Source organism: Orcinus orca, chromosome 16 (assembly GCF_937001465.1).
Source record: "Orcinus orca chromosome 16, mOrcOrc1.1, whole genome shotgun sequence".
Lineage (NCBI taxonomy): Eukaryota > Metazoa > Chordata > Mammalia > Artiodactyla > Delphinidae > Orcinus > Orcinus orca.
The window spans coordinates 28,972,179-29,116,357 of NC_064574.1; the positions used below are offsets into that span (position 1 = coordinate 28,972,179).

Genomic DNA, 144,179 nt, shown 5'->3' on the forward strand with positions numbered 1-144,179 from the left:
CTGTTCTAGAGTCAGAGGAGGAACTCACTAATTGAGTGCTTTGCCACAGAGGCAGTGATGACATGAAAGGGTATGTGAGAAGATGACAGTGGGGTCGGGGAGAGCTCAGCAGCAGGCTAAGTGTCCTGCAACAGTCAGGTCAAACAGGGGAAAGGCAGGCCCCACAAAGGATTCCTCTGAGGTGCTAGCACAAGCCTGCCTTTTCCTGAGAATGCAGTCAGCATTTACCACCTGGACAAGCACAACGATGTAACAAACAGTGCCTTCCCTCTCCCTTTTCCTTGGCTTCACCTAAGCCCAGTACCAAGTCTGAGGCTTAACCAAAGCAAAAAAGTAAGACCTTTAGGCCTGCATGTGTACTCGGTCTTTTACTCCCCGCAGTCTTAGTGTTAAACTCTATTCCCTTGATTTTTTTTACTTTTAAGTCTACTTTTTAACATACAGACTTGCTGTGGAATGAGACAGGGAACAAATAAGAAAAGAATGGGGAAGATGAGAATGGATGCTAATAATGGTAATAATAAAATGACAATAATAGCAGTTAACACGTTCTGTGTTCTAAGTGCTATGTAAGTATTAACTCATTTAATCTCGCATGTGGTAGGCACTATCATCATTCCCATTTGACAGAGGACAAAAACTGAGGGACTGGAGATGTTAAGTAACCTGCCCAAGGTCACAAATCTCTAAAGTGGCAGTGCTGGGATTTGAACGTGAGCAGTCAAGCTCCTAGCCCAGGTTCCAATAAACCATTGTCTTTTTTTTTTTTTTAAAGATTTTTTTGAGGTGGACCATTTTTTAAGTCTCTATTGAATCTGTTACAATATTGCTTCTGTTTTATGTTTTGGTTTTTTGGCTGCGAGGCATGTGGGATTTTAGCTCCCCAACCAGGGATTGCATCTGCACCCCCTGTATTGGACAGTGAAGCCTTAACCACTGGACCGCCAGGGAAGTCCCATAAACCACTGTCTTGACAGGACTTTGGGTCTACCAGAGAAGACAGGTGTGAATATGTGACTGACATCAGAGGCTAAGTTTCAATTTCGTCTCCTCTGTATTTTTTTTCTTTCCTGCGGTACGTGGGCCTCTCACTGCCGTGGCCCCTCCCGCTGCGGAGCACAGCCTCCGGACGCGCAGGCCCAGCGGCCATGGCTCACGGGCCCAGCCACTCCGTGGCACGTGGGATCCTCCCGGACCGGGGCACGAACCTGCGTACCCTGCATCGGCAGGCGGACTGCCAACCACTGCGCCACCAGGGAAGTCCCCTCCTCTGTATTTTTGTGCCAACACCCCAACAGTAATCTGGGGTATCTGTGAAAGACACACCCCAGGAAATCAGCTGTCTCTATCAGCAGCTACAAGTAAAGCCCTTACCTTATCAACCAGGTCCCAGGCAGTAACATCTTGATGTGCCATCACTGACACCTCACAGGTGGGCATCTATGAATAACTAAAAGATGTCCTGCCTATTACCTCTTTCCTCTGGAAATGTAGGTAGGGGAAGAAGTTAAGGAAGCAATGAGAACTGGGGTTAGTGTTCCTTCTAGAAAGGGAGGAAATGTAATTTAAATCTCAGATGCCCTTAGAGAGAAACACAATTTATCACTTCACCAGCAAAGAAACACTGTATCTGTATTCTGGGGTTGAATTCAAACTCAAATAAATTGAGAACATACACCAGACAGTAGAAACAAATCAGGCTGCGGCAGAGAGGGGAGCTGTAGTTCAGACACCTTTAAAGGAAGAGGCCCTGCCTGTCTCCCAGAAGACCTGCATTATCCCACTCTGTAGATCACAGCAGTGATCGGCTATGAGAATCTTGGAGCCAGGGTGGCCAGGACAGGGGATGCAAATGGGATAGCAAAGGTTAACACTGCTTCACAGAATAAGACAAGGTCTCCCTAATCAATTTGGGAAAGGATGGGTTAAACAGGTTTATTTTCTCTAAGTCTTCTTAATAGGGTAATGGGCATCCTAAAATATTGAGAGCCTTTTTAAAGTCACCTGGCCTAATCTTTTACATCTACAGCATCCCTGAAAGGAAGTACTTCGGTTTCTACTTAAAAACTTCCATAAATGGAGAGACCACTCCTCATATTTCATAAATAAGAGACCCCCCCCCCACCAAACATCTTAAAAGTTGGTTCTGTGGTTTCCTCCAGGACTGGATCATATACCACACTCAGTTAAGAATCCCAAATCTCTACAGGAAAGGAATAAGTCTTGCAAGAAACTACTACCCACCAGTCAGTCTATCTTCCTCCCTCAAACCCACTGGTCCACATCCCCAGGCCTGAATCCTCTGTCCCATTGCTGGAAGCACACCAATGTAGCAATAACTGAAGTTGGCCCTTACCTGGGGGCTGTGCCTCTGGATACTGAACTGGGGGTTGCCTGCGAAATGGTCACAATGTCTTCGTCCCCTCCATCCTCATAAAAGCTTGCTAGGGCGATCTGAAACAGAGAGGTAGTAACTTGGGATCCTTAAACAGGCCTTCATCTAACACATCTCCTTTCATCTCCTTTGAACACAAAGGAGCAAAGACACAAAAATATGGCCCACGCTTACAAGGCACTCTGCATTTGTGGGGGGGCATAGAAAATAAGACCAAAAGGTAATGGCCCAAGTACTTGTTTTCATATTACCTGAAAAAAATTCCACCTACTAAGGGGAAAAGAAGGCAAAAAGGAAAGTTGGGATGGTGACACTCCTCGTTCTCATTTTCATTAGGAAATGTGATCTAGTAAAAGCAGTGTACATTTATTGAGCACTTATTTATGAGCCATGTTGTTCTGAGTACAACTCTACCTGTGTTAACTCATTTAATCCTTAAAGAACCCTATGTAGTTAGTGCTATTATGATCTCATTTTATAGCTGATAGAGAAGCACCGAGAAGTTAAGAAAGCTGTCTGAGATTACACAGTTGGTAAGGAGTAGAGCCAGGCTCGATCCCAGTCAGTCTGCTCGGGCCCTTACTCTCAGCATTTAGGTGATAGCCAGGAGTTGGGAACTGTGAGGTCAGTCCAGATTGCTACTCTTACTTTCTCTCTGAGGCTGTTTCCTAATCTGTGCAATGGGGACACCCATCCCACCAACCCTGCAAAACGGATGAGGATCCATTAACATTTATGCAGTCATGTCTTAGCTCTGTACATACAGAAGGAATAAGGGCCTCTTTTGGCCATTTGTAACTGGATGTTTCTCGCATGGACTCAATGCACAGGTATTTACTTATCACTTACTTTGCACAAAGAAGTAAGAGAGCAATGAGGTCTACAGAGGTGAAAAAGACATGGCTCTTGTCCTCAAGGTCACCACCTTTTAGGAGGCAGTGAGCTGCTGTGGGACATAACCAGCCTGTTGGAAGCAGCGTGCCTTTACAGAACACGCTCTAGCAGGCCTGCCAGGAGGCAGTATGCTGCCGTGGGACATGCACTGAACTGGCATTGAGGGGTGTCTACAATCAAGTCCTGGGCAAGTCATGTCACATGCATGAGCCCATTTCCCCACTAAGAGCATGAGGAGACTGGGGCTGATGACCTGCCACCTGTAACACTGTGAGCTTTTAGGTCTTTCAGGCAGAAGCTGCATTTTGTATTTCTGCCCAGCACAGGAGCTTTACACTGTGTGTCTGTACAGGTGTGATGCTTTATCTAACTCTTACGCTTTCCGGAAGCATATAAATGGTGAACTCAGCAGACACAGTTCAAATCCTAATCCCTGGGTGTGTGACCTTGGGCCTATCACTTGACCTCTGAGCTTCCAATTCATCTATACAACTGAGGAAGTTTTCTTTACCTCATAGTGTGGCTAGGATTAACTGAACCATCACATGTCAAGTGCCAGGGCACATGGTGGTTAAGAGCTTGGGCTCTGGTATCAGACAGAACTGAGTTCAAATGCCATCTCTTCCACTTGGCACCTGGTGAGGCCTTGTGCAAGTTACTTAACCTCCCTAAACCTCAGCTTCAAAACGCACAGGTTAAACGACTTAAAACACCTAAAGCAGTTAGAACAGCACTTGGCTCATGGCAGGCACTCAATAAATATTCATCATCGTCATCTACCTGAGACGTAGGCTGGCGAACAACATGTATGCAATTCTTCCTACAATTAATTACTGAGTGCCTATTACATGTCAGGCGTTTTTCCAGGCACAGGGGATTCAACAGTTTACAAAAATCCCTGCCTCGTGTAGCCTATCTTACTGTCTTCTTAACTAATAAATATTTAACGTATACTTAATACATGCTCTGAACTAGACGATAAGCTCCACGAAGACTCCCATTTTACAGAAGAGTTACTTATTAAAGATGAATAGGCTCCACTACCCAGTTTCTCCCAGCAATTAGGTAGGAGGGGGCGTGGGCCAAGTCCTAGGCTGGGCTTCTCCCCTGGCCTGAGGCCGGGGCTGCGGAAATGGAAATGAACGAGCACCTAGTCCCCAGCGCCGCTCCACCGGGGAGTTGGTCAGTTGGGCCGGGCCTGCAGCCTAGACTCGGCGCGGCAGCCACGCCCCCAGGCTCTCCCTCTTCACGCGGGCTGCGGCAGTGCCCCAAATCTCGCTGACCCGAAAGCCAGGCAGAAGGGGAAACTGAGGCCGGGTACAGCAGGTTGGGGCCGGAGCTAGCCCGCGTTTCCCCACGCCCAGGCCAAGCTGGCGACGCGTGGCAAGCAGCCCCAGGACCCTGAGGCCTGGGTCGGGCCGCGGCCCGGCGGGATGACTGTGCGCTTCGGCCACCGCGGGCTTGTCGCGCCAGGCGCCCGCGCCCCGCAGTCCCCAGCCCGCCCTACGCGGCCCGCCTCGCGGCGCTACCTGCAGGTCCCAGCCGGCCGACTCCAGGAAGAACCGGGCCCGGTCCTCCTCGGCGCCCGTCACCGCCACGAACTCCCTCAGCGAGTCCTGTCGCTCCGCCGCCATCTTAGCTCCGTGCGCCGCCCAAACCGCCCCGGGCGCCGCCGCACAGCCTCAGCCCCGCCGGCGCGTTCCGCCCACCGGTCAGCCCTGTCCAGCTGAGCGGCGACCGCCTGCAGGCCCCGCCCCATGCGGTGCCTCACGCAAAACCTTCCGTGCGAGAACTCCGCCGCTCCGCGTCCTCTGGCGGCCGTAGCGTGGACCCTCAACCTAACAGCGGGGGTGGGAGCGCGGGGAGGATGAGAGGAGGGGCGGGTCTTCCGCTGGGTACCTGTGGGATGAAAGATCCCGAAAGGAGTCAGTTTCACAATTATTCATTGAGTCGTTTCCTCATTTCATTAATTTATTCATTCGTTCATTCACTTACTTGTTCAAATATTTACTGAGTGGAATCAAGGGCCCGTTGCTCTTCCACGGCTGGGGATCAGCAGCGAGCAAAACAGAGTCCCTGCCTTCTTGTTCACATTAGAAAGCCTTGAACAAGTCACTCTTGTCTCCCAACCCTTCCGTGGCTCCCCACCTCAATCTGCTTTAAAAATGTCTCAGGGCCTGCAAGACCCCTGTGAGATGTGCCAGCTCTCCGTCTCATCTCCTAGGCTTCTCAGTATTTCCTCTGCTCCAGGCACACTTCCTTTCTTGCTGTTCCTTGAAGGTGCCAGATGCGTATTTGCATCAGAGCCTTTGTGCTCCCTTTGCCTGGAGCACCTTTCACTCTCTGGTGGGCAAGGTGCTCCCTCACTTTCTTCAGGTCTCTCAGACACAATCCCGTCTTAGAGGTCCTCAGCTTCTTTGCCCTCTTGCCTCTCACCACCCTGCCTGAAATGCTCTTCTCTTCTTCTTCCCCTGGTCTGCTCTTGCTTATGCTTCTGGTCTCAGTTTAGGTGTCACCTCCTCAAGGAGGCCTTTCTACATACCCAGGCTCTGTCAGACGGTCCCCAGTGTATGCCCTCTGGTGCCATGTTAAATGTCTGCCTTCCCCAAGGGCCACAATCCCTGTGAACAGCAGGGTTTCTGGCTGTTTCCAGCACAATATGGCTTAAGAGCACATGCTCTGGACTCAGCCTGGGGTTGAAGCCCAGCCGTTACTGCTTGTGTGATCTTGGGCAGATTATCTCTCTATTATTCAATTCCCTGATGTGTAAAGTGGAGCTCCTCGGAGTTCCTGCTTCAGAGGGATGTGTGAGGATTCAATGTGAACTGCTGAGAGCAATGTTTGATACTTAGTGAGGCCCCAGCAAACGTTAGCTGTCATTTTATCTCCTGTGACCTGCAGTCACTGACATTAAACAATCACTTACTGACTCTTTGCTGAATCAATAAAGGAGTGAATAAATGAAACCTTGTGTGTTTGCATATCCAGGTGAGAAATGCAGGGATCAAAATCTGAGGACAAGGATGCTGGGCAGGTTCCTGGACCCCCAAGGAGTATTGAGCTGACTGTGGGATATGACCTAATTTCAATAAATAAAAATTTTCATTTTCCATAAAACAGATGCCTTTGTGGCTAGGAAAAATGAGAGACCCACAAACATACAGTCTTGAAGTGACGTGGCCACAGAGTCGCTGCCTTTAGTGTTCACTATTGTTGTGGGCTGGGCGCTTGCTGGACAAGCTGGGTGATGAGAGCAGGCCTCTTGCCCTCTCTGGGCCTCTGGGCCTCTGGGCCTCAGGGCCTACATTATACAAGGTAGGAGGTTAGAGGTGGGCCAGCCCAGTGTTCACAGCCTTCTCAGACCCATTTTCATAACAAACATTTTGTATCACCCCTTTACTGCCTTAAATGGAATCCAGAGATAATAAAACTGACCTACATGCACTGAGAAAACCAATGTCATGCCCTAACTGGAGAAAAGAAAGGATAGTAATTGGGGTAAAATGATCTGTATTTCAATCCTCAGGTATAAGAACAGTACAAAGCAAAATGAAGCAGTTACATGCTGGCCTCTACGTACAGGGCTGTATTATGGTTGATTAAAAATGTTGTTAGTGTGCTGCTGTGGGTGATGTAATTTTTCAAAATGGTTTAAAAAAAAGCCTCAGTAAGATTATGAACAACACAAAGTTCAGTCTTCCCTTGATGGACACAGCAGTTGCATTCCTAGGAAATTTGGTATATATCAAAACCGTGCAAAAAAATACTTTTAAGTTTATATGTTAAATGAATTAGGGTCTAGGTTCACTTTATTAAGAGCAGGCTTTCAGCTGCGCTAGGTCCTAGCGGGATGTGTGGGAGGAATGACCGTTTTTTGTGGTGCAACTATCTCCTTTCCATTGCAGGGCATCCAGCACCAGCCCTGGTTCCCAGTTCCTTCCCCCTTCATTGCTGTGTCCACCCCAGATGCCCTCCAACTTCCCAGAAAGTCCAAAAGCCTGGGGGCTCACTCTACACTATGCTCATGCTCAGGGGCAAGCAAGGTCTTTCCACCCTGGAAACTGACTGATGACTTGCCCCAGCTTAAAGGTCTGAAGGTGATCCGCTCCCCATGATCCAGCTCCTCAACTAGTATTTGAGTGCCTAATTCCAGCTGTCACCTCTCTTCACTTTTGTGCCCCTGGGAAAACACTTTCTTATGCCAGGGCATCCCTGGCCCCTCCTCCAGAGGCCTCTGGGTATCCTTCCCCTGTAACACTACCTGATAGCTAATGTTTATTGAACACTTACTATGTCCCAGACACTTTTTTTTTTTTTTTTTGCGGTACGCGGGCCTCTCACTGTTGTGGCCTCTCCCGTTGCGGAGCGCAGGCTCCGGACGCGCAGGCTCAGCGGCCATGGCTCACGGGCCCAGCCGCTCTGTGGCATGTGGGATCTTCCCGGACTGGGTCACGAACCCGTGTCCCCTGCATCGGCAGGCGGACTCTCAACCACTGTGCCACCAGGGAAGCCCCCAGACACTCTTAAAAGAAACTTAAATACACTAACTTACTCATCCTCATGACATCTCTATGAAGTGAGTTCTATTATCATTTCCATTTTATAAATGGGGAACCCTAGATTCCTAAATGAGTTTGAATCCAGGCATCTCAGATATGAGCCTTGTGTTCCCAACCACTACACCACCCCTGTCTCTCTTTGGCCTATAGGACTGTGCTTCCATGGGTGGTTTCTGGACGCAGCTCCAGATGATCTGACTGGAGGTATTTAGGGCCACAATTTGATTAGAAGGGAATGTGAGGGTGTGAAGTTGAAACTACATTTTCATAACATTTATCTAAATATCCTTAACAAAACTGGGTGAGGGGTGGTGCTGAAGGCCCCGCCACCTTCCTACCTCTAGCCCCTCCCTCCGCCCACCTCCCCCCGCCCCGCCTCCACCCCCAAGTCCCACAACCACTACCAGCTCCAGGCTCCCCTCAAACTTGAAGATGCACCACCACCTGCTCCTGACCCACCCAGCCCCACCCCTTTCTCCCGTAACCCCACTCCCAGTACTACATGCTCCCCCACCCTTCAAAGCTCACTTCCTCCCCAAGTTTCATCCCAGTCCCCTCCAATTTCATCCACATCTTTGTTCCCATCCTGGACTTACCCCGGTCCCACTCTCTAGTTCCACCTTCCATCACCTGCCTGGCATGTTGTCAGCCTTCAACTACTTTTTATGTCGGAATGTAAGGGGCTGCAATAGTGAAAAGTTAGGTTCCTGCCCTCAGTGAGCTCAAATTCTAGTGGGGACAACTAATAATCATCAAGGAAATAAATACACACGCACTCACACGTACACGTAGCAGTAAGTGCTGAGAAGAAAACTTAAGGTGCAAATGGGAAATGAGAAGGAGGAAGATGTCGTGGTGGAGGGGGTGATCTCGGGAGGCTTCTTGAAGGAAGCAGTTATGTGGAGACTTGGCTGAATTAGGGAATGTGTGTGGCCAAGGCCCATGTGGGTGCCAGAGTGGAGTCAGTTTAAAGGGTGGTGTTGGGAGATAAGATAGGGGTGTGTGTTGCAGGGAACAGACTCTGCAGGACCCTGTCAGGTGAGGAGATTTTCAGGGGCAGAGAAGGCAACCACCTCCAGTTATTTCAGAGGCCCAGTTCCGTGCTATTCGTTTCCCATGGCTGCTGTAACACATTACCACAAATCTGATGGCATGAAACAACAGAAATTTATTCTCTCCTATTTCTGGAGGCCAGAGTATGAAATCAGTATCACTGGGCTGAAATCAAGGTGTTAGGGGGCCATGCTCCCTCCAGAGACACTGGGGAGAATCTGCTCCTTGCTTCTTCCAGCTTCTTGTGGCTGCCAGCATTGTTTAGCTTGTGGCCGCATCACTCCCATCTCTGCCTTTGTGGTCACATTGCTTTCTCCTCCTCCTCTGGGTGGAATCTCCCTCTGTCTGTCTCTCATCAGGACACTTGTGATTGCATTTAGGGCCCACCTGAATAATCCAGGACCACTGTTCCATTTATAGATCTTTAATCACATCTGCAAAGTCCTTTTTGCCATATAAGGTAACATTAACAGGTTCCAAGGATTATGACTTGGATATCTTTTGTGGGAGACATTATTCAATTTACTATATCTACCCTTTCTTCTGATATCTGGTAATTCAATGATTTATTCAATTTTCAGTGCAGTGTAAACCTTGACACTTGTTTCTTTGTCCTTTTTTGTAACACGATTATCTGATTTAAGTTTTGATTGTTGAGGCATCCATTTCAAAGAGGCATCCCCTTCAATGTGTTTATCTTGAATAAAAACGTTGCCAGCCACAGGGCTAGATAGAGTCAGGCCATCTTCCCCCATAGAGCTTCCTTTGTTTTAGAGATCTTGTTTGTTTTCAGTAACTGATCATTTGAGCTACCAGTTGTTTTTTTTTTTCTTCTTCTTCCTGGGCTTTAAATTCCCACTCTTAAGTTTTAAATTTACCAATAAAGAGTGAGCCCACAAAATCATCAACCCCAATAAAACAGAACCCCAGGTGCTGTCTCTCTCTCTCTTTCTCTCTCTTTCTCTTTCCCTGTGACCTCACTGTGTGGCCCCAGGAATGCTGTGTAAATTCCAGGTCTTGTAAAGTAATAAGCCTCTGTTTCTTCAAAGTTCCCTGATGGGTATCACTGAAGGGCATCTTGCACTCATAATACCAACCACAAGGGCCAGTCCAACCACAACACTGGTTATCGATATGCTGAAACTGGCACAAAACACTCAGACTAAATTAATGGCCCCTTAGACTTAGTATTATTCCAGCTGCTTTTCTGTTTGTTATGATGAAAAACATCCAGACTAATCCACGTCCCTACCTAATAGGTGCTAATAAATGTTTGTGTGGAAAGAGGAAAGGGAGTTTGCATGCACCGAGTGTACACAGAGCACATAGCACATAGTAAGCCCTCAGTGGATGTTGAATTGAATTGCTTCTTATACAGTGCAGAGAGTCCACGTGATTGTCCTCGACGTTCCAAGAGGAGCAGTTTGTTACTAATGGTGGTCAGGGAGGGAGCGGGGGCTTCAGGATTAGAAATCGGGCATGTCTGACTCTAAGGAATGCATGCTTTCCCCTACATCAGGGTTCCTCAACTTCGGTACTACGGATACATTGGACCAGATAACTCTCCATTGTGGGGTATGCCCTGTGCATTATAGGATAATTAGCGGCATCCCCGACCTCTACCCGCTAGATGACAATGGTACCCCCCAAGCTGTGACAATCAAAAATGTCTCTAGACATTGCCACATACCCCCTGGGGGGGCAAAGTATTCTCTTCTTGAGAACTACTGCCCTCCATTATGCTGTCCTAGTGGAGGTGGAGGTATAAAGAGATGCCATTTCATCTGGGAATTGAATTCAGGTGTCCCATGGAACAAGTAAGAAACTGTCTCTATGCCACAGAGGTGGAGATCACTGGTTATCTACTGATGTTTACTCTCTGATTCTCTAGTGACAGATTTTAGCTGGGCGCACCTTGCTAGAATAAAGACTACATTTCCTAGCCTTCCTTGCAGCTAGGTGTGACCATGTGACCACATTCCAGCCAATTAGAGGTGATGTGGACAAATTCCCAGCTGTGACCTTGAAGGGAAGTGTCATTCTCCCCTTCACTACTTCTTTCCCTGGTCTTTCTGCCTGGGATATGGACCTGGTAACAACAAGATCAAGGAATCCTGGGTCTCAATACCAGGGAGTCCCGAATTGCCTGGCTGGCTTATACTGGAATATTACTAAAGAAACCAACTTTCTTCTGATTTGAGCCACTGTTATTTAAGAGTTTTGTTAAAGTTGCCAAACCTGCATTCTAACTGTTACAGCCACCCAAGTCAGCCACAGTGGAGAAGGAAAGAAGGCAGGAAAGGAGGAAGGAAGGATGTAGATGGAGGGGCACAGGTGGTCTGGTTGGGCTCAGAGACACTCAGGGAAACCTTCTGGGAAAGACTCTGAGTTGCATCTTGAAGGAAGAGAAAATGTGGAGTGGGGAGCAAGGGGGCAAGCCCTCCAGAAGGGCCTACAGCAGGAGCAAGGGCCTCAAGGAGAGACCTGGGCAAGGTCTTGAAGAACAAGGAGGGCTTGAACAGGCTGAGAAGAGAGAGGAAGGCAAATCAGAGGGGAGCCCAGTGCCAAATGGGGAATTTCGCCAGGTGAAAGGAAATCGGGTGTAGGGAATCTGGAGTTCGTCATGAGGCCTGAGGGCAACTGGAGGCTGGAATTGGAGGCAGAGGAATGATTGGGGAGTCCCTGGCCCTCTGTTAGAGGACCCACTCTAGGGCTGACCAGTCATCCATACCCCATGCCCCATGCCAAGATAAGCACAGCTGCTGGGCCTGAATTTTTGACATCTTCTTGTCAAGGGTTCCTCCGGTGGGCAGCCAGAGCCAGCAGGACTGCAGCCAAAGTCACAGCTTTCAGTCCCAGGACCACAAGAGTGAGCACAGACAGGAGGCCTGGGGGACACAGAGGAAAGCTCAGGAAGAATCCCAGCTGAGCCCCCAACAGCCCACACCTCAGTGCCTCTATGCTGGAGTTGGGTCAAACTTCTGTATAACCTCTGGGGCCTCATCCTTTTTACCCTGGAAGAGATCAAAGACCTCCCATCCCCCTGTCCCAGGCTCGAAGAGCCTTTGCCCAATATCCTACCTGTACCTTTAATCATTTGACAGCATCTCTGACCTCTGATAACAATAGAAAATTGCTTTCGTTATAGACTGCTCAGCTCCTCTGTCCCAGGCCCTGAGCTAAGCACTTCCTAATTGCCTTATATAATCCTCAAACTAATATTGCAAGGTAGGATAGCAATCCAGCTTGTATAGATAAGGAGACAGATCCAGAGTGGGGAAGTGATTTGCTCAGGTCTACATGTGTCAAAGTAGTGATGGGACCAAGTGATTTGGCTCCCAAGAATGGCAGGAACAGGGCTGAGCATCAGGGAAGCTAACCTGGTCACCTCTATTCCAAGTTCGCCCCAGTTATCAAGTGCCCTTGAGTGTACCTTGAGGTGATGTGACAGGCACAGTTCTGGGCACTTGACACATGTGGCCCCATTGGATCTGTACATAACCCCATGAGGTAGGTTCTCTGTTTCTTATCTCCCTTCTTCCCCCTAGATCACAGAGCAGGGCACCAGAGATTCAAGCAGTAAGGCAACTTGTCCATAATCTCACAGCTAGAAAGGGGCTCAATCCAGGAAGCCTGGCTACAAAGCCATGTTCTTCAGCACTGTTAAGCACAGCTTCATAGTGCAGCCTTGCTCTGAATCACGGGGAGCTCACCACCTCGTAAGCAAGACTGCCCACTGAAGAGTTAGCACTGACTGTTAGAAAGTCCTTCCTTTGACTGAGCTTTAATGTGGTTCTCTGGGTTCTGGTTCTGCAGCTGAGATGGAGTCCTGGGAACTGTCTTAGTGGCAGAAGGGCCCTAGAAGTCTGGGACTGCACCTTTCCCATGGCCAAGCCATCTCTGGCCCCACTTACCTGTGGGAGCCTGGTTAACGCCACTGGAGATAGGTACACTCACCTGATGGAAATACCTTGGCTGCACGTTCATTGGTGAATTCTGACTCTTGGAGAGAAGTGTGCTTTGCTGCAAGGGAGAGAAGTGGTCTCACACTCCCCTTTCTTTCTATCACTCCACTTCTTGAGTCCCTGTGTTAGGAGCTGGGGTCCCTGAGATGAGTCTGCCAGTTTCTGCCTGGGATGGGGGCTAGAAGTCAAGCCCTGTAGTTAGAACTGCATGAGCCTCTCTGGGGTAGGGACAATGCTTGCTTCATTGCAGTGTCTGCAGCACCTAGTACAGTGTAGAGTAGTCAACAGGCATGCAATAGATGTTTGTTGAATCATTAACAGTCTATAAAATGTTCTGTGGAGCTCAGAATGGGGATAAATTAACTCTGCCTGGGAGAAGGAGAAGGTTTCACAGAGGAGGGGCTATTTGTGCTGGGCCTTGAAGGATGAGTAGAAGTTCTCCGTAGAAAAGGAGAAAGCATTCCAGGCAGAGGGAATAGCTTATGTAAAGGCCTTGAGGCTAAGAAGAGCTAGCTTGTTTGGGACATGATGAAATTTTCCTTGTGGACCACCTCCCCCTCTCCCCCAACATCTCCTAAACCACCTGTCTCACCTTTGACTCTCAGCCTGGTGCCCTGTCCAGATAGGTATTGCCCGTTGGGTTTCCTCTGAAACTTTACACAGTAATAAGTGCCTGAATGCTCAGTGGAGATGCCACGCAGAAGAATGCTGAAATCATTGTTGGAAGCCCGGACCGCTGTCACATTGGGGTAGGAGATATCTCTAAAGTTGTAAATGGCCTCCCGGCTCAGACCAGCTCCCCGAAACCACCTGATGGGTCCGGGGGGACCATCTCCAAGCACCGTGCGGTTCAGGAAGACAGTGTCTCCAGTGGTTGCCAATACCAACTCCTGGGGTTAGATGATCCAGAGGTCTGGCTCTGGGTCCCCAGCTCCTGCAGCCAAAGACAGGACTTTGTTGTTCCCTCTATCCCTCCGTAGTCCAATCATTTCCTCCCTCATATCTACCCTCCCTTTGCTTCCCCTGTTTTTTTCACTCAGGCACTCCCTCCCGCATTCCCTTGTTATTCACTAATTGATTCACTCAGTAAAGGAATTCTCAGTACCTACTATATGCTGATGCTAGGATTGGGGAAAAGGAAGCTTGCTAAGACCTACAAATGTCCTGCCCTGGAGAAGTTCTCAGTCTGGGGGTGGAGATGGTCCAGAAAATCCCCCTGAGGTTGGAAACCCAGAGGACTGCAGGACTAAGAGAGGCTTGGAAGGAGTCAGAGAAGACTTCCTGAAATGCTTGCATTAAGTTAAAATGAACCCCCCTCCCCACCCCACCACACATACATGGATACCCTCCATGTCAACGGTTTATGGGGGTTTCACAAACATCAGTTCTTCTATTTCATCACCTGAATATCCCTTGAAGTAGGAATTTTGTTGCCTATTTTGCAAGTTAAGCACTTGAAGGAGAGAGAGCTGAAGTGACTAATTTAAGAACACATTTCTACTGAATGACAGACCCAGGATTTGGGTGTCCAGGTCACCAATGGTGGACTTATAGATAGTATGACTGGTTACTTGGGGATTAAATGATCAGCCCCAGTTCTTGACTCTCCTCTGATAGTGTGGCACATCCATACTCTTGCTGTGGATTCATGGTGGCCAGGTACACTTCCTTGTCTCTTAACTTTGACCTTAGCCATGTGACTTGCTTTAGCCAATGGGCTGTTAGCAGATATTATATGAGTAGAAGCTTGAAATGTGCTTAGGGTGTTGGGACTCGCCCTCTTGTGCTTCTGCCATCTCCATGAGAAATATGTACTCTGGCCAAACTTCTGGAATGAGACATGTAGAACAGAACCACCCCAGCTGCCTGTAAATGTGTGAGTGAGACATACTAATTGTTATATGCCACTGAGATTTTGTGTGTGCAGCATGATTGTGGATAAAGGTGACAGATGCAGAGAGACAGATCAGAGCAGAATGCTATGACCTGCAGGGCCTGATACTCACTCTTCACAAGCACAGAGGTGCCCTCGTCCAGCTTCTTTCCTGAGTGCTCATTCAAGCCATCAAGTCTCACACAATGGTAGCTTCCAGCATGTTTCGCGGTGACATTGTGGATATAGATGGAATAGTCGCAATTAAGTGGTTCCAGTGTCTTCTGGATCATGGGCATTACCCCGGGGAAGAAGCCATGTTTGAAGTTATAAATTTCCTGCTGGTCCTGGTTGCTCACCTTGACCCATTTTATCATGTCATCATTGCAGGAGCCGACTACTGTACACCTCAGCAGGAGTGTCTCACCTTCTGCCACCAGCATGGGGCCTTCAGGCTGCAGGACCTGCCATTTACCCCCCTTGCTCTGCTCAGAAGCTCCTGCAACAGAGGAAGAAAGGCCTTGTGCTGGGCTGGAGGGACTTGGAGCCCTAAGAGGCAAACTTAACATAAACCAGCCATCAGCTGGTCAAGAACAATTGCTTAGAACACTTGAGGGGTGTTGTTGGAGAGGGAAGTAAAAGAGGAGATGAGGCAGCTGGCTATTAAGATGATGAGCAGGGCTATTAAATGGATTACTTATGAGTAATAGATGGCACTTGAGTGCTCACCATGTGCCAGGCAATGCATGTATTATCTCATTTATTCCTCCAACACTCCTTAGAGGTTGGCAGCATCATCCCCATCTTACAATAGAAGACATTGAGAACCCAGAAAGAGTTAGGTAGCTTTCCCAGGATCACTGCTGATTGGGCTGAATTTTGCCTCCCCCACAAATTCATATACTGAAGTCCTAACTCCCAGTACCTCAGAATGAGATTCCATTTGGAGATAGGGTCTTTAAATAGGTAATTAAGTTAAAATTAGGTCACATAGGTGGGTCCTAACCCAAATATAACTGGTGACCTTATAAGAAGAAGATAGGTTGAACTATTGAGTTTGGCTTGAGACTGGGCACAGAGAAGGAAGGCCAAGCCCTCCCAATGGAAGTTCTTCTACACCTGGGTTATGAATAGCAACTCAGGTACTCCCTCCAAGAGCTCTGTGAGGTTCTCCATTTCTGAGAGAAAACTAATACTCAAGGAGGTGCAGAAACCTGAGGGGAACCATGCATTCAGTAGGTGTCATGGCCAGGATTTGGACTCAGATCAACTGCCTCAAGATTCTGCTCACTACAGATCATCAGCTTTGTGCCTCGAGTTTCCCTTCATCTGTGCTTCCATCAGGCCTTGGGAATAACTTGGTCTCATTCCAAGACTTAAGTTTGTATCGCAGTGTTTCTCAGTTGGGAGTGAGGTAGGGGAGTAGAATGAAGCAAACATTCCCTTCTAACAGGATCTAGGGAAGTGTTGTGGAATTCTAAATTAATTTCCCCTCATCTTCAGCTAGGCATGCACCATTAGCCACTAAGAACTGCCTCATAGCTGTGACCAAGTGACACCCCACATTCAATCCTAGGAATTACGTTTGTCCTTAGTTCCAGGAAGTTCAGCAAACACCCACCCCCAAACACCATTATTTGAGTCAGTCAGACCTTGTTCTCTCTAATTCTTTCTAGTCGTTCTTCCCCTGGCCTCAGGTAGTTTCCTCACATGGATGTGCTAAACTGTGCCCATCACTCAGCAGAGGGCTGAGAATAATGCCTGCTCCCACCTGTAAAACTGGAAAACCTCATGATCGACAGGGCAATGGGTAGACTACACAGAAGGGAGTACTCTACCTAGAGAGAGGTGCTCTGGTCCCACCTAGCAAATCTAGAAAGCAAGGTCCCAAAATAATAAAATATAGTAACATTCTACTGTGAGGCTTATAATGCATGTGTAGGTAAAGTTAAGGCAATAATAGAATAAAGGCTGGTGTGGGGAGAATGTTAGTATACCATCATAAGGTTCTTATACTATATGTGAAATGGTATGATATCACTTAAGGTGATGTTGATAAATTACAGAGGTATATTATAAACCCTAAAACAACCACTAAACTTCAAAATAAAGTTATAGCTAATAAGCCAATAAAGGAGAGAAAATAACATTATAAAAATATTAAATTACCAAATGAAAACAGAAAAAGAGGAAAAAGGGAACAAAGAACAAGTAGAACAAATAGGAAAGTAATAGATTTAGACCTAATCATATCAAAGATTACTTTAAATGTAAATGGTCTAAATATTCCCTGTAAAAGTTAGAGATTGTCAGATTGGACAAAAAAGTAATATCCAACTACATGTTGCCTACAAGAACTCCACTGTAAATATAAAGATGCAAATATGTTAAAAGAAGAATGATGGAAAAAGATATATCATAGTAACACTAATCAAAAGCTGGAGTGACTATATTAATATCAGATAACCTAGATTTTGGAGCAAAAAATATCTCCAGGAATAAAGAATGCCATTTGACAATGATAAAGGGGTAAAATAATCAAGAAGACATAAAACCCTCAAGCATTTATGCACCTAATAACAGAACTTGAAAGTATATGAAGCAAAACCCAACAGAACTGCAGGGAGAAACAGACAAATCCACAGTTACAGTCTGAGATTTCAATATCCTTATTTCAATAGTTGATAGAACAAATAGGCAGAAAATCAGAAAGAATACAGAAGATTTAAAAATACTATCAACAACTTAGTCTAATTGATATTTACAGAAAATTATATCCCCAAATAGCAGGATATACAGTTACTTTCAATTGTACAAGGAACATTTACAAAGATAGAGCATGTTCTGAGTCATAAAAAAGTCTCAATAAATTTAAAAGAATTCAAGTCATGAAAAGCATGAACTTTGACCACAATGGAATTAAATTAGTAGAATCAGTAACAGACAGATGCCACGAAAACTTCAGATGTTTGAAAACTAATACATGAGTCAAAGACAAAATAAAAGGGTAATTAGGAAGTATTTTGATCTGAATGAAAATGAAAACACAGCATTAAAGTTTGTGGCATGTTGCTTAAGCTGGTGGATATTTTAGCATTAAATGCTTATTTAGGAAGGAAGAAAAGACTTAAATGAATGACCGTAGTTTCATCTTAAAATAGAAAAAAAGGAGCAAATTAAATCAAAAGTAAATAAAAGAAAGGAAACTACAAGGATCTGAGTGAAAATCAATAAAGTAGAAAACCAAAAACAATAGAGAAAATCAACAAGAATAAAATCTTTGAGAAGATCATTAAAACTAATACATCTCTAGCCCTTCTGAATAAGGAGAGAAGGAGAGCGAGAGAAAGAGAAAGAGAGAGAGAGTGTGAGAGCCATAGATAGGTATCAGGAATGAGAGAGGTGACACCAGTACAGTTTTTACAGATATTAAAAGGATAATTAGGCATTGTTATTAACAAGTTTCATGGCTATATATACTTAACAAGACAAACAAATTTCTTGAAAATCACAAACTACCAAAGCTACCTCAAGAAGAGATAAATAGATGTTTCTATCTATTTAAAACATTTAATTTGTTTTAAAAACCTTCCCACAAAGAAAACTCCAAGTCCAGATAGCTTCACTGGTGAATTCTACCATATATTTAGATACAACACCAAAATCTTGATCGATAAAAGAACAAGTTGATAAATAAAAATTAAGAACTCTTAAAAGGAGTTCAAAAGACACTTGTGAAAGAAGAAAAGATAAGCCACAGAGTAGGAACAAATCTTTGCAAAGCATACATCTGATAAAAGGTTTGTAACCAGAATATACAAAGAATTCTCAAAACTCAATAATAAGAAACACAATTTAAAAATGGGAGTTGAACGGACCCTCATCAAAAAAAATGCACGTGAAAGATATTCAACATCATTACACATTAGGGAAATGCAAATTAAAACTACAAACAGATATCACCACACACCTTTTAGAATGACTGAAATTGAAAAGGCTGACTATACCAAGTGTTGGCAAGGATGTGGGGGAAATGTTATCCTCCTACATTGATGATGAAAATGTAAAGTGGTACAACCACTTTGGAAAACACTTTGGCAGTGTCTTAAAAAGTTAAACAATCACCTACCATATGATCCAGTCATTTTATTCTTAAGTATTTTCCCAAGAGAAATGAAAGCATATGTCCACACAAAGACTTTTATATGAATGTTCAAAGATGCTTTACTTGTAATAGCCCCAAACTGCGAACAACCCAAATGTCTGTCAATAGGTTAATGGAAAAACAAACTGGTTTATCCATAAGGTAGCTAGAAATGAAAAGAAATGACTATTGATATGTGCAACAATATGAATGAATCTTAGAATAATTACAATGAGTAAAAGAAGCTAGGCAAACAGGAGTATAAACTGTATGATTTCTGTTGTATAAAGTTCTAGAAATTGCAGACTACTCTATCGTGATGGAAAGCAGATAAGCTGTTGCCTGGGGAGAGGAGGAGGAGTGGAAAGGGTGAATCACAAGGAAACTTTTATGGGTGTTTGAGGTATTCCTCATCTTGATTATCTTGGTGATAAGTTCACAAGTGTGAAATGTCCAATGCCCACAAAACTTGTCAAATTGTACACCTTAAATATGTACAGTTTATTGTATGTCAATTATACCTCAATAAAGCTGTTAAAAAATTTATAAAGATGAAGCTTCTGTGTGTGATGAGAAAAGGAGAACTAATGGAGTAGAGGCAGTGGGAGGAGATGAGGGCTCAGAAAGTCTCATGATTCTTATCCCAGTTGGGGTGAGTCTGGGAAAGTGAAATAGCAGGGAGGAAACTGGAGCCTGGAATAAGGCCCTGTGCCCCCCACCTCTCTCTCTCTCCCTTTCTTGATTCTCCTTCTATGTTGTCACATGGACTTTGGGAATTGTCCTCGGTGCTTTGTCTCTACCTTAGCTGTGGAGCTGGACCATTCCCTTTCCCACAGCTCTGGGATTTCTTTCCACCCATTTTCCATCTGCATGCTCTTGTTTTTCATGATTCCTATTGAGGGGTTCCCTTTTGGAAGCATGATAGAAATCAATATTTGTCAAAAATATTTTGAATATATTTTATCCCGGTTAGTTTAGATATATGATTTCCTAACCTAGTGCCTAACATGTAATGGACACTCAAAAGTCTTTGTGAAACGAGTTAATAAGAATTACGATTCACATTTTCCTCGAGAAAACCAGCTGGAAGAAGGGAAGTGGTGCCCCAAGTCACAGCCAGTGAACGAGGGAGCATCCAGGTCTGACTCCACACCAGGGTCCCACTGGGGCCTCTCTTGGGGGTGACAATTCTGGAGGACCCTAGGTGTGATGAACAGAATCTGGACCTCAGTAGGGCTTGGGGCAGAGACCCACATGGGCAGGTGGTGGAATGAGCCCACTGATAGCCATGCATCTTGTCTGGTGGATCAGAGGGTTCTGGGCTCAGAGGGTGAGTTGTACCCAGAAGGCCCAAAAGTCAGGAGCTAAATCAGCCTGATCCTGACTTAGAGGATACATGGGTATGATAATAATAGCCAACAGTTATTAAATCTTTACATCGTGCCAGGTATTTATAGGCATTATCTCATTGAATCCTCCAAACAAAGAGGTAGGTCCCAGGATTAGTTGCATTTTGGCTCATGGATGTTTGATTTGTATCATTGCACAGGGCCCAAAACTTAGACAAGCCTCATGCTTGCCTTAATGCTCTACTGCTGCTGTCTTAAAATTCTTAATACTTTTTTTTTAACGTCTTTATTGGAGTATAATTGCTTTACAATGGTGTGTTAGTTTCTGCTTTATAACAAAGTGAATCAGTTATGCATAGACATGTTCCCATATCTCTCCCCTCTTGCATCTCCCTCCCTCCCACCCTCCCTATCCCACCCCTCTAGGTGGTCACAAAGCACCAAGCTGATCTCCCTGTGCTATGCGGCTGCTTCCCACTAGCTATCTATTTTACGTTTGGTAGTGGATATATATGTCCATGCCACTCTCTCACATTGTCACAGCTTACCCTTCCCCCTCCCCATGTCCTCAAGTCCATTCTCTAGTAGGTCTGTGTCTTTATTCCCGTCTTACCCCTAGGTTCTTCATGCCCTTTTATTTATTTATTTATTTTAATTTTTTATTTAATTATTTTTTCCCTTAGATTCCATATATATGTTTTAGCATACAGTATTTGTTTTTCTCTTTCTGACTTACTTCACTCTGTATGACAGACTCTAGGTCCATCCACCTCACTACAAATATCTCAATTTCGTTTCTTTTTATGGCTGAGTCATATATCTTGAGAAAACCATAATTCAAAGAGTCATGTACCAAAATGTTCATTGCAGCTCTTAATACTTTTTGAACAAAGGACCTGTACTTTTATTTTTCACAAGGCTGGGCAAATTATGTAGCTGGTCCTGGGCTGAGCCTCACCATTTTTATATTTAATACAGTACCCCTAGAGAAAGGCCCCAAAGAGCAGTTCTTTGTAGATAGGCATACAAGTGTCTGAGCCAGAACCCGGCGGTATGAGCCCAGAGCCTGGGAGCTTAACATCCCTGTGCTGCCCAAGAAGTTCTGCTTCTCTCAACACTTGGTCTGCACTCTGCTGGGATCAGGAAAGTTCTCAGCTCTCCCCTCCCCCTCCATCTTGGTGGGGTCAAGCCCCTCCTGGCTCCTCTCTGTGGGATCAGCCAGGGGTGGATCCTGTTCTGTCCCAGATCCTACTCACCCCAGAGGACAAGGAGCAGTGCCAGCAGCCAGGAGCGGGGAGATGAATGAGCCAGGCGGGTAGGGGTGGGCATCACTGGGGGCAAAGTGTGCCTCCCGTGGTCTCCTAGACTGGCCACCATTCCGTTCTCTGATCGGTGTTGGAGTCTGAAGTGAGATCTCTGGGCAAGGCTTTTTCTGCTTCTCATGGCCAAGGCTACTTGGGGAAATATTTTCACTACAGCAAGACAAGGCTGCTGGTGTAAGAGGAAGAAGCTGGGTGAAGAGGTTTCCGGCTTTCGTGTCTGAGCAGTAGTTCCTGTAATCACTCTGTCAAAGACTTGACCTTTTCCAGACCCTGTCCTTGGCATCCTGGAAGGGAGATGAGCATGGCTGTCATAGTGTGCCCTCAAGTCAGCCTGACTTTGGATCAAGAATCAGGTCTGCCTCTTCCTGGCTGTGTGACATTTCAAAGTCACTTGTCATCTTTGAGCCTTTGTTGCCTCATTTGCAAAATGGGGACAGTAACAATCCCTTCCTAAGAAAGGTGTTGCAGGAATGATACATGTATGTGAGGGCTTAGCATAATGTAAAGGCTAAACATATTAGCCATCATTATTCATAATATGTAGGAAATAGAGGAGGTGATATTTGCTTAAGAAGGATTTCTTATAAAGCAAGCTTCCCAGAGGTCTCCTTTTAACATTGCAGGGTGACACACACTCTCTTCCTAATTGTGTAATCTTGGGCAACTTTCTAAACCTCCGTTTTCTGGGGTCCAAATGTAGCACACTCAGATTGCGCAAAAATCTGTGTTTTGTGGCACCTTAATTTTCTGTAATTGATCTAAACTTCCTTGGGACCCCCCCCGCCCATCATGCTACCTATCAGGAAGGAAAAGATTAAGTGTGCTAATTAATCCCAGGCTCTTCCAGGTCTGACAGCCTCTTTAGCTGCACTGTTTGGATTCAAATCTTGGCTTTACACGGATCTGGCTGTGTGACCCCAGGACCATCACTGATCCGTAAAATAAAAATAAAAATATGCTTGCAAGTATGGGGTGGAGTAAGCACTGTATATGCTGCCATCATTCTCTCTTAGGTTAACTCAGTCTTTTCTAGAAAATAAAAGAAGCTCAAGTTGTCAGTGCTTCCCTTCTTCTTTCCTAATGCAGATGGTCCTGGGTGCAGAGGAAGCTGAAGTTTCCTTCTGGGGTAGAATAGTGGGCCTTGGGTTTGAACACTGTCTTGGGGTCTGGGTCTGTCTTGGAGGTTGGTCTAGTTTCATCCCTGAGCACTTTTCACTGGGTCTGTCAAGGTGTGGCTGGTCCTGTATGGCCTTTGGGACCTTTCATTGGCACCACTGCTAAATTGCATTGCTTCCTCTACTTGTTCTCCTGTTGAGGAGGCCCATCTATTGGAACCTCTTTGAACAGATCACAGGCCTAGAAAATTCCACCAGACCCTCAGGACCTCCATGTCATCCTCACAGGGGAACTTTTGAATCAGCCACTTATCTGTGTGAATTCCATTCTCAGCTATTTCTTTCATTCTCAAGTTTTTTAAAATTAGTTTAATTTATTTTAATAGGTAAGGCATTGTATTGGTTAGCTACTTCTGAGTAACAAATCATACCAAAAATGTTGTGACTTAAAACAATAACCATTTATTTAACTTGTGATTCTGTGGGTTGATAATTTCATCTGGGCTCAGCTCCATTGTTCTTCATATCTCTGCTGATTTTTGACTGGTATTGCCATGCATTCGAGATCTGCATCAGGTTGGCTAAACTGCTTTGCTACTGGGGTTGGCTGACTGTTGCCTGGGCCACCTCAGTTTTCCTCCATATGATCGCTCATTCTCCAGGAGGCTAGTCTGGGCTTGCGCAATTGAGAGGGACAGTTTTGAGAAACAGCAGAAGTTCTAAGGTACAATGTCACTTCTGCCACATTCTTTTGGCCAAAGGAAGTCACAAGACCAGACCAGATTCAAGGGATGGAAAATAGACTTCACCTCTTAATAAGAGGAGCTGCAAAATCAGATCGCAAAGGGCATGGATACAGGGAGGGGGTAAAGAATTATACGTATTTTTGTAATTTACCACAGGCATCCATGGGGTTCAAAATTCACATGATTTAAAGTCTCCTTCATAGGGCTCCCTAATATTACGTTCCCTAGGGTTAACCATGGTTGCAAGTTTCTGGAGACATTCAGTTCCCTCACTATTTCTGATCTGTTGCTCAGATGTCAGGTTGAACATGGCCCCTTGTGTGGTCTGTGGCACCCTAGGAAGGTTCCTGGACACCCTAAGAAGCCAGGTAAATCCCTTCTTCCCTAGGATTTCTAAATACACTTGGGGTTTGTATACGCCATTCTCACCACACCCCAGAGTTTTGACCCCAGGGTATGGTTGCCAGGACCCTAGCATCTCAACTCCTGCTCTTCCTCCCCCTTACTTGCCACCCTCATCAAATCATAGGGAAGACACCCCCTTCTTTCTTTCCTAACCTCAACTGTCTTCTGAGCAGATGGTCTTCTTTGTTTTGGCTGGAATCCCTTTGGCCCCCTCATTGAGGCAACAAGTCTTAGGCTCCATCTTTGATAAGGGACAGAGCTGCACAGGAAGGACTGGACTACTGTGAGGAGGAAAAATGCACAAGGAAGTATATAAAAAATATTAAACTTGTCCCTTCACCATAAAAAGGATGCCATATGATTAGCATGTGGGGCACTGGCTCCCAGTAATTTCTCAGTATCTAGGAGCAGTGATTCTCCTCCAGGTTTAGTGGACTTGGTACTTGGTTGTTGCAGGAATGGTGGTGTCTATTACTAGCTTGTGGAGTTAGTCTAAATTGTTTTCAACAGGGGCAACTGAGGTATATATAAAACACAAGTCCACACTTAACATTGACTTTTTGCTCTCTGCAAAAACGGAACTTTGTAATACAACAGCTTCTTTATTGTTTACCACAAAATGGAAAACCCAGTAAGCAAATCTAGGGAATATATTCAACCTCATCAGCAAAAACAAACAAAAAACAAAACAAAAAAAAATTAAAAAACAGCACTGGTGTTTTTGTAATCAACATTTATCTCCATTCCTTTCTCTGTTCTCCTCTTTATCAGAGGAGCTAAACCCTGGGGACCACATTTTTCAGAACTCCTTGCCAGGTTTGCTTGGGATTCAGTTCTACTGAGGAGAGATGCTTGCATTAGATTTGGAAGGTGAAAGAGAAGGATAGGCATGATTGCCCCTCTAGAAATGGAGAGGGGAAGATGTGTGGGCATCAGAAGGTGACAAATGTGAGGTTTTGCAGTGGCCCCCACCATAAATCTTCCATAAATCACTTGTAAATCACAGGCAGCTGTGACCACTGGTGGTGGGTTCCTATGAATATTGCAGATTCTTGGTTCTTCCAAAACTAGGAATAAACTAGGGAGCTAAAGCAGTGAGGATGTCCAGTGTTCTGTATGCAACAAATCTCCCAGTTTCCATGAGAATAAAGCAGGATTGCATGGCTTTTTTTCTTTTTTTGACCTGAACTTGAATTCATCTAGCATCATTTCAGCCATTTTCTTTTTCTTCCTTCCTTCCTTCCTTCCTTCCTTCCTTCCTTCCTTCCTTCCTTCCTTCCTTTCTTTCTTCTTTCTTTCTTTCTCCCTCTCTGTCTCACTCTCTGTCTCTCTTTCATTTTTTGGCTGGGCCACGTTGCATGTGGGATCTTAGTTCCCTGATCAGGGATCGAACCCATGTCCCCTGCATTGGAACAGCAGAGTCTTAACCACTGGACCGCCAGGGAAGCCCATTCTCTTTATTTAGAAGAGCATTTGGTGTCTCATTAATACTGAAGCCTCTAGGTCCTTGAACCTGACTCTCTGCTGTTTGCAACTTGTCCTGTCCTGTGGCTTGATTCTCCTTTTTTGTCTATTTTTTCTTATTTTATGTCAAATCCCATGACATGTTTGTTGGTATTGCTTTAATTTTTGTTGAGGTATGACTTACAGAGTAGTGTATGTAAAGGAACAAAAATGTAACTCACTGAAATTTTAGATTTTTAAAATTTCTGTATACACGCATGTAATCACCACCTCAAGATATTGAGTTTTTTTAAAAAAAATAATTAATTAATTTATTTATGGCTGTGTTGGATCTTCGTTGTTGCATGCGGGCTTTCTCTAATTGTGGCGAGCGGGGGCTACTTTTTGTCGCAGTGTGTGGGCATCTCATTGCGGTGGCTTCTCTTGTTGTGGAGCACGGGCTCTAGGCAAGTGGGCTTCAGTAGTTGTGGCACTCAGACTCAGTCGTTGTGGCTTGCGGGCTCTAGAGCACAGGCTCAGTAGCTGTGGCGCACAGGCTTAGTTGCTCTGCAGCATATGGGATCTTCCCGGACCAGGGCTTGAACCCGTGTCCCCTATATTGACAGGTGGATTCTTAACCACTATGCCACCAGGGAAGTCCCCTGCTCCTTTCTATTCAATCTCTGACTCCATAGGCAGCCACCAATCTATTTTCTGTCACCATAGATTGGTTTTGCTGATTCTTGAATTTCACATAAGTAGAATTATACGATGACTGGTGTCTGGCTTCTTTCACCCATCTTAAAGGGTTCTTTTGTGGATTATTTTTCTTTATTGTGGTTAAAAATATCTCCTACCAAGAAATCTACCATCTTAACCCTTTTAAAATGTACAATTCAGTAGTGTCAAATATATTTACATTGCTGGGCAACAGATAACAGAAAATTTTCATCTAGCAAAACTGAAACTATACCCACTAAACATTAACTATCCAGGCTTGTCCATGGCAACTGCCTTTCTACTTATTGTTTCTATGATTTTGACTACTTTAGATACTTAATATGAGTGGAGTCATGCAGTATTTTTCCTTTTGTGGCTGGGTAATTTTGCTTAGCATAATGTTCTCTAGCTTCAACCAAGTTGTAGCATGTGATGGGATTTCCTTCTTTTTATGGCTGAATAATATTCCATTGTATGGACATACCACATTTTATTTATCCATTTATCTGTTGATGGACATTTGGGTTGCTTATCTCTTGCTTATTGAGAATAATGCTGTGATGAACATGAACACGCAAATATCTCTTCAAGATCCCGCTTTGAATTCTTTTGGATATATACTGGAGGTGAGATCGTTGGATCATATAATAGTTCTCTTTTTAACATCTTTATTGAAGTATAATTGCTTTACAATGGTGTGTTAGTTTCTGCTTTATAGCAGTGAATCAGCTATACATATACATATATCCCCATATCTCCTCCCTCTTGTGTCTCCCTCTCATCCTCCCTATCCCACCCCTCTAGGTGGTCACAAAGCACTGAGCTGATCTCCCTGTTCTGTGCAGCTGCTTCCCACTAGCTATCTATTTTACATTTGGTAGTGTATATATGTCAATGCTACTCTCTCACTTTGTCCCAGCTTACCCTTCCCCCTCCCTGTGTCCTCAAGTCCATTCTCTACGTCTGTGTCTTTATTCCTGTCCTACCTCTATGTTCTTCAGAACCTTTTTTTTTTTTAGATTCCCTATATATGTGTTAGTATACGATATTTGTTTTTCTCTTTCTGACTTACTTCACTCTGTATGACAGACTCATTTTTAAATTTTTTGAGAAACTTCCATACTATTTTCCATTCCCACCCACAGTGACCAAGGGTTCCCATCTCTCCACATCCTTGTCAGCACTTGTTATTTTTTGTTCTTTTAATAGTCACCATCCTAATGGATGTGAGATGATATCTCATTGTGGTTTTAAAAATTTAATTGAGTTTTTAATTGAGATATAGTTGACATCTAACATTATATTAGTTTAAGGTGTACAACACAATTATTTGACATTTGTATATTGAGAACTTTTAAGATTCACTCTCAGCAACTTTCAAATATTCAGTAGAGTATTATTAACCATAGTCACCATGCTGTACATTACATCCCCATGACTTACTTATTTTATAACTGGAAGTTAGGGCATTTTGAGCTCCTTCACCTATTTTGTCTCCTGCCCCCACAGATTCTGGCAACCACCAATCTGTTCTCTGTATCTGTGAGCTTGTTTGTTTTAGATTACATATTGTGAGATCATACAATATTTGTCCTTCTCTGTCCAACTTATCTCACTCAGCATAATGTCCTTAAGATCCACCCATATTGTCACACATGGCAAGGTTTCATTCTTTCTTATGGCTGAAAGGTATTCCAATGTACATATACACTGCATTTTCTTTATGCATTCGTCTGTCAATGGACGCTTAAGACGTTTCCATATTTTGCCTATTGTAAATAATGCTGCAGTGAACATGGGGTGCATACATCTTTTTGAGTTAGTGTTGTCATTTTCTTCAGATAAATACCCAGAAGTGGAATTGCTGGATCATATGGCATATCTATTTTTAATTTTTTGAAGAAGATCAATACTGATTTTCATAGAGGTTGCACCAATTTACATTCCCACCAACAGAACACAAAGATTCCCTTTTTTCCACATCCTCTTCAACATTTGTTACTTTTTGTCTTTTTTATAATAGCCATTCTAACAGGTGTGAGATGATATTTCATTGTGGGTTTGACTTGAATTTCCCTGATGGCTAGTGATGTTGAGCACATTTTCATGTGCCTATTGGCTGTCTGTATGTCTTCTTTGGAAAAATGTTTATTCAGATCTTCTGCCCATTTTTAAATTGGGTTGTTTGTTTTTTTGATGTTGAGTTGTATGAATTCTTTATATATTTTGGATATTAACCCCTTATAAGATATATGATTTGCAAATATTTTCTCCCATTTAGTAGGTTGTCTTTTAATTTTGTTGATAGTTTCCTTTGCTGTGCAGAAGCTTTTTAGTTTGATATAGTCCCACTTGTTTATTTTTGCTTTTGTCGCCTTTGCTTTCTGGTGTCAGTTTCAAAAAAAAAATCATCACCCAAACTGCTGTCAGGAAGCTTATAGCCTGTTTTCTTCTAGGAGTTTTATGAGTTCAGGTCTTACATTAAAGTCTTTAATCCATTTTCAGTTAATTTTTGTGTATGGTGTATTATAGTGGTTAGTTTCATTCTTTTGCCTGTGACTGTCAGTTTTCCCAAAACCATTTATTGAAGAGACCATCCTTTTCTCATTGTATGTTCTTGGCCTCTTTGCTGTAAATTAATTGATCATATATTTGTGGTTTATTTCTGGGCTGTCTATTCTGTTTCATTGTTCTATGTGTATTTATGCCAATATGATGTTGTTTTGATTACTATAGCTTTGTTAATATAGTTTGAAATGAGGAGTGTGATGCTTCCAGCTTTGTTCTTCTTTCTCAAGATTGTTTAGGCTGTTCGAGGTTTTTGTGGTTCCATACAAATTTTAGGATTGCTTCTTCTATTTCTGTGAAAATTACCATTGGAATTTTGATGGGAATTGAATTGAATCTATAGATTGCTTTGGGTAGTGTGGACATCTCATAGTGGTTTTAATTTGCATTTCTGCTTAGTGATTTTAAGCATCTTTTCATATGCTTGTTGGCCATTTGTATTTCTTCATTTGGAGAATTGTTTATTCAAGTCTTTTGCCCATTTTTGATCAAGTTATTTTTGTTGTAGTTGTTGAGTTGTAGAATTTTCTAGATATTAACCCCTTAGCTGATATATGATTTGCAAATATTTTCTCCCTTTCTGTAGGTTGCCTTTTTACCTTGTTGATTGTTTTCTTTGATGCATAGAAATATTAAAGTTTGATGTAGTCCCATTTGTCAATTTTCATGTTTGCTGCCTTGGCTTTGGGGTCATATCCAAAAAATCATTGCCAAACTTAATGTCATGAAAATTTCCCCTATATTTTCCTCTAGAATTTTTACACTTTTAAGACTTAAATTTAGATCTTTAATCCATTTTTGGGGGTTAATTTTTGTATATGATTGTAAGGTAAGGGTCCAACTTCATTCTTTTGCATGTAGGTATCCAGTTTCCCCAACACCGTTTACAAAATCTATTATTATTTCCCCACTGAGTGATCTTGGCATGCTTGTTGAAAATAATTTGGCTATATATGGAAAGGTTTATTTTTGGGGTCTCTATTCTATTCTACTGTTATATATCTACATCTACATCTATCTATATCTATATTTATGCCAGTACCACACTGTCTTGAATATTACTGCTTTGTTGTATGTTTTGATATCAGGAAGTGTGAGGTCTCCAATTTTATTATTCATTTTCAAGATTGTTTTGGCTATCAGGATCCCTTGAGATTCCATGTGAATTTTAGGATATTTTTCTATTTCTGCAAAAAAGGTCTTTGGAATGTTGATAGGAATTGCATTCAATCTGTAGATTGCCTTGGGTACTATGAATATTTCAACAATATTAAGTCTTTCAATCATGAGCATGGAATGTCTTTCCATTTATTTATATCTTGTTTGATTTCTTTTAGCAAAGTGTTATAGTTTTCACTGAATGGGTCTTTTACTTCCATGGTTAAGTTTATTCTTAAGCATTTTATTCTTTTTGATGCTATAGTAAATGGGATTATTTTCTTTATTTCCTTTTTGGATTGGTCATTTTTAGTTTATAGAGGCACAACTGATTATCATATGTTGATTTTGTATCCTGAGACTTTGCTGAACTCATTTATTAGCTATAAAGTTTGTGTGTGTGTAATCTTTTTAAATTAATTAATTAATTAATTAATTTTTGGCTGTGTTGGGTCTTCGTTTCTGTGCGAGGGCTTTCTCTAGTTGCGGCAAGCGGGGGCCACTCTTCATCACAGTTCGCGGGCCTCTCACTATTGTGGCCTCTCTTGTTGCGGAGCACAGGCTCCAGACGCGCAGGGTCAGTAGTTGTGGCTCACGGGCCTAGTTGCTCCGCGGCATGTGGGATCTTCCCAGACCAGGGCTCAAACCCGTGTCCCCTCCATTGGCAGGCAGATTCTCAACCACTGCACCACGAGGGAGGCCCGTATGTGTAATCTTTAGTGCTTTCTGCATATGATTGCATTTCATCTGAAAATAGAGATAATTTTACTTCTCTCCAACTTGGATGCCTTTTATTTCTTTTCTTGTCTAATTGATCTTCTAGTACTATGTTGAATAGTAGTGGCAAGAGTTGTTATCTTTGTTCCTGATCTTAGAGGAAAAGTTTTCAGTCTTTCACCATTGAGTATGATGTTAGCTGTCAGCTTTTCCTGTAAGGCTTTTATTATGTTGAGGTAATCTCCCTCTATTCCTAGTTTGTTGAGTGTGTTTATCATGAAAGGGTGTTGAATTTTGTAAGACGCTTTTTCTGTCTCAATTAAGATAATCATGTGGTTTTTGTTCTTCATTTTGTTATTATGGTGTGTTACATTGATTGGTTTTTATATGTTGAACCATCCTTGCATTCCATTTATAAATCTCACTTGTTCATGGTATATAATCATTTTAATGTGCATTGAATTTGATTTGCTAGTATTTGTTGAAGATTTTTGCATGACCATCATCAGGGATACTGGTCTGTAGTTTTCTTTTCTTGAGTCTTTGTCTTTTTTAATATCAGAGTAATGCTGAAGTTTGAAGTATTTCTTCCTCTTCAATTTTTGGAAACCCTGGGGAGGATTGGTATTCATTCTTCTCTAAATTTTTCATAGAATTCCCCAGTGATGCCATCTGGTTATGGGATTTTCTTTTTTGGAAGGTTTTTGATTACTGCTTCATTCTCCTTACTTATTATAGGGAAATTCAGATTTTTATTTCTTCATGATTCAGTCTTGTTATGCTGTATGTTTCTAGAAATTTATCTATTTCTTGTAGGTCATCCAATTCACTGACATATAATTGCTATATTAGTCTCTTTTTAATTTCCATGACATTTATTGTAGTGTTCCTTCTTTCATTTCTAATTATGGTTATTTAAGTATTTTATCTTTTTTCTTAGGTGGTCTAGTATTGGTATATTGATTTTGATGATCTTTAGAAAGATTAATTCTTGGTTTTATTGATTTTTTCCATTGTTTTCTATTGCATTTATCTCTGCTCTAATTTTTACTATTTCTTTCTTCTCCTAATTTTGGGTTGAGTTTGTTCTTCTTTTATAGTTCCTTAGGCATAAAGTTAGGTTGTTGATTTGAAATATTTCTTCTTTTTTAATGCAAATGGTTACAACTATAAACTTGCCTCTTAGTACTGATCCCATAAGATTTGGTATGTTGTGTTTTCATTTTCATTTGTCTCCAGATATTTTAAAATTCTTCTTTGATCCATTGCTTGCTTAAGAATGAATTATTTAATTTCCGCACATTTGTGGATTTTCCTGTTTCCTTCTGCTATTGATTTCTAGTTTATGCATTGTGATCAGAGAAGATATTTATATGAATTAAATCTTCTTAAATTTGTTAAACTTGTTTTGTGGCCTAACTTGTGGTCTAACTTAGGGAAGGTTTCATGTGTGCTGGAGAAGATGGTGTATTCTACCATTGGGTGGAGTGCTCTGAATATGTCTGTTAGGTTCAATTGATCCTTTGTTCTTTTGTCTGATTATTCTATCCATAAATGAAAGTGGGGTTTTGAAGTTTCATATTATTACTATGTTTCTGTCTATTTCTCCCTTCAGTTCTTCAATGTTTACCTCATGTATATGGGAGTTGAAATGTTAGATGCATATGGATATACAACTGTTATATCTTCTTGGTGAATTAATGTCCTTTTAGCATCATATAATGTCCTTCTTTGTTGCTTGTGGCATTTTTTTGGTCATAAAGTCTATTTTGTCTGATATGAGTATGGCCATCCCTACTCTGTTTAGGCTCCTATGTATGTGGAATATCTTTTCTCTTACTTTCTCTTTTAATCTGTGTAGATCTTTAGATCTAAAGTGAAGCTCTTGGGACTTCCCTCGTAGTCCAGTTGTTGGGGCTCCACGCTCCCAATGCAGGGGGTCCGGAATGGATCCCTGGTCAGGGAGCTGGATCCCGCATGCTGCAACTAAAAGATCCTGCATGTTGCAACTAAAAGGATCCTGCATGCCACAGCTAAAGATCCCACATGCTACAATCAAGGTCTTGTGCATGACAGTGAAGATCCTGCACACTGTGGCTCAGCCAAATTAAAAAAATAAAAAGTGAAGATCTTGTAGATGGAATATAGTTGGATCCTTTTTTTTTTTAAAACATATCTGGTCAATCTACGTCTTTTAATTAGGTGTTTAATCCATTTACATTTAGAGTTGTTACTGATATGTAGTTACTACTACTGCCATTAAAATTTTTTTCCTGTATGTCTCATAGCTTTATTGACCATCCATTCTTCCCTTGCTGCTTTATTTGTGTTTTGTTGATTTGTTTCATTATGTATTTTGATTTTCTTCTCATTTACCTTTGTGTGTATTATATATTTTTTATGGTTACCATTGTAACTATATAACATGTCTTGAAGTTGACCTATATTTTAAACCAATAACAACTTACCTTTAATTACATATAAAAATGTTACTTCTTTACCTCTCTGTCCCCTGTTTTATGTTATTGATGGCACAAATTACCTCTTTTTGTATTGTGCATTTATTAATACAGATTTATGATTATTTTAATCCTCTTGTTTAAAAATTCCATGCCACTTTTACACACCTACATGGCAATACTACAGGATTCTGTATTTCTCTATACATTTACCTTTATCAGGGAGTTATATTGTTCTTCATTGTACTTTTGCTTCAACTTGAAGTACTTTTTTCAGCATTTTCTTGTAGAACAAGTCTACTGTTGATGAACAACATCAGCTTTTGTTTATCTTTGAAACTCTTAATTTATCCTTCTTTTTGAAGTATAATTTGGCTCAGTATAGTATTCTTTTTTAAAATTTTAATAACAAGGTATATTTAATTCAATATATCCAAAATATTATCACCTCAACTTGTAATAAATATGATTATTAATAAGACATGTTACATTTTTTACTCCTATGATATCTTTGAAATCTGGTATGCATTTTACACTTACATCTCAATTTATTTTATTTTATTTTTAAATTAATTTTTATTGGATTATAGTTGATTTAAAATGTTGTGTTAGTTGCTGCTGTACAGCAAAGTGAATCCGCTATATGTATACATATATACCCTCTTTTTTTGGATTTCCTTCCCATTTAGGTCACCACAGAGCACTGAGTAGGGTTCCCTGTGTTTTGCAGCAGGTTCTCATTAGTTATCTATTTCATACATAGTGTATATATGTCAATCCCATTCTCCCAATTCATCCCATCCCCCCCTCCCCTCTCTGGTATCCATACATCTGTTCTCTACATCTGTATCTCTATTTCTGCTTTGCAAATAAGTTTATCCATATCATTTTTCTACATTCCACATATAAGCAATATTATGCAATATTTGCTTTTCTCTTTCTGACTTACTTCACTGTGTATGACAGTCTCTAGGTCTATCCATGTCTCTGCAAATTGCACAGTTTCATTCCAGTTTATGGCTGAGTAATATTCCACTGTATATATGTACCACATCTTCTTTATCCATTCTTCTGTTGATGGACATTTAAGTTGCTTCCATGTCCTGGCTATTGTAAATAGTGATGCAGTGAACATTGGGGTGCATGTATCTTTTTGAATTATGGTTTTCTCTGGATATATGCCCAGGAGTGGGATTGTGGGGTCATATGGTATAGTATATAGTATAGTATATAGAATACATATAGTATAGTATTCTTGATCGAAAATTTTTTTCAGCTCTTTGAACATATCATTCTCCTCACTTCTAGCCTACAAAGTTTCTGCTGAGAAATTCACTGATAGTCTAACAGGAACACATTGCTTTTTCTCTTGCTGCTTTCTAGATTCTATATTTTTCTGTGATATTTGACAGTTTGATTATGGTGTGTCTCAGTGTGTGTCTCTTTGGATGTATCCTGACTAGAGTTCTCTGCGATTCTTGAATTTGTATGTCCATTTACTTCCTCAGATTTGGGAAGTTTTTGGCCATTATTTCTTGAAATAGGCTGTCTGCCCCATTCTCACATTCTTCTCCTTCTCAGACTCCCATACGTGTATGTTGTTCCACTTGATGTTGTCCCATAAGTTTTTTAGAATCTCTTCACTTTTAATTCTTTTTTCTTTTTGCTCCTCTGACTTGGTAATGTAGAAACTATTGTATTCAAGTTCACTGATTCTTTCTTCTGCCTGGCAAGTCAGCTGTTGATTGTCTAAGTGAAAGTTTCAATTCAGTTATTGTATTCTTCAGTTCCAGAATTTATTCTTTTCTTTTTCTGATTTTTTTATTGGAGTATAATTGCTTTAAAATTTTGTGTTCATTTCTGCTGTACAATGAAGTGAATCAGCTATATGTATACCTATATCATCTCCCTCTTGGACCTCTCTCCAACACCCCACCCCATCCCTCCATCTAGGTTGTCACAGAGCACTGAGCTGTGCTCCCTGTGCTATACAGCAGGTTCCCACTAGTTATCTATTTTACACATGGTAGTGTATTTGTGTCAAATCTAATCTCCCAATTCGTCCCACCTTCCCCTTCCCCACCGTGTCCACATGTCCTTTCTCTATCTCTATGTTTCTATTCCTGCCCTGCAAATAGGTTCATCTGTACCATTATTCTAGATTCCACATATATGCATTAATAAACAATATTTGTTTTTCTCTTTCTGGCTTACTTCACTCTGTATGACAGACTCTAGGTCCATCCACATCTCTACAAATGACCCAATTTCGTTCCTTTTTAAATGCAGCACATGGGCTTTATCTAGTCGTGGTGAGTAGGAGTTACTCTTTGTTGTGGTGTGCAGGCTTCTCATTGCGGTGACTTCTTTTGTTGCAGAGCATGGCCTCTAGGCACCCAGGCTTCAGTAGTTGTGGCACACGGGCCCAGTAGTTGCGGCTCATGGGCTCTAGAGTTCAGGCTCAGTAGTTGTGGTGCATGGGTTCAGTTGCTCCACAGCATGTGGGATCTTCCTGGACCAGGGCTTGAACCCATGTCCCCTACATTGTCAGGAGGATTCTTAACCACTGCACCACCAGGGAAGCCCTCATTCCTTTTTACGGCTGAGTAATATTCTATTGTATATATGTACCACATCTTCTTTATCCATTTATCTGTCGTTGGACGTTTAGGTTGTTTCCATGTCCCGGCTATTGTAAACAGTGCTGCAATTAACATTGGGGTACATGTGTTCTTTTGAATTATGGTTTCCTCAGGGTATATACCCAGTAGTGGGATTGCTGGGTCATATGGTAGTTCTATTTTTAGCTTTCTAAGGAACCTCCATACTGTTCTCCATAGTGACTGCATCAATTTACATTGCCACCAACAGTGCAAAAGTGTTCCCTTTTCTCCACACCCTCTCCAGCATTTATTGTTTGTAGAATTTTTGATGATGGCCATTCTGACTGGTGTGAGGTGATACCTCATTGTGGTTTTGATTTGCATTTCTCTAATAATTAGTGATGTTGAGCATCTTTTCATGTGCCTCTTGGCCATCTGTATGTCTTCTTTGGTGAAATGCCTATTTAGGTCTTCCACCCATTTTTTAATAGGGCTTTTTTTTTGATATTGAGCTCCATGAGCTGTTTGTATATTTTGGAGATTAATCCTTTGTCTGTTGCCCCGTTTGCAAATATTTTCTCCCATTCTGAGGCTTGTCTTCTTGTCTTATTTATGGTTTCCTTTGCTGTGCAAAGGCTTTGAAGTTTCATTAGGTCCCATTCATTTATTTTTGTTTTTATTTTCATTACTCCTGGAGGTGGATCAAAAAAGGTTTTGCTGTGATTTATGTCAAAGAGTGTTCTGCCTATGTTTTCCTCTAAGAATTTTATAGTGTCCAGACTTACATTTAGGCATTTAATACATTTGGAGTTTATTTTTTTGTGTATGGTATTAGGTAGTATTCTAATTTCATTCTTATTTGTTTATTTATTATTGGCTGCATTGGGTCTTTGTTGCTGTGCATGGGCTTCCTCTAGTTGTGGCAAGTGGGGGTTACTCTTCATTGCAGTGTGTGGGCTTCTCATTGTGGTGGCTTCTCTTGTTGTGGAGCATGGGCTCTAGGTGTGCAGGCTTCAGTAGTTGTGGCACACAGGCTCAGTAGTTGTGGCACATGGGCTTAGTTGATCCGCAGCATGTGGGATCTTACTGGACCAGGGCTCGATCCCGTGTCCCCTGCATTGCCAAGCGGGTTCTTAACCCCTGTGCCACCAGGGAAGCCCCTAATTTCATTCTTTTACATGTAGCTGTCCAGTTTCCCAAACACTACTTATTGAAGAGGCTGTCTTTTCTCCGTTGTATGTTCTTGCCTCCTTTTTCATAAGTTAGGTGACCATATGTGCATGGATTTATCTCTGGGCTTTCTAACCTGTTCCATTGATTTATATTTCTGTTTTTGTGCCAGTACCATACTGTCTTGATTACTGTAGCTTTGTAGTATAGTCTGAAGTCAGGGAGTCTGATTCCTCCAGCTCTGTTTTTCGTTCTCAAGATTGCTTTTTCTATTCAATGTCTTTTGTGTTTCTATACAAATTGTAAAATTTTTTGTTCTAATTCTGTGAAGAATGCCATTGGTAGTTTGATAGGGATTGCGTTGAATCAGTAGATTGCTTTGGGTAGTATAGTCATTTTCACAATATTGATTCTTCCAATCCAAGAACATGGTATATTTTTCCATCTGTTTATATCATCTTTGATTTCTTTCATCAGTGTTTTATAGTTTTCTGAATACAAGTCTTTTGCCTCCTTAGGTAGGTTTATTCCTAGGTATTTTATTCTTTTTGTTGTGATGGTAAATGGGATTTTTGCCTTAATTTCTGTTTCTGATTTTTCATTGTTTGTGTTTAGGAATGCAAGAGATTTCTGTGCATTAATTTTGTATCCTGTAACCTTACCAGATTCATTGATTAGTTCTAGTAGTTTTCTGGTGGCATCTTTAGGATTTTCTATGTATAATATCATGTCATCTGCAAACAGTGATAGTTTTCCTTTTCTTTTCCAGTTTGAATTCCTTTTATTTTTTTTTCCTTCTCTGATTGTCATGGTTAGGACTTTCTAAACTATGTTGAATAAGAGTGGTGATAGGGGACATCCTTGTCTTGTTCTTGATTTTAATCCAAATGCTTTCAGTTTTTCACCATTGAGAGTGATGTTTGCTGTGGGTTTGTCATATATAGTCTTTATTATGTTGAGGTAAGTTCCCTCTATGCCCACTTTCTGGAGAGTTTTTATCATAAATGGGTGTTTTGGGTTTGTTTTTGTGGGTCTTTTTCTTCTGTTTCCCGCCTGGAGTAGTTCCTTTAGCACTTGTAAAGTTCGTTTGGTGGTGCTGAATTCTCTTAGCTTTTGCTTGTCTGTAAAGTTTTTGATTTCTTTGTCGAATCTGAATGATATCCTTGCTGGGTAGAGTAATCTTGATTGTAGGTTTTTCTCTTTCATCACTTTAAGTATATCCTGCCACTCCCTTCTGGCCTGAAGAGTTTCTCTGAATAATCAGCTGATAACCTTATGGGGATTCCTTTTTATGTTATGTTTTGCTTTTCCCTTGCTGCTTTTAATATTTTTCTTTGAATTTAATTTTTGTTAGTTTGATTAATATGTGTCTTGGTGTGTTTCTCCTAGGGTTTATCCTGTATGGGACTCTCTGTGCTTCCTGGACTTGGGTGACTATTTCCTTCCCCATGTTAGGGAAGTTTCCCACTATAATCTCTTTGAATATTTTCTCAGACCTTTTCTTTTTCTCTTCTTCTTCTGGGACCCCTATAATTCGAATGTTGGTGTGTTTAGTGTTGTCTCAGAAGTGTCTGAGAATGTCTTCAATTCTTTTCATTCTTTTTTGTTTATTCTGCTCCTTAGCCGTTATTTCCACCATCCTGTCTTCCAGCTCACTTATTCATTCTTCTACTTTAGTTATTCTGTTATTGATTCCTTCTAGTGTATTTTTCACTTCAGTTATTGTGTTGTTCATGTCTGTTTGTTTGTTCTTTAGTTCTTCTAGATCTTTGTTAAACATTTCTTGTATTTTTTTGATCTGTGCCTCCATTCTATTTCTGGGATTCTGGATCATCTTTACAATCATTAGTCTGAATTCTTTTTCAGGTAGGTTGTCTATTTCTTCATTTATTTGGTCTTGTAGGTTTTTACCTGGCTCCTTCATCTATGACATATTTTTTTGTCATCTCATTTTTTTTTTTTTTTTGATAGGTGGGATTGTGTTCCTGTCTTACTGGTTGTTTGGCCTGGGGCTTCCAGCACTGGAGTTCATAGGCTGTTGGGTAGAGCTGGGTCTTGGTACCAGGATGACGACCTCTGGGAGACCTCGTTCCGATGAATCTTCCCTGGAGTCTGAGGTTCTCTGTTAGTCCAGTGGTTCAGACTTGGAGCTCCCACTGCAGGAGCTCAGGCCCGACCCCCAGATCATGAACCAAGTTCCTGCAAGCTGCATGGGGTGGCAAAAAAAAAAAAAAAAAAAAGAGGAGAAGAACAATAACAAAGAGTAAAAAATAAAATAAGGTTAGAAAACTAACAGATACATTAGAAAAAATAAAAATATAAAAATATAGATGAAACAATAACTGGAAGGTAAAACAGAACAGCAATAGCAAAAAAGAGTTGGAATAATAAGAAAGGTGAAAAAAGCCTTGACAGTGGGGAGGCAGGGTTTAGGCAGGGGCAGAGTTTAGGTAGTTGGCGGGGCCTATGTTTAAGACACACGGGGCCAGAAAAGGCTCTGGGGTGGTGGGCGGTGGGGCTTAGGCTTAATGCAGCAGGAGGGGCCCAGGAGTGCCTGTGGCCTTGGAGGGCAGAGGACCAGGTTCAGGATCCCAGCAGGCTCCCTGGGCCCGAGTGGGCAGGGAAACACTAGGCACGTTCTGCCTGATCCTCTGATCTTGGAGGGTCCCTCCCTGTTGGCCTCTCCTCTTCTTCCGGTCCTCCCTCCTATGATCCTAGGACCCTGGTCACCGGAGGGCGCCTCGGAATGTGGAGGACCTGGCTGGGCACCCCAGCAGGCTTCCTGGGGCCTGATTGGGCAGCAGAAATGCTAGGCAAGTTCCCCCGGATCCACCTAGCCTCCAAGGGTCCCTACAGGTGTAGGAACCCCTCCCATCCCCCAGCCGCCCCTCAGAGGTGCTGGTCCTGTCCAGCCTCCACTTCTCTTCCCCCGTCACTCCCCCACCACGTCCTTCCTGGTCGCTCAGGGCTTCCTCCCATCTCCTTGGGTGTCGAGTTCCCCCACCAGTGTCCGGCAAACTCCGCATCCTCCCACGCTGCCATCTTGACTCTGCCTCTCTAGAATTTATTCTTTCCTTCTATATAGTTTCTATTTCTTTGTTTATAGTCTCACTTTGCTCATGCATAATTTTCCTGATTTCATTTAGTTGCCTATTTGTGCCCTCTTTTAATTCATTGAGCATCCTTATTATGATTATTTTGAATTCTTAGTTTGGTAATTCATAAATCTATGTTTCTTTAGGATTGGTGTCTGGAGATTTAATTTGTTTCCTTGAATAGGTTATGTTTCCCTCTTTCTTTTTATGTCTTGTTATCTTCTGGTGACACACTGGAATTTGAACTCAGCTACCTATCCCATCTTTGCAGTCTGCTGTCCTACATGAAGGCCCTTTTCCAATCACCCCTCAGAGCCATTCTAGGTACATCATTAAATTATACTTCTTTTTCTACCTCGTTTCCCGTTCAACACAGATGAGCAGTTACCAGTGTACAGCACAGTGACACAGACTTCCTTTGTCTGGGATTTGGACATTGGAACTAATCTCTTTGTCTTCCTATCTGGATCTACCTTTCACCCCAGGTCCTCTGTAACCAAGTCCTATGCTCCTCCTAAAGTTGGAAATCTCTCACTCTGCTTTTATACCCCAGATCGAGGTTGGACTCAGTCTAGGTCTCCTATCAGTGAGGGAGCAAGTTCCCTACAGTGTGGTTTTATGTGATGCTGTTGATTTGTGGGGTGCTGCTTCCCAGGCATTGACTAGGCATTGTTCCACCATCCTGAGAAGCAACACTTCCCTCAGGCACCCTGAACTCCTAGATTGCAAATATGTCATTTTGTCCATTGTGGAGTTGGGTTTTCCAGACTAAATATTTTTAGGCCTGCTTTTGACATACCCATGTATATAGTGGTTTTGTTTTTATTGAATGTTCAGAGGTCATCTTTTTAGCAGCAGAATCTAGGAAACACCTAAACTCTATGAGTGTGTGTATCTTTATGTGTATTTGTGTGTGTGTGTGTGTGTGAGAGACAGAGAGAGAGAGAGAGAGAGAGAGAGAGAGAGAGAGAGAGAGAGGCTATATCTAAAATAGGATAGCAATTTTATTTTACTGTTGTCTTATGAGGATTAAATAAAATAACAAAGTGTCTGGCAATCATCAATACTGCATGCCAAGCTTTATCCAGGGTGCTGAATGAGACTCTATCACTGTGGCTGGATCATCTACACAGGATGTGCAGAACAGATGGTCCAAGACTAGTTCTATCATCAGTAGCCCAACACCTACTGAGACAGTATAAAAGGAGGCTGCGTGAAGAACCATATGAGAGATTAGAGTAGGGATTTCTTTAGAGCATGGATTGTGGAAATGCTTAGGGGAAGGAAGAGGAGTTCACCCCACCTCAGTTTGACTGAGGGGTTTTAGGAGGACCCTTAAGCTGGACATGTGTCCCTGGAAGTTTCACTCTTTCACACCCAAACAAGTGTAGGTGAGGGGCTGGCTGGCTGCTTGGACTGCGGCTTGTAGTTCCCTGGGGGGATATCTCAGAGGGAATCACAACAGTGCTATTTGAAAAAATTATATTTGGACTTCTCCACCCACTACTGGCTGCCACTGTGTCACTGAAGGGGAAAAATGGAAAGGAAAATGGTTAGGAAGTTCTCTTCCCTGTTCCCTCTTTCTCAGTCTTGGGGGATCCAGAGACAGCAGTGAGAGGAAGAATGAATGGAAGAGAAGTTGGGAAATGGTGAAGAAGCCTACTCATCACTCAGCACCACACAGGTTTCCCACTTGGGGCTGGTCTATCTGTGGGAGTGGAAACTACTGAATGAGAGATTGCAATTTTTATAATCTGAATAATATGTAATGACTATTACCCATTGGGGGGATGATTTGTTAGATCTTATTTGAAAGGTTATTGTGAGGGAGAATGAAGTGGCTTTCTCCTTGAACCCTACTGAGTCCAGTATGTCCAATAAATTTGTTACAGTAACAGGAACAAAAAGGGAGTCTGTTTAAGAGGTTTGGGTAAAATTCACCTGGATAGAGGTGGGGAAAAGTCATTTGTGTAGACTCTCCCTGTCTACCTTTATCTTGATCTGCAATGTCAGAGACCTCTGGGTTTAGCTCCCCAACACTCCTGTTCTGTCCCGCATCCTACTCACAGGGCCATCCTGGGAGTAGGGTCCACAGTAGCGGCAACCAGGGGCAGTGATGTGGGTTGCCTGGATGTGGCCAGCCATGGTACCTGGAATCCCATGTTCTGATAACCAGAAGATTTACCCTGAGAAAGGAGCAAGGGCAGGACAGTGCCTGGGGCCAGAGACTAGACAGGAAAGGATTTCAACCCTACCCCTCACAGGAGGTGAAGTAAAGGGCTGCTTCTTCCCAGCCTTCCCCCCCTGGAAACTAGGCGAAGGCACATGACAATATCCCACGTCAGAAAATTGCCTTTCTGGGCTTCCCTGGTGGCGCAGTAGTTGAGAGTCCGCTTGCCGATGCAGGGGACACGGGTTCGTGCCCCGGTCCGGGAAGATCCCACATGCCGTGGAGCGGCTGGGCCTGTGAGCCATGGCCGCTGAGCCTGCGCGTCCGGAGCCTGTGCTCCGCAACGGGAGAGGCCACAATAGTGAGAGGCCCGCGTACCGCAAAAAAAAAAGAAAATTGCCTTTCTGCCACAAGGGAAATGACAGGCGTTGGTGAGCCCTAGATTTGAGCCTAGAACTATCTCATTGTCAAGCCTTCCTTACTGTCAAGTACTCATCGCTGTCTTCCCAAAAGAATGATTTTCCTAAACGTTGTGGTTTCCTAGAAACTTCTAGTCACAGATCATGGGATAAGCTGGACGAGCTGGCAGGACCAGGGAACTTTCTCTGCAGTCCTAGACTGAGGATTCTCTCTTCTTTTCCTCCCATTCTGTCTCCTGCCTTCTTTTTACCCTTCCCTGCATTCCTTCTTTCACCTACTCAGCATGAAAGACTGTAGTGTAGTCATTCATTCATTCACTCCATAAGTATTGAGCACCCACTATGTACCAGGTTCTTGGTGCTTAGGAATTACCAGTGGACCAAACAGACAAAACTCGCTGCCTTCTTGGAGTTTACATTTTAGGGAGTAGGGGGAAAGGCAAGCCATACATAATAAATAATAAATAAAGCAGATAAGTAAATGATGGAGTGTGTTAGAAAGTGATAAGTCCTATGAAAAAAGCATAGAGAAAGGAAAAGGAGTTGAGGTGAGCCCATGGGAGTCCAGGTAAGGACTTTGTAGTTTTCTCTCAGTGAGGAGGGCAGCTATTGCAAGGTTTTGAGCAGACGAGGGACAGGATCAGGCTTTTGTTTAAAAGTGTCCCCTGCTGGCTCTATTGAGAATGGATGAGGCAAGGACAGAAGCAGGGAGACCAGTGAGGCGCTAATTGCAACAATCTAGAAAAGAGGGTGGTGGGTGAATCTAAGCAGTGGAGATGGAGAGACATGGCTGGATTCTGGATGTGTTTTAAGGTAGAATCAACAAAATTTCTGATAGGAAGTATGCGGGATGAGAGACAAGAGATGCCTCCTAGATTTTTGGTCAAACACCTGGACGAAGGGGGTTCCCAATTACTGAAATGGGGAAGCCTATGGGTGTAGCAGCTTTTAGGGGGATGAGAAGGTCAGTTTTGAAATATTAAATTTGCTTTCTAAGTGGAGCTACTGAGTAGGTAGTTAGTTATAATATTTAAGACAGAGGTCCCAGATGGAAGAATAACTTTAGGAGTTCTTGGGTTATCAATGGTATTTAAGGTCACTGACCTAGACAAGAGGATCAAAGGAGAGTATATGGTCATTAAGAGTGAGGGAGTTTGAACTAGACTGCCTGGGTTCAAATCCCAGTCAGTCACTTACCATTTACGTGAACTAGGGCAAGTTACTGAAACTTTGTGTCCCTCAGCTGTGAAATGAAGATAGTTATTGGCCACACTGCATCTGCTCTTTGTGAAGACAAAGAATTCATACATGTAAAGCATTCAAAACAAAGTCTAGCACACAATAAGCTCCCAGTACATGTTAGCTGGTTATTGGTTTTATAACAGATATGAGTTTTTCCATTACAAAAGAATGTCACTATATTTTAAAAATATTGGAAATAATTTCAATATTAAAGACAGTCTGCAAGTATAGTACAAAGAACTATTTTTTTCAGAAACATCTGTGAATAAATAGTTGACACTTTGCCTTATCATCCCTAAATATTTGTGTGTATTTCCTACAAATAAGGACATTCTCTTGCATTGTCACAATACCTTCCAAATCAGGAACACTGAAATATTACTATCATCTTATCTTCAGATCCCCTCCTAGTTTTGCCAATTGTCCCAAGATGTCTTTTGGGATCCAGTTTTGGCCAGACCTGCTTCTGCTGCTGTCACGGAGAGCATCTGGGGAGAACTTTGCTGACCACTGAGAAGATGATGAACTCAAGCTATTGGAGTGAGATGAGCAGCAGCAGCTGTGGGACTCAGCAGTCCCCAGAGGTGCTGCAGTGCCAGCCCCAGAATTACCACTCCTACCATCAGTCAAGCCAAGCCCAGCAGCCTCCAGAAAAAATGTTGTGTATGAGTGACTGAGGACTTACAGTGGGCCCATGAACAAGGTGGGTCAGGAGTTGGACCCCATCAGCTCATGGGAAGTGCTCTCCCCTCTCAAAACTACCTCCCCCTACAAAAGCTTGGTTTGGAGTGACCGTTCCCAGGAACTTCATTCTCCAACTCTGAAAATATCTACTTGTGCCCCAAGCACTCTACGTACAACCCCAAATACTGAACAGGAACTCCATTCTCCAACGGTGAGAGTCACTACATATCCACAGACCATTTTTAGGTGATATAGAGTGCAAAATCCTGAACAGGAACCACTGTCTCCATTCCTAAGAGGAGGCCATTTCTTTCCAGGAGATAATGTTATTTATGGAAAAACCATAAGAAAAGTGGAAAAGCTAAATATGGATCAGGAATGCTATCCTCAGGTTCAGCCATCATCACATTGTCCAACAGCCCCAGATCATCCACTCTCCACACTGTCAACAATCACATTCTAGCCAGCAAATCCAAACCATCACAGGAAGTGATTCAATTTCTACAAACACTAGAATTGAACTGTGTCATGGTGGCTCAAACCAGGCACATGAGCAGGTGATAATTCAGGATGATGGCCATGAAAAATTGACGCCCAATATTTTGGAGAGTTGCTTGCTGATCTAAGCTGTAAAAATACAGACCTTATTAGAACATATGCAGAGAACTGGAGGAAGCAAACAGGACTTTGAGTCTACAGATGAGTCAGAAGACATTGAATCAGTGATTCCAAAAGGACGGTAAGAACTTACAGAACAGCAAATTCGCTGTATGCTGCAGATGAGGGGTGTGTCTGATAAATCACTACGGCTAGTGCTGTCCACGTTCAGCAACATACAGGAGGAGTGAGGACATCTTCACAATGACTTGACATCACTGGAAAATGACAAGATAAGACTTGAGAAAGACTTGGCATTCAAAGAAACTCAAATAAAAGAGTATGAAGAACTCTTGGCATCAGTGAGAGCAAATAATCACCAGCAGCAGCAAGGACTTCAAGACTCAACCTCAAAATGCCAAGCAAAGTGCCAAGCTTTGGAAGAAAACAATCTCTCTCTTCAGCGTATGTTATCAGACATAGAATATAGACTAAAAGAACTGGAATACTGTAAGCATAATTTAGAGCAAGAGAAGAAAAATCTTAGAATGCAAGTTTCTGAGACTTGCACAGGCCCAATGCTGCAGGCTTAAATGGATGAGATTGGCAACCATAACATGGAGATGGTAAAAAACATAAGAACGGAGAAAGACGGAGAGATCCGCAAACTAAGGACTCAATTAAATCAGTACCAAAAAGATGTTTCAAGAAGAGAAGGAAGTTTCAGTGACTTCTAATTCAAGATTCATGATCTGACAAGCTTGCAGGAAGACAAGGATTCCCTTATAAAGTGTCAGTCAGAGGAACTCTCAAAATTGAGACAAGAAATATATTCATCTCATAACCAACCCTTCAGTGGTGGAAGGACAACTATTAACACTAGAAAGTACAGAACACAATACCCAATCCTAGGCCTCCTGTATAATGACTATGAATATATACCACCAGGGAGTGACACACAGACTATTGTGATTGAGAAATGGAAGACAAATGTACTTGTCCATGAATGAATCTCCAACTCAAAGGAATTCTTTTTGTGTCTTCACTAGTACTTTAATTGTTATTTTTCCATAACTAAAGCCAATCAATATTTTGAATCATGCTACTACTTAGCAAGTCTAATGGAATTAATTAGCTATAAAAATGACTTGTTTACCCAGCCATTTACAAGGCCTGACTCCTTTCTTTCACATTTTTGTATTCAGTATAGCAACGCACCAATTATTGAAACTCAATTACAGACACTGTAGGACTTAATCCACTATTTTTCAATAGGGTGCTCCCTAGACACTGAATTAATTTGTTGGGGTAGAGATTTTACAAGTTATTCCATTAGAAGGTTTTCTATGGTATTAGATGTGCAATTTAGCTACAAGAGTAAATACTGTTTGTTTGTTTTTTTTTTAACAACAACAACGAAAAGCAATATTATAGAATTTTAAAAACCCAGTTTATTTTTTTTATTTTTTATTTTATTTTTACATCTTTATTGGAGTATAATTGCTTTACAATGGTGTGTTAGTTTCTGCTTTACAACAAAGTGAATCAGTTATACATATACATATGTTCCCATATCTCTTCCCTCTTGCATCTCCCTCCCTCTCACCCTCCCTATCCCACCCCTCTAGGTGGTCACAAAGCACCGAGCTGATCTCCCTGTGCTATATGGCTGCTTCTTACTAACTATCTATTTTATGTTTGGTAGTGGATATATATGTCCATGCCACTTTCTCACATTGTCACAGCTTCCCCTTCCCCTTCCCCATATCCTCAAGTCCATTCTCTAATAGGTCTGTGTCTTTATTCCTGTCTTACCCCTAGGTTCTTCATGACATTTTTTTTCTTAAATTCCATATATATGTGTTAGCATACAGTATTTGTCTTTCTCTTTCTGACTTACTTCACTCTGTATAACAGACTCTAGGTCCATCCACCTCATTACAAATAGCTCAATTTCGTTTCTTTTTATGGCTGAGTAATATTGCATTGTATATATGTGCCACATCTTCTTTATCCATTCATCCAATGATGGACACTTAGGTTGTTTCCATCTCCTGGCTATTGTAAATAGAGCTGCAATGAACATTTTGGTACATGACTCTTTTTGAATTATGGTTTTCTCTGGGTATATGCCCAGCAGTGGGATTGCTGGGCCATACGGTAGTTCTATTTGTAGTTTTTTAAGGAACCTCCATACTGTTCTCCATAGTGGCTGTACCAATTCACATTCCTACCAGCAGTGCAAGAGGGTTTCCTTTTCTCCACACCCTCTCCAGCATTTATTGTTTCTAGATTTTTTGATGATGGCCATCTGACTGGTGTGAGATGATATCTCATTGTAGTTTTGATTTGCATTTCTCTAATGATTAATGATGTTGAGCATTCTTTCATGTGTTTGTTGGTAGTCTGTATATCTTCTTTGGAGAAATGTCTATTTAGGTCTTCTGCCCATTTTTGGATTGGGTTGTTTGTTTTTTTGTTATTGAGCTGCATGAGCTGCTTGTAAATTTTGGAGATTAATCCTTTGTCAGTTGCTTCATCTGCAAATATTTTCTCCCATTCTGAGGGTTGTCTTTTGGTCTTGTTTATGGTTTCCTTTGCTGTGCAAAAGCTTTGAAGTTTGATTAGGTCCCATTTGTTTATTTTTGTTTTTATTTCCATTTCTCTAGGAGGTGGGTCAAAAAGGATCTTGCTGTGAATTATGTCATAGAGTGTTCTGCCTGTGTTTTCCTCTAAGAGTTTGATAGTTTCTGGCCTTACATTTAGGTCTTTAATCCATTTTGAGCTTATTTTTGTGTATGGTGCTAGGGAGTGATCTAATTTCATACTTTTACATGTACCTGTCCAGTTTTCCCAGCACCACTTACAAAATTAATGCACCGAAATCTCTGGCATTCCTATACACTAATGATGAAAAATCTGAAAGTGAAATCAAGAAAACATTTCCATTTACCACTGCAACAAAAAGAATAATATATCTAGGAATAAACCTACCTAAGGAGACAAAAGACCTGTATGCAGAAAATTATAAGACACTGATGAAAGAAATTAAATATGATACACATAAGTGGAGAGATATGACATGTTCTTGGATTGGAAGAATCAACATTGTGAAAATGACTCCACTACCCAAAGCAATCTACAGATTCAATGCAATCCCTATCAAACTACCACTGGCATTTTTCACAGAACTAGAACAAAAACTTTCACAATTTGTATGGAAACAAAAAAGACCCCGAATAGCCAAAGCAATCTTGAGAACGAAAAACGGAGCTGGAGGAATCAAGTTCCCTGACTTCAGACTTTACTGCAAAGCTACAGTAATCAAGACAGTATGGTACTGGCACAAAAACAGAAAGATAGATCAATGGAACAGGATAGAAAGCCCAGAGGTAAACCCACACACATATGGTCACCTTGTCTTTGATAAAGGAGGTAGGAATGTACAGTGGAGAAAGGACAGTCTCTTCATTAAGTGGTGCTGGGAAAAATCCCAGTTTAGAGTGGGCTTCAAGATGGCTGAGGAGTAAGACGTGGAGATCACCTTCCTCCCCACAAATACATCAAAAATACATCTACATGTGGAACAACTCCTACAGAACACCTACTGAACATTGCAGAAGACCTCAGATTTCCCAAAAGGCAAGAAACTCCCCACATACCTGGGTAGGGCAAAAGAAAAAAGGAAAAACAGAGACAAAAGAATAGGGACGGAACCTGCACCTCTGGGAGGGAGCTGTGAAGAAGGAAAAGTTTCTACACACTAGGAAAACCCTTCACTGGAGGAGACGGGGGTGGGGTGGGGAGGGTGGGCGGAGCGGGATGGGGGGTGGAGCTTCGGAGCCACAGAGGAGAGCGCAGCAACAAGGGTGCAGAGGGCAAAGTGGAGAGATTCCTGCACAGAGGATCACTCCGACCAGCTCTCAGCAGCCCACGAGGCTTGTCGGCTCACCTGCGGGGGCAGGTGGGGACTGGGAGATGAGGCTCGGACTTCGGAGGTCAAATGCCAGGGAGAGGACTGGGGTTGGCTGCACAAACACAGCCGGAAGGGGTCTAGAGCTCCACAGCTAGCCAGGATGGAGTCTGGGCAAAAGTTTGGAACAGCCTAAGAGCCAAGAGACCATTGCTTCAGGGTTGCTCGAGGAGAGGGGATTCAGAACACCGCCTAAACAAGCTCAAGAGACAGGGAAGAGCCATGGCTATGAGCGCGGACACCAGAGACGGGCATGAAATGCTAAGGCTGCTGCTGCAGCCACCAAGAAACCTGTGTGCAAGCCCAGGTCACTGTCCATACCCCCTCTCCTGGGAGCCTGTGCAGCCCGCCACTGCCAGCGTCCCGTGATCCAAGGACAATTTCCCTGGGAGAACACACAGCGTGCCTCAGGCTGTTGCAACGTCACGCCGGCCTCTGCCGGCTCGCCCTGCGTTCCGTAGCCCTCTCTCCCCGCAGCCTGAGTGAACCAGAACCCCCAATTAGCTGCTCCTTTAATCCCCTCCTGTCTGGGTGAAGATCAGACGCCAGAGGGCGACCTACATGCAAAGGCAGAGCCAAATCCAAAGCTGAACCCCAGGAGCTGTGCAAACAAAGAAGAGAAAGGGAAATTTCTCCCAGCAGCCTCAGGAGCAGCGGATTAAATCACCACAAGCAACTTGATGTACCCTCCATCTGTGGAATACCTGAATAGACAATGAATCATCCCAAAACTGAGGCGGTGGACTTTGGGAGCAACTGTAGACTTGAGGTTTTCTTTCTTCATCTAACTTGTTTTCAGTTTTATGTTTATATTATTTTAGTATCTAGAGCTTATTATCATTGGTAGATTTGTTTATTGATTTGGTTGCTCTCTCTTCCTTTATATATATATATATATATATATATATTTCCTTTTTCTCTTTTTGTGAGTGTGTATGCTTCTTTGTGTGATTTTGTCTGTATAGGTTTGCTTTTACCATTTCTCCTAGCATTGTCTGTTTTTTTTTTAAACATCTTTATTGGAATATAATTGCTTTACAATGGTGTGTTAGTTTCTGCTTTATAACAAAGTGAATCAGTTATACATACACATATATCCCCATATCTCTTCCCTCTTGCATCTCCCTCCCTCCCATTTTCCCTACCTCACCCCTCTGGGTGGTCACAAAGCACGGAGCTGATCTCACTGTGCTATGCGGCTGCTTCCCACTATCTGTTTTACATTTGGTAGTGTATATATGTCCATGAAACTCTTTCACTTTGTCCCAGCTTACCCTTCTCCCTCCCCATATCCTCAAGTCCATTCTCTAGTAGGTCTGTGTCGTTATTCCCGTCTTGTCCCTAGGTTCTTCATGACCATTTTTTTTCTTAGACTCCATATGTATGTGTTAGCATACGGTATTTGTTTTTCCTTTTCTGACTTACTTTACTCTGTATGACAGACTCTAAGTCCATCCACCTCACTACAAATACCTCAATTTCGTTTCTTTTTATGGCTGAGTATTATTCCATTGTATATATGTGCCACATCTTCTTTATCCATTCATCTGTTGATTGACACTTAGGTTGCTTCCATGTCCTGGCTATTGTAAATAGAACTGCAATGAACATTGTAGTACATGACTCTTTTTGAATTATGGATTTCTTAGGGTATATGCCCAGTAGTGGGGGTGCTGGGTCATATGGTAGCTCTATTTTTAGTTTTTTAAGGAACCTCCATATTTCTCTCCATAGTGGCTGTATCAATTTACATTTCCAGGAACAGTGCAAGAGGGTTCCCTTTTCTCCACACCCTCTCCAGCATTTGTTGTTTGTAGATTTTTTGATGATGGCCATTCTGACTGGTGTGAGATGATATCTCATTATAGTTTTGATTTCCATTTCTGTAATGATTAATGATGTTGAGCATTCTTTCATGTGTTTGTTGGTACTCTGTATATCTTCTTTGGAGAAATCTCTATTTAGGTCTTCTGCCCACTTTTGGATTGGGTTGTTTGTTGTTTTTTGAAATTGAGCAGCATGAGCTGCTTGTAAATTTTGGAGATTAATCCTTTGTCAGTTGCTTCATTTGCAAATATTTTCTCCCATTCTGAGGGTTGTCTTCTCGTCTTGTTTATGGTTTCTTTTGCTGTGCAAAAGCTTTTAAGTTTCATTAGGTCCCATTTCTTTATTTTTATTTCCATTTCTCTAGGAGGTAGGTCAAAAAGGATCTTGCTGTGATTTATGTCATGGAGTGTTCTGCCTATGTTTCCCTCTAAGAGTTTAATAGTGTCTGGCCTTACATTTAGGTCTTTAATCTATTTTGAGTTTATTTTTGTGTATGGTGTTAGGGAGTGTTCTAATTTAATTCTTTTACATGTAGCTGTTCAGTTTTCCCAGCACCACTTACTGAAGGGGCTGTCTTTTCTCCATTGTATGTTCTTGCCTCCTTTATCATAAATTAGGTGACCATATGTGTGTGGGTTTATCTCTGGGCTTTCTATCCTGCTCCACTGATATATCTTTCTGTTTTTGTGCCAGTACCATACTGTCTTGATAACTGTAGCTTTGTAGTATAGTCTGAAGTCAGGGAGCCTGATTCCTCCACCTCTGTCTTTCTTTCTCAAGATTGCTTTGGCTGTTTGAAGTCATTTGTGTTTCCATACAAATTGTGAGATTTTTTTGTTCTAGTTCTGTGAAGAATGCCACTGATAGTTTGATAGGGATTGCATTGAATCTGTAGATTGCTTTGGGTAGTAGAGTCATTTTCACAATGTTGATTCTTCCAATCCAAGAACATGGCATATCTCTCCATCTATTTGTATCATCTTTAATTTCTTTCATCAGTGTCTTATAATTTTCTGCATACAGGTCTTTTGTCTCTTTAGGTAGATTTATTCCTAGATATTTTATTCTTTTTGTTGCAATGGTAAATGGGAGTGTTTTCTTAATTTCACTTTCAGATTTTCATCATTAGTGTATAGGAATGCAAGAGATTTCTGTGCATTAATTTTGTATCCTGCTACTTTACCAAATTCATTGATTAGCTCTAGTAGTTTTCTGGTAACATCTTTAGGATTCTCTATGTATAGTATCATGTCATCTGCAAATAGTGACAGCTTTACTTCTTCTTTTCCGATTTGGATTCCTTTTAATTGTTTTTCTTCTCCAATTGCTGTGGCTAAAACTTCCAAAACTCTGTTGAAAAATAGTGGTGAGAGTGGGCAACCTTGTCTTCCTCCGAATCTTAGTGGAATTGGTTTCAGTTTTTCACCACTGAGGAAAATGATGGCTGTGTGTTTGTCATATATGGCCTTTATTATGTTGAGGTAAATTCCTTCTATGTCTACTTTCTGGAGGGTTTTTATCATAAATGGGTGTTGAATTTTGTCAAAAGCTTTTTCTGCATCTATTGAGGTGATCATATGGTTTTTCTCCTTCAGTTTATTAACATGGTGTATCACATTGTTTGATTTGCATATATTGAAGAATCCTTGCATTCCTGGAATAAAGCCCACTTGATCATGGTGTATGATCCTTTTAATGTGCTGTTGCATTCTCTTTGCCAATATTTTGTTGAAGATTTTTGCATCTATGTTCATCAGTGATATTGGCCTGTTGTTTTCTTTCTTTGTGACATCTTTGGTTTTGGTATCAGGGTAAGGGTCTCCTCATAGAATGAGATTGGGAGTGTTCCTCCCTCTGCTTTATTTTGGAAGAGTTTGAGACGGATAGGTGTTAGCTCTTCTCTAAATGTTTGATAGAATTCACCGGTGAAGCCATCTGGTCCTGTGCTTTTGTTTGTTGGAAGATTTGTAATCACAGTTTCAATTTCAGTGCTTGTGGTTGGTCTGTTCATATTTTCTATTTCTTCCTGGTTCAGTCTCAGAAGGTTGTGCATTTCTAAGTATTTGTCCTTTTCTTACAGGTTGTCCATTTTATTGGCATAGAGTTGCTTATAGTAATCTCTCATGATCCTTTGTATTTCTGCAGTGTCAGTTGTTACTTCTCCTTTTTCATTTCTAATTCTATTGATTTGGGTCTTCTCTTTTTTTCTTGATCAGTCTGGCAAATGGTTTATCAATTTTGTTTATCTTCTCAAAGAACCAGCTTTTACTTTTATTGATCTTTGCTATAGTTTCCTTCACTGCTTTTTCATTTATTTCTGATCTGATCTTTATGATTTCTTTCCTTCTGCTAACTTTGGAGTTTTTTTGTCCTTTCTCTAATTGCTTTAGGTGTAAGGTTAGGTTGTTTATTTGAGATGTTTCTTAATGTAGGATTGTATTGCTATAAACTTCGCTCTTAGAACTGCTTTTGCTGCATCCCACATGTTTTGGGTCATCGTGTTTTCATTGTCATTTGTTTCTAGGTATTTTTTGATTTCCTCTTTGATTTCTTCAGTGATCTCTTGCTTATTTATTAACATATTGTTTAACTTACATGTGTTTGTTTTTTTTACAGATTGTTTCCTGTAATTGATATCTAGTCTAAAAAGAAACTTGATACAACTTCAAGTTTCTTAAATTTACCAAGGCTTGCTTTGTGACCCAAGATATGATCTATCCTGGAGAATGTTCCATGAGCACTTGAGAAGAAATTGTATTTTGTTGTTTTGGGATGGACTGTCCTATAAATATCAATTAAGTCTATCTTGTTTAATGTATCATTTAAAGCTTGTGTTTCCTTATTTATTTTCATTTTGGATGATCTGTCCATTGGTGAAAGTGGGGTGTTAAAGTCTCCTACTATGATTGTGTTACTGTCGATTTCCCATATTATGGCTCTTAGTATTTGCCTTATGTATTGAGTTGCTCCTATGTTGGGTGCATAAATATTTACAATTGTTATATCTTCTTCTTGGATTGATCCCTTGATCATCATGTAGTGTCCTTTGTATCTTGTAATAGTTTTTGTTTTAAAGTCTATTTTGTCTGATATGAGAATTGCTACTCCAGCTTTCTTTTGATTTCCATTTGCATGGAATATCATTTTCTATCCCCTCACGTTCTGTCTGTATGTGTCCCTAGGTCTGAAGTGGGTCTCTTGTAGACAGCATATATATATGACTTCTTTTTGTATCCATTCAGCCAGTCTATATCTTTGGTTGGAGCATTTAATCCATTTACATTTAAGGTAATTATCAATATGTATGTTCCTATTACCAGTTTCTTAGTTGTTTAGGGCTTATTATTGTAGGTCTTTTCCTTCTCTTGTGTTTCCTGCCTAGAGAAGTTCCTTTAGCATTTGTTGTAAAGCTGGTTTGGTGGTCTGAATTCTCTTAGCTTCTGCTTGTCTGTAAAGGTTTTAATTTCTCCATCAAATCTGAATGAGATCCTTGCTGGGTAGAGTAATCTTGGTTGTAGTCTTTCCCCCTCCATCACTTTAAATGTGTCCTGCTACTCCCTTCTGGCTTGGAGAGTTTCTGCTGAAAGATCTGCTGTTAACCTTATGGGGATTCCCTTGTATGTTATTTGTTGTTTTTCCCTTGCTGCTTTTAATATTTTTTCTTTGTATTTAATATTTGATAGTTTGATTAATATGTGTCTTGACGTGTTTCTCCTTGGGTTTATCTGGTATGGGACTCTCTGTGCTTCCTGGACTTGATTAACTATCTCCTTTCCCACATTAGGGAAGTTTTCAACTATAAGCTCTTCAAACATTTTCTCAGTCCCTTTCTTTTTTTCTTCTTCTTCTGGGACCCCTATAATTCATATGTTGGTGCATTTAATGTTGTCCCAGAGGTCTCTGAGACTGTCCTTAATTCTTTCATTTCTTTTTCTTTATTCTGCGCTGCTGTAGTTTTTTCCACTATTTTATCTTCCAGCTCACTTATCCATTCTTCTGCCCCAGTTATTCTGCTATTTGTCCCTTCTAGGGAATTTTTAATTTCATTTATTGTGTTGTTCATCATTGTTTGTTTCCTTTTTAGTTCTTCTAGGTCCTTGTTAAACGTTTCTTGTATTTTCTCCATTCTATTTCCAAGATTTTGGAAATATCTTGGATCAAATATCAAATATCTTGGATAGCGAAGTAATGATCTTCACTATCATTACTCTGAATTCTTTATGAGTTAGACTGCCTATTTCCTCTTCATTTGTTAGGTCTGGTGGGTTTTTATCTTGCTCCTTCATCTGCTGTGTGTTTCTCTGTGTTTTCATTTTGCTTAACTTACTGTGTTTGGGGTCTTCTTTTCACAGGCTGCAAGTTCGTAGTTCCCATTGTTTTTGGTGTCTGCCCCCAGTGGCTAAGGTGGTTCAGTGGGTTTTGTAGGCTTCCTGGTGGAGGGGACTAGTGCCTGTGTTCTGGTGGATGAGGCTGGATCTTGTCTTTCTGGCGGGCAGGTCCACGTCTGGTGGTGTGTTTTGGGGTGCCTGTGGCCTTATTATGATTTTAGGCAGGCTCTGTGCTAATTGGTGGGGTTGTGTTCCTGTCTTGCTAGTTGTTTGGTGTAGGGTGTCCTGCACTGGAGCTTGCTGGTCATTGAGTGGAGCTGGGTGTTGGTGTTGAGATGGAGATCTCTGGGTGTTTTTCACTGTTTGATATTACGTGGAGCTGGGAGGTGTCTTGTGGAGCCATGTCCTGAAGTTGGCTCTCCCACCTCAGAGGCACAGCCCTGATGCCTGCCTGGAGCACCAAAAGCCTGCCATCCACATGGCTCAGAATAAAAGGGAGAAAAAGAAAGAATGAAAGAAAGAACGAAGAAGATAAAATAAAATACAGTTATTAAAATAAAAAATAATTATTAAATTTTTTTTAAAGTAGTTAAAAAAAAAGAAAGAAGAGAGCAACCAAACCAAAAAACAAATCCACCAATGATAACAAGCACTAAAAACTATACTAGAAAACAGTAACAAAAAAAAAACCAGACAGACAGAACCCTAGGACAAATGGTAAAAGCAAAGTTATACAGACAAAGTCACACACAGAAGCATACACATACACACTCACAAAAAAAGAAAAAGGGAAAAAAATATATATCATTGCTCCCAAAGTCCACCTCCTCAATTTGGGATGATTCATTGTCTATTCAGATATTCCAGAGATGCAGGGTACATCAAGTTGATTGTGGAGATTTAATCCACTGCTCCTGAGGCTGCTGGGAGAGATTTCCCTTGTTCTGCTTTGTTCGCACATCTCCTGGGGTTCAGCTTTGGATTTGGCCCCGCCTCTGCATGTAGGTCGCCTGAGGGCATCTGTTATTCGCGTAGAAAAGATGGGGTTAAAGGAGCAGCTGATTGAGGGGCTCTGGCTCACTCAGGCTGTGAGGAAGGAGGGAATTGGAGTTTGGGCCGAGCCTGTGGCGGCAGAGGCCAGCGTGACATTACACCAGCCTGAGGTTCACTGTGTTTTCTCCCGGGGAAGTTGTCACTGAATCATGGGACCCTGGCAGTGGCAGGCTGCACAGCCTCCCAGGAGAGGGGGTGTGGATAGTGACCTGTGCTTGTACACAGGTTTCTTGGTGGCTGCAGCAGCAGCCTTAGCATTTCATGCCTGCCTCTGGTGTCTGCGCTGATAGCCGCAGCACGCGCCTGTCTCTGGAGCTTGTTTAGGCAGTGTTCTGAATTCCCTCTCCTCGTGCACCTTGAAGCAATGGTCTCTTGAGTCTTAGGCTGTTCCAAACTTTTGCCCAGACTCCCTCTGGCTAGCTGTGGCACACTAGCCCCCTTCTGGCTCTGTTTCTGCATCCAGCCCCAGTCCTCTCCCTGGGATCCACTGAAACTGGAGCAGCTCCTCGGCCCTGCCTGCCCTGGCGGGTGAGCAGACAAGTCTCTCGGGATGCTGAGTGCTGGTCGGCACCGATCCTCTTGGCGGAAATCTCTCTGCTTTGCCCCCCGCACCACTTTTGCTGCGCTCTCCTCTGTGGCTCTGAGGCTTCCCCCCTCAGCCACCTGCAGTCTCTGCCTGTGAAGGGGCTTCCTAGTGTGTGGAAACCTTTCCTCCTTCACAGCTCCCTCCCATTGGTGCAGGTTCCATCCCTATTCTTTTGTCTCTGTTTTTTCTTTTGCCCTACCCAGGTACGTGGGGAGTTTTTTGCCTTATGGGAGGTCTGAGGTCTTCTGCCAGCGTTCAGTAGGTGTTCTGTAGGAGTTGTTCCACATGTAGATGTATTTCTGATGCATTTGTAGGGAGGAAGGTGATTTCCACGTCTTACTCTTCCACCATCTTGAAGCTCTGCTCCCCCCCATTCTTTTGTTTGGTTTTTTTTTTTTTTCAGTACGTGGGCCTCTCACTGTTGTGGCCTCTCCCATTGCGGAGCACAGGCTCCGGATGCGCAGGCTCAGCGGCCATGGCTCATGAGCCCAGTTGCTCTGCGGCATGTGGGATCTTCCTGGACTGGGGCATGAACCCATGTCCCCTGCATCAGCAGGCGGACTCTCAACCACTGCGCCACCAGGGAAGCCCCTCGTTTTTTTTAAAATATAGATTTTAGTGATTGTTATCATTGGTGGATTTGTTTATTGGCTTGGTTGTTCTCATCTTTTTTAAAAAATTACTTAAAAAATTTTTAAATAATGTTAAAAATTTTTATTTTAATAACTTTATTTTAATTAATTAGTTAATTATTTAATTTATTTTAGTTTCTGCCTTTTCTTCTGAGCTGTGTGGCTGACAGTGTCTTGCTGCTCTGGCCAGGTGTCAGGCCTGAGCCTCTGAGGTTGGAGAGTGGAATTCAGAACATTGGTCCACCAAAGACTTCTGGCCCCTTGTAATATCAATCGGTGAAAGCTCTCCCATAGATCTCCATCTCAACACTAAGACCCAGCTCCACTCAATGACCAGCAAACTCCAGTGTGGGACACCACATGCCAAACAACTAGCAAGGCAGGAACACAACCCCACCAATTAGCACAGAGGCTGCCTAAAATCATAAGCTGACAGACACCTCAAAACACACCACTGGACGTGGTCCTGCCCAACAGAAAGACAAGATCCAGGCTCACACATCAGAAAACAGGCACCAGTCCCCTCCACCAGGAAGCCTACACAACCCACTGAAACAAGCTTACCCACTGGGGGCAGACACCATGCACAATGGGAACTAACAAACCTGCAGCCTGCAAAAAGGAGACCCCAAACGCAGTCAGTTAAGCAAAATGAGAACACAGTGAAACACACAGCTGATGAAGGAGCAAGGTAAAAACCCAAAAGACCTAACAAATGAAGAGGAAATAGGCAGTCTACCTGAAAAAAAATTCAGAGTAATGATAGTAAAGATGATCCAAAATCTTGGAAATAGAATGGAGAAAATACAAGAAACATTTAACAAGGACCTAGAAGAACTAAAGAGCAAACAAACAATGATGAACAGCACAGTAAATGAAAGTAAAAATTCTCTAGAAGGAATCAATAGCAGAATTACTGAGGCAGAAGAATGGATAAGTACCTGGAAGATAAAATAGTGGAAATAATGACCACAGAGCAGAATAAAGAAAAGAGAAGGAAAATAATTGAGGACAGTCTCAGAGACTTCTGGGACAACATTAAATGCACCTGCATTCAAATTATAGGGGTCACAGAAGAAGAAGAGAAAAAGGAAGGGATAGAGAAAATAATTGAGGAGCTTATAGATGAAAACTTCCCTAATATGGGAAAGGAAACAGTCAATCAAGTCCAGGAAGTGCAGAGAGTCCCATACAGGATAAATCCAAGGAGAAACACGCCAAGTCAAACTATCAAAAATTAAATACAAAGAAAAAATATTAAAAGCAGAAAGGGAAAAGCAACAAATAACATATAAGGGAATCACCGTAAGGTTAACAGCTGATCTTTCAACAGACACTCTGCAAACCAGAAAGGTGTGGCAAGATATATTTAAAGTGATGAAAGGGAAAAACCTACAACCAACATTACTGTACACAGCAAGGATCTCATTCTGATTCGACGGAGAAATTAAAACTTTAACAGACAAGCATAAGCTAAGAGACTTCAGCACCACCTAACCAGCTTTACAACAAATGCTAAAGGAACTTCTCTAGGCAGGAAACACAAGAGAAGGGAAAGACCTCCAATAACAAACCCAAAGCAATTAAGAAAATGGTAATAGGAACATATATATCGATAACTACCTTAAGTGTAAATGGATTAACTGCTCCAACCAAAAGACGTAGCCTGGCTGAATGGACATAAAAACAAGACGTGTATATATGCTGTCTGCAAGAGACCCACTTCAGACCTAGGGACACACACAGACTGAAAGTGAGGGGACGGAAAAAGATATTGCATGCAAATAAAGCTGGAGTAGCAATACTCATATCAGGCAAAATAGACTTTAAAATAAAGAATATTACAAGATAAAACAAAGGACACCACATAATGATCAAGGAATCAATCTAAGAATAAGATAAAACATTATAAATATTTATGCACCCAACATAGGAGCACCTCAATATGTAAGGCAAATGTTAACAGCCATAAAACGGGAAAGTGACAGTAACACAAAATAGTAGGGGATTTTAACACCCCACTTTCACCAGTGGACAGATCATCCAAAATGAAAATAAATAAGGAAACACAAGCTTTAAGTGATACATTAAACAAGATGGACTTAATTGATATTTATAGGACATTCCATCCAAAAACAACAGAATACACTTTCTTCTTAGGTGCTCATGGAACATTCTCCAGGATACACCATATCTTGCATCACAAATCAAGCCTCAGTAAATTAAAAAAAATTGAAATCATATCAAGTATCTTTTCCAACCACAACGTTATGAGACTACATATCAATTACAGGAAAAAAATCTGTAAAAAATACAAACACATGGACACTAAACAGTACATTGCTAAATAACCAAGAAATCATTGAAGAAATCAAAGAGGAAATCAAAAAATACCTAGAAACAAATGACAATGAAAACACAATGACCCAAACCTATGGGATGCAGCAAAAGCAGTTCTAAGAGGGAAGTTTATAGCAATACAATCTAACCTCAAGAAACAAGAAATATCTCAAATAAACAACCTAACCTTAAACATAAAGCAATTAGAGAAAGAAGAAAGAAAAAAAAACCCAAAGTTAGCAGAAGGAAGGAAATCATAAAGATCAGATCAGAAATAAATGAAAAAGAAATAAAAGAAATGATAGCAAAGATCAATAAAACTAAAAGCTGGTTCTTTGAGAAGATAAACAAAATTCATAAACCATTAACCAGGCTTATCAAGAAAAAAAGGGAGAAGACTCAAATCAGTAGGATTAGAAATGAAAAAGGAGAAATAATGATTGACACTGCAGAACTACAAAGGATCATGAGAGATTACTACAAGCAACTCTATGCCAATAAAATAGACAACCTCGAAGAACTGGACAAATTCTTAGAAATCCACAAACTTCTGAGACTGAACCAGGAAGAAATAGAAAATATGAACAGACAAACCACAAGCACTGAAATTGAAACTGTGATTAAAAATCTTCCAACAAACAAAAACCCAGGACCAGATGGCTTCACAGGTGAATTCTATCAAACATTTAGAGAAGAGCTAACACCTATCCTTCTCAAACTCTTCCAAAATATAGCAGAGAGAGGACCACTCCCAAGCTCATTCTACGAGGCCAACATCACTCTGATACCAAAACCAGAAAAAGATGTCACAAAGAAAGAAAACTACAGACCAATATCACTGATGAACATAGATGCAAAGACCCTCAACAAAATACTAGCAAACAGAATCCAACAACACATTAAAAGGACCATACACTATGATCAAGTGGGGTTTATCCCAGGTATGCAAGGATTCTTCAATATATGCAAATCAATCAACGTGATACACCATATTAGCAAATTGAAGGAGAAAGACCATATGATCATCTCAACCAATGCAGAGAACGCTTTTGACATAATTCAACACCCATTTGTGATAAAAACCCTGCAGAAAGTAGGCATAGAGGGAACTTTCCTCAACATAATATGCCATATATGACAAACCCACAGCCAACATCGTCCTCAATGGTGAAAAACTAAAACCATTTCCACTAAGATCAGGAACAAGACAAGGTTGCCCACTCTCATCACTACTATTCAACATAGTTTTGGAAGTTTTAGCCACAGCAGTCAGAGAAGAAAAAGAAATAAAAGGAATCCAAATGAGAAAAGAAGAAATAAAGCTCTCACTGTTTGCAGATGACATGATACTATACATAGAGAATCCTGAAGATGCTACGAGAAAACTACTAGAGCTAATCAATGAATTTGATAAAGTAGCAGGATTCAAAATTAATGCACAGAAATCTCTTGCATTCCTATACACTAATGATGAAAAATCTGAAAAGGAAATTAAGAAAACACTCCCAATTACCATTGCAACAAAAAGAATAAAATATCTAGGAATAAACCTATCTAAGGAGAAAAAAGGCCTGTATGCAGAAAATTATAAGACACCGATGAAAGAAATTAAATATGATACACATAAGTGGAGAGATATACCATGTTCTTGGATTGGAAGAATCAACATTGTGAAAATGACTCTACTACCCAAAGCAATCTACAGATTCAATGCAATCCCTATCAACCTACCACTGGCATTTTTCAGAGAACTAGAACAAAAAATTTCACAATTTGTATGGAAACACAAAAGACCCCAAATAGCCAAAGCAACCTTGAGAAAGAAAAATGGAGCTGGAGGAATCAGGCTCCCTGACTTCAGACTATGCTACAAAGCTACAGTAATCAAGACAGTATGATACTGGAACAAAAACAGAAATATAGATCAATGGAATGGGATAGAAAGCCCAGATATAAACCCACGAACATATGGTCACCTTATCTTTGATAAAGGAGGCAGGAATGTACAGAGGAGAAAGGACAGCCTCTTCAATAAGTGGTGCTGGGAAAACTGGGCAGGTACATGTAAAAGTATGAGATTAGATCACTCCCTAACACCATACACAAAAATAAGCTCAAAATGGATTAATGACCTAAATGTAAGGCCAGAAACTATCAAACTCTTAGAGGAAAACATAGGCAGAACACTCTATGACATAAACCACAGCAAGATCCTTTTTGACCCACCTCCTAGAGAAATGGAAATAAAAACAAAAATAAACAAATGGGACCTAATGAAACTTCAAAGCTTTTGCACAGCAAAGGAAACCATAAACAGGACAAAAAGACAGCACCTCAGAATGGGAGATAATATTTGCAAATGAAGCAACTGACAAAGGATTAATCTCCAAAATTTACAAGCAGCTCATGCAGCTCAATAACAAAAAAGCAAACAACCCAATCCAAAAATGGGCAGACCTAAATAGACATTTCTCCAAAGAAGATATACAGACTACCAACAAACACATGAAAGAATGCTCAACATCATTAATCATTAGAGAAATGCAAATCAAAACTACAATGAGTTATCATCTCACACCAGTCAGAATGGCCATCATCAAAAAATCTAGAAACAATAAATGCTGGAGAGGGTGTGGAGAAAAGGGAACACTCTTGCACTGCTGGTGGGAATGTGAATTGGTACAGCCACTATGGAGAACAGTATGGAGGTTCCTTAAAAACTACAAATAGAACTACCATATGACCCAGCAATCCCACTACTGGGCATATACCCAGAGAAAACCATAATTCAAAAAGAGTCATGTACCAAAATGTTCATTGCAGCTCTATTTACAATAGTCAGGAGATGGAAACAACCTAAGTGTCCATCATTGGATGAATGGATAAAGAAGATGTGGTACATATATACAATGGACTACTAGTCAGCCATAAAAAAGAATAAAATAATGCCATTTGCATCATCATGGATGGGCCTAGAGGTTAACATACTAAGTGAAGTAAGTCAGACAGAGGAAGACAAATATCATAGGATATCACTCATATGTGGGATCTAATTTTAAAAACAATACAAATGAACTTATTTACAGAACAGAAACAGACTTACAGATATCAAAAACAAACTTATGGTTACTAAGGGGGAAACGTGGGAGGCAGGAGGGATAAATCAGGAGTTTGGGATTAACATACATGCACTACTATATGTAAGATAGAAAATCAACAGGGGCTTATTATATAACACAGGGAACTCTACTCAATATTCTATGATAACCTATATGAGAAAAGAATCTGAAAAAGAATGAATATATGTATATGTATAACTGAATCACTTTGCTGTACACCTGAAACTAACACAACATTGTAAATCAACTATATTCCAATAAAATTTTAAAAATAAAATAAAATACAAACCATAACACTAATAAAGACTGTTGAAAACACTGGAAAAAAACAAAGAAAAGTGGCTCACATGGCACGTGAGATTCACTCTCTGATGCATATGGATTTGCATCCTAGAGGGCTTGGTGGTGATCTTCAGGGGGGGAATAACTAAAGACAGAAACAGAAAGCAACATCCATTGAAATTACCCCAGCCTGCCTGCCCTCTATGTCTTCTTTTCCAAGGAACCAGCCACAAGATCTCTCACGCTCAAAAACGTTACCTTTTAAAAAAAATTAAAGAAATATTTTTTCTTTGATGCTCAATGTAAGGCAAATAGAGCTAAATGTTAAATTAATTAAATAGGTGTAGGAGTATTAGAGAACTGCTTCCTGTATCCATAATCTTTGGTATGTTGTCTTTTTGTTTTTACTTATCTCAAGGTACTATTTAACTTCCCCTGTGATTTCTTCTTTCATATATTGGTTATTTGAGAGTGTGTTGTTTAATTTCCACATATTTTTGATTTTCCTGTTCTTCAGCTATTGATTTGTAATTTCATTCAATTGTAATCGGAAAAGGTACTTTCTATAATTACAATCTTTCCAAACATCTTAAGACTTGTCTTGCTGCCTACCATGTGTTCTTCCTGGAGGATGTTCCATGTGCACTTGAGAGGGATGTATATTAGGCTCTTGTTCAGTGGAATGTTCTGTACATGTCGGTGACTTCCAATTGATCTGTAGTGTTATTAAAGTCCTCTCTGTCCTTATTAATATTCATTCTGGTTGTTCATTTATTATGGAAAGTGGGGTATTAAAATCTCTTTCTCTTGTTTTATTTCTCTCTAATTCTCCCTTCCATTCTGGAAATATTTGCTTCTTATATTTAGAGTTCTGACATTTGATGTACAAATATTAGTTATATTTTCTTTTATCACTATATAATGTCCTCTTTGTCTATTGTATCAGTTTTTTACTTAAATTCTATTTTATCTACTATTAGTATAGCTACCACTGCTACCTTTTGGTTACATTTTGCATGGACATGTTTTTCCTTTCTTTCACTTTCAGCCTTTGTATGCTCATAGATCTAAAGTGAATCTCTTATAGATAGCATGTACTTGGATCCTTGTTGTTTTTTCCCCATTTAGTCAATCTATGTCTATTTATTGAGGAGTTGAATCCATTTACATTTAAAATAATTACAAATGGGGAAGGACTTGCTATTGCTATTTTGTGAATTATTATCTGTATGTCTTGCATTTCTCCCCCCTTTCCTCTCTTAATACCTTCTTTTGACTTTCATTGGTTTTGTTTATTTCTGCTCCAATCTACTCTAATCTTTTCATTTTCTTCCTTCTGCTGGCTTTGTATTCTGAACAGAGGAACACACTCACCTCAGAGTATTTCACAATATTAATTCAGATGGTGGCAATGGGAAGGAAACACTGATTGTCCCCAGAGAATAAAAGAACAGCAGAGCTTGGAGTACAATTCTCAGAGCAGACCAGGTAAATGGCAAGTGGCAGGAGAGTTAATTAACCCCTCCTAGAGGGCTTTTCTGGAAGAAAAGATCTGGAAGTGGGTGACACTCACAACCCCTCCTTCTAGTCTCATGATTCCCCAGAGCTACTCCTGGCCATAGTAGGAGGACACACCCACTCATTGACTTCCTGTGGGTGGGACAAGGTCTCTGACTGAATTGTGGTGACCCCTCAGGTACTTGCCACCATGTTCCCATCACATTCCAGTTGGAAATAGGTGAGTGGAATTGTGCAGGCTAGAAGAGATTCTGCTTGCCTGAGGATTCCTTTGTTTTGGCTCAGTCTATATTGGGCATTTGGGGGCAAACTTCACCCAGGTTGAGATTTCATCCTGAATCCAGAAGCTAAGATATAGCTACAAGTATCTGTTTCTAATATTCAGGGTCAGAAAATAGGTCATAATAGACACAATGCATATTTCTGAGCCCAGGTTTGCCCTGAAATTTCAGAATGACTAGTCAGCCTTCCAGGTCCCAGTTTTCCAACTTTTTGGACCATGCAATGCACACACTTAGTTGCCTTTTTCCTACCCCCAATTTTTTTTACTTCAGAGTGTCCATGTCTTATGTTCAGTGTCTGGTGGTGTTGGCCATCACAGAAGGGCCCTAGCCTCTCAAACTGGCTTGATTGAATATTAGACATAGGACCCCAGAATGAATAACCATAAGGGTCAACAGCAGGATGCCAGGTTACAGGGCTGTTTGTGAATGAAGGGGCCCAGGACCCAGTATGTGATAATGATGTAGTGCATATTGCAGAATTTTTAAAAGTCTACTTTTAGCAGACAAGGGGATGGAGTTTATCAGATTATTTTCACCGTTCATGGACATATAGGTGCCTGGACCAGATATATGGACATGTCAGGATGCCCTTTCATTAACTTCACACAGTATAGGTGCCGCCATCCCATGTGACACATCACTGATGCAGATGGAATCAATCTGTTTGGTTGGTCATTATGCTTTCCATTTAGAATACTTTGGGGAATTGTCTTCCACTGAAACCATAGATTACTTATCGTCTGGCCCAGTCCCATTGAACCACTAGACAGGCGCTCTGAAGAAGACATTTTGCAGCCCCGGTTTACAGTACCTCCAGCTTTGACTGACACTGAACTCTCAGGTTGTTTTACTGGAACTCTTCACCTGAAGTTCCTGTAAGAAATGTCAAATCATTGTTCATGTTCCTTGCCTTGGCCCAAGATGTTCTGAGGTTCTGGTATAGATCAAGATGAGGTCTCATTACACATCCTTTCAGCCATGTGTACTGGCACCAAAGTATAAAAATTATAAATATGGTTGCCTTATGGGTGAGAAGGAGACTAATGCACAGAAAGGATGGCACCTTCCTTGGGCATCAGGATATGAGGATGGCCTGCAGAATAGCAGGCACTTAAATAAACATATTTACCATAAGGACAAATGCATTTCTATTAAATGAGAAATGTCAAATAGAATTTGTGTCAGATTTTTCTTTATGTTCTGGGATCAGAGACAAGGCCTCAAGCTAAGGACAAGGTGTTCATAACCAACATACTGTGTTCAGAGAGTGACCTGGAGAAAGAGCCATCTCCCATTTTCTGCAAGCTCTTTCATGATGCAAAAGCCCACTCATCCAAAATAAACGTTGAGACTTGCATTCTCCATGAAATTGATATTTTTCCTAATGGGTGAAAATTGGTTCTTAGAGTGTGAAAAAATCTTAACTATCACAATGTTTCATGTTAATGCTCAACCCTATCCAACAAAATCTTATTCCTCAGTATTTAATTGCTCTTGGTATGTGTTCTTGGGGATCACACAAGCAGCATTATCATTGAGTTCATGGAAGATACACAGAGTGTATGCAAGATGAATTCTACAAAACTATTGAGGATTTTCTCTTGATGGATTTCTCAAATATAATGCATTTGATTTTTATTGCTGAATAACTTATTACCAAAAACATAGTGGCTTAAAAAAAAACCAAGTCTATTGTTTCATAGTTTGTGTGAATCAGGAGTTCAGGCACAGCTTAACTTAGCTGTCATTCACAGAAAGAAGATGAGGTGGAGACACAGGGAAATGCCATCTACAATCCAAGGAATATCTGAGGTTAGCAGGGGCTGGGAGAGAGGCCTGGAAAAGATTCTCCCTGAAGTTCATAGTAGCTTTATTCATACTTGCAAAAACTTGAAAACAACCAAGATGACCTCCAGTAGGTGAACTGGTAAAGAAATTGGTAAATCCAGATAATCAAACATTATTCAGAACTAAAATTATATGCGCTCTCAAGCCCTGAAAAGCTGTGGAGGAATCTTAAATGCTTATTAATAACTGAAAGGAAAAATCTATATGCTGCATGATTCCAACTATGCGACATTCTGGGAAAGGGCTCCACCCCATGACTTAATTCATTCCCAAAGACCCACTTCCAAATACCATCACTTCAGGGGTTAGACTTGAACATATGAATTTCGGGGGGGGATACAAACATTCGGTCCATAACAGACTTCCTTAAGTTTTACATAAAGTTCTTGTCTGTGGCAAGGTCCCATGCAGAATATCACACATTTACGTGTGTCTCCTTAGGCTCCTCTCAGCTGTGACACCGTCTCTGACTGTCCTTGTTTTTGATGATTTCTACAGATTTGATGAATACTGCTCAGATTTATTGTAGGATGCCCCTCTGTTACATTTTGTCTGATGCTTTTCTCATAATTAATCTAGGGTTATGGGTTTTGGGGAAGGTCCCAGAGGAAACGTGCCATTTTCATCAAATCTACATGATTTATGCCTATTGATATTGATTTATTGTTGGTAAGCTCTTGATGACCTGGCTAACTTGTATTATTCAGGTTTCCCCACTGTAAAGTAACCCTTTTTCCTCCTTCCATTCATCCCCTTTGGAAGGGAGTCACCATGTGCAGCCCATACTTCAGGGGTAGTGAATTGGTTTTCCCCTTATTTAGAGTGAAGTGTCTTCATAATTTGAGAGTTTCCTGCAAAGAAGATTTTTTTTAATTCTCCATTTATTAATTTATTAAATTATTTATTTACATCTATATGGACTCATAGATATTTATTATATTTTGGTTTATAATCTGTCTTAGTCTATTTGGGTGCTATAACAAAATATCACAGACTGGATGGCTTACAACAGAAATTTATTGCTCACAGTTCTGGAAGCTCTAATTCCACTATCAGCTTGGCAGTTTGATTGGGTGAGGGCCCTCTTTTGGATTGCAGATTTCTCATTGTATCTTCACATGGAAGAAGGAACTAGGATGATCTTGGGGGTCTCTTTTAGAAGGGTACTAATCCCATTCATGACAGAGGAGCCCTTATGTACTAGTCATGTTCCAAATGCCCCAACTTCTAACATGGTCACATTGGGCATTAATATTCTAAAATGTGAATTTTGAGGGGACAAAAACATTCAGAATATGTATATATGTGTGTGTGTGTGTGTGTGTGTGTATATATATACATATATATACATATCTATATGTGTGTGTGTGTGTATATATATATATATATATATATATATATCTCCAATATTTCTTGCCCAAATTGTTCCAGCTTTGTCCATTGGGACCTCTTTCAGTTTGTTTCTGAGCCCCTTTGACAAACTCTAATCAATGTCAGTTTTTGCTTTTTGGTTTTGTTTTCTTTTGGTTTTTCACTTCCTTGGGTTCTGAAGAATATTGAATTTTTGATAGGATTTCTGAACACAAAGAAGAGAGATTAGCCTTTAATGAAAAAACTTTAGAACACAAGAGCCAGATGATTGAATTAGATAATTTTTATTTTGAAATCCAACATCTGGTAAAAACTAATTTATTCATTTATTAAATTAAACAATGGCCTAGTATGTGGCAGTCACTGTTCTGGCACCTGAGGATTCAGAGTCCCTTCTCATAGAACTGATGTCCTGTTTGAGGAAGAGACAACACATACATCAGTGTTCATTTTGCCTGGTGCATGAATTTCAGTTTAGTTAAATAACATCAATCCCCCAACACAGGGTTCGGATTTCAGTCACCACAGGAACTTTACTGTGAACGATACATAACGTACAACTTTGCTGCTAAGTATACTTCATTCCACAAATCATTATGTACTAACAGATGCTCATCGTGCTCAGTAACCAATCATATCAATTCTTTGAAAGTCTGTAGTGTTTGGTCACTGTGACTCTCTTACACAGTTTAGGCACAGACAGCAAAATACGTAGTTGTATTTTCTCCTGTCTCCCAGTGATAAACCCACATGACATTTACAAAAGTGAATAATTATAAAAGGGAACTGGCAACAAAGATGAAAGTGCCATGGAGAGACAAAATATGATGATGCGAGAAGTTATATTCAAACAATATAAATGGATTACAGAAGAAATAGCTGACCAAGTTACCTTAATAGTGTTAGAAAGATTCTACATATGCAATCAGAAGAACTTAGTAAAGGCAAACTTACCACATAAATGAGGAAAGTTGTGGTGAGGAAAAGAGTGAAAATGTCCCAGAGGAAGTGACAACAGCAAATACTTTGAATTAAAGAAAGTTTGTAAAGATTTCACGACATTGAGAGTACAAGGCATAAAATGTCGGAAACGGATCCAAACTTTGCAAGGAGCATAATTCACCAAGTTGTAAAAAAGATGCTCTTATATTATAAATTATGCAAGAAGAAGAAGGCAAGCACCATTCAAACACTTTGGATAAGTTTTTATAAAGAAATAAATTGCTTTAATTCTCAGTGTTTCTAATTTGTTAAACTACATATTATTAGTAGCTGACAGTAAGAGAGTTCCTAATATTTTGAAATCAAATTTTAATGATCACAGAACAATCTTTATTTATCCCATTGATTACTGAGATCACTTTCCATGATTCAGTTTACACGGTAATTTTTATGGTCCTTCTCTACTATGCAAAGTGAGAACTGCCTATGCTTCGTATGTCAGATGGTAATAAGTGTTCAGGAAACAAGTTAATCAGGTCAAGAGGTCATGGAATGCGAGGCTGAGAGAGGAACTGATACTTTATACAGGATGGTATATGGAAGATGGCTTTGATAAAGTGATATTTGAGCAGAGGTTGAAATGAAGGAAGAGAGTGAGCCAGGCAGACATGTTGGAGGAGGAAGCAGAGGAATGATAGGATTTGACTTACATTCCCAAGGAATCACTGAGGCTGAAACAGGAAAGCCAGTCAGAGACTATAGCAATGGTGCAGGAAGAGATGATGGTGGCTGGGACCAGGGATCAGTGGTGGGGGTGAGAATGTGCAGATTATGAATGCAATTAAGAAGTGTGCTGGAGGGGATTGGACTGGCTCATGAGAGCTGATATTTACATTTTCAGGAATTTTGCAAACTAGTTGTTAAACTGTTGCTAACTTGAAATTGACCACATTGGGAGTATTTATACCAAGAACTTTTCTTTATTTTTTTTTCCTTTTGGATAGTCAATTGTTAAAGAGTTCCATCTGATCACTGGACATAAACATTTTGAAGGCAGAATTGAATACGTGATATAAAAGAAAGAGAAATCAAGGATGACTCCAGGCTTCTGGACACAGTATATTTACCATGAGCAATAGGGTTGGGAAGGATGCAAGATTATAGAAAAACTACTTTTCCCATCATGGAGAGAGGAGGGAACACTATTTTCTGGGTTTGAGAAGTTGGATATTTAGACAATGAGGAAGGAGAATAATTTTTCTTAAAACTAAGATGGGGAGTCATTTGTACTAAAAAGGCACCTCAAAAGGTGGGGAGTCAGGTGAAGGCAGGAATCCAGAGGACAGAATAACTCCTCAGCACAGGGCATTATTGTGTAGTTCATGGCCGAGTCCAAGGTGATGGATGAGAGATAACCTGATCTGTGTTGATCTGACTTATTTCTCACGTTCCAGGGAAATGTCCTGAGTCAGCTCCCAGAGCTACTTCCCATGATCCTTGCTCAGGACCATGTATGAAGACCCAGCTCTGGTGGCTTCAGGGGCATGTGGGCAGGCAAGTCTCCACGGAGGAGAGGCATTTGGAGCAGAGTCATGGAATCTCCCAGTTGAGTCCTTCTCCTGGGCTGGGTCCCTCAGGAAGGGAAGGAGGCAGCAGACACTGAGGGTGACACCAGCAGGGAGGAAGGAAGGAGCTGTGAGAAACATGTCCATATTTAATTATCTGCTCATCATTCAGGAAACGTTCCTTGCATGCGTCCTATGTGCCCAGGTGTTCTCCTCTCGGGATGCCTGTCTTGAGAAGATGAGCAGCCCCTGGGATAGCACTCTGACCCCTCAGCCTCCTCCCCAGTTCTGATGCCCCATCCCCAGCCCTTCTGTTCTGTCACATGGAGGGTCAGAGCAGAAGCCGCTCTCAGAATAGCCAATCCAGAGTTCTCAACATAACCTGAAAATGTGGATTCTTTTTGCCCCAAGGAACCCCAGGACTCAAGTGTTTAGAAATGGTCTCTAAGGGAACCACCCACTCAGCTCCTCCTCATTCAGCACCCTCTGCCCACTTCCTCTACAGAACTGCTAAGAGACACCCTTTGAAAACCCCTGATCCAGCCCACCTCCTCCAGGACCCCACACACCTCCTGGGAGTTGGGCACCTCTTAGAGGGAAACAGGATACTCCTGAGGGTATTGAGGGAAGTGTGCCCCCTTCTCTTATCCCCACGTGGGCCCTGACCCTGTGTGACCTATGGGCTGGCTCCCCTACTGACCTTATGTCATCTAGGACAGACCTTGTCCTGCCCTCCCTCCTACCCCAACTTACAGTCAGGCCCAATGCTTCCTGTAGACAAAGATGACAGAGACACCGACCACCAACAGCACCTTGGGGCCTAGGAGGAGAACTACCAGGAGAGGAGAAGACAGCTCCGGGCCTGGAAATCATCAAGGGACAAGAGGAGCGATTAGAGGGATCACACAGGAGCCATTCCCAGGGGCCTCGACTTACTCCATCTGAGGCCACCTGGGCCCATCAGCACTCTGAGGCTTTGACCTGTATCCTGGGCTCAAGCTTGAGGCAGAAATCAGCATACAGGAGTCCCTCATTCTCCTACTCTCTTTTCTCAGGCTGCAAGGGTGTTATTACTTGAAGAGAAAATGTCAGAAGTGAAAATAACTGTGAGACAAGAGAAAATTCAGCAAATCCTAATAGTCTCTCACTAGGCTGCCATCCCATCTTCAACCAGCCACCAGGAAAATTATGGAGAAATAGACAAGGCAGCTAGAGTTATTTGGAAATACCACCACCAATATAAATTTGTCTAAACTTTGAAAATATTGGAAAAGTGTCCTAAGGAGCACAGATCATAGAAAGGGGTTTAAAAGTATGTGTGATTTAAAAGGGTTGGAACAGAATCCCCAGAACCTGTGCATATGTTACCTTACATGTCAAAAGGGATTAGCAGTAGTGATTTGTTAAGGATCTTGAGATGGGCACATTTTCCTAGTGGAGGCCATGTAAGCACAAAGATTCTTAAAAGTAAAAGATTGAGGCAGAACAGTTGGAGGAGATGTGATGTCAGAAGCAGAGGTCAGACTGATGTGAGGCCCTTTGCCAAGGACTGTGGACACCTCTGGGAGTTGGAAAAGGCAAGGAAATGGATTCTTCTCTAGAGCCCAGCTACCCATTGTAGACTTCTGACCTCTACAACTGTATGATAATGCATTTGTCTTGTATTAAATCATTAAATGTGGTAATTACTTACACTGACTATAGGAACCTAATTCAAGGAGAACAGATGTGAATAAATGGATATGCATGAGTTAAAGTGCATAACTTCTGGGTAGAAAAATTGGAAAGAAGGAAGACATGCTGATGGCAATTGAGAGGTAAAGGGAAAAAGTAAAAAGCAGGGGGATGGGATTTATGTTCCTGAAAGACAAAAGAGAACCAAAGAATTAGAGGACTCAGAACATTTCTCCCACTATCAAAACCAACCAACCGGGCTTCCCTGGTGGCGCAGTGGTTGAGAGTCCGCCTGCCAATGCAGGGGACACGGGTTCGTGACCAGGTCTGGGAGGATCCCACATGCCGCGGAGCAACTAGGCCCGTGAGCCATGGCCGCTGAGCCTGTGCGTCAAGCCTGTGCTCCGCAATGGGAGAGGCCACAACAGTGAGAGGCCTGCATACTGCAAAAAAAAAAAAAAAAAAAAAAAAAAAAAACAACCAATGAACCAACCAAAAACTCCGTTAACATCTTGACTTATGCTGTACTAGTGAAGAGAGGTCCATTAGGCTAGAAATATTGTAAAAAACCCCAATACCATAAAAACAAACAATAAGATGTGCATCCTCACACCAGACCCACTGGATGCAGCCTGCAGTGGTTGGAGCCCTCAGATGCCCGGGGTAGGCTTTGGATCCAGGGAGAAGGATCACATCAGCATCTTACACTTCTCTTCAGCCTGCCAACCTAGGTGCTCCAAAAGACATTTCCAGCTTTACTACACTAGCAAGCATCATGCGTCAGGCACCCTGCAGCACCCTGAAGTACCAGCCCTGGTTGAGCCTGAGCAGAAGATAGAAGACGATAAAGCATTTACAGGCCATACCAGACAAGATGGCATGGACTCTTCTCTCCTACTCTCCTCGTTCAGTACAACTTGAACCCTAGAAATAACACACGGGACAAGCATAGAAGGACTCTGAAGTGGAAGAGGAGGCAGACAGTCTAGGGACCTGAGGACTGGAGGAAGAACACAGCAGTCAGGAACCAAGCACAAGAGGAGACACAGGTGTGGCACTAGGAAAAAGAAAAAGTCTAAATCAATAATCTAAATTCCTGCCTCAAGAAATGAGAAATGAAGGAGCAAAATAAACCCAAAGCAAGCAGAGGGGAGGAAATAATAAAGAAGAAAAATCAGTGAAAATAAAAACAGATAAACAATAGAGAAAATAACTGAAACAAAGAGTGGGCTCTGAGATAGCCTTATCCACCAGAAGGCAGACAGCAGAAGCAAGAAGAATTACAATCCTGCAGCCTGTGGAACAAAAACCACATTCACAGAAAGATAGACAAGATGAAAAGGCAGAGGGCTATGTAGCAGATGAAGGAACAAGAAAAACAACTAAATGAAGTGGAGATAGGCAACCTTCCAGAAAAAGAATTCAGAATAATGATAGTGAAGATGATCCAGGACATCGGCAAAAGAATGGAGGCAAAAATCGAGAAGATGCAAGAAATGTTTAACACAGACCTAGAAGAACTGAAGGACAAACAAACAGAGATGAACAATACAATACCTGAAATGAAAACTACACTAGAAGGAATCAATAGCAGAATAACTGAGGCAGAAGAACGGATAAGTGACCTGGAAGACAGAAATGGTGGAATTCACTGCTGTGGAACAGAATAAAGAAAAAAGAATGAAAAGAAATGAAGACAGCATAAGAGACTTCTGGGACAACATTAAACGCAACAACATTTACATTATAGGAGTCCCAGAAGGAGAAGAGAGAGAGAAAGGACCAGAGAAAATATTTGAAGAGATTATAGTCGAAAACTTCCCTAATATGGGAAAGGAAACAGCCACCCAAATCCAGGAAGCACAGAGAGTCATATACAGCATAAACCCAAGGAGAAACATGCCGAGACACATAGTAATCAAACTGGTAAAAATTAAAGACAAAGAAAATTTATTGAAAACAGCAAGGGAAAAACGACAAATAATATACAAGGAAACTCCCATAAGGTTAACAGCTGATTTCTCAGCAGAAACTCTACAAGCCAGAAGGGAGTGGCATGATATACTTAAAGTGATGGAAGGGAGGAAACTACAACCAAGATTACTCTACCCAGCAAGGATCTCACTCAGATTTGATGGAGAAATCAAAAGCTTTACAGACAAGCAAAAGCTAAGAGAATTCAGCACCACGAAACCAGCTTTACAATAAATGCTAAAGGAACTTCTCTAAGGGGGAAACACAAGAGAAGAGAAGGATCTACAAAAACAAACCCAAAACAATTAAGAAAATCGTCATATGAATATATGTATCTATAATTACCTTAAAAGTGAATGGATTAAATGCTCCAACCAAAAGACACATGCTTGCTGAATGGATACAAAACAAAACACATATATATGCTCTCTACAAGAGACCGACTTCAGACCTAGGGACACATACAGACTGAAAGTGAGGGGATGGCAAAAGATATTCCATGCAAATGGAAATCAAGGGGAAGCTGGAGTAGCAATACTCATATTAGATAAAATAGACTTTAAAATAAAGAATGTTACAAGAGACGAAGAAGGACACTACATAATGATCAAAGGAACAATCCAAGAAGAAGATATAACAATTATAAATATATATGCACCCAACATAGGAGCACCTCTGTACATAAGGCAACTGCTAACAGTTAAAAGAGGAGAGCGACAGTAACACAATAATAATGGGGGGACTTTAACAGCTCACTTACACCAATGGACCGATCATCCTAAATGAAAATAAATAAGGAAACAGAAGCTTTAAATGACACAATTTAAAGACCAGATAGATATAATTGATATTTATAGGACATTCCAACCAAAAACAGCAGATTATACTTTCTTCTCAAGTGTGTATGTGACATTCTCCAGGAGAGATCACATCTTGGGTCACAAATCAAGCCTCAGTAAATTTAAGAAAATTGAAATCATATCAAACTTCTTTTCTGACCACAGTGCTATGAGATTAGAAATGAATTACAGGGGAAAAAACGTAAAAAACACAAAAACATGGAGGCGAAACAATACCTCACTAAATAACCAAGAGATCACTGAAGAAATCAAAGAGGAAATCAAAAAATATCTAGAGAAAAATGACAATGAAAACACGGTGATCCAAAACCTGTGGGATGCAGCAAAAGCAGTTCTAAGAGCGAAGTTTATAGCTATACGAGCCTACCTCAAGAAACAAGACAAATCTCAAATAAACAATCTAACCTTACACCTAAGGGAACTAGAGAAAGAAGAACAAACAAAGCCCAAAGTTATCAAAAGGAAAGAAATCATAAATATCAGAGCAGAAAATAAATGAAATAGAAACAAAGAAAACGATAGCAAAGATCAATAAAATTAAAAGCTGGTACTTGGAGAAGATAAACAAAATTGATAAACCATTAGCCAGACTCATCAAGAAAAAGAGGGAGAAGGCTCAAATCAATAAAATTAGAAATGAAAAAGTAGAAGTTACAACAGACACTGCAGAAATAAAAAGCATCCTAAGAGACTACTACAAGCAAGTCAATGCCAATAAAATGGACAACCTGGAAGTAAAGGACAAATTCTTAGAAAGGTATAACCTTCCAAGAGTGAACCAGGATGAAATAGAAAATATGAACAGACCATCACAAGTAATGAAATTGAAACTTGATTAAAAATCTTCCAACAAACAAAAGTCCAGGACCAGGTAGCTTCACAGGTGAATAATATCAAACATTTAGAGAAGAGCTAACACCCATCCTTCTCAAACTCTTCCAAAAAATTGCAGTGGAAGGAACACTCCCAAACTCATTCTATGAGGCCGCCATCACCCTGATTCCAAAACCAGACAAAGATACTACAAAAAAGAAAATTACAAACCAATATCACTGATGAATATAGATGCAAAAATCCTCAACGAAATACTAGCAAACAGAATCCAACAACACATTAAAAGTATCATACACCATTGGGCTTCCCTGCTGGTGCAGTTGTTCAGAGTCTGCCTGCTGATGCAGGGAACATGGGTTCGTGCCCCGGTCCGGGAATATCCCACCTGCCATGGAGCGGCTGGGCCCATGAGCCATGGCTGCTGAGCCTGTGTGTCTGGAGGCTGTGTTCTGCAATGGGAGAGGCCACAACAGTGAGAGGCCCGCGTACCACAAAAAAAAAAAAAAAAAAAGTATCAAACACCATGATCAAGTGGGATTTATCCCCGGGATGCAAGGATTCTTCAATATATACAAATCAGTCAATATGATACAATATATTAACAAACTTAAGAATAAAAACCATATGATCATCTCAAGAGATGCAGAGAAAGCTTTTGACAAAATTCAACACTGATTTATATAAAAACTCTCCAGAAAGTGGGCATAGAGGGAAGCTACCCCAACATAATAACAGCCATATATGACAAACGCACAGCAAACATCATTCTCAATGGTGAAAAACTGAAAGCATTTCCTCTAAGTTCAGGAACAACACAAGGATGTCCACTCTCACCACTATTATTCAACATAGTTTTGGAAGTCGTAGCCACAGCAATCAGAGAAGAAAAAGAAATAAAAGGAATATAAATTGGAAAAGAAGAAGTAAAACTGTCACTCTTTACAGATGACATGATACTATATGTAGAGAATCCTAAAGATGCTACCAGAAAACTACTAGAGCTAATCAATGAACTTGGTAAAGTTGCAGGATACAAAATTAATGCACAGAAATCTCTTGCATTCCTATACACTAATGATGAAAAATCTGAAAGAGAAATTAAGGAAACACTCCCATTTACCACTGCAACAAAAAGAATAAAATACCTAGGAATAAACCTACCTAAGGAGACAAAAGACCTGTATGCAGAAAACTATAAGACACTGATAAAAGAAATTAAAGATGATATCAACAGATGGAGAGGTATACCATGTTCTTGGATGGGAAGAATCAATATTGTGAAAATGAGTATAGTGCCCAAAGCAATCTACATATTCAATGGAAACCCTATCCAATGGCATTTTTTATGGAACTAGAACAAAAAATCTTAAATTTTGTATGGAGACACAAAAGACCCCTAATAGCCAAAACAGTCTTGAGGGAAAAAACGGAGCTGGAGGAATCAGATTCCCTGACTTCAGACTATACTACAAAGCTACAGTAATCAAGACAATGTGGTACTGGCACCAAAACTGAAACATAGATCAATGGAACAAGATAGAAAGCCCAGAGGAAAACCCATACACCTATGGTCAACTAATCTATGACAAAGGAGGCAAGGATATACAATGGAGAAAAGACAGTCTCTTCAATAAGTGGTTCTGGGAAACCTGGACAGCTACATGTAAAAGAATGAAATTAGAACATTCCCTAACACCATACACAAAAATAAACTCAAAATGGATTAGAGACCTAAATGTAAGACCAGACACCATAAAACTCTTGGTGGAAAATATAGGAAGAACACTCTGACATAAATCACAGCAAGATCTTTTTTGATCCACCTCTTAGAGTAATGGAAATAAAAACAAAAAGAAACAAATGGGATCTAATGAAACTTAAAAGTTTTTGCACAGCAAAGGAAACCATAAACAAGATGAAAAGACAACCCTCAGAATGGGAGAAAACATTTGCCAACGAATCAATGGACAAAGGATTAATCTCCAAAATATATAAACAGCACATGCAGCTCAATATTAGAAAAACAAACAACCCAATCCAAAAACGGGCAGAAGACCTAAATAGACATTTCTCTAAAGAAGACATACAGATGGCCAAGAATCACATGAAAAGCTACTCAACATCACTAATTATTAGAGAAATGCAAATCAGAACTACAATGAGGTATCACCTCACACCAGTTAGAATGGGCTTCATCAGAAAATCTACAAACAACAAATGCTGGAGAGGGTGTGGAGGAAAGGGAACCCTCTTGCACTGTTGGTGGTAATGTAAATTGATACAGCCACTATGGAGATTCCTTAAAAAACTAAAAATAGAATTACCATACAATCCAGCAATCCCAGTACTGGGCATATACCCAGAGAAAACCATAATCAAAACGACACATGCACACCAATGTTCACTGCAGCATTATTTACAATACCCAGGTCACGGAAGCAACCTAAATGCTCATTGACAGACAAATGGATAAAGAAGATGTGGTACATATATACAATGGAATATTACTCAGCCATAAAAAGGAACAAAATTGGGTCATTTGTTGAGACGTGGATTGATCTAGAGACTGTCATACAGAGTGAAGTAAGTCAGAAAGAGAAAAACAAATATCGTATATTAACGCATATATGTGGGACCTAGGAAAATGGTACAGATGAACCGGTTTGCAGGGCAGAAATTGAGACACAGATGTAGAGAACAAACGTATGGACACCAAGGGGGGAAAGTGGAGGGGGTTTGGGGTGGTTGTGTGATGAACTGGGTGATTGGCATTGGCATGTATACACTGGTGTGTATAAAATTGATGACTAATAAGGAAAAAAAAGAGTGGGTTCTTTTAAAAGACCAATAACATTGAAAAGCTTCTAGTACAACTGCAAAGAAAAAATGAATGACACATTTTCAATATCAGGAATGAAACAGAGGACATCACTACAGACCCTTCAGACATCAAAAGGATAGTTAGGGAATGTTATGAAAAACTATACAGGCAGAAATTTGACAACTTAGAGACAATGGAACAAATACCTCAAAAAGCAGAACCTACCACAGCTCACACTATATTAAATGAATAATCTGAATAGTCTTAAATAATTCAAATTCTTTTCAAATAAAAAAATAGATTCTCAAGGCCCAGATGGAGTCATGGAAAATTTTTGCCAAGAACTTACAGATGAATTAAAATTTTGGTGCACAAAAACAACAATAAAATACATTTTGGAAAATTTGAATTTATACTCCATTTTAAATGATATTAGGGGATTAATATTGATTATATATTAAGTGTGCACTGGTATTAGTTTTTGTAGAAAATCAAGGTCCTTAACCGTATGACCACACAATTGTGGACTCCACTGACAACTGGTTGTGCACACAGGAGTAAGTTAAAGTGAACACAATTATGCAACTTCTCTATATCTCTTGTTTAAGGGAAGTTGTTTGTTCTCCCCTTCCTCTCTTTATTCTTCCAGCAGGCAGGGACATGGTCACTCAGTGACCTAGCATTGACCCCGAAGTTGAGGACAACACCACGGGCATGTTGGAAGGAACGTGGGACTTTGAAAGGTCTTCTGGAGGAAAGACTCCTGGATGTGACTCGACCCTCTCTTGATGTTACATGACAGCCTATAAGACATATTTTATTCATAGAAAGGGGGACTGTCCTTGGGACGATGCCCAGCTGAGGGGGAACCTGTCTTTAATTAGCACATATCTGTTATAAAGCCTGGTGGTTCCTGTCCTCAGGGACTCAGATTCACCTTTATTAGTTTAGCCCAATCATCTGAACTAAAGGCAACAAATCTTCAACAGCATCCCCCGTCCCTCGTTTCTCCCTGAGTCTCCCTCTGGGTTGTTGAAGCAGGAACAGAGATCACAGCTGAACTGAGATCTGCATTTAGAAAATGTTCAGTGAGCGACTGTGATCATTACTAGTCCATTGTCACAAATCAGGGGACAAAGGAGCCCTGTGCAGTGACCACTCATGGTCACCTGGGTGCCAGGTTCAGACTCACACTTCATGTCCTCAGGGCTACCCTTCCAAAATTTCACAGAATATTAGGTGCAAGTGTCTACTGGGGTGATGTTACTGATATAGATGGAAAAGTCTAGGCTGGAGAGAGACTAAGCAGAGGTTAGAAATGACAAGGAGGAGGGAGGTGGGTGGGTGGACAGGGAATGAGGAACATAATTACTGTTAGTTGAAGAGCGTGAGAGGCAGGACTCCATGAACAGAATGATCTCCCTCCTTCCTACTTTCTTTCATGGAAATTTATGTCAAGAGATCTATAAAGAATATGCCAAACTCTTACCAGTGGTCACTCTTGGGGGTGTGGGATTTAGGGGAGGGAACTTATTTTGAAATTCTATTTTACACCTATTGACTTCTAGATTGTTCTATAATAAGCATGAATTACTACCTTTAATATTAAATAAAAAAAGTAAAGAACTGGGTCAGTTGGAGTGGAGGCCTCACCAATACGTTCATCTGCATCCTGGTTCTTCTGGGGAGCAGAGGACTCCACGATGTGGTTTTTGGTGACCGCCGGCTGTCCGTCATGCTCCACCTGGCAGGTGAGCAGCACAGCCTCCCTGTGGGCAGATGAGTTCACCAGGAGCGAGCTCGTCCGGTTAAAGGTCCCGTCCTTGTTCTCTATGAGGGTCGAGGCCATGTCTATTCGGGACACATTTCCGTTCTCCAACCAGGTCAGCTGTAGGCGCTGGGGGTAGAACTTGTTCACCTGGCAGGTGATATTCACCTGGTTCCCCGCCATGGGGTGTTGGGTAATCGTCAAGGTAGGCGGAACTGAAACAGCATAGGCAGAAGCTCTGACCTTATGGAACCAACAGGTCACAGGAGAGGGGCTGGATAACAGCTTCCAGCACAGCAAGGGAGTCACTAGAGGACAGAGCCAGGCATGCAGCAGGCGCTCAGACACCGGGGGTGTCTTTGCATAGAAATGAAATCATAAGCACACTGCAGGGCGCACAGTAGGTGCTCAAGGACTGAGCTCCTAGTAGGTTAATGATGTGTGTCATCTACAAACACAGCCCCTGGCATGCAGTTGGAATATAATACCTGCAGCAAAATATACGAAATCGCCAAGCACATAGGGGCCTGGCTTATAGTAGGTGCTCAGTAGTTGGAGAAACTATTGATTAAGTAAAGGAAACTACTCAGCACAGTGCTTGGCACATGATGGGTGTCCACCTGGCAGCTGCCGTTAAAACGGTAGTTAGTGACCAGCTCATCTAGGAGCCTGGTGATGGGGCAGGACTGTCAGGAAGTAGATTCCAGGCAATTTGAGGCCTGGAGCAAAAAGCAGGGAGGAGGAAAGGGCTGGGGCCTTGAGGGCAGGTGTGGGCTTAGGCTGACGTGAGGGGCTTCTACCTCGGATGGTCTCAGATAAGTTGGCTGTCCCACGAAGAGGAGGGTCTCCCTGCAGGGTGATGTGGGTCACCTCGCAGATGACCTGGGAGCGAACATCCCCCGGGGCCAGCACCACCTTGGTTGTGCTCGAGATGCTGTAGGAAACTTTGTTTCCCTCTGGTTCCACGTCGGTCTGGGAGGCTGAGAGCTCATTGCCATTTTTGAACCATTTCAGGGAGATGTTTCTGGGGGTGAACCCGTGGGATTTGCAGGTGAAGCTCACTGTCTGCTCAGGTGTGACCCTCACTGTGGGGCCTGATACCACAGGAGGAGAGGGTTTGGCTACAAAAGGAACATTTATAAATGATGAACATGATTGTAATTATCATCACTAATGATGAAAATGTGACGCAGTTAAGAACCACCACACATATTATGTTTTAAATTCCTCAAATAGTTCTGGGAGGGCAGTGTCATCATCCTCATCTGACAGAGGAGACAGACACACAGGTTCCCAGAGGTGACTCTGAGTCGGGGGCAGGGCTGACATCGAATTCCAGGCCTGAGTTCAAAGTCCACCTTCTTACATCTGCCAGGTGATTTCCCACCAGTTTGGGCAAAGGAACAAAAGTACTGATTGGTCTTACTCTCCTATTAACTGTTCCTAGCTGGGCTCCCCCTGGAAAACTTAGGTAAGTTCGGAGAAGTGTTCACAGAAGTAAATGCAGGGGAAGCGGGGTCATAGCGGGACCACATGGAAGCTGAGCCAGGCTGACCGTCCAACGAGAGCTGTGGCCATGGCACCTCCCAGCTCCTCGTCTGTGAAAGGGGACAGCAGGCATTACCCTTCCCGGGCTTCAGTGAGGGTTAAATCAGGCAGTGGGAGCATTTTTGCTATGAGTAAAACACAAGATGATTCACAAAACCAACAAACACAGATATCTCTTTAACCTGGACTGTATTTATACCCAGAGCTGTCCCTTCAGGTGTTTATGAATTTACTGCATAGTTTTCATTCTTTCCACGAATATTTCAGTAGGACCAATGTATCAATCCCTGAATTTCAAAGGAAGGGAGCAAAGGGATGTTTTTCTGAGTCTGGGTTCTTCTCTTGGTTCAGTTTTGGGTTGAGAAGAAAGATCACTGAGTGCTGAGAAACCAGTGGTGGTTAATTTCTTAATTGTTATTAAATCTGTAGAGACACAGGCACAGGCCTATAATGCACCCAGAAACACACAAATGGATAAATGAAACGTGAGGGTGCTTTCTCTCTTTAGAAGGTTCCTGTAGGGTATTTCCCAATTGTTCATTGTTACTCAACACCTCCTGTAAAAGTCAGCAAACATTACAAATATTTGCATTTGTAAATACTTAACTTGCTTCTTAAAACTCATCAAACGTTTGAGGACATAGCAAGGAGTTACCTTAAAATGTCAAATTGTATAAACACCAGCATCCTGGACACCCCTAAAGGAACAAGATACAACACCCATGATTGTTATCATAAGATCTGGCCATTCTAGTTCTAAAACAAAAGCACAACAGAAACACCAAGAAGAGTCTCAAATCGTGCTCCATGTAGCTGTCATACAAAAATCCACAGGAAAAAACTAGTAGAAACACCAAATTATAAATCTGTTCCCATTTTTAAAAATAATTCCCTCAAGAAACAAGTTTGGGGAATTGGTTTTCAAACTACACAAGAGATCACAGGCATTTTCCTGCAGATCAGCTCTTTACAGAAGCTGTAAGCATTTTGAAAGGAGGAAGAACAGATTTTGTCAGTGTCACCGTGGCGTGTTGAGACAGGAGGTCTCCAGGCTGAGCAGGGAGAATTTGCAGGCATTCCAGAGCCTGTTTACACACACACGTGTGTAAAGTTGGGAAGGTTTCCCCAGTGATGAAGCTCGGGTCTGAACAGGGTGGTCTGAGTTGGGAGGACGCACCTCTCAGCCCAGATGAGCTCTGTTGGAGGTGGGGTGTGTGCCTGCCAATCGACTCCGAATGACTTTCTTGGGCGTCCTAAAAGCTGTCACCGTCACGGGCTATTCTGAAGCACTCACACCCAGGAGAGCTGTTCGTACAACCCAGGCACCACGGGTGACCCGCCTCTGTCCTGGAAAAACCACAGCTTTCCCTCTGACCTCAGAGAACACGTGACTCAGGGCTCCTCTGCCCTAGCAGGGCACCAGCATCCTCTGCAGGAGTGAGAAGACTCAGCTGCGCAGGCCCACGTCTGACCAATTAAATCAGAATTTTTAGGGTGGAACCAGGGTCTAGGGATCTTTTACCATCTCTCAGGTGATTCTAATAAGTAGCCAAGGTCTAAAGGAGCCCAGCTCCACCCCAACCCCAGTTGTACTTAGTCCTGTAGAGAAAGTGACCCATCCGAGGTCCTCTGGCTCCAGCACATCAGAGCTCACGTTGGTGGAACACATACCATATGCCAGGATCTGCTCTAAGCTCTAGACATGCGTCCCTCATTCAGTTCCTGCAGATGCTCTGTGAGGGCAGGGCTGTCACTGACGGATGAGGTACGAAGCCCCAGTGTGGGGAGGGACTCGTCAGAGGTCCCAGAGCTGGGATGGGGCAGAGCTGGGATGGAGGCCCAGGCAGGGGGGGCTCGGCCCAGGCTCTCAACCACTGTGCACTGAGCTCAGTGATACCCAGTCCACCCCATCCAGGGCTTCCCAGATGCTCTCGAGTCATCACAGACCCCTGAAAGGCAGCGTGATTACCACCATTTTACAGACGGGGAAACTGAGGACTAGAGGGAACTGAGACTAGCTAAGATCACAGTCTGGGAGGCCAGCACCATCGCTCCCTGAGGGAGTCACCAGGTCGTTGTACCCTCAGGATGTAATGCAAAGGCTGTGTGATTATCCTCTTTCTACACGTGAGGAAATGGGGCCCAGTACAGGGAACTGGGTCACAGCCTTGAAAAAACACGACTGGGGGGCCCCTACTCTGTGCTGGTGATTTAGACAGAGCACCTCAAATCCTTCCAATTCTACTGAAAGGAGACCATGATGATCACCATTTTACAGATGAGAAAACTGAGGCTGAGAGAAATGAAGGGACTGTCTCCTCACCCTCCCCACCCACTGTGTCCCAGAAGTGTTTCCTGTCACCTCCAAGCTTTCATGGCCATCAGCAGAGCAAGCACCCCACCTTCACAAGCCCCCACACTACCACCACCCTCCCCTTTTCCCTCTGAGATTCTTGACTTCAAGCAAGTACAGGGAGGAGTGGCCTCTGAGTGCCCAGGCCTGGGGACCCTGTAGCAACAAGGGAAGACATGGGCCCCTGACACCTGAGTCTAGAATATGAACTCTTGCTCACGCGGGGCCCCCAGCGCCCTCTAGGGAGCACCTCCCCCTCCTTATCCTCGGCCTGCAGAGCCAGCAATGGGCGTGCATGGTGCTGCTGGGACTGCACTGGCCCCTCTCTGTGCTGTCCACGCTGCACTTCCCGGAGCTGCTCCCCCATGAGGCCTAGTGAAGAAGCAAGATCGCAGCAACAGAGAGAAAAACTCCTGGTGCTTTAAGTGTGCTGAGCCCTGCATTTTAGGGACATTCAGCACATCGTGAGACACTGTAGTACCTGTCTGATCTGGTTGTAAAGGTAGTCCTGCCTCTCACACGGGACTTCTTCTCACAGTTATTACTGAAGAACAGAACAATACAGGATTTTATAGGAGAGGGTTGAAGCTTTCTCTACACTTCGACAAGCACAGTGGGGGTACAGAGAGCAGGGTGTGAGTCAGGACGCTGGGGGTTCAGTCTTGGCTCCCCTACCTGCTCACCAGCCACATCCCTTTCTGAGCCTCAGTGTCCTTATCTGTAGAAGGGAAAAGAGACAGCCCTTCCTTCTGAGCACTGGTTATAGGGAGAAAAGGCCATGAGGAAGATTCAGCGTCTGTCAGGCTGCTGTTCCCTGGTCCCCTCCCCTCGCTCCCTTCTCATCCAGGGAATCCTCTGGGCAGGCGGCCTGGGGACGAGGACGAGCAGCCTCCTGGGAGGCAGCAGATCTGAGTGGCAGTGGAACCACTTACTAGCTGTGATTGGCTGAGCAAGGAACCGACAATCTGGGAAGTGTAGTAATATTGGCAAAATCAGGATAAAGCCACCTTGCCTGCTAATGCCTGGAGCTCTGGGAAGATTCATTTGCTACCATGACTAGGAGGGAAAGTTGGCAATATAATCACACAAATTAAAATACACATACTCTCTGATCTAGCAATGCTACTTCCAGTGGGTATTTCCCCTTTGAGGAGAGTGACACATGGAAAGGTTATCCACTGCGGTGCTGTTTCGATAGCCCGAGGTTAGGAACACCTTAGTATCCATCAACAGGAGACTGTAAAATGAAAACGATTGTCTCCATACCCTGAATGTTAAGTAGCTGTTGAAACAATGCGCAGCTCTAGGTGCTGGTATGGAATGAGGGATTTGGGATCATGTGGCTGAAAGTAGGGAGAAGTTTCCAGTCGCCTCAGGACTTAGGGCCTGAATGCGAGGAGCCTCCTGACCCTATGGGAAAGCAATGAAAACATCCTGTTCAATGGTTAATTCAAGGAGCTTTTATTCTTTAACTTCCATGTACCAGGCTCTTCCATGAAACCAGTTCCAATGCTGGTACAGGAAAGAGCCTGGCCTGGAATCAGATTGGGTTCTGGAAGGATCCCCTCACTCACTGACCATGGGACTGTGGTCTGGGTTCCAGTCACCTCTTGGCCTCAGGCCACCATCTGTACATGGAGGGTTGGGCAGACAGTGTCAAAAGGTCTCTCCTGTGTCACAGTCCAGGATTCAGGAGTTAGGAAGAGGATCCAGGGTCTTTGTCAGAAAACTCTTAATGAGTGCCTTTGCTGCCTCAATGGGGCAGCCCCTAAGTCACCCACATGGGAAACCTCTTCCCTGGGGAGGGACATTCTGAGATGACCCAGCTCTGCTGGGAGCCTTCAGTGGCTCTGTGAGTCGGTCCCTGAATCTGTTTTCCCAACAGACCCCCAGGAAACACTCAACCTCTGGGCATCTCCTCTAGCCCGGGCCGTCAGAGTAAACACTGAACCTATGGCTCTAGGAATTTCTTCTCAGTGTGATGTTTCTGAAGAGGAAATAAAGAAACCCTGCCCTGGATAGACTTCTCTTTGGAAGGGGAGAGAACATAAGTTCCACGGGAGAAGAGCCTTGTCTGCTTTGGTCACTGCTGCTTCCACAACATCTGGAGCAGGGCCTGGCACACAGTAGGTGCTCGATAGGTGCTGAATAAAGAGAAGACTCAGCCACATTGAGGGGGGCACTCTCTGGAGGCAGGAGGTGATACCTGGGCTGTGACGGGGCAAGTTGCTCAGACTTTCAGTTCCCTCAGCCCTGGAACCAAAGGGCTAGACGGGATGGAAAAGGCAAGGGCTGTGAAGCCAGGCAGACTGGGGTTCCAGACTTTTCTCAGCTTTCCCAGTTGTGGGGCCTTTGGCAAGTAGCACAACCTCTGCAGGCCTCAGTTTCCCTGATCTGTAGAAGGGAGTGAAATCAGATCATGATATAAACACCCACTGCTGCACTTGATCCTTCTTTTTTTTCTTTTTTCTCAAAGGATGGAGGGCATTCTTGTTGACTTGTTGTCACAGACCAGGGGGACAAAAGAGACCCAGGCCATACTCACCACTCACAGTGAGATGAGTGCCTGGTCCAGACTTAAACTCCACGTCAGGGCTTCCTCTCTTGAACTTCACACAGTAGTACATACCGGTGTCTGCTGGCGTGATGTTACTGATGCGGATGGAACAGTCCATGTTGTTTCTCCTTGTAGTATCTGCAACAGTTGTTACTCGAGGGAAAGGAACTCCGCTGACACTGTAGATTAACTCCCGGCCTGGCCCTGTGCCCCTGAACCACTTGACGGGCCCCACGGGGAGCAGGGAGGTCACGTCGCAGCGCAGAGTGGCCGTCTCTCCTGCTGCAACTGAAACTGACCTGTCAGGCTGAATCACCTGCAGCTCGTCCTCACCTGCCACTCCTGGAGGGAAACACAATCCAGTTATTTATTCATCCTTAGGTGATCCTGTAGGTTTTCTCAGTTATTTATCAACAACAGTTTTCATTAACTTAGTGCACCATGAGCCAGCCTTGAACTCAGCCCATTGCGTGTATATTGCATGCAACCTGCACAATGAACCTATAACGTGAGACCCTAATACAAGAGAGGAATTGAGGCACAGAGAGGTTAAATGATGTGGCAGAGAATGAGTTTGAGTACTTGAGCCCTCTTTGGAAGTGTCATACTTCACCAAATATTTCTGGCTGTTCACTTTGTGGCCTCCTGGAGTGCTGAACTTCTGGCCTTTGCATTAGGTGGGATCACATGGCTTCTTTAGACCACTGAGTTGTGAGGAGAAGTGATGGATATATTTCGTAGGTTATTCATTTAACTGCAAGAGGCTTTATGGACCAACTTCCATCTTCCCCAGAGATCCACATTCTCATGATGAGGTTGGCTCCAACAACCTGGATACTTGAGTGGCAGTGATGTGCAGAGCTCCCAACACAATGAACATTTAGTTTAAGAAGAAAGTAAAACATTGTTTCAAGTCCCTAGCATTTTTTCCCAATTACAGAGTCATGTTTTATTAGTTACCTAAGGCTGCTGTAATAAATTATCAAAAATTTAGTGGCTTGAAGTGACAGTTTTATTATAATTCTGGATGTCAAAGGACCAGAAATGGTATTACTGGACTAAAATCAAGAAGTTAGTTGGGCTACATTTCTTCTGGATGCTCTGATCATTGTCTCTCCAAATTTTTGAGACTGTCTACACTCCTTTTCGCATGGTTTCCATCTTCTTATGACTCTAATGTTGCTTCCATTGTCACTTGTACTTCTCTAACTTTGGCTTTCCTGCCTCATTCTTATAAGATTATATTGGGCCCACAATGATAATCTAGGATATTCTCCCCATAGCAAGGGTCTTAACTTAATCACTTTTACAAAATCTCTTTTTCCAAGTAAAGTAAAATATTCACAGGTGAGTATAGGACATAGATCTCTTTGGGGGGGTTACTTTTTTCTTTTTACTTGATTTATAACTTTTTTATACTGAAGTCTTGTTGATTTACAGTGTTTTGGTAATTTCTGCTGTACTAAAATTGGCTCATTTATACATACATATATTCTTGTATATACATATATACATTCTTTTTTTTAATATATTCTTTTCCATTATGACTTATCATAGCATACTGAATATAGTTCTCTGTGCTATATAGTAGGACCTTGTTGTTTATCCATTCCATATATAATAGATTACATTACCCCTACCCTCTCCTCCTTGGCAACCACAAGTTTGTTCTCTATGTCCGTGAGTCTGTTTCTGTTTTGTAGATAGGTTCCGTTGTCTCATCTTTTTTTGGGGGGGAGGTCCATGTGGCATAGCTTGCGGGATCCTAGTTCCCCAACCAGGGATCGCACCCAGGCCCCCTGAAGTGGAAACGTGGAGTCCTAACTACTGGACCACCAGAGAATTCCCTGTGTCATCTTTTAGATTCCACATATAAATATCATATGGTGTTTCTCTTTTCTCTTTCTGACTTACTTCACTTAGTATGATAATCTCTAGTTGTGTCCATGTTGCTGCAAATGACATTATTTCATTCTTTTTTATGGATGAATAGTATCCCATTGTATATATGTACCACATCTTCTTTATCCATTCATCTGTCGATGGACTTTTAGGTTGTTCCCATGTCTTAGTTTTTGTGAATAGTGCTGCTATATGAACATAGGGGTGCATGTATCTTTTTGGATAAGAGTTTTGTCTGGATATATGCCCATGAGTGGGATCACTGAATCATATGGTAATTCTATTTTTATTTTTCTGAGGAACCTCCATATTGTTTTCCATAGTGGCTGTACCAACTTACATTCCTGCCAACAGTATAGGAGAGTTCTCTTTTCTCCACATCCTCTCCAACATTTGTTATTTGTAGAGCTTTTAAGGGTGACCATTCTGACTGATGTGAGGTGGTACCTAATTTTAGTTTTGACTTGCATTTCTCTAATAATTAGTAAGCATCTTTTCATGTGCCTATTGGCCATTTGTATTTATTCTTTGGAGAAATGTTGTTGAGTTGTATGAGCCGTTTGTATATTTTGGAAAGCAACCCCTTGTTGTTCAAATCCTTTGTGAATATTTTCTCCCATTCAGTAGGTTGTTTTTTTGTTTTGTTTATGGTTTCTTTTGCTATGCAAAAGCTTGTAAGTTTGATTAGGTCCCATTGTTTGTTTTTATTTCTATTGCCTTGGGAGACGGACCTAAGAAAACTTTGGTATAATTTATGTCAAAAAATGTTTTGCCTATGATCTCTTCTAGGAGTTTTATGGTGTCATGACTTATGTTTAAATCTTTAAGTCATTTTGAGTTTATTTTTTTGTATTGTGAAAGGGTATGTTCTAATTTCATCGATTTACATGCAGCTGTCCAACTTTCCCAACACCATTTGCTGAAGAGACTGTCTTTTTCCCATTATATATTCTTGCTTCTTTTGTCAAACATTAATTGACTGTAAGTGTGTGGGTTTATTTATGTGCTCTCTATTCTGTTCCATTGACCCATATGTCTGTTTTTGTGCCAATACCATGTTGTTTTGAGTACTGTAGCTTTGTAGTATTGTCTGAAGTTTGGGAGGGTTATGCTTCATGCTTTGTTCTTTTTATTCAGGATTGCTTTGGCAATTCTGAGTCTTTTGTGGTTCCATATAAATTTTAGGAGTATTTATTCTAGTTCTGGGGAAAATGTCATGGGTAATTTGATAGGGATTGAATTAAATCTGTAGATTGCTTTGGGTAGTATGGCCATTTTAACAATATTAATTCTTCCAATCCAAAAGCATGGGATATCTTTCCTTTTCTTTGAATAATCTTCAGTTTCCTTTATTAATGTTTTATAGTTCTCAGTGTATAAGTCTTTCACCTCCTTAGTCAGGATTATTCCTAAGTATTTTATTTTGGGGGGTGTGAGTTTTAAAGCTATTGTTTTTTTTACATTCCCTTCCTGACATTACATTGTGAGTGTAAAGAAATGCAACCAATTTTTCTATATTAATCTTGTATCCTGCTACCTTGTGGCATTTGTTGATCAGTTCTAGTAGTTTTTGTGTGGAGTCTTTAGGATTTTCTATATATAGTATCATGTCATCTTCATATAATGACAATTTTACCTCTTTCCTTCCAATTTAGATACATTTTATTTCTTTTTCTTGTCTGATTTCTGTAGCTGGGACTTCCAATACTATGTTGAATAGAAGAGGTGAGAGTGGGCATCCTTGTCTTTTTCCAGTTTTTAGTGGAAAGTCTTTCAGATTTTCACCATTGAGTATTATTTTAGCTGTGCGTTTGTCATAAATAGTTTTGTTCCCTGTATACCCACTTCAGCAAGAGTTTTTATCATGAATTGATGTTGAATTTTGTGAAACGTTTTTTCTGCATCTATTGAGATGATCATGTGGTATTGTTTGTGGGGTGTATCATATTGATTTATTTCTGTATGTCAAAACATTCTTGTGAACTTGGGATGAATCCAACTTGTCCGTGGTGTATGATCTTGTTTATGTGTTGTTGGATTTGGTTTGCTAATATTTTGTTGAGAATTTTTGCATCTATATTCATCAAAGATATTGGCTTGTAATTTTCTTTTTTGGTGGTGTCTTTGTGTGGTTGTGATATCAGGGTAATGGTGGCTTCATAGAATGTCTTTGGGAGTGTTCCCTCCTCTTCAACTTTTTGGAGGAGTTTGAGAAGGATCTGTATAAGTTCTTCTATGTATGTTTTGTAGAGTTCACCTGTGAAGCCATCTGGTCCTGGACTTTTGTTTGTAGGAAGTTTTTTATTACACATTCTACTTCACCTCTCATGATCAGTCTGTTCAAATTATCTATTTCTTCTTGATTCATTATTGGTGGGCTGTATGTTTCTAGAAACTTGTCCATGTCTTCTATGTTGTCGAATTTGTTGGCATATAATTGTTCATAGTATTCCCTTATGTTTTTTTGTATTTCTACAGTATCAAATGTAATGTCTCCTTTTTCATTTCTTATTTTATTTATCCATGATCTCTCTCTTTTCTTCTGGGTGAGCCTGGCCAAAGGTTTGTCAATCTTGTTACCCTTTCAAAGAACCAATTCTTGGTTTTATTGATTTTTTCCTACTGTTTTTTAATCTCTATTTTATTTCCTCTCTGATATTTATTATTTCTTCCCTTCTGCTGGCTTTACATTTTGTTTGTTCTTTTTTTCTAATTCTTTTAAGTGGTAGGCTATGTTGTTTATTTGAGAATTTTCTTGTTTCTTTGATGAAGGCTATGAACTGTATTGCTATGAACTTCCCTCTAAGGACTGCATTTGTTGCATCCCATAGATTTTGTATTGTTGTGTTTTCATTGTCATTTGTCTCAAGGTATTTTTAAAATTTCCTCTTTGATTTCATCCTCGACCCATTGGTTTTTTAGTAGCATTTTATTTGGTCTCCATGTAATCTTTTTCCTCATTTCTTTTTCTGCGGTTGATTTTAGTTGAATGCTGTTGTGTTCAGAAAAGATGTTTGAGATACTTTCTATACTCTTAAATTCATTGAGGTCTGTTTTGTGTCCCAATATGTGATCATTCCTAAAGAATGTTTCATGTGCACTTGAAAAGAATGTGTAGTCTGTTTTTTTTTTTTAATGTAAAGTCTTGAAAATATCAATGAAGTCCAACTGTTCTATTGTATCATTTAGGACATTCTGTCTAGAAGATCTGTCCATTGATGTGAGTGGGGTGTTAAAATCTAATTATTGTATTCCTGTCAATTTCTCCCTTTATTTCTGTTAGTATTTGTTTTATGTATTTGGCTGCTCCTATATTATGTGCATATATGTTGACTAGTGTAAAATCCTCTTTTTGTGTTGAGCCTTTTATCATTATATAGTGTCCTTCTTTATCTTTAGGGCCTTTGTTTTAAAGTCTATTTTGTTTGATATGAGTATTGTGACCCCCACTTTCTTCCCATTTCTTTTTGCATGAAATATCTTTTTCCATCCCCTTACTTTCAATCTATGTGTGTCTTTTGCCCTAAACTGGGTCTCCTGTAGGCAGCATATTGTAGGCTCTTGTTTTTTTATCCAATCTGCCACTCTGTACCTTTTGATTGTAGCTTTCATTCCATTGATATTTAACGTAATTTTTTTTTTTTTTTTTTTTTTGTGGTATGCGGACCTCTCACTGTTGTGGTCTCTCCTGTTGCAGAACACAGGCTCTGGACGCGCAGGCTCAGTGGCCATGGCTCACGGGCCCAGCCACTCTGCGGCATGTGGGATCTTCCCGGACCAGGGCACGAACCTGTGTCCCCTGCCTTGGCAGGTGGACTCTCAACCACTGTGCCACCAGGGAAGCCCCAACGTCATTATTGATAGCTATGTATTTATTGCCATTTTGAGCCTGTTTTCCCATTGATTTTGTATTTCTTCTTTGTCCCTTTCATTTTCTTTTTGTGGTTTAATGATTTTCTTTTGTATTATACTTATTTCTCTTCTTTCTGGTTTTTGTGAGTCTATTGTATGTTTTTGATTTGTGGTTACCTGTTTTTCAAGTATATTAACCCCATCTATATCTACTTGCCTTAGACTGGTAGTCATAGAGGCTCAAACACATTCTATGAAATGAAAACAAATGTACATTTTCTTACTCTCCTCCCCCACATTTTATCAGTATGATTCTGATGTCCTCTTTTACAACTTTATGTTCATCCTTTTGCTGTTCATTGTGGTTATCATCACTTTCACAGAATTTTTTTGATTTTTTAAATCTGCATACTAGCTTATTTAAGTGATTTGCTTTCTAACTGTGATTTTGTCTTTCCTATATATTCTTACTTCTTTTCTAGAGAAGACCTTTCAATATTTCCTTTAGAATAGGTTTGGTATTGCTATTTTCTTTTAGCTTTGCTTGTCTGAGAAATTCTTTATCTCTCCTTCGATTCTAAATGATAATCTTGCTGGGTAGAGTATTCTAGGTTGCAGATTTTTCCTTTTCAGGGCTTTGAATATATCTTGCCACTTCCTTCTGGCTTACAAAGTGTCTGTAGAGAAATCTGCTGATAGCCTTATAGGGGTTCCCTTGTAATTAACTCTTTGTTTTTCTCTTTCCGCCTTTAGAATCCCCTCTTTATCAACTTTTGCCATTTTTTATTAGAATACATCTTAGTGTAGGTCTCTTTGGGCTTACCTTGTTTGGGACCCTCTGTGCTTCTGTACCTGGATATCTGTTTCCTTCTTTAGGTGTGGGAAGTCTTCAGCCATAATTTTTTCAAATACATTTTTGATCCCCTTTTCTCTTTCTTTCCTTTCTGGAATCCCTATTATGTGTAGAGTGGTAAGCTTTATATTATCCCATAGGTCTCTTATATTCCTTTCATTTTTTTTTTTTATTTGGTTTTCTGTCTGCTGTCCTGATTGGGTGATTTCCATTATTCTATCTTCCAGATCACTTATTTGTTCTCCTGCATTATTCATTCTGCTATTCATTGCCTTTAGTTCACTTTTCATCTCAGCAAATGAGTTTTCTATTTTTTCTTGGTTCCTCTTCATAGTTTCTAGTTCCTTTTTACAGTGTTCTGCATTTCTGTTGATACCCTTTCTTAATTCCTTCAGTATTTTCATTATCTCCTTTTTGAAATCTGTGTCTATTAGACTAAAGAGCTCTGTTTCATTGTTTATTCTTTCAGGGGAATTCTCTTGGTCTTTTAACTGGGATTGGCTCCTCTGCATCTTCATTTTACTTATATTTTTCTTATTCTGTGAGTTTAGGAGAAAAAACTATCTACTGTGGTCTTGGAAGACTATTTATATGTGGGAGTGTCCCTGTGTAGTTTGTGTGGGTTTAACATTTTTGATGTGAGGGCTGTTTTTAGTATGGATGCCTGCCAACTCTTTCCTCAGTGTGTGTTGGCCATTAACCCTTTGGTAGGGGGTATGCAGATGCAGTGGTTTGTGCCCGGTCCTGGGGTTCTTAGCAGCAGTGTTGGCTCACACGTGCCTTGGAGCATGTGATGGGAGTGGAGGCAGCTCTCAACCACTCCTGTAGCCCCAGGGGGCAGCAGTGGCACATTGTAACTGCTCCTTGTGACTGCTCCTGAAGCAAAGGGTTGGTGGTGGTGACGGACAATAGCTCCTGGAGCTTGTGTAGGCAGTGTCCTGCCACTTGAAAGCATGCCTGGGGAAAAAGGCTGCAATGACATGTCCTGCTCCTCCCCTCACACATACCTCAAACAATGGTGCCTGGCCTCTAAGGTGGCCCATGCTTCCTCTGCATACACCCTCAGGTAGGGTTGCACCAGGCTCCAGGCCCTTCAGGCTGTTTCCACACAGACCACCCCAATCCTTTCCCAGGGTCTGATCTCTGAATCCCAAGTTTCAGCACCCAGCCACCTGCTGCATGGGCAGATGAACATCTCAGGATGGGGAGTGCAGGCCTGTGGCACTGACCATCTGTGCCGGTCTCTCTCCATTCTAGCTGCTGCAAACCAGTTATTACATTCTCTTTTGAGGCTCTGAAGCTCCCCACCTGTCCTAGCTGATCTCCCCAGTGGTGAGGGGACTTGCTAGGGTGCAGAACCTTTCCTCTTTCACAGCTCCCTCCAAGGGGTACAGGTCCTGTCCAGATTCCTGTCTCATTTTCATTATTTTTTCTTTTGTCCCACCCAGATACGTGGAGAATTTCTTGCCCTTTCAGAAGTCTAAGTTCTTCTGCCAGTGTTCATTAGATATTCTGTGAGAATTATTCCACATGTAGATATATTTTTGATATATTTGTGGGAGGAGTTGAGTTTCACATCTTCCTAGTCCACCATCTTGATTACTCCTCCTATATTGAGGGGGTATTTTCTGTCTACCACACACATCTGTCCTGACAGTTACAGAAATCAGTTGCCATAAGAAAACTCTAGGACTTCCGGGTAGATGGCGGAAGAGTAAGACGCGGAGATCACCTTCCTCCCCACAGAAACACCAGAAATACATCTACAGGTGGAACAACACCTACAGAACACCTACTGAACTCTGGCAGAAGACCTCAGACCTCCCAAAAGGCAAGAAACCCCCCACGTACCTGGGTAGGGAAAAAGAAAAAAGAATAAACAGAGACAAAAGAATAGGGACGGTGCCTGCACCAGTGGGAGGGAGCTGTGAAGGAGGAAAGGTTTCCACACACTAGGAAGCCCCTTCGCGGGCGGAGATTGCGGGTGGCAGAGGGGAAAAGCTTCAGAGCCGCGGAGGAGAGCACAGCAACAGGGGTGTGGTGGGCAAAGCAGAGAGATTCCCGCACAGAGGATCGGTGCCGACTGGCACTCCCCAGCCCGACAGGCTTGTCTGCTCACTCGCCAGGGCGGGCGGGGCTGGGAGCTGAGGCTCGGGCTTTGGTCGGAGCACAGGGAGAGGACTGGTGTTGGCAGCATGAACACAGCCTGCAGGGGGTTAGTGGGCCACGGCTGGCCAGGAGGGAGTGCAGGGAAAAGTCTGGGCCTGCCGAAGAGGCAAGAGACTTTTTCTTCCCTCTTTGTTTCCTGGTGCGCGAGAAGAGGGGATTAAGAATGCTGCTTAAAGGACCTCCAGAGATGGGCACGAGCCGCGGCTAAAAGTGTGGACCACAGAGACAGGCATGAGATGCTAAGGCTGCTGCTGCCGCCACCACGAAGCCTGTGTGCGAGCACAGGTCACTATCCACACTCTTCTTCCAGGGAACCTGTGCAGCCCACCACTGCCAGGGTCCCGGGATCCAGGGACAACTTCCCCAGGAGAACGCATGACGCACCTCAGTCTGGTGCCATGTCACTCCGGCCTCTGCCGCCGCAGGTTCTCCCTGCACTCCGTGCCCCTCCCTCCCCCAGGCTTGAGTGAGCCAGAGCCCCCGAATCAGCGGCTCCTTTAACCCCGTCCTGTTTGAGTGAAGAACAGACGCCCTCCAGCGACCTACACGCAGAGGCAGGGCCAAATCCAAAGCTGATCCCTTGGGAGCTGTGAGAACTAAGAAGAGAAAGGGAAATCTCTCCCAGCAGCCTCAGAAGCAGCGGATTAAAGCTCAACAATCAATTTGATGTACGCTGCATCTCTGGAATACATGAATAGACAACGAATCATCCCAAATTCAGGAGGTGGATTTTGAGAGCAAGATTTATGATTTTTTCCCCTTTTCCTCTTTTTGTGAGTGTGTATGTGTATGCTTCTGTGTGAGATTTTGTCTGTATAGCTTTGCTTCCACCATTTGTCCCAGGGTTCTATCCGTCTGTTTTTTTGTTTTTTTCTCTTAATAATTATTTTTTATTTTAATAACTTTATTATATTTTATCTTACTTTATTTTATTTTACTTTATCTTCTTTCTTTTTTTCCTTCCTTCCCTCCTTCCTTCCTTCTTCCCTCCCTCCCTCCCTCTTTCTTTCTTTCTAGTTCTACTAATTCTTTCTTTCTACTTGTTCTCCATTTTCTTCTGAGTCGTGTGGATGAAAGGCTCTTGGTTCTCCAGCCAGGAGTTAGTGCTGTGCCTCTGAGGTGTCAGAGCCAACTTCAGGACACTGGTCCACAAGAGACCTCCCAGCTCCACATAATATCAAATGGCAAAAATCTCCCAGAGATCTCCATCTCAACACCAGCACCCAGCTTCACTTAACGACCAGCAAGCTACAGTGCTGGACATCCTATGCCAAACAACTAGCAAGAAAGGAACACAACCCAACCCATTAGGACAGAGGTTGCCCAAAATCATAATAAGTCCACAGACACGCCGAAACACACCAACAGACGTGGACCTGCCCACCAGAAAGACAAGATCCAGCCTCATCCACCAGAACACAGGCACTAGTTCCCTCTACCAGGAAGCCTACACAACCCACTGAACCAACCTTAGCCACTGGGGACAGAAACCAAAAACAATGGGAACTACGAACCTGCAGCCGGCAAAAAGGAGACCCCAAACACAGTAAGATAAGCAAAATGAGAAGACAGAAAAACACACAGCAGATGAAGGAGCAAGGTAAAAACCCACCAGACCTAACAAATGAAGAGGAAATAGGCAGTCTACCTGAAAAAGAATTCAGAATAACGATAGTAAAGATGATCCAAAATCTTGGAAATAGAATAGACAAAATGCAAGAAACATTTAACAAGGACCTAGAAGAACTAAAGATGAAACAATGATGAACAACACATTAAATGAAATGAAAAATACTCTAGATGGGATCAATAGCAGAATAACTGAGGCAGAAGAACGGATAAGTGACCTGGAAGATAAAGCAGTGGAAATAACTACTGCAGAGCAGAATAAAGAAAAAAGAATGAAAAGAACTGAAGACAGTCTCAGAGACCTCTGGGACAACATTAAACGCACCAACATTCGAATTATAGGGGTTCCAGAAGAAGAAGAGAAAAAGAAAGGGACTGAGAAAATATTTGAAGAGATTATAGTTGAAAACTTCCCTAATATGGGAAAGGAAATAGTTAATCAAGTCCAGGAAGCACAGAGAGTCCCATACAGGATAAATCCAAGGAGAAATACGCCAAGACACATATTAACAAACTGTCAAAAATTAAATACAAAGAAAACATATTAAAAGCAGCAAGGGAAAAACAACAAATAACATAAAAGGGAATCCCCATATGGTTAACAGCTGATCTTTCAGCAGAAACTCTGCAAGCCAGAAGGGAGTGGCAGGACATATTGAAAGTGTTGAAGGAGAAAAACCTGCAACCAAGATTACTCTACCCAGCAAGGATCTCATTCAGATTTGATGGAGAAATTAAAACCTTTACAGGCAAGCAAAAGCTGAGAAAGTTCAGCACCACCAAACCAGCTCTACAACAACTGCTAAAGGAAATTCTCTAGGCAAGAAACACAAGAGAAGGAAAAGATCTACAAAAACGAACCCAAAACAATTAGGAAAATGGGAATAGGGACATATATATTGATAATTACCTTAAATGTAAATGGACTAAATGCTCCCACCAAAAGACAGATTGGCTGAATGGATACAAAAACAAGACCCATATATTTGCTGTCTACAAGAGACCCACTTCAGACCTAGAGACACATACAGACTGAAAGTAAGGGGATGGAAAAAGGTATTTCATGCAAATGGAAACCAAAAGAAAGCTGGAGTAGCAATTCTCATATCAGACAAAATAGACTTTAAAACAAAGACTATTAGAAGAGACAAAGAAGGACACTACATAATGATCAAGGGATTGATCCAAGAAGAAGATATAACAATTGTAAATATTTATGCACCCAACATAGGAGCACATCAATACATAAGGCAAATACTAACAGCCATAAAAGGGGAAATTTACAGTAACACATTCATTGTAGGGGACTTTAACACCACACTTTCACCAATGGACAGATCATCCAAAATGAAAATAAATAAGGAAACACAAGCTTTAAATGATACATTAAACAAGAAGGAATTAGTTGATATTTATAGGACATTCCATCCAAAAACAACAGAATACACATTTTTCTCTAGTGCTCATCGAACATTCTCCAGGATAGATCATATCTTGTGTCACAAATCAAGCCTTGGTAAATTTAAGAAAATTGAAATTGTATCAAGTATCGTTTCCGACCACAACGCTATGAGACTAGATACCAATTACAGGAAAAGATCTGTAAAAAATAAAAACACATGGAGGCTAAACAATACACTACTTAATAACGAAGTGCTCACTGAAGAAATCAAAGAGGAAATAAAAAAATACCTAGAAACAAATTACAATGGAGACACGATGACCCAAAATCTATGGGATGCATAAAAGTAGTTCTAAGAGGGAAGTTTATAGCAATACAGTCCTACCTTAAGAAACAGAAAACATCTCGAATAAACAACCTAACCTTTCACCTAAAACAATTAGAGAAAGAAGAACAAAAAAACCCCGAAGTTAGAAGAAGGAAAGAAATCATAAAGATCAGATCAGAAATAAATGAAAAAGAAATGAAGGAAACGATAGCAAAGATCAATAAAACTAAAAGCTGGTTCTTTGAGAAGATAAACAAAATTGATAAACCACTAGCCAGACTCATCAAGAAAAAAAGGGAGAAGACTCAAATCAATAGAATTAGAAATGAAAAAGGAGAAGTAACAACTGACACTGCAGAAATAAAAAAGATCATGAGAGATTACTACAAGCAACTCTATGCCAATAAAATGGACAATCTGGAAGAAATGGACAAATTCTTAGAAATGCACAACATGCCAAGACTGAATCAGGAAGAAATAGAAAATATGAACAGACCAACCACAAACACTGAAATTGAAACTGTGATTACAAATCTTCCAACAAGTAAAAGCCCAGAACCAGATGGCTTCACAGGCGAATTCTATCAAACATTTAGAGAACAGCTAACACCTATCCTTCTCAAACTCTTCCAAAATATAGCAGAGGGAGGAACACTCCCAAATTCCTTCTACAAGGCCACCATCACCTTGATACCAAAACCAGACAAGGATGTCACAAAGAAAGAAAACTACAGGCCAATATCACTGATGAACATAGATGCAAAAATCCTCAACAAAATACTAGCAAACAGAATCCAACAGCACATTAAAAGGATCATACACCATGATCAAGTGGGGTTTATTCCAGGAATGCAAGGACTCTTCAATATATGCAAATCTATCAATGTGATAAACCATATTAACAAACTGAAGGAAAAAAACCATATGATCATCTCAATAGATGCAGAGAAAGCTTTTGAGAAAATTCAACACCCATTTATGATAAACACCCTGCAGAAAGTAGGCAAAGAGGGAACTTTCCTCAACATAATAAAGGCCATATATGACAAGCCGACAGCAAACATCATCCTCACTGGTGAAAAACTGAAAGCATTTCCACTAAGATCAGGAACAAGACAAGGTTGCCCACTCTCACCACTCTTAGTCAACATAGTTTTGGAAGTTTTGGCCACAGCAATCAGAGAAGAAAAGAAATAAAAGGAATCCAAATCGGAAAAAAAGAAGTAAAGCTCTCACTGTTTGCAGATAACATGATACTATACATAGAGAATCCTAAAGATGCTACCAGAAAACTACTAGAGCTAATCAATGAATTTGGTAAAGTAGCAGGATACAAAATTAATGCACAGAAATCTCTGGCATTCCTATATACTAATGATGAAAAATCTGAAAGTGAAATCAAGAAAACACTCCCATTTACCATTGCAACAAAAGAATAAAATATCTAGGAATAAACCTACCTAAGGAGACAAAAGACCTGTATGCAGAAAATTATAAGACACTGATGAAAGAAATTAAAGATGATACAAATAGATGGAGAGATATACCATGTTCTTGGATTGGAAGAATCAACATTGTGAAAATGACTCTACTACCCAAAGCAATCTACAGATTCAATGCAATCCCTATCAAACTACCACTGGCATTTTTCACAGAACTAGAACAAAAAATTTCGCAATTTGTAGGGAAACACAAAAGACCCCGAATAGCCAAAGCAATCTTGAGAACGAAAAAAGGAGCTGGAGGAATCAGGCTCCCTGACTTCAGACTATACTACAAAGCTACAGTAATCAAGACAGTATGGTACTGGCACAAAACAGGAAAGATAGATCAATGGAACAGGATAGAAAGCCCAGAGATAAACCCACACACATATGGTCACCTTATCTTTGATAAAGGTGGCAGGAATGTACAGTGGAGAAAGGACAGCCTCTTCAATAAGTGGTGCTGGGAAAACTGGACAGGTACATGTAAAACTATGAGATTAGATCACTCCCTAACACCATACACAAAAATAAGCTCAAAATGGATTAAAGACCTAAATGTAAGGCCAGAAACTATCAAACTCTTAGAGGAAAACATAGGCAGAACACTCTATGTCATAAGTCACAGTAAGATCCTTTTTTACCCACCTCCTAGAGAAATGGAAATAAAAACAAAAATAAACAAATGGGACCTAATGAAACAGAAAGTCTTTTGCACAGCAAAGGAAACCATAAAGAAGACCAGAAGACAACCCTCAGAATGGGAGAAAATATTTGCAAATGAAGCAACTGACAAAGGATTAATCTCCAAAATTTACAAGCAGTTCATGCAGCTCAATAACAAAAAAACAAACAACCCAATCCAAAAATGGGCAGAAGACCTAAATAGACATTTCTCCAAAGAAGATATACAGACTGCCAACAAACACATGAAAGAATGCTCAACATCATTAATCATTAGAGAAATGCAAGTCAAAACTATAATGAGATATCATCTCACACCAGTCAGAATGGCCATCATCAAAAAATCTAGAAACAATAAATGCTGGAGAGGGTGTGGAGAAAAGGGAACACTCTTGCACTGCTGGTGGGAATGTGAATTGGTAAAGCCACTATGGAGAACAGTATGGAGGTTCCTTAAAAAACTACAAATAGAACTACCATATGACCCAGCAATCCCACTACTGGGCATATACCCTGAGAAAACCAAAATTCAAAAAGAGTCATGTACCAAAATGTTCATTGCAGCTCTATTTACAATAGCCCGGAGTTGGAAACAACCTAACTGCCCATCATCGGATGAATGGATAAAGAAGATGTGGCACATATATACAATGGACTATTACTCAGCCATAAAAAGAAATGAAATTGAGCTATTTGTAATGAGGTGGATAGACCTAGAGTCTGTCATACAGAGTGAAGTAAGTCAGAAAGAAAAAGACAAATACCATATGCTAACACATATATATGGAATTTAAGAAAAAAAATATCATGAAGAACCTAGGGGTAAGACAGGAATAAAGACGCAGACCTACTGGAGAGTGGACTTGAGGATATGGGGAGGGGGAAGGGTGAGCTGTGACAGGGCGAGAGAGAGTCATGGACATATACACACTAACAAACGTAAGGTAGATAGCTAGTGGGAAGCAGCCGCATGGCACAGGGATATGGGCTCGGTGCTTTGTGACAGCCTGGAGGGGTGGGATAGGGAGGGTGGGAGGGAGGGAGACGCAAGAGGGAAGACATATGGGAACATATGTATATGTATAACAGATTCACTTTGTTATAAAACAGAAACTAACACACCAGTGTAAAGCAATTATACCCCAATAATGATGTTAAAAAAAAAAAAGGGAGAAGACTCAAATCAATAGAATTAGAAATGAAAAAGGAGAGGTAACAACTGACACTGCAGAAATATAAAAGATCATGAGAGATTACTACAAACAACTCTATGCCAATAAAATGGACAACCTGGAAGAAATGGACAAATTCTTAGAAAGGCACAACGTGCCAAGACTGAATCAGGAAGAAATAGAAAATAGGAACAGACCAATCACAAGCACTGAAATTGAAACTCTGATTAAAAATCTTCCAACAAACAGAAGCCCAGGACCAGATGGCTTCACAGGCGAATTCTATCAAACATTTAGAGAACAGCTAACACCTATCCTTCTCAAACTCTTCCAAAATATAGCAGAGGGGCAAACACTCCCAAACTCATTCTATAAGGCCACCATCACCCTGATACCAAAACCAGACAAGGATGTCACAAAGAAAGAATACTACAGACCAATATCACTGATGAACATAGATGCAAAAATCCTCAACAAAATACTAGCAAACAGAATCCAACAGCATATTAAAAGGATCATACACCATGATCAAGTGGGGTTTATTCCAGGAAGGCAAGGATTCTTCAATATATGCAAATCAATCAATATGATACACCATAGTAACAAATTGAAGGAGAAAAACCATATGATCATCTCAATAGATGCAGAGAACGCTTTTGACATAATTCAACACCCATTTATGATAAAAACCCTGCAGAAAGTAGGCATAGAGGGAACTTTCCTCAACATAATAAAGGCCATATATGCAAACCCACAGCCAACATCGTCCTCAATGGTGAAATACTGAAAGCATTTTGACTAAGATCAGGAAAAAGACAAGGTTGCCCACTCTCACCACTATTATTCAACATAGTTTTGGAAGTTTTAGCCACAGCAATCAGAGAAGAAAAGGAAATAAAAGGAATCCAAATTGGAGAAGAAGAAGTAAATCTGTCACTATTTGCAGATAACATGATACTATCCATAGAGAATCCTAAAGGTGTTACCAGAAAACTACTAGAGTTAATCAATGAATTTGGTAAAGTAGCAGGATACAAAATTAATGCACAGAAATCTCTGGCATTCCTATATACTAATGATGAAAAATCTGAAAGTGAAATCAAGAAAACACTCCCATTTACCATTGCAACAAAAGAATAAAATATCTAGGAATAAACCTACCTAAGGAGACAAAAGACCTGTATGCAGAAAATTATAAGACACTGATGAAAGAAATTAAAGATGATACAAATAGATGGAGAGATATACCATGTTCTTGGATTGGAAGAATCAACATTGTGAAAATGACTCTACTACCCAAAGCAATCTACAGATTCAATGCAATCCCTATCAAATTACCACTGGCATTTTTCACAGAACTAGAACAAAAAATTTCACAATTTGTATGGAAACACAAAAGACCCCGAATAGCCAAAGCAATCTTAAGAACAAAAAACGGAGCTGGAGGAATCATGCTCTCTGACTTTAGACTATACTACAAAGCTACAGTAATCAAGACAGTATGGTACTGGCAGAGAAACAGAAAAATAGATCAATGGAACAGGATAGAAAGCCCAGAGATAAACCCACACACATATGGTCAACTTATCTTTGATAAAGGTGGCAGGAATGTACAGTGGAGAAAGGACAGCCTCTTCAATAAGTGGTGCTGGGAAAACTGGACAGGTACATGTAAAACTATGAGATTAGATCACTCCCTAACACCATACACAAAAATAAGCTCAAAATGGATTAAAGACCTAAATGTAAGGCCAGAAACTATCAAGCTCTTAGAGGAAAACATAGGCAGGACACTCTATGACATAAATCACAGTAAGATCCTTTTTTACCCACCTCCTAGAGAAATGGAAATAAAAACAAAAATAAACAAATGGGACCTAATGAAACGGAAAGTCTTTTGCACAGCAAAGGAAACCATAAAGAAGGCCAGAAGACAACCCTCAGAATGGGAGAAAATATTTGCAAATGAAGCAACTGACAAAGGATTAATCTCCAAAATTTATAAGCAGCTCATGCAGCTTAATAACAAAACAAACCCCAATCCAAAAATGGGCAGAAGACCTAAATAGACATTTTTCCAAAGAAGATATACAGACTGCCAACAAACACATGAAAGAATGCTCAACATCATTAATCATTAGAGAAAGGCAAATCAAAACTATAATGAGATATCATCTCACACCAGTCAGAATGGCCATCATCAAAAAATCTAGAAACAATAAATGCTGGAGAGGGTGTGGAGAAAAGGGAACACTCTTGCACTGCTGGTGGGAATGTGAATTGGTAAAGCCACTATGGAGAACAGTATGGAGGTTCCTTAAAAAACTACAAATAGAACTACCATATGACCCAGCAATCCCACTACTGGGCATATACCCTGAGAAAACCAAAATTCAAAAAGAGTCCTGTACCAAAATGTTCATTGCAGCTCTATTTACAATAGCCCGGAGATGAAAACAACCTAAGTGTCCATCATCGGATGAATGGATAAAGAAGATGTGGCACATATATACAACGGCATATTACCCAGCCATAAAAAGTAACGAAATTGAGCTATTTGTAATGAGGTGGATAGACCTAGAGTCTGTCATACAGAGTGAAGTAAGTCAGGAAGAAAAAGACAAATACCATATGCTAACACATATATATGGAATTTAAGAAAAAAAATCTCATGAAGAACCTAGGGGTAAGACAGGAATAAAGACGCAGACCTACTAGATAATGGACTTGAGGATATGGGGAGGGGGAAGGGTAAACTGTGACAAAGTGAGAGAGAGGCATGGACATATATACACTACCAAACTTAAGGTAGATAGCTAGTGGGAAGCAGCCGCATAGCACAGGGAGATCAGTTCCGTGCTTTGTGACTGCCTGGAGGGGTGCGATAGGAAGGGTGGTAGAGAGGGAGATGCAAGAGGGAAGAGATATGGAAACACATGTATATATATAACTGATTCATTTTGTTGTAAAGCAGAAACTAACACACCATCGTAAAGCAATTATACTCCAATAAAGATGTTAAAAAAAAAAAACTCTATGTATGTGTCATTGTTACACAGGATGAACGACAAGGCAACTTAGTGGAATCTGAAGAAGGGCTATTCAAGCAGCGCACTGGTCAAATAGTTTGTAATATTAAACTAGATCGATGATAGAAGAGGAAATAAAATATTCACAAATACATAGAAATCAAACAACCTTCTCTTAAAAAATCAGTAGCTCAGGTCTTCCCTGGTGGCACAGTGGTTGAAAGTCCGCCTGCCGATACCGTGGAAATGGGTTCGTGCCCCAGTCCGGAAAGGTCCCACATGCCGTGGAGTGGCTGGGCCCATGAGCCATGGCTGCTGAGCCTGCACGTCCAGGGCCTGTGCTCTGCAACCGGCGAGGCCACAACAGTGAGAGGCCCGCTTATCGCAAAAAAAAAAAAAAAAAAATCAGTAGGTCAAAGAAAAAATCAAAAGGGAACTTAGATGCCTGGAGAAAAATGAAAACATAAACACATAACACCAAAACGTGTGAGATGCACAGAAAGCAACCTTAAAGGGAAATTTATGGCTGAAAATGCAGACGTTTAAGAAAAGATCACAAAACAGTAATTTTACTATACACCATAAGAAACTAGAGAAAGAAGATTAAAGTAAACCCAAAACCCAAAGCTAGAAAGGAAAGGTAATAGTCAAGATTAGTGAAGAGAAAAATAAAATGTGAATTTAAAATAAAACAGAGAAAATCTACAAAACCAAGAGTGGTTCTTCACAAAGATTAATACAATTGACAAAATTTTAGCTAGATTGACTAAGAAAAAAAAAGAACAGGGAGAAAGAGAGAGAGAAGGCCCAAATAACTAAAATCAGAAATAAAAGAACATACTAATAATTTTACAGAGATAAAAAAGATTATAAAAGAGTACTATGAATTATTAAACAACAAAAAATTAGATAACCTAGATAAAATGGACCAATTTCTAGAAATACACTACACCAAGGCTGAATTATGAAGAAATATAAAATCAGAGTAGTCCTATAACTAGCAATGAGATTCAATCAATAATCAAAAATCTCCCAAAAAAGAAAGCCCAGGACCACTTGGCTTCACTGCTGAATCCTCCCAAACTTTTGAAGAACACTAACATTATTCCTCCTCAAACACTTCCAAAAAAGTGAAGAGGAAGGAAGACTTCTTAATTTTTTCAGAGCCTATTAAAACTCATTCTCCGCATTATTCTGACACCAAAGCCAGACAAAGGAATAAGAAGAAAATACAGACCAATATCTTTTATGACCATTGATGCAACAATCATCAAGAAAATGTTATCAAACCCAATTCAATAGCATATTAAAAGAATTATGCACCATGACCAACTGGGATTTATTGTGAAAATGGTTCAACATATGAAAATCAAACAATTCATTTTACCATTTTAATAGAATAAAGAGGAAAAAAAGATCATCTCATCTGATGCAGAACAAGCATTTAATAAAAGTCAACATTTTCCATGATAAAAACAATCAATAAACTAGGAATAGATGGAAAATTGCCCAATAAATGAAGTCATATGTGAAAAACCCACAGCTAACATCCCAGTTGATGGTGAAATTCTGTAAGCTTTTCCCCTAAGATCAGGAATAGAACAAAGATGCCCACTTTTGCCACTTCTAGTCAACACAATAATGGAAGTTCCAACAAAAGCAATTAGGCAGGAAAAATATATAAAAGTCATTCAAATTGGAAAGAAAAAAGTAAAACTCTCTTGTTTGTACATGACATGATTTTTTATGTAGCAGTTCTAAAGATTCCAACATTTAAAAGCATTAGAGTTAATAAATAAATCCAGCAAATTTTTGAGATATAAAGTCAACACACAAAAATCAGTTGCTTTTCTACACACTAGTGACAAACAATCCAAAAAGGAAGTTAAGCTAGCAATTTCGTTTGTAATAGCTACCAAAAGTGTAAAATACTTAGGAGTAAATTTCACCATGGAAATGAAAGACTTGTGCATTAAAAATCACAAAACATTGCTGAAAGAAATTAAAGAAGACATTAATAAATGAACAAAATATCCTGTTATTATGGATTGGAAGACTTAATATTGTTAAAATGTCAATATTACCTGAAGAAACTACAACATTCTATACAATCCCTATTAAAATCTCAAAGACTTTTTTTTGCACAACTAGAATACCCCATTCTAAATTTCATATGAAATTTCAAGGAACCTCAATTCAGCAAACAATCTTGAAAAAGAAGTACATAATTTGTGGAGTCACATTTCCAGATTTAAAAACTTAATACAAATCTACAATAATCAAAATAGTGTGGTATGCACATTAAGAAACATATATAGAAAAATGGCAATGAATAGAGAACCTAGAAATAAACCCTCACATATATAGTCAAGTGATTTTTAACAAGGGTGTCAAGATCATTCAATGGACAAAGAACAGTGTTTTCAATACATGAATCTGAGGAAACTTGATATTCACATGCAAAAGAATGAAGCTGATCGTTACCTTACACCATATACAAAAATGGTGTATAATCAAAGACCTAAATGTAAGAGCTAAAACTATAAAATTCTGAGAAAAACTCACAGGTGAAACATGACATTGAATTTGGCAATACTTTCTTGGATATGACACCAAAGGCAACAAAAAAAATTTTAGAAATTTTAATCTTGACTTCATCAAGATTAAAACTTTCCTGCATCAGAGGATACTATCAAGAGAGTGAAAAGACAATTTACACAATGAGAGAAAACATTTGCAAAGCATATATCTCATAAGGGATATGTATCAAGAATACTTTAAAAAATCCTACTATTCAGCAACAAAATAACAAACAACTCAATTTAAAAATGAACAAAAGAATTGAATAGATGTTTCTCTAAAGAAGTTATACAGATGGTCAATAAGCATGTGAAACAATATTCAACATCACTAATAATTGGGAAAATGCAAATTAAAACCACAGTGAGATACCCCTACATATCCTGTAGGATGGCTGTTACCAAAAACAAAACAAAACAAAACAATTGAAAATAAGGGTTGGTAAAATGTTGAGAAATTGAAACTCTTGTGCATTGCTGATAGGAGTGCAAAAATGGTGGAATCTCCGTGGAAACACTAGTGTTTTTTAAAACGTATTTTTAACTCTTTGTTATTTTCTTAAGTTAAACATAGAATTTACTATATGATCCAATAAATCCACTCTTAGGTGTATACCCTAAATAATTAAAAGCAGAAGTTCAAGCATACAATTGTCCATCAATGCTCATAGCATCATTATTCTCAATACCAAAAGGTAGTATAAACAACCCAAAATTTCATCAACTGACGAATGTATAAAGAAAATGTGGTGTGTGTGTGTGTGTGTGTGTGTGTGTGTGTATAAACGGAATACAACTCAGCTGTAAGAAAGAATGAAAATTTTCTATTTGCAGCAACATGGATGGACTTGGAAGGCATTGTGCTAAGTGACGTAAGTCAGACAAAGACAAATACTGTATGGTGTCACTTATATGTGGAATCTAAAGAATACAACAAACTAGTTAATATAACAAGAAAGAAACAGACTCACAGACATAGAGAAAAAACTAGTGGTTACCAGCAGGGAGAGGGAAGGTGGGAGGGGCCATATAGGGGTAGGTAATTAAGAGTTACAAATTATTATATATAAAATGAGCTACACGGATATACTGTACAACACCAGAAATGTAGTCAATATTTTATAATAACTATAAATGGAGTATAACCTTTAAAAATTGTGAATCACTATATTGTACACCTGTAACTTATGTAATATTTTACAGCACCTATATTTCAATAAAAAGGGGTAGTATAAACAACCCAAAATTCCATTAATGGATGAAAGGATAAACAAAATGTGATATATATATATATATTTGTATATATACACATATACACATAAATATATATGAAATATGTATGAAATATATTCAATATATTTCAGCCCTAAAAAACAATGATATTCTGACACCTTCCACAGCATATATGAACGTTAAAAATATGCTCAGTGAAATAAGCTAGATTCAAAAGGAAAATAGACGATTCCACTTATATGAAGTCCATAGAATAGGCAAATTCACAGAGAAAAAGTAGAATACGGGTTACCAGTGGCTGCAGGGAAGGAGAAATGGGGAGTTATAGCTTAATGGATACAGAGTTTCTGCTACAGATATTGAAAGAGTTCTGGAAATGTATACTGGTGATGGCTTCACAACATTGTGAAGGAACATAGTGCCACTTTGTAACCTTCAAAATAGTTAAAATGATAAATTTCATGTTATGTATATTTTAATGCAATAAAAGATGTGAACCGAAATAAGATGATTGCCCCATGCAGAGCCTTTGAATTGGACTAAATAGCTCAAAATAAAATAAAATGTGTGGTTCTAAACGCTGATACATTTGAGAAACCTACAAGTGAATGGGGAGATGGAACCATGGAGGCAAGCAAGGAAACAGTAAACTCCAAAATCGTGTTTTGTAAAGAACTGTGGGTGGTTGACTATGTTTGGACAATGAGTTATGAGTTGAAGGGACATGAGTCACCACTGGGCCAATCATTTAACTACAGTTGCAAGTTTTCCAGGTTGACCTCACAGCCTCACTGACTACCAAGTTTCTGGAGATACAGAGAAATGTAAACACATTTCATCTTCTCTGAAATGTCCTACTAAACAGGCATGGGTCTAACTGCAGAGATATAAACCAGAGGAGCAGGCTGTTGTGGTGCCACAAGCAAATCCTGTGTTCTTTTCTATTTCTTCCCTACTCCTTAGGGAGAAAATTTGTGGTTCACCTTTGCAGAGTGTGAGCTGGTAAACCCACCCACTAAGCACTGTTTCTAACCGATCATGCCACCTAAGGAGGGCACATGCTATTACAGGGCAGGTCCTGTGATGTGTCAAGAATATCAAGTGGTTTGGGTTTTTAAGTCTGGAGAAGAAGAGTGAGGTCAGTGAAGCTGAACTGCTAAGACAAAAATGGGAAGAAATATGAAAAATGTTGGAGGGAGAAATGAAAGGAGATGAGGAGAAAAGAGGGATCAGAGAGTTGAGAGGAGCCAGGGGATAGCAAAAACTCTACAATCTGTGTATCAATAATTCTCCTATTACCTCTCTGGTCTAGGCCTTTCCCCTGAACTCTGGACTTGTATGTCCAACTATCCACTCGTCATCTTCTTTGGATAGAAATAAACATCCCACAGTTAACACATCTAAAACTGAACTGAACTTCCCCTACACCCTCTATATCTCACCTGAATCCCCTTTCTTCTTCCAGATGCTCAGGTCTCAAAACCTTGGAGCTTTTCTCTCCCACCACAAATCCTACACATCAAGAAATCCTGTTGCGTCCTCTCCGGCATGCATCCAGAATCTGAACTCCTTCTCTTGTCTCTACTAGGTACTCTCCAGGTGCAACCCACTTTTACGTTTTTTTGAATGAATGTCATGACCTCAAATGCTCTAGTTGCCTCTGTCTGTGTCCTCTGCAGTCTATTCTCAATGAAATGCTAGAATAAATTAAAACTCATGTTAGATCATGTCACTTCTCCCTTCAAAACTTTGCAATAGCAACGATTTCACTCAGAGCAAAAGCCCAAATCCTTCAACACAGGAGGATGATTCTACTTTCAGGACCTTTGCACATGCTGTTTCCTGTCAGGAAGTCTCCTCCCCCAGAAAACCACATGGCTCACTCCAGAACCTTCTTTCAATCTTGGCTCACATTTCCCCTTCTAAGTGATGCCCCCCCCCACAACAAGACTACCAGGTTTAAAATACATCCCCAGCTACAGATTCTCCAAATTCTGTCATCCAGCTACTCTTTTTTTTTTTAACACTTATCACTTTCTAATATACTACATTATTTACTTAATTATAAGTCTATTGTTTATTGTCAGTTCTTCCACTAAGATAAATACCCATGCAGGCAACTACTTTGACTTTTATTCACCAAGGCACCCCACGTTCCTATAAGAGTTCCTGGCATATAGTAGTATGCAAAAAATATATGTATGTTGTGGGAATTGCCCAGTGTGACATCTCCCTGAGGCATTTAATTCTAAGTGGGTAATCTCTGTGAAAATTATGTCAGAAACTGAGTTTCCCATGTAGATGAGTTGGTGAAAAGCAAAAAGGAACTTGTATGTATGCAGGAAGCGGAAGAGCCCAGAAAAAGGCAAACCACAAACCCTCTTCCCCACACTCCACCCTTCTACACACCCATTGGTAGAAACTGAAGAAATCTCATGGGATGGAAACAGGGCCACAGTATCAAGAAGAGCAATTGTTAAAATCAAGAGCTCTAGTATGAGATTGCTTGAGTTCAAATCATACCTCTGCCATGTACCACTGAGTGACCTTGAATTTCTCCTTGCTCAGTTTTCTTATCTGTAAGGTAGGGGTGACAAGAGGATCGAGCTTGGATATAATGATTATATGAGTTAACAGCTGTGGGGATTTCCAGCAGTGTCTGGCATACAATGAGTGTTCAAGAAAATGAATAGTTATTACTCATTAGATTTCTTGAAGCACGGAGGCTTCAACTAGCATTCAATGATATAGCTATAGATAGTTATAGATATGGATATAAATATAATTACAGATACAGATATGGATATGAATATATAGGTCATATAGGCAAGAGTCTCTGTGTCTTTGATATCCCCTTTTCTTCCTCACCCCTATCCAGCGTGGAAGAGTGGACTCCAAGATAGTAATGCACAAAATTCTACTCATTTACCAGGAGAGAAGTTTCCTTGTCTTGGGTGTGGGTAAGGGGTAGATTTATAGAGAAGTAGAAAAGGAGGGATGTTGCTGAAATACAGCAAAGACTAAACATCTGATCATGTCATCTCATGTACACTGAAAAATGATTTAAGGGAAAAATAAGGAAGTCTTTCTGAAATCCAATGTGTCTGGGAACAATTCCTCACACCCACTTATACACATATATACACACACGCACACATTAATACATGCATCCACAAACATGTATTAAAGTGTAACCTAGTATGCTAGTGTACTGGTTGTTTTGAGGATCAAATGAAATTAACACACATGTTTAAAGCTTAGTGAAAAAAAATTTAACACATAGAAAAACCATCCAACACATCATTGACAAAAATTTGGGAGTACACATTGCAAGATTTTAACTCTGCTGTTCTCCAAGTGGCATGATGGGTGATGATAAATCTATTGTTTCCTTCTCAGAATTTTCTGATTTTTCTTCCATTAGCCTTCTCTGAGAAGCTGAGCAGCACAACATGGTTAAAAGAATCAACTCTGGAGCTGTATGGCCTGGACAAGAATCCTGTGCTCCACTGCCTTAGATAGGTGATGTCAGGCAAGTTACTGTCCCTGCCTCAGTTTCCTCATCTGCAAATCAGGGATAATACTCATAGCTACCACACTAGGATGCTGTGATTAACAAGGATTAAACAAGTTAATACACACAAAGCTGTCATTGTTGGTGTTTGAAGCATCATCTGTTTCAATGCCTCTGGTAACCAGCTGCAGGCAATGGATCCACAGAGAAAATGCTCAGATCCCTGATTTCATGCTCTTGAATAATGCCCAGTCCTTGGACTTCTGTGGACTTCTGCCCAGGTGGCACACCCATGTTTACATTTAAGACCTAAAAGTGCAGGGGCAGTGGGAGGTCCAGGGGTCAGGGAAAGGGGATTCTGCCCCAAGGAATGCTTACCTGTGAGTCCCAGCAGTAGAGTCAGCAGCAGGCAAGGAGGAGGATGGTTGGACAAAGAGACAGGGATGGGCATCGTGGAAGCCTGCTCTGTCCAAATGTGTGTCCTGGGGAGAACCTGCACTTCTGTGCTCTGTGGAAAGGAAGGAAGCCCCACCTCCCAATGATGTAAGAGGAAGTGCCTATGATGGGGTGAAATGGCTATGAGATCTTAATCCACTTCTAGGTTATAGACAGTTCCTGCTTCAGATGGTGAAATGGAAATCAGGCAGAGAAATCAGATGGAAAGTGAGGAGTTACTCATCTTATGTTTTCAGACAGATTGGACAAGTCTAACAGAAATAAACTTGCTCCCTACTTGGGGTCTCTGTTCTCTCCACTGGGCCCCTCACTCCATTCATGGTGAACCCCTATTTGGAAGCCCCAGGCAAACTCACAGATCCCAAGAAGGATCTGTTGTTGTGGGCTGTGTTCCAAAGTCCCAAGCCCAGGAGGCTAGGATGTGGCTGGCTTGTGGCCTCATTCTGGAACCTACCTCAACAAAGACGAACTCAACTGAAACAAGGAAGAGGGTTCTCCAGGGGCTCTCAAATATGGGGTGGAACTAGATCTGCTCCTGAAATGACTTTCTATTCCAACCCTTTATTGATATAACTGGTAAAACTTAGCCCAAAAGCACAGTGCAATGAGGACCTCAGAATTTGTATCACCTGCATCTAAAAAAGGAATCATTTCCTACTTCTTTCAGGAGAGGAAGTGGATTATAGGACCCAGAAATTACACTCCCAGGCATTTATCTAAGAGAAATGAAAACTATGTCCACACAAAAGTGGTGTAGATATAGCAAATTTCTTTGTAAAGCAAAAAACTGGAAAAAAATTAAAATGTCTCACAACAAGTGAACAGTTTAACAAACTGTGGTGCATCCATAGCAGGAAATACTACTCAGCAATACAAAGGAATAAGCTATATATGTGTGTAACAACTGAAAGTCTCTTGAAGACATTATGTTGAGTAAACAAAGACAATCTCATAATATCAATTCCACTGATATAACAGTCTCAAAATTATATATAGGGAGAAAACAGAATGGCATTTGCCAGAGGTTTGGTTTGCAGGGGATGTGTCATTTTAAAGGGCTAGCACATGGGAGAGTTTGTGGTCATGGAATGTTCTGCATCCTGACCATGGTGGTGGTTACACAAACATACACACAAGAGGATCAACGTGAAACAAAACAGAGAATGTTGCAAACTCAGCTATTATTAATTTCATAGATACAATAACATAGACACTGTCTATTAAGTTATCCAAAACTATGCTTATTTTAGGATGATAAGGATATAAAATGTGTGTATGTGTCATGAGGTCAGGAGTAACAAAACATTACATACCCATCTTCCATAGTGAGATATCAATAAATAATGCCTAAGAGTGAGAAAACAAGAAGTGCTATAGAAGCATGCTGTATGACATTTGACATTAAAACCTAAAATAATCAGTTAAAAGATTTGAAAGTGGTTTCTTCTCAGAGGTGGAAAATGGCAGAAGGTTAAAGAGACTCAAGTTTTCATATGTAGAACGTGTAGAACTATTTGTCTTATAAATCATTTGGATATGAATCTTTGATAAAGACAAAACTAATTTGGATGATTGGATTAAAGTTAACAGAGTTACACACACACAAATGCCCTTACAATTAGCAATGCTGCGAGTTTTGTAAGCTTGCTGGATCAAATATTGATGATCTACCTCAATTACAACCAGTAGTCAAAATTAGTGAAAGCAGTAATAATAATTTTTAAAGATTACATAAACTACAAATTATTAAAAATAGCTGTAACTAAAGATGCATAAGACCATTAGGGGGAAAAATTGTAAAACTATGAATTTAAAATTACTTTAAAAATGGAATAAATGGAATTACATCATATCCATGATGAGAAAACTCAATATTGGAAAAGATTTCAATTTTCCCAAATTAATATATAAATTCAATGTAATCAAATAATAATTCTAAAATGGTTTTTCATGAAACTTGAAAGAGTGATTCTAAAATGCATTTGGAGACTGAAACTAAGGGGATGAGAAAGAGAAATCATACAAATGGAAATGCCAAGAAAGCAGGGGTATCAATGCTCATATCAGACAAAATAGACTTTAAGGAAATGTTATAACAAAAGACAAAGGAGGGATTCGTTCAAGATGGCAGAGCAGAAGGACGTGTGCTCACTCCCTCTTGCAAGAGGACCAGAATCACAACTAACTGCTGAACAATCATAGACAGGAAGACACTGGAACTCAACAAAAAATATACCCCACATCCAAAGACAAAGGACAAGCAGCAATGAGATGGTAGGAGGGACGCAATCACAATAAAATGAAATCCCATAACCGCTGGGTGGGTGACCCAGAAACTGGAGAAAAATTGTATTACAGAAGTCCACCCACTGGAGTGAAGGTTCTGATCCCCACATCAGGCTTCCCCACCTGGGGGTCCGGCAACGGGAGAAGGAACTCCCAGAGAATCAGACTTTGAAGGCTAGTGGGATTTAATTGTACGACTTCAACAGAACTGGGAGAAACAGAGACTCCACTCTTGGAGAGCACACACACAAACTAGTGTGCAAATCAACACCCAGGGGGAAGGAGCAGGGACCCCATAGGAGACTGAACCAGACATACCTGCTAATGTTGGAGGGTCTCCTACAGAGGTGGGGTGTGACTGTGGCTCACTGCAGGGACAAGGACACTGGCAGCAGAAGTTCTGGGAAGTACTCCTTGGCATTAGACTTCCTGGAATCCGCCATTAGCTACACCAAAGAGGCTGTAGCCTCCAGTGCTAGGGCACCTCAGGCCAAACAACCACCAGGGAGGGAACTCAGCCCCACCCACCAGCAGAGAAGTGGATTAAAGTTTTACTGATCTCTGCCCACCTGAGCAACACACAGCTCTAACCCACCTCCAGTCCCTCCCATCAGGAAGCTTACACAAGCCTCTTAGATAGCCTCATCCACCAGAGGACAGACAGCAGAAGCAAGAAGAACCACAATCTTGCAGCCTGTGGAATGAAAACCACATTCACAGAAAGATAGACAAAATGAAAAGGCAGAGGACTATGTACCAGATGAAGGAACAAGATAAAACCCCAGAAAAACAACTAAATGAAGTGCAGATAGGCAACCTTCCAGAGAAGGAATTCAGAATAATGATAGTGAGGATGATCCAGGACCTCGGAAAAAGAATGAGGCAAAGATCGGGAAGATGCAAGAAATGTTTAACAAAGACCTAGAAAAATTAAAGAACAAACACCTAGAAGAATTAAAGAACAAAGAAACAGAGATGAACAATAAAATAATTGAAATGAAAAATACACTAGAAGGAATCAACAGCAGAATAACTGAGGCAGAAGAACGGATAAGTGACCTGGAAGACAGAATGGTGGAATTCACTGCCATGGAACAGAATAAAGAAAAAAGAATAAAAAGAAATGAAGACAGTCTAAGAGGCCTATGGAACAACATTAAATGCACCAATATTCGCATTATAGGGATCGCAGATGGAGAAAAGAGAGAAAGGACCTGAGAAAATATTTGAAGAGATTATAGTCAAAAACTTCCCTAACATGGGAAAGGAAATAGCCACCCAAGTCCAGGAAATGCAGAGTCCCAGGCAGGGTAATCCCAAGGAGAAACACTCCAAGACACATAGTAATTACATTGACAAAAATTAAAGACAAAGAAAAATTATTAAAAGCAACAAGGGAAAAACAACAAGTAACATACAAGGGAACTCCCATAAGGTTAACAGCTGATTTCTCAGCAGAAACTCTACAAGCCAGAAGGGAGTGGCACAATATATTTAAAGTGATGAAAGGGAAGAACCGACAACCAAGATTACTGTAGCCGGCAAGGATCACATTCAGATTCGACAGAGAAATCAAAAGCTTTACAGACAAGCAAAAGCTAAGAGAATTAATCACAACCAAACCAGCTCTACAACAAATACTAAAGGAACTTCTCTACGTGGGAAACATAAGAGAAGAAAAGGACCTACAAAAACAAATCCAAAACAATTAAGAAAATGGTAATAGGAACATACATATTGATAATTATCTTAAATGTGAATGAATTAAATGCTCCAACCAAAAGACACAGGCTCACTGAATGGAAACAAGATCCAGGGCTTCCCTGGTGGCGCAGTAGTTAAGAGTCTGCCTGCCAATGCAGGGGACACGGGTTTGAGGCCTGGTCTTGGACGATCCCACATGCCGTGGAGCAACTGGGCCCATGAGCCACAATTACTGAGCCTGCGCATCTGGAGCCTGTGCTCCACAACAAGAGAGGCCGCGATAGTGAGAGGCCTGTGCACCACGATGAAGAGTGGCCTCCGCTTGCCACAACTAGAGCAGCCCTTGCACAGAAACGAAGACCCCACACAGCCATAAATAAATAAATAAATAAAAATTAAAAAGAAAACCAAAAACAATAAACAAGATTCATATATATGCTGTCCACAAGAGACCCACTTAGGACCTTAGGACCCATATAAACTGAAAGTGAGGGAATGGAAAAAGATATTCCATGCAAATTGAAATCAAGGGAAAGCTGAGGCAAAGTGAGAGTAGCACTGACATATATACACTACCGAAGGTAAAATAGTTAGCTAGTGGGAATCAGCAGCATAGCACAGGGAGATCAGCTCGGTGTTTTGCAATGACCTAGAGAGGTGGGATAGGGAGAGTGGGAGGGAGGCTCAAGAGGGAGGGGATATGGGGAAATATGTATGCATATGGTGGATTCACTTTGTTGTACAACAGAAACTAACACAGTAATGTGAAGCAATTATACTCCAATAAAGATTTATTTTTAAAAACAGAAAAAGAAAAGAAAGCTGGATAGCAATACTCATATCAGATAAAATAGACTTTAAAATAAAGAATGTTACAAGAGACAAGGAAGGACACTACATAATGATCAAGTATCTATCCAAAAAGAAGATATAACAATTATAAATATATATGCACACAACATAGGAGCACCTCAATACATTAGGCAACTGCTAACAGCTCTAAAATAGGAAATCGACAGTAACACAATAATAGCGAGGGACTTTAACACTTCACTTACACCAAAGGACAGATCATCCAGACAGAAAATTAATAAGGAAACACAAGCTTTAAATGACACAATAGACCAGATAGATTGAATTGACATTTATAGGACATTCCATCCGAAAACAGCAGATTACACTTTCTTCTCAAGTGCACACAGAGCATTCTCCAGGATAGATCACATCTTGGCTCACAAATCAAGCCTCAGTAAATTTAAGAAAATTGAAATCATATCAAGCATCTTTTCTGACCACAACGCTATGAGATTAGAAATAAATTACAGGGGAAAAAACATAAAAAACACAGACACATGGAGGAAAAACAATACATTACTAAATAACCAAGAGATCACTGAAGAAATCAAAGAGGAAATAAAAAAGTACCTAGAGACAAATGACAATGAAAACACGATGATTCAAAACCGATGGGATGCAGCAAAAGCAGTTCTAAGAGGCAAGTTTATAGCACTACAATCTTACTGCAAGAAACAAGAAAAATCTCAAATAAACAATCTAACCTTACACCTAAAGGAACTAGAGAAAGAAGAACAAACAAAACCCAAAGGTAGCAGAAGGAAAGAAATCATAAAGATCAGAGCAGAAATAAATGAAATAGAAAGAAAGAAAGCAATAGCAAAGATCAATAAAACTAAACGCTGGTTCCTTGAGAAGATGAACAAATTGATAACTTTAGCCAGACTCATCAAGAAAAAGAGAGGACTCAAATCAATAAAACTAGAAATGGAAAGGGAGAAGGTACAACAGACACTGCAGAAATACAAAGCATTGGGGCTTCCCTGGTGGTGCAGTGGTTGAGAATCTGCCTGCCAATGCAGGGGACATGGGTTCAAGTCCTGGTCTGTGAAGATCCCACATGCTGCAGAGCAACTAGGCCCGTGAGCCACAACTACTGAGCCTGCACGTCTGGAGCTTCTGCTCCGCAACAAGAGAGGCTGCGACAGTGAGAGGACCGCACACCGCGATGAAGAGGGACCCCCACTCGCCACAACTAGAGAAAGCCCTCACACAGAAATGAAGACCCAACACACCCAAATAAATAAATAAATAGCATTCCCTTTAAAAAATAAAAAAGAAAAGAAATACAAAACATCATAAGAGACTACTACAGGCAACTCTATGCCAATGAAATAGACAACCTGGAAGAAACGGACAAATTCTTAGAAAGATATAACCTTCCAGACTGAACCAGGAAATAATAAAAAACATGAACAGACCATTCACAAGTAATGAAATTGAAACTGTGATTTAAAATCTTCCAACAAATAAAAATCCAGGACCAGATGACTTCACAGGTGAATTCTATCAAACATTTAGAGAAGAGCTAACATCCATCTTCTCAAACTCTTCCAAAAAATTGCAGAGGAGGGAACACTCCCAAGCTCATTCTTTGAGGCCACCATCACCCTGATACCAAAACCTGACAAAGATGCGATAAAAAAAGAAAATTACAGACCAATATCAATGATGAATATAGATGCAAACATCATCAACAAAACACTAGCAAACAGAATCCAACAACACATAAAAGTATCCTATACCATGATGAAGTGGGATTTATCACAGGGATCCAAGGATTCTTCAATATGTGCAAATCAATCAATGTGATACACCATATTAACAAACTGAAGAATAAGAACAATATAATCATCTCAATAGATGCAGAAAAAGCTTTTTACAAAATTCAACACCGATTTATGATAAAAAACTGTCCAGAAAGTGGGCATAGAGAGAACCTACCTCAACATAATAAAGGCCATATATGACAAACCCACAGCAAACATCATTCTCAATGGTGAAACACTGAAAGCATTTCCTCTCAGATCAGGAACAAGACAAGGATATCCACTCTTAAAACTATTATTCAACATCATTTTGGAAGTCCTAGTCACAGCAATCATAGAAGAAAAAGAAATAAAAGGAATACAAATTGGAAAAGAAGAAGTAAAACTGTCACTGTTTGCAGATGACATGATACTATACATAGATAATCCTAAAGATGCCACCAGAGGGCTTCCCAGGAGGCACAGTGGTTAAGATTCCACCTGCCAATGCAGGGGACACAGGTTCATGCCCTGGTTCAGGAAGATCCCACATGCCGTGGAGCAACTAAGCCTGGGCACCACAACTACTAAGCCTGCTCTCTACACCCCACAAGCCACAACTACTGAAGCCCACATGCTTAGAGCCCATGCTCTGCAACAATAGAAGCCACCGCAATGAGAAGCCCATGTACTGCAATGAAGAATAACTCCTGCTCACCACAACTAAAGAAAGCCAGGGTGCAGCAGCAAAGACTGAACTCAGCCAAAAATTAATTAATTAATTAATTAATTAATTAATGTTAAAAAAAGATATCACCAGAAAACTACTAGAACTAATCAATGAATTTGGTAAAGTGCAGGATACAAAATTAATGTACAGAAATCTCTTGCATTCCTATACACTAACAATGAAAGATCAGAAAGAGAAGTTAAGGAAACAATCCCATTCACCATTGCAACAAAAGAATAAAATACCTAGGAATAAACCTACCTAAGGAGGTAAAAGACCTCTACTCAGAAAACTATAAGACACTGATGAAAGAAATCAAAGGTGGCACAAACAGATGGAGAGATATACCATGTTCGTGGATTGGAAGAATCAATATTGTGAAAATGACTATACTACCCAAAGCAATCTACAGATTCAATGCAATCCCTATCAAAATACCCATGACATTTTTCATACAGGTAGAACAAATAATCCTAAAATTTATATGGAACCACAAAAGATCCGAATTCCCAAAACAATTTTGAGAAAAAAGAACAAAGCTAGAAGTATCATGCTTTCTTACTTCAGACTATACTACAAAGCTATAGTAATCAAAACAGCATGGTATTGGCACAAAACAGCCACATAGCTCAATGGAACAGAACAGAAAGCCTAGAGATAAACCCACACACTTACTGTCAGTTAATCTATGACAAAGAATGCAAGCATATACAATGGAGAAAAGACAGTCTCTTCAATAAGTGGTGCTGGGAAAACTGGATAGCAACATGTAAAAGAATGAAATTAGAACATTCGTTCACACCATACACAAAAATAAATTGTAACTGATTAAAGAACTAAATGTAACACCCGAAACCATGAAACTCCTAGGCAGAACACTCTTTGACACAAATTGTAGCAATATTTTTTGGATCTGACTCCTAAAGCAAAAGAAAGAAAAGCAAAAACAAACAAATGGGACCTAATTAAAATTAAAAGCTTTTTCACAGCAAAGGAAATCATTGACAAAACAAAAAGACAACCTACTGAATGGAAGAAAATATTTTGCAAATAATATGACCAATAAGGGGTTAATTTCCAAAATATATAAACAGATCATACAACTCAATACCAAACAACAACCTGATTAAAAAATGGACAGAAGACCTGAATAGACGTTTTTCCAAAGAAGACATACAGATGGCCAACAGGAACATGAAAAGATGCTCAACATTGCTAATCACCAGAAAATGCAAATTAAAACCACAATGAGACATCATCTTACACCTGTCAAAATGGCTATCATCAAAAATTCTACAAATAACAAATATTGGTGAGGATGTGGAAAAAAGGGAACCATAGTACACTGTTAGTGGTATTGTAAATTGATGCAGCCACTGTGTTAAACAGTATGGAGGTTCCTCAGAAAACTGAAAATAGAACTACCATATACCCAGGAATTCCACTCTATTCAAAGAAAACATAAACACTAATTTGGAAAGATACATGAACCCCAATGTTCATAGCAGCATTATTTATAATAGCTGAGGTATGGAAGCAACCTACGTGTCTATCATCAGATGAATGGATAATAAAGAAGTGGTATATATATATATATATATAATATATATTATATATATTATATACATATATATAATGGAATGTTACTTAGTCATTTTTAAAAATGAAATTCTGCCATTTGCAACAACGTGGTTGGACCTGCAGGGTATTATGCTTAGTGAACTAAGTCAGACAGAGAAGGACAAATACTGTGTTATCACTTATACATGGAATGTAAAAAAATAAAAGAATGAATATAACAAAACAGAAAGAGACTCATAGATATAAAGAACAAACTGGTAGTTACCAGTGGAGAGAGGGAAGGGGATTAAGATCTAAAAATTACTATGTAAAAAAAAAAAAAAGCAACAAGGATATATTGTATAGCACAAGAAAATATAGCCATTATTTTGTAATAACTTTAAATTGAGTACAATCTATAAAAATCTTGAATCACTATGTTGTACACATAAAACTAACATAATCTTGTAAATCAACTATACTTCAATTTCTGAAAAGCAGAAAATAAAGTAAAATAAAACACGTGGGGGCCAAAAATAGCCATGACAGCTTTGAACAACCAGAAAAGGTGGGAAGATTTACCCAACTGAGGTACTAAAACTTATTATAAAGCTATTCTAACTAAGACAGGGTAGTTTGGTCAGAGAGATAGACAAAGAGCTCAATGGAATGAAAACCGCATTAAAAGAACCAGGAATTTATGGAAACTTGATGTACGGCAAAGGGGCAGTGTGGATCAAAATAATAATAATATCTCAATAAGATGCCCACCTGTAATACACACACACACACACACACGAAAAATAAAGTGAGATCAAAGGCATTAATGGAAAGTGCAAAACTTGATCGAGAAGTGAAAACCACTAGGATTGACACATATCCTTTATTGATACTATGTATAAAATAGACAAGTGATGGGAACATACTGTATAGCACAAGGAACTCTACCTAACGCACTGTGGAACCTAAATGGGAGGCAAGTCCAAAAGGGAGTGGATATCTGTATGTGTATGGCTGATTTATTTTGTTGTGCAGTGGAGGCTAACACAACATTGTAAAGCAACCATACTCCAATAAAAATTATTTTAGAAAAAGAATTGAAAACCTTTTTTAAAAAATATATAACAAAATCTCCAAATGATACCAATAGTCTGCTTTGTGGACCACACCAAAGGAAGAGGGACTCTCCCATATGTGCCAAGGAAGAAAAGATAAAAATATTTGTGCAAAATTTTACTAGCAAAACATTAAAGATTTAATATCCATCACAAAAAAATCAATACATTGTAGCATACTCTTATAATAGATGCTATAGAGCAGTGGAAATTAAGAAAATGAAGCTACATATGCTAACATAAGTAAATCCCACAAACTGTGTTAAGTATAAAAATAAAACTTCAAGGATGCTGTATACAGTCTAATAGCATTTATATAAAAGTTAAAACATGCAAGTAATATTATATATTGCTTAAGGATTTATACATATGTTGTAGAAGTATGAAATCATGATTGAGATTATAAATACCAAATCCAGGACAGTAATTTTAAAAGGAACAACAGATCATAATAAAATGTGAACAGTTTGCAAAGATAGCATGGTAGATAGGTCCATGGATATTTTTATATTATTCTCTATAAATTTCAGAATAGAAAAATGCTTATTCAACTTAGTGGTTTTAAATATATATGTGTTAAAATGAAATCACACTTGCGAAAGCTCTGGATGTAAGTAAGAAGTGCTCTGAAAATTAAAGGTTGTTCACGATCAGGGGCACAATGGTAACCTCTTTTCTGGATCTACTTGTTTCTCTTTTGGGTGGAGGAAGTTTGAAGCTCAAAGCATCAGGGTCAGACATTACGGATATCCATGACCTACGTCCATCCTTGACTCAGCTCCAAAGCTCAGACAGAAGAAACATAGGAGGGTGTGTGGAAGGGAGCATGTTCATGGTGGAGGTGGGGACAGCAGAGTGAAGGGGGGCGGTCTTGGGTCACCTCTGGTCCTTACAGCTTCTCTCCACTTGAGCCCCTTGCACAGGGCAGGAAGCAGTGTATCGAAGAGTATGCAACAGCTATTGGGGAAAACATTCATTCATTAATTCCACAAATGTTTTTTGAGTACATACTATGTGGCAGGCACTCAGCACGGCCTGGGTTCATGGCACTGATCAGAAATGAAGTCCTTTCTCACTACACCCAACACCACTTTCTAAGTTGTGAACTCTCTCCCATACCCACATTCACCTGTGTTACTAGTCAGCACATCCAAGTCCCCCAGATAGGTTCCATTAGTTGATTTTAATAATACTTTCCTTATTCATTCCTAGGATATACCATGTGATAACTGAATATACAACAGTTTATGGAAGGGCTCTTTGGAGTCTGGGTCTCCAATCTTGGACCTTTATCGCAACTCCATACCTTGGATCCTCATCTCCAGGGTCCCAACGAACATAACTGTAAAAACGTAAAATTCCAGGGTACTAAATAATGTATGAGAGTTGAAAGCCTCTGAGAATTCCAAGACACATTGGGAGGAAATAAGATTGTTCAGAACTCTTCCTTGAGGCTGGATTGCTGTGTGACTTTTGGGCTCGCCCTGGATTCCTCTTGCCAGTTCAGGAAGGCCCTGATCTCCCTCTCTAAGGATTAAGGCTGCCATCAACTCACCTGTTATAGGCTCCAGCACCTGTGGAAGTAGGTGACTATGAAACTGATTACCAGCAGAACCGTGAAGCCCAGGAGGAAAGCCACAAAGATAAGGGCAGGCATCTCTGGACCTAGGTGACAATAGGCAGAGAAGATATCAAATGGGACTCTGTGAGTTAATATCTCACTCCACTTGGAGACAGAGGTCACCCAGTTTCTCACAGGTGTAGAGGTGAGCTTACCTGGGCTCCCAGTACATTTGTATGTGCCCGGGGCACATACAATGGGTCTGTATATGCAGCGAACAGTATGAGGCTGGCCTGGATGTGAGACTGTGCCTCATGCTGCACCTTACAGGTGAGCACACGCTCAGACACCTGCACCAAGGCATTCACCAAATGCAAGCTTTCCAAGGTGTACGTCCCATCACTATTCTGCTTTGACCTGGGTTGCTTAGCTCCCTTGAACGTATGGAAGTTCTTCAACCAGGTGAGATGCATACTCTGTGGATAGAATCACTGCACAAGGCAGGTAACAGCCACCAAGTCCAAGGAGGGTGAAGACTTGGAAACAGTCATGCAAGGGGAAACTGACACCACCCAGAGAAAGCAGACAATTACTGTAGGAAGTTCACTGTGGGAACCTGGGGGCTCCTTGAGCATGGGGTCGTCTGCCCAGGGCCTGCCACTTAGAAGGAGTTAGATATTGGTTAACAGATGCATGCATAAGTAATCTCATGGTTGAAAGACAGTGGGAATGCATGAGTGAATGCATGCTTGGACGGAAGCATGGAATGATGAAGCTGTCCTAATCCTTCCTTTCTTTTCCACTGTGGCCATTAAATAGGAAAAGGTGAACCTGAATTCTATTTAAGAACTTATACATCAGTTGACTTACTCTATAACTTTATGAAGATTCCTAGCTTCTAATCTTCATGACTCCACAATACTAATATTTGACAGAGGAAGAAACTTAGGTTTGGAGAAGTTAAATATTTACTCAAGGTCACAAGTGGCAAAGCAGGAGTTATGCCAAACACAGGGTTTAACCATTTGCTATTCTGACACCCACCCAAATTATAAGGCTATAAGCATTTATGATTGCAGGCTGCTGGAATTATTACCTAAAAACTTCTGGAATTTTTTTCAACCAGGTTTTTCAGCTATGAAGTAGAATATATGTATACTAAAGAAAATTTGGGAGATTTCTAAACTACTAAAAGCCATTAAGGGTTTCAGTAGAATTCATAGGAACACACAGCATGGTGCAGTTTTCACACTAAACCAAGGGATGGAAGAACCAGATTCTGGTCCCTGCACTGAAACCACAAGCAAATGCAAGACCCTGTGCAGGTCACCTTCCCTCTGTTTCCAAGACCCTTATTATGAAATTGTCTAAGGTCAGATCAGCTTTCAGGGGTCCAGTTAAGACAGACTTCAGCTCTTGGTCTAGGGTAGAGAGAGAAACTCCTTTTATGTAATGCAATTTGAAAAAAACTAAGCATATGTTTGTTCTCCAAATATTGTTTCTTTATACTCAACCCACCTCGACCTGTATGGTTACATCAATGATACTGCTAATGTGCATACAACCAAGCAAGACACCATCCCCAGAAGGTCACCGTCTGTTCTCAGTCTTTCCCCGTCAGCACACAGGCAGGGATTCCTACCAAGGAAAGAGCAGAACCCTGAGAACAGATTGTGAAGGTCTGGTAACTAGGTGGTGCCTGTGGAGAACAGGCCAGGGCAAGGTACCACCAAGCAAGTGCCATGGTCTCCAGAGGGTGACAAGGACCAATAAAAGGATGGAGGGTCTCAGCGAGACCACTCCAGTCACCAGTGAGCTCTCTGGGCTGTAAGGGGTCCAGGACAGTGTCGGGAGGACAGAGACCCAGGCACAGCTGATGATAACTGCTCCCATGCACTGAGAGCAATGTTTGAGTCACTGCACATGTGTTAACTTATTTATTCTTCACAACCAAATGATATAAACACATACAGCTATTTGGTATTAGAAAAGACAACAAAAAGCCAATAGAAGGACCCTACAAAATCATGTCCCAGTTTCAGTGAAATTGTCAAAGAGGAATTGATTCAAATTTGAACTTGAAAAACACTTCAATATTAAAATAATTTTATTTAAGTTATATTTTAATTAAGCATAGAATATAATGACAACTATGCACCAACTCTTGGAAGGAACAAGTGTTGGAAGTGTAAGGAAGTTGGCATTACTTTTTTCTTAAAAACTTATACCAAGTACCATCAAACCCTTCATTTAAAATTCACACACAATCATTAAAAGGTAATTTTGAGGGAGGAGCTTCAAGATGGAAGAAGAGTAGGACGTGGAGATCACCTTCCTCCCCACAAATACATCTACATGTGGAACAACCCCTACAGAACACCTACTGAACGCTGGCAGAAGACCTCAGACCTCCCCAAAGGCAAGTAACTCCCCCACGTACCTGGGTAGGGCAAAAGAAAAAAGAAAAAAGAGAGAAAAGAATAGGGAGGGGACCTGCACCAGTGGGAGGGAGCCGTGAAGGGGGAAAGGTTTCTACACACTAGAAGCCACTTCGCGGGCGGAGACTGCGGGTGGCGGAGCGGGGGGATGCTTCGGAGCCACGGAGGAGAGCACAGCAACAGGGGTGCGGAGGGCAAAGCGGAGAGATTCCCGCACAGAGGATCGGTGCTGACCGGCACTCACCAGCCCGAGAGATTTGTCTGCTTACCCGCCAGGGCGAGTGTGGACTGGGAGCTGAGGCTCGGGCTCCGGAGGTCAGATCCCAGGGAGAGGACTGGGGTTGGCTGCGTGAACACAGCCTGAAGGGGGCTAGTGCGCCACAGCTAGACGGCAGTGTGTCCAGGAAAAGGTCTGGAGCTGTCAAAGAGGCAAGAGACTTTCTTGCCTCTTTGTTTCACAGTGCACGAGGAGAGGGGATTAAAAGCGCCACCTAAACGAGCTCCAGAGACCGGCGCGAGCCGCAGCTATCAGCGCGGCCCCCACAGACAGGCGTGAGACGCTAAGGCTGCTGCTACAGTCACCAAGAAGCCTGTGTGCGAGCACAGGTCACTATCCACACTTTCCCTCCCGGGAGCCTGTGCAGCTCGCCACTGCCAGGGTCCGGGGATCCAGGGACAACTTCCCCGGGAGAACACACGGCACGCCTCAGGCTGTTGCAACATCATGAAGGCTCGCCCCGCATTCCATTCACCTCCCTCCCCCCACCCCGCCCCCCCGCTGGCCTGAGTGAGCCAGAGCCCACTAATCAGCTGCTCCTTTAACCCCATCCTGTCTGAGCGAAGAACAGATGCCCTCAGGCGACATACATGCAGAGGCGGGACCAAACCCAAAGCTGAACCCCCGGAGCTGTGCGAACAAAGAATAGAAAGGGAAATCTCTCCCAGAAGCCTCAGGAGCAGCGGATTAAATCTCCACAATCAACTTGAAGTACCCTGCATCTGTGGAACACCTGAATCGACAACGAATCATCCCAAATTGAGGAGGTTGACTTTGGGAGCAATGATTATATATATATTTTTCCTTTTTCTCTTTTTTCTGAGCGAGTGGATGACAGGCTCTTTGTGCTCCGGCCGGGCATCAGACCTGTGCCTCTGAGGTGGGTGAGCCGAGTTTAGGACATTGGTCCACCAGAGACCTCCCAGCTCCACATAATATCACACAGCAATAATCTCCCAGAGAGCTCCATCTCACTGCCAAGACCCAGCTCCACCTAATGACCAGAAAGTTACAGTGCTGGACACCCTATGTCAAACAACTAGCAAGAAAGGAACACAACCCCACCCAAGAGCAGAGAGGCTGCCTAAAATCATAATAAGTTCACAGAAACCCCAAAAGACAGCACCGGACGTGGTCCTGCCTACCAGAAAGACAAGATCCAGCCTCAGCCTCCAGAACACAAGTGCCAGTCTCCTCCACCAGGAAGCCTACACAACCCACTGAACCAACCTAAGCCACTGGGGGCAGACACCAAAAAACAGGGGAACTATGAACCTGCAGCCTGCGAAAAAGAGACCCCAAACACAGTAAGTTAAGCAAAATGAGAAGACAGAGAAACACACAGAAGATGAAGGAGCAAGGTAAAAACCCACCAGACCAAACAAATGAAGAGGAAATAGGCAGTCTACCTGAAAAAGAATTCAGAATAATGATAGTAAAGATGATCCAAAATCTTGGAAATAGAATGGAGAAAATATAAGAAACGTTTAACAAGGACCTAGAAGAACTAAAGAGCAAACAAACAATGATGAAAAATACAATAAATGAAATTTAAAATTCTGTAGAAGAAATCAATAGCAGAATAACTGAGGCAGGAGAATGGATAAATGACCTGGAAGATAAAATAGTGGAAATAACTACTGCAGAGCAGAAAAAAGAAAAAAGAATGAAAAGAATTGAGGACAGTCTCAGAGACCTCTGGGACAATATTAAACACACCAACATTCGAATTATAGGGGTCCCAGAAGAAGAAGAGAAAAAGAAAGTGACTAAGAAAATATTTGAAGAGATGATAGTTGAAAACTTCTTTAATATGGGAAAGGAAATAGTTAATCAAGTCCAGGAAGCACAGAGAGTCCCATACAGGATAAATCCAAGGAGAAACACACCAAGACACATAATAAGCAAACTATCAAAAATTAAATACAAAGAAAAAATATTAAAAGTAGCAATGGAAAAACAACAAATAATATACAAAGGAATCCCCATAAGGTTAACAGCTGAGCTTTCAGCAGAAACTCTGCAAGCCAGAAGGGAGTGGTGGGACATAATTAAAGTGATGAAAGGGAAAAACCTACAACCAAGATTACTCTACCCAGCAAGGATCTCATGCAGATTTGATACACAAATTAAAACCTTTACAGACAAGCAAAAGCTAAGAGAATTCAGCACCACCAAACTAGCTTTACAACAAATGCTAAAGAAACTTCTCTAGGCAGGAAACACAAGAGAAGGAAAAGACCTACAATAACAAGCCCAAAACAATTAAGAAAATGGTAATAGGAACATACATATGGATAATTACCTTAAATGTAAATGGATTAAATGCTCCAACCAAAAGACATAGACTGGCTGAATGGATACACAAACAGGACCCATACATATGCTGTCTACAAGAGACCCACTTCAGACCTAGGGACACATACAGACTGAAAGTGAGGGGATGGAAAAAGATATTCTATGCAAATGGAAATCAAAAGAAAGCTGGAGTAGCAGTTCTCATATCAGACAAAATAGACTTTAAAATAAAGACTATTACAAGAGACAAAGAAGGACAGTACATAATGATCAAGGGATCAGTCCAAGAAGATATAACAATTGTAAATATCTATGCACCCAATATAGGAGCACCTCAATACATAAGGCAAATACTAACAGCCATAAAAGGGGAAATCGACAGTAACACAACATAGTAGGGGACTTTAACACCCCACCTTCACCAATGGACAGATCATCCAAAATGAAAATAAATAAGGGAACACAAACTTTAAATGATACATTAAACAAGATGGACTTAATTGATATTTATAGGACATTCCATCCAAAACCAACAGAATACACTTTCACCTCAAGTGCTCATGAACCATTCTCCAGGATAGATCATATCTTGGGTCACAAATCAAGCCTTGGTAAATTTAAGAAAACTGAAATCGTATCAACTATCTTTTCTGACCACAACGCTATGAGACTAGATATCACTTACAGGAAACAATCTGTAAAAAACACAAACACATGGAGGATAAACAATACACTACTTAATGACCAAGAGATCGCTGAAGAAATCAAAGAGGAAATCAAAAAATATCTAGAAACAAATGACAATGAAAATATGATGACCCAAAACCTATGGGATGCAGCAAAAGCAGTTCTAAGAGGGAAGTTTATACCAATACAATCCTACCTTAAGAAACAAGAAACATCTCAAACAATGTAACTTACACCTAAAGCAATTAGAGGAAGAAGAACAAAGAAAACCCAAAGTTAGCAGAAGGAAAGAAATCATAAAGGTCACATCAGAAATAAATGAAAAAGAAATGAAGGAAACAATAGCAAAGATCAATAAAACTAAAAGCTGGTTCTTTGAGAAGATAAAAATTTGATAAACCATTAGCCAGACTCATCAAGAAAAAAGGGAGAAGACTCAAATCAGTAGAATGAGAAATGAAAAAAGAGAAGTAACAACTGACACTGCAGAAATACAAAGGATCATGAGAGATTACTACAAGCAATTCTATGCCAATATAATGGACAACCTGGAAGAAATGGACAAATTCTTACAAAAGCACAACCTTCCGAGACTGAACCAGGAAGAAATAGAAAATATAAACAGACATATCACAAGCACTGAAATTGAGGCTGTGATTAAAAATCTTCGACAGGGCTTCCCTGGTGGTACAGTGGTTGAGAGTCCACCTGCCAATGCAGGGGACACGGGTTTGTGCCCCAGTCCGGGATGATCCCACATGCCGTGGAGTGGCTAGGCCTGTGAACCATGGCCACTGAGCCTGCGCGTCCAGAGCCTGTGCTCTGCAACGGGAGAGGCCACAACAGTGAGAGTCCCGCGTACCACACAAAAAAAAAAAAAAAAAAAAATCATCTCAATAGACGAAGAGAAAGCTTCTGAAAAAAATCAACACTGATTTATGATAAAAACTCTCCAGAAAGTAGGCATAGAGGTAACTTACCTCAACATAATAAAGGCCATATATGACAAACCCACAGCCAATATCTTCCTCAATGGTGAAAAATTGAAACCATTTCCACTAAGATCAGGAACAAGACAAGGATGCCCACTCTCACCACTATTATTCAACATTGTTTTGGAAGTTTTAGCTATAGCAATCAGAGAAGAAAAAGGAAATAAAAGGAATCCAAATTGGAAAAGAAGAAGTAAAGCTGTCACTGTTTGCAGATGACATGATACTATACATAGAGAATCCTAAAGATGCTACCAGAAAAACTATTTACTAGAGCTAATCAATGAATTTGGTAAAGTTGCAGGATACAAAAATAATGCACAGAAATCTCTTGCATTCCTATACACTAATGATGAAAAATATGAAAGCGAAATTAAGGAAACACTCCCACTTACCATTGCAACAAAAAGAGCAAAATACCTAGGAATAAACCTACCTAAGGAGACAAAAGACCTGTATGCACAAAACTATAAGACACTGATGAAAGAAATTAAACATGATACAAATAGATAGAGAGATATAACATGTTCTTGGGTTGGAAGAATCAACATTGTTAAAATGACTATACTATCCAAAGCAATCTACAGATTCAATGCAATCCCTATCAAAGTACCAATGGCATTTTTCACAGAACAAGAACAAAAAATTTCACAATTTGTATGGAAACACAAAAGACCCTGAATAGCCAAAGCAATCTTGAGAAAGAAAAACGTAGCTGGTGGAATCAGGCTCCCTGACTTTGGACTATACTACAAAGCTACAGTAATCAAGACAGTATGGTATTGCCACAAAAACAGAAATATAGATAAATGGAACAGGATAGAAAGCCCAGAGATAAACCCACGCACATATGCTCACCTTATCTTTGATAAAGGAAGCAAGAATATACAATGGAGAAAAGACAGCCTCTTCAATAATTGGTGCTGTGAAAATTGGACATGTAAAAGAATGAAATTAGAACACCCCCTAACACTATACACAAAAATAAACTCAAAATGGATTAAAGACCTAAATGTAAGGCCAGACACTATCAAACTCTTAGAGGAAAATTTAGGCAGAACACTCCATGACATAAATCACAGCAATATCCTTTTGGACCCACCTCCTAGAGAAATGGAAAAAAACCAAAAATAAACAAATGGGACCTAGTGAAACTGCAAAGCTTTTGCACAGCAAAGGAAACCATAAACAAGACCAAAAGACAACCCTCAGAGTGAGAGAAACTATTTGCAAATGAAGCAACTGACAAAGGATTAATCTCCAAAATTTACAAGCAGCTCATGCAGCTCAATATCAAAAAAACAAATAAACCAATCCAAAAATGGGCAGAAGACCTAAACAGACATTTCTCCAAAGAAGTAATATAGATTGCCAACAAACACATGAAAGAATGCTCAACATCATTAATCATTAGAGAAATGCAAATCAAAACTACAATGAGATATCATCTCACACCAGTCAGAATAGCCGTCATCAAAAAATCTACAAGCAATAAATGCTGGAGGTGGTGTGGAGAAAAGGGAACCCTCTTGCACTGTTAGTGGGAATGTAAATTGATATGGCCACTATGGAGAAGAGTATGGAGGTTCCTTAAAAAACCAAAAATAGAACTACCATAAGACACAGGAATCCCACTACTGGGCATATACCCTGAGAAATCCATAATTCAAAAAGAGTCATGTACCACAATGTTCATTGCAGGTCTATTTACAATAGCCAGGACATGGAAGCAACCTAAGTGTCCATCGACAGGTGAATGGATAAAGACAATGTGGCATATATATACAATGGACTGTTACTCAGCCATAAAAAGAAATGAAATTGAGCTATTTGTAGTGAGGTGGATCGATCTAGAGTCTGTCATACAGAGTGAAGTAAGTCAGAAAGAGAAAAACAAATACAGTATGCTAACACATATATATGGAATCTAAAAACAAGAAAAAAAACGGTCATGAAGAACCTAGGGGCAGGACAGGAATAAAGATGCAGACCTACTAGAGAATGGACTTGAGGACATGGGGAGGGGGAAGGGTAAGCTGGGACAAAGTGAGAGAGTGGCATGGACATATATACACTACCAAATGGAAAACTGATAGCTAGTGGGAAGCAGCTAGCCTAGCACAGGGAGATCAGCTAGGTGATTTGTGACCACCTAGAGGGGTGGGATAGGGAGGGCGTGAGGGTGGGAGATGCAAGAGGGAAGAGATATGGGGATATATGTATATGTATAGCTGATTAATTTTGTTATAAAGCAGAAACTAACACACCATTGTAAAGCAATTATACTCCAATAAAGATGTTAAAAATAAATAAATAAATAAAATTTAATTTAAAAGGTAATTTTGAAAAATTATTTGAAATTATTTAACTGTTCTATCAATTTTAAGGGGCCTCTTTTCATCAAAATGTTATCTTTTGAAGTGCCCGCAGGATCATTATGATCATAGATTTTTTTCTTTCTTGTTTCATCTTTAAATGTGGGAAGATTCACTTGGGATCCCAGCAGTTCTAAAATATCATTTACATCAATTACTTGAAATACACTTTGCCAAGTTTCTGATTTCACTTAGCAATGGATGTGGATTCTAATTGTACAATGTGGTCTGAGGTTTGCCACATTTCAATCAAGGAAAGACCCACCCTCTAGAGCAGAGGGTTTCTGGGCGCCACACCACCTCCTGCAGCCACCTGATCTCAGGGCAGCAGTGCTGGGTGGTGCCACCTTCTATCTCAGATTCCTGAAGCTCTTCCGCAATACTCTGCCTCAGGAGTTCTCCACAATCGTGAAATGCCATGCAGCCCATGCAGGCACATCCCAGCCTCCCCCCTCCATGGACAATCCTGAGGAAGAGTCTACAGAGTTCCTCAGAGGGTCCCCAGTGGCACTGAGCCTCAGTCACCCACAGGGGCACCCAGTTCAATAATACCCATTCTGGGGTGTCCCTTATTCCCTGTCTCACTAGCTCCATCTCTTATCCCAGCCTCACTGAATCATCTTACAACCACCTGCACCCAAGACCTAGTTTCAGGCTGTGCCTCCAGGGAAACACAAAGAAAGACACCCAGAAAGTTATTTCCATGATGGGAAACCCAACCTGAGATGCAGGAAGCGTTGAGCCGAGAGGGTTTAATGAGGGAGCTAATTTATAAATAATTAATTTGTTTGTTAATATTTTTATTATCTATGACTTTTGCTTCTCCAAACAATTGTCCTAACTCCAGGGAATTATATAAAAATATGCCCTGAATGATCATTTTCCTATTTTACACTCAAAGATACTGAGACTCAGAGAACTTAAACAACAAGCAGGAGGTCCCACAGCTGGTGAATAGCAGTCAGAGCCTGAATTCATGTCAAAAGGTCTCTCACTCACCAGCTTCACAGCCTCGGGTAGACTTCACTTTCTACAACCTCAGTTTCCTTCTATAAACCATGAATGCGATAAGCAGTACAGGGCAGTTGTACACATTAAATAAGCCAATCCGCACAAATGTGTATATTGACAGTGTGCTGTGCTCATTTGAGTCATTAGTATCAATATTTTATCCATGTAAAATGATGTATTTCCCTCCACAATAATAGCAAAAAAATGAGGAAAATATTTTGTAAACTTTAAAGTCCTTTAACATTTAAGGAATTAATTTTACTGCTGTGCAGCCTTGGACAACTCACTTGCCTTCTCTGGGCTTTAGAGTTGTAAACAATGAGATGATCACTAAGATTCCTACTAGGTACACTATGAAGGGCTTTCATATAATGTGATTTGCAGACCAGTCAAGTATTGATCTAGGCCAAGAAAATCAAAATCAATTAAAAAAAACTGATGGAAAATTAGGCCCTTACCCAGATATGAGTAAAGATAAAAAAAATCATCCTTGCATCTAAAATTTAGACATTCACAAAGGGCTTTAAATCCTCTTCATATAAAAAAATTATAATAATAAAATTAAATTCCCAGAAGATATTTTTTCTCCATTTTACAGCTGAAGAAACTGAGTTCTGAGAAGTGATGTGAATATTAATAATAAAGACAAATAACAATTGTCACTTCTCTGTGGTTAATGAGCAAGAGATGTGTTAATTACTTTACCAGTATCATTTCACTGAATTCTTGCCACAACAAAGTGAGGGATATCCCATTTATCAGTCGAGGAAACTAAGGTTCAGAAACTTCAAGTCCAACTCTGCACTAACCCGTCTGGACAAAGAGAATGTCCTTATCACGGAGGTACTGGTCTAGCTGGATGGTTTTCTGGGAAACCAGTGTGGACCTGTGCTTGACTTGACAAGGGAGTACACGTTGTCAGCCTGCAGAGTGATGAACACACTTCTGGTCACATTGTAGGTGTCTCCACTAAGGTAGACGCTGGTCTGGGGCTTTAATCGCTGGTGGGTGGTTTTTTGTTTTTTTTTTTGCAGTACGCGGGCCTCTCACTGTTGTGGCCTCTCCCATTGCAGAGCACAGGCTCCAGATACGCAGACTCAGTGGCCGTGGCTCACAGGCCTAGCCGCCCCGCAGCATGTGGGATCTTCCCGGACCGGGGCACGAACCCGCGTTCCCTGCATCGGCAGGCGGACTCTCAACCACTGCGCCACCAGGGAAGCCCTGGTGGGTGTTTTTAATTCAGGTCACAGTAACCTGACATGTGCAGAATCCAGAGGACATGAAGGTCAGTTGGATGCTTCTGCCCAGCTCAGATCACTGAAGGGGGCCTTGCAGGGCATAAGAGTGTCTGCTCCTGCCTGTAGGAGAGACCCCACCTGTGAGGATGAAGAGGAGCCCGAACTCAGTGAGAACAAATCCTCAGCATCACCGTGGAGAAGCCCCATCGCCTCCCCTTCCATAGGCTTTAAAGTTTACATTCTGACAGTTCAGTTATGAAGCTGATATCAGAGGCCAGACAAGAAGCTACAGGGACCACAACAGTTTGTAAGGAGTCCGACTCCCAACCACACCTCACAGCCAACACGCACATCCCACAACCCTGCTTACAGACTCTGAGACCTATCCCACCAAGTTCTCACTGCAGCCCTAAGAGGAGGGAGCTACTCCTATCCCCATTTCACAGACGAAGACACTAAGGCCCAGACCCTAAGTACCTTGTCCAAGATCCACAGCTGGTCAGTAGAGCCAGGGTTCTTAGCCAGGAAGTAAGGACCCAGGGTCTGTGCTCAGTGACCAGGCTCAGCTCTGTCCTCAGTCCCTGGACAGGGAAGGGTGTCTCACTGCTCCCAGAACAGCACAGAGACAGGGTAGGACCACAGGCTTTGGGGTCACACTCAGCCCAAGTTTGCATTCCCAGCCCCTCTACTGCATAAGCCTGGACAACTCAACTCTCTAAGCCTCAGTTTTCTCATCTGTAAAATGGGGCTGATTCTTAATTCTCAGAGTTAATTAATAAATTACATACAGTAACTAGTAAAGAATATAAGACACATGGTGATCACTCTATAAATGATAACTATCGGCATCCAATACTCACAACCACCACCTAAAGAATTGTTATTAATCATATTTCTAATGTTAGAGGGGGAAAGGCTGAGAGGGTTAGTACCTCACCCAAGTCCCTCACAGCAAACAGAACTCACATTCCAACCCAGACCAAGTCAAGGTCTCTTTCTGTTATATCAGAGCTGCCTCTATTTCTCCATAGCTTCCTCATAATAATCAGTGAACTTCAATCATTTCCTACTTGCAACCCAGCATGGTCTAGGCATCATGAAGACTGCCGTCAGTCATTACAGAGCACCCACTGTGCGTTCCAATGTCTGGATGCCAAGCAGGGGTCAAGGGAAGGAGTCCCAGCTGGTCCCCACCTGGTGGGCATAACAGTCCTCGTTGCTCAGAGGAGGTAACTGAGCTCAGAAACAGCAGTGCTTTGCCTGAGGTCCCAGATGGCCCGTGGCAGCTCTGCCAGGTGACACTGATCCATTTGACTCCAAAGTCTGGCCACGACCGAACTTAAGAGCCAGTATCTGCTTCAGGTCTGTGAGGGTCTCAGCACGGAGGAGACGCATAAATGGACAAAACCCCCTGTAGGGACTTGCAAGAGGCCCCATAGTTTCAGAGCCAATGGTGAGAACTGAATGATGTGGGCAGACATGACAATTCAGGAAGAAATAAATATGAATACAGAGCATTTAAGAGGGGGATTTGCAAAAAACTTGAGATAACACTAAGATTTGTATTCTTAGACAGGATGGAGGAAAAAATACAGAAAACACATTGAATTGTGAACAGACAGCCCTGTCTTCTAATCCAAGCTCTGCTATTTGAGACCCCTGAGACCTGGTCCCTCTGCTGCCTATCCTGGCTGTCAAACATCAAACAACATATGTGAGGATGCCTGTCACACAGTAAGTGCTCTACAGGTGTCAGCAAACATGACCAGAAGCACAGAGGTGGGAGTGTGTAAGGGGTGAGAGCTGAAGAAGGGCTTTAGGGGTCAGGCTGAGAAGGTGTTGCTGCAAAGACACGTTAACAATGAACAGAAGGGGGTCTGACGTCAGAAAAAGAAGTTTCCCCGCTGCAGACCACAAGGCACATCAAACAGCCACACAGGGGAGTGGTAGTATCAAAGTGATGCTCTCACGGGGCTAACCTTGCAGCAGTGGGACAGATACATGCATGCAGGCGAAGGAGAAAAGTAAGACAGAGAGAAAAAACTCAGCATGAGTCAATAAAGAAATAGTGTAACTTGCTTCGGATCAGAAAGGACCAGTGTGTAATTTTTCACACAGATCTATATATCCCGCTGGGTGGACGTTTTTCTTATTTCTTCTAGACACGAAAAAAAAAAGGCACTGAGAAGTTGAAAGGTAGTGGGTTCATTGCCCCTGAGAATTCTTAGAGCAGGCAGAAAAGGCCAGTTCTTTCAGGGAGAAATAGAATGCAGGGTCAATGCTCCTGTTGTGAAGATGTGTGGTTTTGCAGCCCAGCATCCTGTCTACCCTTTTGCTGGTGGTGGCTTGGGCTGTAATACATGCTGCAGGCCCAGAAGCTCACACTGCCTGAAGGGAGTTGTCCTATCCCACTTCCTGTGGTTCTGGAGAGCTCAGTCTATACTCTAGCTCACCCTTGGCTGGTCCAGGTCTGGCCAATTCTAATACTCCTATCTCTCCACCTCTCCTCCTCTCCCCAATTCATCCCTTCTGGCCCAGTCATTCACTCTCCCAAGCTGATTCCAGCTGGACCAAGGAAAGATCCGTCCTCAAGGTCTGAACTGCTGGTGGGCAGCTCTCCCTAGTGGAGAATGTTATCTAGGACACAAAAGGTAGATAGGAGGAGATAGAATCTGATTTGGATAGGGTGGGGGTGAGAAAGAGAAGAAGCAGAAGGAAAATGAGGGACAGAGGAGGGGAGAAGAGAGAAAAAAGAGACTGAGAAAGTGAGAGAGAGCAAACTCAGTAGCAGAGAGAATGAGAATCCTGCACCTGCACCCTCCCTGCTTCCCAGGCAATCTCGTCTAGAATTCTGGCCTCTCTTTAAAATTGAACTCCAGAAACTCTCAGCTGAACCAGTCTTGATTAGAGCTTTCCTGGAAGGGATTTTGGTGCCCATCTCTCCTTAATCTTTGCCTTTTCCTGCAGTCAAGAGAACTTTCCACCTGAAGAGTTCATGGCATTGGGGAAGTCCTACTCCTTCTTGAGGAGGATAGAGGGGAGGTGGGAATGGAACTTGGGGATGAAGGCTTGAGTTTTATCACAACCCCAGGGCATCCTCCCTTCCTTCACCTTCATCCCTTGCTGCCCTGAGTCCCTGACCTACTGCTGTCTGTACCCCAGGCAGATGGCAGGTGTTTCCAGCCTGGCTGCCCAGAGGGGCTGGGCAAGAAGCTGCACCCACCTTTTCCCACCCTGGGCCCACAGGGTGGTGTTGGCTTGGACTGGGGGCTGTTCATCCTGGACCACCCAGCAGTCAAACTTGCTGCTGTCCAGCATGATCTCTGCCTGCCAGGTATGCTCCAGAGTGTAGGTCTCGTCTGGGCTTCTGATAACCTGAGGGGACTTCATGGTCTGTGTCGTGCACGGGTACTCCATCCAGGTGAGGTGCAGCTGGGATGGATAGAAGTGGCTCACATGGCACAGGAGATTCACTCTCTAATGCACATGGATTTGCATTCCAGAGGGCTTCGTGGTGATCTTCGGGGTGGGGACCACTGGACAGAGAAACAGAAAGGAACATCTGTTGAAATTACCCCTATCTGCCTGCCCTCTATGTCTTTCTCTCCCAGGAGCCAACCCTAGAGCTTTCATTCTTAAATCAGTTACCTTTTTTGAAAAAGAAATAAATTTTTCTTGTATGCTCAATGTAAGGCAAAGAGAGCTAAGTGTTAGCATTCATTAAATATGGGTAGGGGTACATGGTGTCTGCTATGCTATTTCCTGTGCATTTGAAATATTTCATATCATGAAATATTATTTTAAGAATTATAAACTATAATTTCCATGAGAACAATGACTTATTTTTATTCATTTCTATATCCCTAGCACCAAGAACAGTGCCTGACACACAGTAGATATTGTGGATGAATGGATGAATTAATTCATTTGTGTTGAATAGCCCCTTTAAATACATATTTAAAATTAAAAATAGTAATGATATTAATAAAACAAAGATGTTTGGAATGGACGCTTAGTCCAGATAATAATAATAAAATCAAATATACACAAACAACTTACTGAGTGTCAGGCAGTGTTCTACGTGCTTTACAAGAAATAGCTCATTTAATACTCACATGAAACCTACAAGGTAGGTGATAATTTTATTCTCATTCTAAGGGGAAATTGAGGCACAAAGAGGTTAACTTACCGAAGATCACATTGATTGTGAAGTGGTACAGTCGGGACTAAACCCACATGGGGGCCTCTGGAACCTGTCTCTTTAACAACTCTACAGCGGGATCAGCCACGGCAAGGCGGAATTCCAATTTCCCACTGGAAGTCCAAGGGGGGCTTCGGGCAAAAGACTCCGAAAGTCAATCCAGGATAGCGATGCCCCCACCCAGCCTTCCGCCTCCGCAGCTTGGAGCATTCAGAGAGGTTCGTGCTCTTCCGCAGAGCTCTGCCAGGACCCCGTGCATGACTTCGCAGGTCATCTCCGACAAGACGTCTTGGGACAGTGTCTCCACACCTTACTGGTGATGGAGTAATTGCCTTTGTCGCCGGTCACCAGGTGCTGAGCTGAGGCTGGATGCTCATCTCTGTCCTTCATCCAGGTGACATTGAAGTCTGAGGAGCCGAAGGAGTCAGCGGTGCAGTTGAAAGGCACCGGATTCCCAGGGGTTGTCCTGTGAGCCGGGCGCGCCAGAGAGATGAAGGGCTGCCCGTCTAGGAAAGAGATGGCTGTGACTGCGCGCTGAGAGCCCGCCGCATCCCACAGCAGCAGCCGGAAAGAGGCGCCGCGGTGTGTGCAGCCCTGGGGACTTACTATATGCCCTGTCTGGCTGCAGCCTCGGGGAGCATATAAACAGATGCTAACAAGTAAACAAGCAAATACAGAACTACAACTGGGCCTCAGTGACCTCAGGGAAACTCAAAGAGTGCAGACATAGGAAATGCCTGGAGGACTTATTCTGGAAAGGCGGTATGAGAAGGATTTCTGGAGGAGGTGACATCTTGAGCTGAAACTGAGGAACAGATAGGAGCCAGACATGGGCCAGGGCAGGGGAATAACATTCTAGAAAGTGGGAACAGCAGGTGAGAAGCACCTCGGGCTGGCAGAGCTTGGTTGGCTTGAGAAACTGAGATGTCTGTAGGACCTCCGCATCATGGGCGGAGAGGTCGAGATGGGGAAGAGCCTGTGGGACATGGGGATGCTCTTAATTCCTTTCTGAGTGTGATGGGAAGCCATCAGAGATTCTAAACAGAGGAGCAAGCTGGTCTCACTGGCATGTTTTAGAAGATAATTGGGGCTGCTGTGTGGAGAATGGAAAGGAGGGTGGCAACCTGGGGGAAGGGAAGCCAACGAGGAGGCAGCACAGAGCTCCAGGTGTGAGGTGATGGTACCTGGACCAGGGTGGTGAGAAAGGGAGGGACCCATATGAGGTACATTTGGAAGATACAGCCAGCAAGACTCGTGATGGACTGGAGGGGAGCCAAGGCACAGAATGAACTATGGATAAATGATTCCTAGGTTTTCCTCTTGAGCATTTGGGTAGATGGTGGTTCTAGGTTTTGAGATGGGGCTAAATGGATCAGGTTGGGATGGGTGAGGTTTGGTGAGGAATCAAGATTTCCATTTTGGACATAAGTGAGAAGCCAAGAATCACTGCGGGCAGGCATGGCTGGCCCTCGTCCTCAGGGCCTTCCCGTTATCACCCCATTGGGCCTCCATCCTCTGCTTGTTCACTTCCAGTGACAGGGGGCTTGCTGCACTGGGGGCAGCTTCATCCACCCTCACAAGCTAGGGTGAGGCCAGAGTACTTCTTCTCCTAACCTAGGATCTATCTCCTAGAGTCATCCTGACAACTGCAGGACTAGACTCTTCCCTCCCCATCAGGACAGACTACAGAGATCTGAGAGCAGGGGCCTCTCCAAGTCTTCACTACATTTGCTGAGCCCCTTCTCTGTGCCAGTGTGTGAACTGGGTACTGAGGACACAGAGATGTATCATACAGGACCCGTGCTGGGGGGAGGGGGTGGGGAAATAAACCAGCAACAACAACACAGGGTGACAGATGATGGAGCGCAGTTCAGGAAGCCATGGGAGCCTGTCCCCTTAGCACACAGCTCTGCATCATGCTCTCCTCTGAGTAAATCCTAGTGGTAATCATCTCCCCTCCCGCACACCACACCCTGTGGATCATAAAACACTCTCAGAGTGTTTCCCTGGTGGCGCAGTGGTTGAGAGTCCGCCTGCCGATGCAGGGGACACAGGTTCATGCCCCGGTCTCGGAAGATCCCACATGCTGCGGAGCGGCTGGGCCCGTGAGCCATGGCCGCTGAGCCTGTGTGTCCGGAGCCTGTGCTCCGCAACGGGAGAGGCCACAACAGTGAGAGGCCCGCATACCGCAAAAAAAAAAAAACACACTCTCAGGGGCATGTGCTCATTTTCATCTGCATACCAACTGTGGGAGGCTGGTATTATTGCCCACTTTCCAGAAGAAGAAGAGACTCAGAGAGGTTTAGTGACTTGCACAAGGTCACACAGCCTGTGAGTGGCCAAGGAGGGATGTTAAGCATGTCCACCTGACTGTGGGTCCAGCACTCTTTTCACGATGCCAGAGGCTCCATCACTCAGGGGGCTTCTTGGTCCCTCTGTCTTTGCGCCCCCACACCCTCTCTGAACTAGACCTGGTAGCCACCCAGACCAGAGCTGACATCAGGGATACTGGGTGGGGCGGTGCTCCTCTTTCATTCCCTGACCTCCCCCCAGCCCCTTACCTTCATGTCACATATTCCATCTTTTGACCCCCAAAGCTCCCATCATCCCCATTATCCACAAGGTCCACACTGAGGAAAAGGCATGAAACAAGCACCCTGGCAGGCAGGCAAACAGCGTAGCTACTCCTCCCCTGCAGCACGAGGTGGCTGGGTTTGGTAATCCCTGCCCTTTCTGAGGGTCTCTGTGGGTAGCACTCGGACTCACCTGTGAGCCTTAGCAAAAAGGTGAGCAGGAGGGTGCCCAGCACCTGCCCAGGTGTGGCAGTCATGGCAGGAGGCTCCCAGCATCCCTGGAATATGCTCGCTTCAAGCCCTGGATGAGGCTCCACATGAGCCCAGGAACCACTGCCTGGTCTCCTGACAGCCTGGTTCGGACCTCGCAGGTCCTGGCCACCCACCCATCCCCAGACCTGGAGCAGTGGATTGAGCTGCAGCGAGAGAAGTGGCCACTGTGACCCAGGTCTCCTTCCAAAACCCCAAACCCTCAGGGAGACCTGAGGTTTCCAGTTGGGAGGTGTCTGCAGCCTCTGGCCTGGGCTCTGACTGTCTCTGATGCACGCACAAAGGGCCTGCCAAACGATCCACACCTGGGACCTGATTCAGAGATGGGAGGAGGAACAGAAGAACTCTTCACTGCACCCCTTCCAGATTCCTCAGCAGGGACTGGGCGGAAGCACCGGGCCGTGGTGAGGGAAGGAGGGTATGATGTTGATATTACACTAGATGGAAGGTTGGCCTTTGGAAGCAGCCTAGCTTGAACTGGGCTTTCACACAATAACTTTTCCCTAAAAGTTTGATAAAGTTATTCATCCCTGGTCACCCATTCGTTCAACAATTACAGAGCAAGTGTCCAAAAGCAGTGGGCTCTGCCAGAGAGACAGAGATAGGCAGGCAGGGGAAATGTGACAGAGCCAATGTACATAAGTAAAACCAGGTCGGGGTGACACCCCTGCAAAGTTCAGACAGTGCAGTGAAGTAAGTGGTCACACCAGCCCCTGGACCTTGGTCAAACCCGGGCCTCAGTTTCCTTATCTGTAGCAAGAGTCGAATGATATCTACCTGTGACTGTTTGAGTCTAATTCAGATAATGTCTAAAGTGCTAAGCACAAAATAGGAGCTAAATAAGAGTCTCCAACCTAAGAAATGCGACCCCTCCCTCTCCATACCCTCCACATGCCTGTCTGCTCTTAGCTCAGCTCTGTCCCTGGAAACACTGTGTGAGCCAGGTAGGGGGTTTTAGATTTTCTAGTGCCACGTTGGAAAAGTAAAAAGTAACACGTGAAATAAATTTTAACAAATTATATTTTATTTAACTCAACATCTGAAATTGTATC

General features: G+C 41.4%; 3 protein-coding genes and 1 pseudogene across 9 annotated transcripts in view; 1 reads left to right on the forward strand and 3 right to left on the reverse strand.

Annotated features, from left to right (window-relative positions):
* NSFL1C (NSFL1 cofactor) overlaps positions 1 to 5,131 on the reverse strand; it is a 20,427-nt gene extending 15,296 nt beyond the window's left edge. The window contains exons 1-2 of one of the 3 annotated variants that reach the window (XM_033433386.2): positions 4,819 to 5,131; positions 2,357 to 2,454 (exon numbers count right to left, since the gene is read on the reverse strand). In XM_033433386.2, the coding sequence (XP_033289277.1) occupies positions 2,357 to 2,454; positions 4,819 to 4,923 (203 nt within the window). In that variant the 5' untranslated portion in view covers positions 4,924 to 5,131. The remainder of the gene's footprint in view (positions 1 to 2,356; positions 2,455 to 4,818) is intronic. The other 2 variants (XM_033433384.2, XM_004272660.4) reach the window with 2 other exon arrangements.
* A 3,862-nt stretch (positions 5,132 to 8,993) lies between these two features.
* Positions 8,994 to 21,720, reverse strand: SIRPB2 (signal regulatory protein beta 2). The gene is given in 5 exon segments (XM_012534073.3): positions 8,994 to 11,789; positions 12,859 to 12,924; positions 13,459 to 13,800; positions 14,873 to 15,238; positions 21,489 to 21,720. Coding segments are annotated over 5 exon segments (1,128 nt in total). The 5' UTR covers positions 21,676 to 21,720; the 3' UTR covers positions 8,994 to 11,622.
* Positions 21,721 to 38,149: 16,429 nt separating this feature from the next.
* SIRPB1 (signal regulatory protein beta 1) lies at positions 38,150 to 113,258 on the reverse strand. 5 transcript variants are annotated; one of them, XM_049699741.1, is made up of 6 exons: positions 113,131 to 113,258; positions 86,911 to 87,264; positions 81,265 to 81,585; positions 80,350 to 80,679; positions 71,287 to 71,395; positions 68,295 to 70,627 (listed from the first exon to the last, which is right to left on the reverse strand). In XM_049699741.1, the coding sequence occupies exons 1-5, from the start codon at positions 113,201 to 113,203 to the stop codon at positions 71,289 to 71,291; spliced, it is 1,185 nt and encodes a 394-aa protein (XP_049555698.1). In that variant the 5' UTR covers positions 113,204 to 113,258; the 3' UTR covers positions 68,295 to 70,627; positions 71,287 to 71,288. The 5 variants fall into 5 exon arrangements, with proteins under 5 accessions (XP_049555699.1, XP_049555700.1, XP_049555698.1 ...); XM_012534161.3 differs by having other exon boundaries at positions 68,295 to 70,661; XM_049699744.1 differs by lacking the exon at positions 113,131 to 113,258 and adding an exon at positions 111,762 to 111,805 and having other exon boundaries at positions 68,295 to 70,661.
* LOC101280658 (protein POF1B-like) lies at positions 44,103 to 45,871 on the forward strand (annotated as a pseudogene).
* Positions 113,259 to 144,179: the final 30,921 nt, after the last annotated feature.

Coding starts and splice junctions, on each gene's coding strand:
- SIRPB1 (XM_049699741.1), bottom strand. CDS start 113,203: ATGCCCATCCCTGTCTCTTTGTCCAACCATCCTCCTCCTTGCCTGCTG. Junction 87,265..113,130: donor TCTACTGCTGGGACTCACAG/GTAAGCATTCCT, acceptor GTTTCCCTCCAG/GAGTGGCAGGTGAGGACGAG. Junction 80,680..81,264: donor CTTATCTGAGACCATCCGAG/GTAGAAGCCCCT, acceptor ATGCTGTTTCAG/TTCCGCCTACCTTGACGATT.